At 44.8% G+C, this 144,179-nt stretch overlaps 5 protein-coding genes and 1 long non-coding RNA gene across 11 annotated transcripts in view; 1 reads left to right on the plus strand and 5 right to left on the minus strand.

Moving 5' to 3' along the window:
* Positions 1–39,421, minus strand: part of sdccag8 (SHH signaling and ciliogenesis regulator sdccag8) — a 49,848-nt gene extending 10,427 nt beyond the window's left edge. Inside the window, exons 1-16 of one of the 3 annotated variants that reach the window (XM_030379922.1) lie at positions 39,249–39,421; positions 38,761–38,937; positions 38,488–38,573; positions 38,199–38,312; positions 37,867–37,977; positions 37,576–37,671; positions 37,346–37,410; positions 36,565–36,759; positions 35,964–36,102; positions 35,449–35,601; positions 35,042–35,176; positions 34,255–34,371; positions 33,721–33,863; positions 15,466–15,593; positions 9,893–10,001; positions 5,647–5,778 (exon numbers count right to left, since the gene is read on the minus strand). In XM_030379922.1, coding sequence (XP_030235782.1) covers positions 5,647–5,778; positions 9,893–10,001; positions 15,466–15,593; positions 33,721–33,863; positions 34,255–34,371; positions 35,042–35,176; positions 35,449–35,601; positions 35,964–36,102; positions 36,565–36,759; positions 37,346–37,410; positions 37,576–37,671; positions 37,867–37,977; positions 38,199–38,312; positions 38,488–38,573; positions 38,761–38,937; positions 39,249–39,309 — 1,961 coding nt within the window. In that variant the 5' untranslated portion in view covers positions 39,310–39,421. Of the gene's footprint in view, positions 1–5,646; positions 5,779–9,892; positions 10,002–15,465; positions 15,594–33,720; positions 33,864–34,254; positions 34,372–35,041; positions 35,177–35,448; positions 35,602–35,963; positions 36,103–36,564; positions 36,760–37,345; positions 37,411–37,575; positions 37,672–37,866; positions 37,978–38,198; positions 38,313–38,487; positions 38,574–38,760; positions 38,938–39,125 lie in introns of all 3 variants that reach the window. The other 2 variants (XM_030379924.1, XM_030379923.1) reach the window with 2 other exon arrangements.
* A 4,280-nt stretch (positions 39,422–43,701) lies between these two features.
* tnfaip3 (tumor necrosis factor, alpha-induced protein 3) lies at positions 43,702–57,841 on the minus strand. Of its 2 annotated transcripts, XM_030378967.1 has the most exons (9): positions 57,542–57,841; positions 56,062–56,479; positions 51,082–51,272; positions 50,644–50,785; positions 50,114–50,284; positions 49,468–49,648; positions 47,410–48,413; positions 47,016–47,221; positions 43,702–46,889 (listed from the first exon to the last, which is right to left on the minus strand). In XM_030378967.1, exons 2-9 carry the CDS (start codon positions 56,366–56,368, stop codon positions 46,551–46,553), a joined length of 2,541 nt encoding a protein of 846 aa, XP_030234827.1. In that variant the 5' UTR covers positions 56,369–56,479; positions 57,542–57,841; the 3' UTR covers positions 43,702–46,550. The 2 variants fall into 2 exon arrangements, with proteins under 2 accessions (XP_030234827.1, XP_030234828.1); XM_030378968.1 differs by lacking the exon at positions 57,542–57,841 and having other exon boundaries at positions 56,055–56,189.
* LOC115559844 (uncharacterized) lies at positions 52,341–56,044 on the minus strand. The gene is made up of 2 exons (XR_003979633.1): positions 55,669–56,044; positions 52,341–55,457 (listed from the first exon to the last, which is right to left on the minus strand). It is a non-coding gene; the product is annotated as an uncharacterized LOC115559844 (long non-coding RNA).
* A 5,238-nt stretch (positions 57,842–63,079) lies between the features above and the next one.
* Positions 63,080–70,310, minus strand: perp (p53 apoptosis effector related to pmp22). Its single transcript, XM_030379209.1, has 3 exons — positions 69,826–70,310; positions 67,283–67,423; positions 63,080–64,687 (listed from the first exon to the last, which is right to left on the minus strand). Exons 1-3 carry the CDS (start codon positions 70,028–70,030, stop codon positions 64,473–64,475), a joined length of 561 nt encoding a protein of 186 aa, XP_030235069.1. The 5' UTR covers positions 70,031–70,310; the 3' UTR covers positions 63,080–64,472.
* Positions 70,311–78,702: 8,392 nt separating this feature from the next.
* LOC115560470 (protein FAM161A) lies at positions 78,703–97,915 on the minus strand. Of its 2 annotated transcripts, XM_030379908.1 has the most exons (5): positions 97,761–97,915; positions 81,136–81,256; positions 80,578–80,852; positions 80,112–80,303; positions 78,703–79,893 (listed from the first exon to the last, which is right to left on the minus strand). In XM_030379908.1, exons 2-5 carry the CDS (start codon positions 81,232–81,234, stop codon positions 78,996–78,998), a joined length of 1,464 nt encoding a protein of 487 aa, XP_030235768.1. In that variant the 5' UTR covers positions 81,235–81,256; positions 97,761–97,915; the 3' UTR covers positions 78,703–78,995. The 2 variants fall into 2 exon arrangements, with proteins under 2 accessions (XP_030235768.1, XP_030235765.1); XM_030379905.1 differs by lacking the exon at positions 97,761–97,915 and having other exon boundaries at positions 81,136–81,707.
* A 42,194-nt stretch (positions 97,916–140,109) lies between these two features.
* Positions 140,110–144,179, plus strand: part of b3gnt2b (UDP-GlcNAc:betaGal beta-1,3-N-acetylglucosaminyltransferase 2b) — a 26,036-nt gene continuing 21,966 nt past the window's right edge. For both annotated transcript variants that reach the window (XM_030378901.1, XM_030378899.1), the window contains exon 1: positions 140,110–140,420. The gene's annotated coding sequence lies outside the window, so the exon portion shown is untranslated. The remainder of the gene's footprint in view (positions 140,421–144,179) is intronic.

The raw sequence follows: 144,179 nt of genomic DNA on the forward strand, positions 1-144,179 counted from the left end.
TAAGATACATTAACAATACATTAACAATTCCTCATAGAAACACTCTCTCACAGACAAGTAACCCCAACACTCTGACATATACACATTCACACCACAACACTCTCCCACATCTACACACAGCACGCACACACACTCCCATGCACATACACACACACACACACTCCCATGCACATACAAACACACACCCGCGCGTGCGCCCTTCTGAATAAAGGCCCCTTTATCTCGTGCCAGGCCTCTGCCGACTTAATTTGCAAATGAAAAGTTTTTGAGAGAAGCATCTTCTCGCTTCTGGGGCAGCACACTGTGATCAGGGGTGGGGATAAGGTGTGTGTGTGTGTGTGTGTGCGTGTGCGTGTGCGTGTGTGTGTGTGTGGCAGGGGCCCAAATGAAGCAGCCCTCGCCCGGGGGGCCCACGGTCAGCCCTCGGCAGCAACAAGCCTGTTCCATCTTCCCTGGCCCGCCGCGACCATTTGTTCCATTAACCAATCTCCTGGAGCCTCTGGTGCACATACACACATACGCACACACACACAAATCACACACACACACACACACACCAACAACTGCTTGCATAGCGAGCTCCACACATGGCCCTCCGTTCTCTGCTCCGTCTCCTCCAGACGCACCATCTTTCTATGTGGGGGCCATATGGCGGCGCCAAGCCTGTGGATCTAACCACACATCTGCGTGTAGCGCTGCCTGCGCACTGAGCCCCCGCACACGCACGCACACACACAGACGCACACACACACATACACAAAATCTTTACCGGTTCTCCTTGCTCACAATCACACACACACACAGATATGCACACGCACACACACACACACAGACAGACATAAATATGTATATATATATATATATATATATATGTATATATTGGTTATCTTCTGCACTCGCACACGCAAACACCTAAATACACCCACACACACACAAAAACCCAGCTGACAAACACGCAGTCCTGTCACTTCGTATGGTTAAGTAAGACAGTGTTGGTGTGATGCTTCTCCCCCCCCCCCCCCCCCCCCCCCCAACAGCCCCGTTCATAGGAGCGCACATTTCTCTATGCATGTGTATGTTTGTGTGCGAGCAAGTATCTGTGTCTGTGTGTGTGTGTGTGTGTGTGTGTGTGTGTGTGTGTGTGTGTGTGTGTGTGTGTGTGTGTGTGTGTGTGTGTGTGTGTGTGTGTGTGTGTGTGTGTGTTTGTGACCTATGTGCATATATGCGTGGTGATAATTGCTACAGCAGCCTGTGAACAGCTGTGGGGTGAGAGGAGGTGGAGAGGCTCCGGAACAGAAGGTAGGAGAGGAAGATGAAGAAGGAGGAGAGGAGGAGGAGGAGGAGGAGAAGGAGGAGAAGGAGGAGACAACCACGCCGAGGAGAAGATGAGGTGAAGAGGAGGTGAAAGAACGAGGGAGGGGGGAGGAAAGGTAAAGAGATCATAGGTTGCGGGAGGAGAGAGAGAGAGAGAGAGAGAGAGAGAGAGAGAGAGAGAGAGAGAGAGAGAGAGAGAGAGAGAGAGAGAGAGAGAGAGTACCAACACACACACACAAGAATAGTTACCCTAATTCCTAGTTAACTCCCCCTGAAGTTTCATTCTAGAAAATACCACTCAAGTTTTTCATAATTTATTTATTTTTTTATATTGTTGATCATTCTTTTGCGAAATTACGCAAATATTTTACGATTGGAAAATGAAAATAGATACGCTCAAAGGTCAAGTTGCTTTGTTCATTTTACGGAGGGTGTGTGTGTGTGTCCGCTCGGTGTATGTGAGTGCGTGTGTGTCATGGCAGTGTATGTGTGTGCGTGTGTTTGTGTGGTTGATAAACATTTCAGTACTTTCAGGCTTTTGAAATACTTATTATTATTATTATTATAATACTTATAATACAGTATTATGTGTTCATGTATTCAACACTTTTAGTTAAAATTTTGTTTGTAAATGGGTGACATTTTACTCTAATTGTTTAATGCCAAATCTAGCATAAAAATCAAGTGATCATTTGATGAAGTTTTCTCACTTAAATAACAAAACATGTTACATATCTGATAATTGGCTTAATCGACTTTTATTTTTTAACATTTTTGATTATATTATTTATTTATTTTACTATTTACTATATGTCTATAAAGTTAAAAAAAATAACTAATCATCTGACCAGAGCATTGCCACCACACCACAAAAATTACATGTATGTTTGTTATTTAACTCAACCATTAATAAAAGGCTGACAAAATAACCATTTGTTTAAGTAACCTCAAGGAAATTATGTGCTTACATATTTGATTAATTTGTAAAATAAATAATACTTAATATTACTTAATAACGTTAAATATTATTTTCTAATTGTTTGGATCATCAACATGTAAAAATGACAATTCAACAGCTTTTGAAATAAGAATACGTAGATTGCAAAGATATGTAATGAAGTGTCAAATTATAGAAATATACTTCAAGGAATTTATGGAAGTATGGCAGCTATTAAAATGTTCTTTATTAAAAAAAAATATCAGCCAAAAAGTCTACGATTCATTTCATAATAAAGTTGAACGTTGTAAGGATTATTTAATAATTTACTTAATAATAATAATAATAATAATACCGTAATAATAATAATAGGCATATTAATCATGCATTCAATAAAAATTATCCTGAAAATCATAATACTTCTAATAATCATATATTTAGAACGAGTGTTAGCAGCATTCCTTTAGATGAAGCTGCTCTCTCTAAAGCAAACGACCGCAAACGAGAACCCAACACCATTATACACCGTTTAACAAGACGTCCTCACTTCTAAACCCTGCTCCCTCACACGCCTCCTCCTGTTAAACTACACTTCCACCACCAGTGTGTTGCGTGCTGAAAATAAAAGTATAGTAATTGCGCCGAAAGGGAGAAATAATGAAATAAGGCGTGCGTACGATCAGACCGCGGCGTGCTAAAAACCCCTGTGTATTTTGGCAGTCGGAGGAGCGTGTGTAAAAATAAATCAAGCTGATTTTCCAAATGTTTGGTGCGTGCCGCCCGGCGCTGCTTGTTCTTCGCAGCACAGATTGCAGGCTGAGGGATAAGCTGTGGGGAGGGGCGGGGCGCCGGGATCCAACCCCCCCGCGCCAGATTGTTAAAACGCACACCTTAACCCCCCCCCCACTCCCCGAGCAGAGCCTGATTCCAATGGGACCGGGGGACGGGGGGTCTCGTACCGTCGACATATGCATCCAACACACGCGGCTCCTAAGGAACCCGGGACGTATGTCCGGCGCATGAAACCCTACACCCCACATAGAGACGGAGCTGCCCAAAGACACAGGCCGGGCTTTAAGTGTGAAGGTGTGTGTGTATGTGTTTGTCTCTCTGTGTGTGTGTTGTGTGCCTGTGTTGTGTGTTGTATGTGTGTGTGTGTGTGTGTGTGTGTGTGTGTGTGTGTGTGTGTGTGTGTGTGTGTGTGTGTGTGTGTGTGTGTATCTGTGTCTTTGTGTGTGTGTCTCTGTCTGTGTGTTTATATGTGTGTGTGTGTGTGTTTATATGTGTGTGTGTGTGTGTGTGTGTGTGTGTGTGTGTGTGTGTGTGTGTGTGTGTGTGTGTGTGTGTGTGTGTGTGTGTGTGTGTGTGTGTGTGTGTGTGCCTGCCTATCTGTGTGTGTGTGTGTCAATCTGTGTGTGTGTGTGTGTGTGTGTGTGTGTGTGTGTGTGTGTGTGTGCCTATCTGTGTGTGTGTGTGTGTCTGTGTGTGTGTGTGTGTGTGTGTGTGGGTGGTTGTGTGTGTGTCTGTGTCTATGTGTGTCTGTTTGTGTGTGTCCCTCCCCTCCTCCAGTCCGGTAGAGCGGGACAGAGATGGAAGGTTGTCTCAACTTCACCGCGAGGTGAAATTAAGCCCTGCAGGTGCGGCTCAGGCCTTGTACTCAGGTCAACGTCTGCCGACCAAAACAAACCGTGATCCACTGCAAACCTTCACATGCTGCTTCTGCGTTTCCCACAACACCCGCCCTTCCCCTCCACCTCCTCATCCCGTGCTCGTGTGCGTCATTGTCTATCACGCCGTGGTCTACACAACCATACATTCAAACGCGAAGCCTGCCGTCGGTCACTGAAAGGAGAAAGTCAAAAGTAAAAGCAAGTGAAGTGTGAAGTGGCTCGTTAATAGCGCCCAGAGCCCTATATGTGGAGCTGAACCAGGGGGCGGTGTGCTCAACTATCTGGAGGACTCATCAAGCAACATAAATAAGTGTGGAAGTAGAGGAACTAAAAAACCCAATAAATGCCAAGAGTGATTATCGTGGTTCTACTGGGAGACGAGAGGAGTTAGGTGCCAACATCCCAGCCAATCCACGTTTGGCAGGCAGATCAGCGCTCTGTTAAACCTCCCGAGAACACGCCATGACAACCGTGACACACACATGCGGGCCGAGTCACACACACACATACACACACACACACACACACACACACACACACACAACCAACCAAACGGCCAAACATACATGTGCATGTGGGCGCGTACACCCATGCAGATACAGTACTAAACATCCCTGCATGTACACTAGTCACCGACTCCGGTGTTCTCGCTCCAACGTACACGTGTTGGCAGACGCGTTGGGCTCGCTGTTGACACGTTCACATGACTAATAGGGACGGCTGACCGGGAGACAGCTGTGACATCATCAACTTTTTTCAGTTGTTTAATTCTGTTTTTTTTTTCTTCTTGGCACGCAGCGTCCCTGGTGACAGGTTAACTGTGGTGGGTGGTGTTAGCCACGCAGCCAGGGGACCCAATGTGTGCGAGTGTGTGTGTGTGTGTGCGCGCGCGCGCGTGTGTGTTGTAAAATGAGGGGGTTTGTGAACATTGGGTAAGAATATGTACATTCCCTACAAACACACTCAGTAGGGCGCTGCCAAGCTGTATTCCAGAGACACACACAGACGCACAAACACACAATATAGTTGTAATTAACATAAAAGACAAATCCTTGATGGCTGGCTATAATCACCATTCTTAAACAATAGATCTCTGACAGTAATCTACTTCATTCTTTACACTATCATATTTTACATAACAGTTAAATAAATAATTTGTCTTAGCCTCTGGCTGAGAATCTCAATCGACATAAAGGATCTCACAGAAGACTTTCTTATAATGCCTGTGTGTGTGTTTGTGTGCGTAAATCTTTACACTGTGTACACCTCCATAGGCAGTCGCATGAATTTGTGTAGTCTGTATCTGTTTGTGTGTGTGTGTGTGTGTGTGTGTGTGTGTGTGTGTGTGTGTGTGTGTGTGTACGTTTGTGTTTGCTCGAGTGCGTTCGTTCAAATGTGTGTTTATCTTGTTCAGTATGTGTGTGTGTGTGTGTGTGTGTGTGCGTGTGATTGTGAGTGTTTGCTTTAGTGTGTGTGTGTGTGTGTGTGTGTGTGTGTGTGTGTGTGTGTGTGTGTGTGTGTGTGTGTGTGTTTGTGCAAATGTGCATGTTTATGCCAGCGTGCGTGCCACTGTGTGTGTGCGTAGGTTTGTGTATTCTAGCGTTCGTGTGTGTGTGTGCTAGAGTGCATTCGCCTGTATGCTAGCGCGTGTGCTAGCATGTGTGCATGTGTGCTAGCGTGCATACATGTGCATGTGTGTGTGTATGAGCGTGTGTGCGTGTGTACCTGTCCTTCATGCGCTGGTGCAGGCGGCCATGCTGGACACACTGGTCCTCCAGGTCGGAGCAGCGCGCCCTCAGCCTCTCCCCCGTCTCCTGGAGGTGCTGCCGCTCCAGAGACACCTGCTCAAGCTCCGCCCTACACACACACACACACACACAAACACCGACACACACACACACACACACACACACACACACACACACACACACACACACACACACACACACACACACACACACACAAGCACAAGCACACACAGGCGAACACACACACACAAACATACACAAGCAGAGACCCAAATTAGGATATTTTGATTCTGGAGTTTTGGATTGTTTGTTTAAATATTTTGGGAGTCAAGGATAACAGACTGCACAGCATGGCCGTATACTAGGGCTGGCTGATTCATCGAATTGATCGCGATTTCGATTTTAGCGTCAAACGATCACAAAACTAATATAATTAAGTCTTCTTTTTTATTTAATGTTTTATAGAAAGTGCACACAGAAACAGCTTGATACATATCTGTATTTTTCTCAGTTACAAAGTGTTTTTTTGGAGAGACATGCTGAATAAACACAACAAGTTTTCAAACTCCAAAATAATCGTTTGAATAATTGTGATTTCAATATAGACCAAAATAATCGTGATTATGATTTTTTCCTTAATCAAGAAGCCCTACTCATACTCAAATGAATAATGGCTTAACTTATGCCCTACTGCTCATTCAAAATAAACGAGATAACCCAGGAAAAACAACAACATTAAAGGGATACTTCACCAATAGAGAACTGGCGTTCTATCATTATAATATCGCGATTATAATACAAAGAAAAAGGTTTTTCTTCCCTCAGTCTAACCCAGTCTTCCGTGGGCCCAGCTGTCCTCCTTACATTTCTCCTGACCTGACGCAAATTACGCGTTTGACGTCATGTCAGTAGAAATTTGCTTGCCTGCTAGAAGGGCTGAGGACTACAAACCACTGGTTCGCAAAATTGTAAGTCCACCAATAAGGAATGAGGGGGGCGGGAGCTCGCGTACGAGATGTAAACACAATGTCTGCGTTTTTCTTCACCGCTTAGCAAGAGAACTAGACCGACACAAACCTCCAACCATGGCAGAAGGAAATTCGCAATGGGAAACAGCACAAATTTGCAATGGGAAACAACACCACACCATGGTAGAGAAGGAATTCGGGGAAGAAACCTTGGCTGTGACTCTCTGAAGTTAAGTTAAGTTATTGAACTGGACAAGGACAAGAGACGTCGGAGAACCTGACGCAGTCGTTTATTCATATCATCTCAAACGACTCCGTCGGTTTCTCCGACGTCTCTGGTTCATCCAAAGCAATCTGAAGTATACTGAACTGCGACATGGAGGAGAAAGGGATTGTTGCCCGCGATTGTGGACAGCGAATGTCTTCCGCCGGAGCCCTGGTGCCCGCGCCGAGGCACCACTGCTTCGGCAGCGGGCAGCGTCAAGGCAGCGGGCAGCGCCGAGGCGGCGGGCACCAGGGCTCTGGCGGGAGACAATCGCGGGCAACAATCCCTTTCTCCTCCATGTCGCGGTTCGCAGTTCCACATCAATCTGAAGTTGCAGTTCAATCTGGGCTTCAGAGAGTCTAAGCCAACGTTTCTTCACCCAATTCCTTCTCCACCATGGCCGAGAATCAATACACAGGTCTTATTTTGCAAATCCGCACCCGCCCGTACCCGCGTATTGCATACCGCACCCGACGAGACCCGCTATAAAATGATACCGACGCCCGACCCGCACCCGAAGGATATTACACACAATAGATGGAAGACCGGGGAAGTACACTATCTGGTGTTTGGCGTGGTGCTTTAGATTGCTGTGCAAAAAAAGCAAATCATCCACTGTGGACGGTTTTAGTTTACTCCTCTGCTCCTGAATAACATCACCGGCACCGGAGAAGTCTCGCTCGCAATCGCAAAACCCGCGACCGACCCGCGCTGTTCAGGCGTCCGACCAGACCAGCCCGTGTCCGACACAGTACCTACGTTATTTTTCCCCTGTTTCATCGAAATTGTGCAGTTTACCCGTCGGATACCTGAACCCTAGCAGGACTCTGGCCGAGATAACCCCCACTACGAGTCTTTACTCTCGGAAGTACCAGAGACGTCCGAGAACCCGACGCAGTCTTTAATTCATAATATCATCCGGAGGCGCACACAGCTCTTGGGCGTGATATTATATTTTGTGTTATATTATATAGATAGCTACATATTATGTTATTTAGATATAGAGCTCCGGGAGTCCGCAAACGGCAACAATCACTTCTCCTCCATGCTGCTGTTCACGCTGGACTGCAGGGAGTGAACACTGATTGGCCGTTATGTTATGTCCCTCAGGCAGTGAACGCTGATTGGCATTGTTGGAGTTGTTGTCTTCAATCCGCATGAGCCAAAAAGTCACTATCTGCCTTCTCTCGGTCAAGGAGGCAAAAAAAATGAATTGGAATTTATGTTACTATTCGACTAAATATGTGACCCACTTTATATACAGATTCGTGTCTCCACCGGTGAAGTATTCCTTTAACTTAGAAAATAAAGACAAGGACCATGGGAGCGAGGATGAAATAAAACGAAGGGAGGGAGGGAGCAAAGCAAATTTGGCTGTTCATTTTCTAAATCTTGCTCTTTTCTGCTCTCTTTGCATCTCTCAAGTCTTAACTCCATCAGCGTTAAGCCAAGTAAAATATGTGTGCCATCAATCAATGCAATGATTGGGTTAATCCCTGATGGTTGGACTGGGATTCACTCCCTGCTCATCAGCCTTCCTGTGGCTCGGGGCCTCCGCCTGCAGCAGCCTAGCTTGGCGGCCCCGGTCCAGCAGGGCTCTAGCTGCCTCAGACGGCCCCGAGCCCACAGGGCCCCCCACACCACAGCATTACGACATGGCACACACACACGGGTCCGGCCAGGGGAGGGGTGGCCAGTAAGTGAGTGAGGGTAAGTGAATGACAATTAGTGAAGTGAGTCAATGAAAGATTCAGTGAGTGAGTCTGTCAGTTAGGGAATGATGTGCGTGACTGAAGGATGAGGGAAGGAGTCAGTGAGTGAGTGAGTGAGTGAGTGAGTGAGTGAGTGAGTGAGTGAGTGAGTGAGTGAGTGAGTGAGTGAGTGAGTGAGTGAGTGAGTGAGTGAGTGAGTGAGTGAGTGAGTGAGTGAGAGAGAGAGAGAGAGAGAGAGAGAGAGAGAGAGTTATTGAGTGAAGGAGTGAGTGATCGATTGAGGAAAGGAGTTAGTCAGTGAATGAGTGAGTGAGGGAGTGAGTCAGTGAGTGAGTGAGTGAAGGAGTGAGTGTGCATGTGGTGTGTGTCCTGTGGCTGGTAAGGGCAGATTGGGGGCTGTCATGTGACTAATATGCAGCACAGTTCCAACAGCTGACAGGACACTGAGCAGAGGGACACACACACGTAAAAACACAAACACACACACACACACACATGGACAGAGGGCAGCCCAGATGGAGATGGGCACAGGCCTGCTGTGACTACTGTAGCATCAGGTTAACAAGAAAACAGGTCAGAGCAAAGAGAGGAGAATGTCCATCCTGGAGCTGGCGCGCACGCGCACGCTCTCTCTCTCTCTCTCTCTCTCTCTCTCTCTCTCTCTCTCTCTCTCTCTCTCTCTCTCTCTCTCTCTCTCTCTCTCTCTCTCTCTCTCTCTCTCTCTCTCTCTCTCTCTCTCTCTCTCTCTCTCTCTCTCTCTCTCTCTCTCTTTCAACCTACATACAGACTTTGTGAGTGTTTCAAAATCGCATGCACTTGCCCTAGAAAATAAAAGGGTTTCAACTATCCAGTCTCAACTACATCAAGGGTAGTTCAGTATCTAGGAATTCATTGTTATTCTATTTAAGAAGAGAAATGATGTGTGTTAGGATGTGTGTCTCTCTATATATGTTTCACTATACAAATGCTTCTTTCTGTTAACAATCCTGTATGCATTTAGTGAAAATATATATTTGAGTTAGTGGTGTCTCCAAAATATGAATAAGAGTCCAAATATTTGATGAAAATAAATAAAGATCATGTTTTTTAATCAGTTGGCTCTTCTGCGATTCAAAAACGTCTCAGAAAAAGACAAATACAATAATATTACTTTTATATATAATTATGTTAAGGAAAAAGTGAAAAATAATATCAATAACAGTAGTTTATATAAATATGAATGCATAGATATGAAGTGTCAAAGACATTGAGAGATGAAAAAACAGATGAAATCATTACCTGCTGTTTTGGCTCAGCTCTTCCAGCTTGGCTCCTAGCATGCAACACTCCTCCTTCAGCTTCCCAATCAGGGAGTTTTGCAAAGTAAGCAGACCATCCAGTTCCTCAACTGCAAGGGAAGATGGGATATCTACAAGTTAATCAGGACATCATCAGAAGTGGACAAGTGGACAAGGTCATCTCCTTTAGATCAGAGGTTTCGTTGTGGTGACACCTCATGTCTCTGTGGACGTGCATGACCTTCCAATCAAATATAATATTGATAAGCCTGTCAGCGAGCCATCCCTCCCCAAGCACGACCCTAATATCATCTCTAACTTGAAAAATGTCACATCAAAACATCACAGAAATGTATCATCTATCATTTTTAGATGAATGGAATTCATGGTTATTATATTACATTTGAAATCGTAAGAACAAAATGGCAGACCATGATTTGAATTTACTCCAGATGACTGAATCTGTTTGGTCACGATGAGATTCCTTCAAAAACACTTTCCCCTGGACTGCCAGTGTACCAAAAGCAAAGCCATTGTAATAAATGAAATGAAATCTCTCCAACTATAAAGATTTAGTTTTCGTTCTCTTTTGGCGATAAGCTGTAATTATTCCCAGTGCTCCAAAAGTGTCACCACCAACACACCCAGGTCGTAGCATTCATAATACAGCAAATACAATCACACACATTTATAGCAAACACATTTGCAGTACTCAAACACAAAGAACACAGTTTGTGTTCCCTCATTCAGAAATAGATAGTGACTTAACAGACACTTATTTACATGAAATCTTTGAGATTGCCACTTAAAGTTAATAAAGGTAATTTAACATTGGTATCCATTTATAAACAGTTGGTGTACTTAAGTATTTCCATCAAAAGGGATTTTTAACACATGTTCCCTTAACTTACATAAGTAGGACAACAATATGTTTAACAAACCTTTTCCCCAAATTTATGTGTTGAACTATAACATAGAGACCAGAATGAGTGAGAGAGAAAAAGGACGGGCAAAAAGAGAAGGGAAGAAGAGAAGGCACACACACACACAGAGAGAGAGAGAGAGAGAGAGAGAGAGAGAGAGAGAGAGAGAGAGAGAGAGAGAGAGAGAGAGAGAGAGAGAGAGAGAGAGAGAGAGAGAGAGAGAGAGAGAGAGAGAGAGAGAGAGAGAGAGAGAGAGAGAGAGAGAGAGAGAGAGAGAGAGCACAAGCTGCTGTTTGAAAGCCTTTCCTATTTTATTTGCCTCTACTTTTTTAGCTGCCACATCCTCACCCACAGGCAGGGGCCCTGCAGGGGCCACAGGGGGCCTTCTCTGAACAATCCAAAGCTGGACTTTCATCAGTGCTCTAAAACAGTCCAGTCTCCGCATTCCTCACTCTCCAACATATGTCTGTTCTTAAAAATATGGGGGGAAAACTACAATGGCGGTGGTTTGGATTGAGGGACTCCACCTGCGCCAACATGCTGTTACAATATAGTCAAATAACATGAAACTAAGTAGAAAAGGGCAGTAGAGTGGACCTCTATCCTCCTGTTTAGGTGCTGGTTTGCTATTCCTGACATGTGCTCATGCAGTACTGTAATAGAAGCAATTTAAACAACGACTTGTATGTTGGACTTTATCCAACATACATAATTTAACAACATGGTGCTTCAAACCAAATCATATCACAAACATGTCTTTCTCGAGGCTACTGACGTCATACGTTGTTACATTTCTCAGAGCAGCACTTATAGAGCTGTTTCTTTTCTGTGCTAATCCTGCACAGTACACTGGGAAAGAATTGGACACATCCCATTTTAACATCGAAAATGGCTGTATCTAAAAACACACACGCATTAACACACGCACAGACTGAAGTTTGGTCAGCGGTGGAAAAGTTACAGGCGGAATGCTAATTAGACGAGCCAGCTTTGAATGCGTCTGGCCGTGCGTAGGCCCACAGGAACCCTAGGACACAGAGAAGACGCTGAACTGGCACCACAAACAAACAGAACGAGGAGAGAGAGAGGGAGAGAGGGAGAGAGAGGGAGAGAGGGACAGGGTGAGAGAGAGAGAGAGAGAGAGAGAGAGAGAGAGAGAGAGAGAGAGAGAGAGAGAGAGAGAGAGAGACAGAGACAGAGAGAGACAGGCAGAGACAGAGAGAGAGAGAGAGACAGAGACAGAGACAGAGACAGAGACATAGACAGAGACAGAGAGAGAGAGAGAGAGAGATGGAGAGGGAGAGAGCAAGAGAAAGAGATAGAGAGCGAGAGAGACAGCGAGAAAGAGGATGAGAGAGGAAGCGAGATAGAGATGGAGAGAGGGAGGGAGAACGAGAGCGAGGAGGAGGAGGGAGAATAGCAACACATATCTGAAATCATCTACAGGCTGCTGCCCTGTCCACATTTACGCACACAAAACAAACAAACAAACAAACATAAAAAAAAAGATGGAAGGGAAATATAAAAGAATGTGAGGAAGCGGGGATCAGAGAGAGAGAGAGAGAGAGAGAGAGAGAGAGAGAGAGAGAGAGAGAGAGAGAGAGAGAGAGAGAGAGAGAGAGAGAGAGAGAGAGAGAGAGAGAGAGAGAGAGAGAGAGAGAGAGAAAGAGAGAGAGAGAGAGAGGGAGAGAGAGAGAGAGAGAGAGAGAGAGAGAGAGAGAGAGAGAGAGAGAGAGAGAGAGACGGACGGAAGGGTGGAGGAGTAGGGGACAGACAGACGACAGAGTATCACGCTGCATTTCGGAGAGCAAGAAAGCTAATTACCGAGTCGTCTGCCGAGGAGAGGCAGCGACGCAGGCTACTTAAAGGACGCCCCCCCCCCGCACCCACCTCACCCCTCTCTCTCTCTCCCCCCCCCCCCACCCCTCTGTGTCCTGCTGTGCTCTGATGTCAGCTCTCTTTAGACAACACGTGTGCCCGCGGTACACGCCAGAAAACAAACTCTTTGTTTATCCGCGCTGTTCCCCCTCTGCATCCATCACGCCGTCTATCCATCACACACACACACACACACACACACACTTGGCGTACACACACGCACACACAGGCGTACACACACACACAGGCGTAGAGACACACACACACGTACAAAGGCGTATATACACGCACGCACACACACACACACACACACACACACACACACACACACACACACACACACACACACACACACACACACACACACACACACACACACACACACACACACACACAGGCGTACGCACACACACACACACACACACACATACACTCCCACACAAACACACACAGGCGTACAGACACAGACGCATACACACAGATATGCACACACACAGGCAAACAAACAATCTTTGTTCAGCATACCAGCAGGCTGCCTAGTTGTGTGTGTGTGGGGGGGGGGCGGGGGGGGCTCAGGTAAATAAAAAGCGAGAGGATTGAGCGGTAGCACAGGGTGGGGAGGGGGGGAGGGAGGAGAGGAGCGCTATCCAGATGGTGCAACAGATGTGCAGGCAGCAGCAGCAGCAGTGTTAGCGGCGGCGGCGGCTGCGGCAGTGTTAGCGTTAGCGTTGGCTCACTGTGCGCGGGTAGACAGGGAGCTCGGATGCCTTTTCTCTTTCTCCTGCCTCCGCCGCCACCCTCTGCTCTTCCCTCAACCCAGGGTTCAGCACAGCGAGGCGGCTCGCAGCACAGAGGATGTTCAGGACTTCAGAGGGCGGGGGGGGGGGGGGCTTCTTTTTAGCATCTCCATCGTGGTGAAATATCATGTGATATGAGGAGTCTCAGTAAGAGCCTTTGAGCAAAACGATCGTATTGTTTCCAAAATCTGCAAGTTGACATCGAAGCCTGAGAGTCATGGAAGTCAAGTGTCCCTCGGTAATAGAAGCTTTCATCACCGGCGTCTCAAAGGGCTCCGCAGGCTCCGCCTTGAAATGGGATTTGAGAGGAACCTCCTCCAGATTAATGTCATTTTTCAAACCTGTTCCTCATTTCCACGGTCATATGATGGAAAGTTCTGAGTTTGTTCATTATGTTAACATCCAAAATCAAATAAACTAATTCCTCTACAGCAAATTATTTTGTAAGGCAACCACTTGCCCGTGCTGGCGGGCTTCACATCCCAACCAATGATATAATCACATGTTCCCACTCCTGTAAATACTAACGCACAGCTGGCTCAAGTGCTACGTCAATTCGGCACGATCCATACTAATTAGCTCAAATCACCTCCATTAGGGAGATCACCACAAAAAAAGGAGCACTGAAATGTGAAGGATTATTTTCCCTCTGTCTTGAAAGGGTCACAGTCATTTGCCTCATGCCTAGTAGAGTACATGGTACAGTAAATAGTACTGCCTCACAACACACAGCCCTTGTGAAAAATAATCAACTCTGTTGACACCTTGGACCATTGAGGTCATTTTTCCAAATCGTATAATGGGGAATCTAAATCCGTGACCACTGACATCAATGGTTTATTATTTTTCCAACCACACGCGTATGAAGCAGGTTAATGAGAAGTTTCAAATCAACCCCCTCATGACCCGAGAGGTTAGTTTTAAACCGTAATGCTGAGGGTGCTAGCGTAAGACGTTAGTGTTATGTTATGTTAGTGTAAGACGTTAGGGTTAGGTTATGCTAGTGTAAGACGTTAGTGTTATGTTATGCTAGTGTAAGACGTTAGGGTTAGGTTATGCTAGTGTAAGACGTTAGTGTTATGTTATGTTAGTTTAAGACGTTAGTGTTATGTTAGTGTAAGACGTTAGTGTTGTTATGTTAATGTAAGACGTTAGTGTTATGGTAGTGTAAGACGTTAGTGTTATGTTATGTTATTGTAAGACATTAGTGTTATGTTATGTTAGTGTAAGACGTTAGTGTTATGTTATGTGATTGTAAGACGTTAGTGTTATGTTATGTTAGTGTAAGACGTTAGTGTTATGTTATGTGAGTGTAAGACATTAGTGTTGTTATGTTAGTGTAAGACGTTAGTGTTATGTTAGGTTAGTGTAAGACGTTAGTGTTATGTTATGTGAGTGTAAGACGTTAGTGTTATGTTCGTGTAAGACGTTAGTGTTATGTGAGTGTAAGACATTAGTGTTATGTGAGTGTAAGACATTAGTGTTATGTGAGTGTAAGACGTTAGTGTTATGTTATGTGAGTGTAAGACGTTAGTGTTGTTATGTTAGTGTAAGACGTTAGTGTTATGTTATGTGAGTGTAAGACGTTAGTGTTATGTTATGTTAGTGTAAGACGTTAGTGTTATGTTATGTGAGTGTAAGACGTTAGTGTAATGTTATGTTAGTGTAAGACGTTAGTGTTATGTTATGTTAGTGTAAGACATTAGTGTTATGTTATGTTCGTGTAAGACGTTAGTGTTATGTTCGTGTAAGACGTTAGTGTTATGTGAGTGTAAGACATTAGTGTTATGTGAGTGTAAGACTTTAGTGTTATGTTATGTTAGTGTAAGACATTAGTGTTATGTTATGTTAGTGTAAGACATTAGTGTTATGTGAGTGTAAGACGTAAGTGTTATGTTATGTTAGGGTAAGACGTTAGTGTTATGTTATGTTATCATAAGTCAGTGTGAGGGCCCCGGGTGGGGGCCCCTACCCACCCTGGTGCTTGTGCTTCAGGTGCTGCTGCCCTGCCCGCTCCACCAGCTCACTCTCCCGCTGCTGGGCCGACGTGAGGGCGGAGTCCAGGTCCTCACCGTACGCATGCTCAGCGCTGTCCTTCTCCTGCCTGGAGGAGGGGGGGGGGGGGGGGGGGGTGAAGAGAGAGAGAGAGAGAGAGAGAGAGAGAGAGAGAGACCTTCAGCATGTGATTCCCCTGACAGAGAAGGTTTTCAGACAGGTTTTATTGCAGTTCATACCACAGCCTTGTTGAATAGGTATGGGACAATCAACTTGCTATTTCCATGACAACACAAAAACAATATGATCAAAGCGCCGCAGAGGAAAATTGTATTATGCCATACTATATGAGAGAGAGAGAGAGAGAGAGAGAGAGAGAGAGAGAGAGAGAGAGAGAGAGAGAGGGAATAATGGAATGACCGAGGCAGAGACACAGGAGGGGTGGAAGGGTAAAGGAGTCAGGCCCTGCTCAACGCCCAGACCCCTGAGTGATACTGCAGCTGTCCAGTACACACAGGGCACACACAAACACACCCACACGCACAAGCACACAGGGCAAACCCACACCCACACTCACACACAGGGCACACACAAACACACACACACACACACACAGGGCAAACCCACACCCACACACAAACACAAGCACACACACGCCATCACAAGCACACACACTCACACCCACACCAAAACACACATACACAGCAAAGCGGGGAACAGCCCATTACGGCACAGTAAACCCAATAGGCGATGTTTAATGGAGCGATTGCTTAGGATAAAGATGGGGATTGTCATGTGAACAGTGTGCCTCATGCTCCATTAAGGTCCATTACGCCCACAGGTAATCTTGTTGTCACGCAGTCCCCTAGGCCTCCGTCATCTTCTCACTCAACCTGCTCCTCTCCTCAATTGCGCTTTTTTAATGGAAATATTCAGTAGTTGGTGTCGTGTCGTGAACATAACACAAAGCCAATTCACTGAAAGGTGTCAGTAGCACACAGGTACGCGCCCTTTTCAACAGGCTAATTAACGCAAGACAGAGACATTGTTCAATCTCTGGGGGAGAACAAGAACAAACCCTTCTGTTGGCCACGCCTTCGTTGTTCTGTTCCTTTTCTTTTTTTACCTAGACGAGCGTCGTCAGCGCAATTGCGGAAACGGAAACCTACCCGACAACAACGGTGGCAGTGAACCACGGAAAGAGAAGAAGAAGAGGAGACAACAAACAACAAACAGAACTCTTCCTGGAGTCCAAAGGCGCTAATGAAGAGAGAATTCACCAGTTTTAAGTGAAAACTTTTCTTCCCTGCAGAGCTTGGCCGGCATCTCTAAAGTGACCGCGTCTGTCCACTCCAGTTTGTGTGTGTCTGTGCGTGTGTGTGTGTGTGTGTGTGTGTGTGTGTGTGTGTGTGTGTGTGTGTGTGTGAGCATGTGTGTGTGTGCGCATGTGTGTGTTCTCCTGCTGTCCTGCTGTCTGGGGTGTGAAAGCGGGTGGCGGGTTTGCAGGGGACACCAGGAGTGTGTGTGTGTGTGTGTGTGTTTCCCTGTGTGTATCTGTGTGTGTGTGTGAGTGAACCCCCGCTGGGTTTGAACAGCAGTCGGAGCCACCAAAGCACACACCAGCGCCCAGCGGGAGATGGCGGGAAGGTGGCGCCAGCCATTTGGTCCTGCGAGAGGTTCCAGGGGGGCGCGTGTGTGTTAGTGTAGCGGGTGTGCGTGCCGGGGTATGCTAAGTTTGTGTGTACCGTGTGTGTTGAGAAGAAGAGGAGGAGGAGGAGGAGGAGGAGGTGGGGGGGGGGAACGAGGAGGGGGAGGGTGGAGGCGGGGTGGGGTGTTTACCCACCAATTAGCATTAGACAGCGAGCCAGAAAGTTCCAGCAGTGAGGAGAGAAGGGAGGAGGAAGAGGAGGAAGAGGAAGGATAAACTCTGAAGATTTCTGTTTTTCGAGAAAAAATATGGTCGACGAAATGGAACACGACATTTCAATTGTTTGTGTGTGTGTGTGCGTGCGTCTGTGTGTGCACCTGCATTCGTGCATGTGTGTGTCTGCATGGGCGTGTGCGTGCGTGTGTTTTGTATTCAAAAAGCTGTCTATGTTTTTCAGGAGTCAAAAAGAACAAACAGACCAAAAGCTGAACCACTTTTAAAGTGAAACTAAACACTTCATGTCGAAGTCCTCGGCCCAAGTTTGGGTATCGAACGGGGATCTCAGTTTGCGGTTTCTATATTTTAGATGGGAAAGGGCTCCGATACAGTCCAGGGCTGCAGCACACGCTGCGCCCCGACCGTGAATGTTTACTGGGCAGGAGAGCAACAGCAGACCCAGTCCGGAGGCTGAATGTGAGCGGACGTCTGGATGTGGACGATCCCCCCTAGACCGCGGCCTGCCTTCCAGCTAATTGGTAAATGTGCTCTGGGCGGATGCCTGTGGCAGCGCGGCGGGCTGGGGGCCGGGGGGGCTGGATGGATTGGATGTTGGGTCTGTTTGCATTCGCCTGGCCTGGCCGCGCCCCCGGGACAGCTTGGCAGGCCGCTGGCCGCCTTTAGCACGGGCCGCGGGCCGGAGGTGGGCTGCAGGATGGCTGTGGGGCCGCCGCCAGGTACGGGCAGAGGGGATGCTGGGTAAGTGGGCGGTGGCAAAAGGCAGCGGCTGGGCCCGGGGCCTGGCGTGCGGGGCGGGGTTGGGGCGGGGGGGGTCCGGCCGGCTCCGCCTGCCTAAGTGGGCACTATTCAAGCTGTTGCCCATTAGATGTGGGGTGCCAGGGCCCGACCGAGCGCAGCGTTTGCAGCACCCTGTGGTGCGGACGGGACGGCGCGCCAGGAAGCACCAAATGCCGCGTTTTTTGGTGTATGTTTGGGTGTGTGTGTGTGTGTGTGTGTGTGTGTGTGTGTGTGTGTGTGTGTGTGTGTGTGTGTGTGTGTGTGTGTGTGTGTGTGTGTGTGTGTGTGTGTTTCACAAATTGGAGTCAGACGGAGGACTTGGAGCCCCTCGGCCGCGGCAGACGCTGCCGACCGCTGCTCTGGTGACAGAAGAGAGGATTCACAGCCCACCGTCCCAACACACACACACACACACACACACACACACACACACAACACACGCCCTCCCAACAGACCAACACACACACACACAACCTACCAACAAACACACACGCCCTCCCAACAAACACACAACACACGCACAACCTCCCAACAAACCAACACAACACACGCCCTCCCAACAAACACACAACACACACACAACCTCCCAACCAACCAACACAACACACGCCTCCCAACAAACCACCCAAAGAAACGACACAACACACACAAGCAAGAAACTCCCAACAAACCACCACAACACACACACAACCATCAAAATAACCGACACAATGCACACACTGCACGCAAGAACCACCCAACAAACTAACACAAGAACCTCCAAACAAACCAAAACAACACACACAAGAACATCCCAACACACCAACACAACACACACAGCCTCCAAACGAACACACACAACACACAGACACACACAGACACACACACACACACACACACAATGGTGTGGTATACACAAATGCACACACTTTAGTTGTTTGTGCTAAATGTCTTGACAGGTAATGCAGTGTTCAATTGCTTGAAAAGTTTAAAACTAGCCTTTTCCAAACAAAACTGAAAAAAAAAAAGGAAATACATTAAAGCTAATAGAGAGACTAGGCTCAAATGAATGTATGTGTATCCAAAAGTAATGAGATACCTGACCTAACTTCACCATGTAAAGGAAGATGTCTTGGTTTAAAGCTTCAAGTTCAAAGTACAGGGGAATAGCAGTCTTTAAAGAGCTCCTAGCAGAGCAAGCGCCAAGCTGGCAGCAACACTAATAATCATTTATAAGAAGTTAGAGAGGGGGGGGACATATCTTGTATCTTGTATATGCGCTATACACAGCATAAATCATAAAATAAACAACCAATTGGGAATACATTTCACACAGATGAATGCATAAAAACATGGATAACCATTAGGACAGGCTTGAGGCATGATTCAATCTTTCATATTTATATCAGTTATTGTGTTTCAATGGATTCCATTTATATCTTTGATCAAATGAATGTATTGCAAAGTCAGGAGAGAGGAGTGTGTGGGTGTGTCAGAGCATGTGTCAGAGATTGAGAGACATGAAGAGAGAGACTGAGAGAAATCTATAGGAAGAGAGCAAAGGGCATTGTTTCAGCCATTCAGTTACTACCTAATATCATGGAACAAAATAAAATAATGATCTGATAAAATAATCAATTGAACTAAGTAACTTAAGTGGCAATTTTTGTCTGAATCTTCCTTTAATGCAAATAAACAGCATCGACTTCATAAATATAATCGAGACATTCCATCCCTGTGTTTTTGGTGTGGTTAATAAGGACCTTGCATGCCCCACGAGTCAAACACACACACACATCACACACACCTCCACTCCTTTTCCCCGACGGACGAACACCACACACCGCTCTCTCCGCTGATCCAGCCCGAGTGCTCTCCTCTCCGCTCCTATCAGTCTCTGGGCTGCCCAGCCCCTCCCTCCTTCACCCGTCTCTCTCCCTCCATCCCTCTCCCTCTCTCTCTCCACGCCTCCCTCCCACCTATTTCTCCTTTAACTAAACTGGCTGTGTGTCTCTCCATCTGCTGGATCTTCCTTCAGCGGCCCCGCACCTGTTCACACCTCCTCTCCTGTTGGCCACAGTCTCTCTCTCTCTCTCTCTCTCTCTCTCTCTCTCTCTCTCTCTCTCTCTCTCTCTCTCTCTCTCTCTCTCTCTCTCTCTCTCTCTCTCTCTCTCTCTCTCTCTCTCTCTCTCTCTCTCTCTCTCTCTCTCTCTCTCTCTCTCTCTCTCTCTCTCTCTCTCTCTCTCTCTCTCTCTCTCTCTCTCTCTCTCTCTCTGCTGCCAGGCCCATTCCTGGCGCGGTTAGCCTCTCTGTCATTCAATCCATCTGTCCGCGAGTCAACTTTGTTTACAGCGGGTGGCCCGAGCCGGTTTCTCTTCCTCAAGAAGCGGTGTGCCTCCGCCGCCCCCCCCGCCCCCCCCCCCCCCCCCCCCCCCCCCCCCCCCCCCCCCCCCCCCCCCCCCGGCCCCCACCCCCGCATCCACATCCACCCCCACAATCTCCACCACCACCACCACCACAATCTCCACCAACACCCCATCTAGCATCATCAAGGTCAGCAGCGAACCACAAACCTGCCCCATAAAACAGTACACTGCAACTGTTCATATACAACCCCCGCCTCCCCTCGCAAAGCATTATATATATATACCCATATACGCACACACACACTCTCCCCCATAATGTGCATCGTTTGGATCACCACTCTCTTTTGTACACACACCAGATACTCATTAATGGTCCGCACGCACGCACACACACACACACACGCGAATGGAAGTACAGGGCCACAGAGACAGGCACCCAAATAGAGTTGTTCCTCCACAGAGCGGCCATGCCTCTCCCGAGCGCAGAACGGGTTCACTTCAGAGAGACGAGGTAATTAGCCATGGCGGCCTGGCCCTGCGCTTCATCCACCCGCTCTTAAAATACCCGGCTGAAATAATACGGGACAACTTTTAATTGGCACTGATGACGCCGATGCTTTTTAACACATGAGGAGCGGCCTGGCACCACAGACATCTGTGATTATTATTTTCTCTCTCCTCCATTTATATATTCTTTTAGAAATAAACACCGTGCGCATACGTACAATATGCTCCCATATCGCCATCCAACCAGAAGACAACCAAGCCGCCGCCGTGGCCCGTGTCAAATCGTCACGCGACGGAAATAGTGGCGGAGGGAACATATGTGGCGGGGCCACAGGTCGGTCCAACTCCAGCGCCGCCGCCTATTCAGGGCGCAAAACAGCCATCAAACTTTACTTTATAGAAACACATCGGGAATTATACTCCACAACTTGCACCGTGTTAAGACTTTGAGCGAGAGGATGAGCAAATTAAAGCTCCTAAACAGACAAACTCTTTCATTTAGTCCATCATCCATGTCATCCATGGCGAACAGTTATTACAGCTCAGAACAAAAAGGTGTGTGCAGGTACGAGTAAAACTGAAATAAAATTCAATGAAAGAAAAGAAAAACAACAACCAACAGAGACAAGGTCTATTATTTTTTGAAAATCAGAATGTTAGAAGCACAATTCAAAAAGGTTTAATGAGTAGATAAGCCGAAGAAGACGTAAGGGCAAGAGTGTCTGCTTCCCCTGCTCCCAGTCAAGACCCGCCTGTGTGGGAATCCACTTGACACCTTAGACACGCTGGAACACACTCCCCGATCCTAACCCGCAGGTCCACCGCCTCACAAACACACTTACACATGCTAATACATGCATGCACACACACACATCCTAATACATGCATGCACACACAAACAGACACACACTCCCATGCACACACACACACACTCATACGCCCTCGCAAACCTCACCTCACTTGCCTGCACATTGTGCGTACGCTGACAGTCACACATACACACACGCAAACACAAACAATCGCATGCATCTGCAAGCACGCAAACACAAACACAAACACACACACACCTCATTTCAAATCTTCTTCCCCATCGTCCTTCGAGGCTACGCCAACTTTGACAATTTGAGGACTGTCAAATTGCCAGGAAGTGTCGTTTATTATCGCGAAAAACGTACGTATAACAGGTATAACATGGAATAACAAGTATAACAGGTCATCAGGATGCAAGGCATCTGCCGAGTTACTTCCTGCGGTGAAATATAATGTACTATTCTGTCATGGCTGTACCCCCCACCCCCGCCTCCTCCCCCTCCTCCAGCCCCATCATAATGAACCCTCCTCCCCCTGCTCCCCCTCTCTGCGTGGGGGACGTCTGTGTGGTCCTGGGCAGGGGATCAGATGGACCTCTGAAGGGTGGGTGGGTGAGGATGGGAGGAGGCCATTGAGGTAGAAAACAAAGGGAGGCTCTTTAAAAGTCTTTTAAACTCAGCGTGGGGCCGTGGCGCAGACTGGCACTGCCCCATCACAACCCCCCCCCTCCCATCACATGCCACCCCCCCCTTCACACTGCAGCCATCCGTGCCTTTATCCCCCTCTCTCCCCCTTCCCCCCCGCCACCAAGACAACAAGGATGAAAACTGAAACTTAAACCCAAAGGACGTGTCCCCTCTTCCTCTGTAGCCCCTCGTGTGTATCCCCACACACAACCATGGGGCCCAAAACACTCAATGGACGCCCCTATTCTCTCCTCTACCGGTATGTTCTACATCAACCAGCTCAAACCATAACTATCATTTATCGGTTGGGTTATTTGATCGGAAACCAAAATATTCTAAATTTGGTCCAAATTCAAAACTTCGAATCAGTTTGTGTTCTTTACTCATTCATTCATTCATCCCTTCATTGCTCCTCAGGCGCCCTCGTACCGCAGCCCTGAACTCCATATTGTACCGCAGCCTCGCTCTCCATACTGCTGCCGATGTCAATCTGGCTCCATACTGCAATTCAACTCAATCTGTCCTAATGTGACACATTTTAACAAGCAGGGTCTATATTTATGTAGCGGAGGGAAAAGAGAATACTGTAGCTCTCCCTCTCCCTCTCTGCTGTCTACGTGATCGTGTCCTGATACCATCTGCTGAGGCCAGTGCTGCCCTGCTGCCCAGCGGGCACGGCCTGGCACTGCTGGGTCCGCCTGCAAAGGGCAACAGGGGGGGGGGGGGGGGGCAGGATGGAACGAGGGCAAAGAGAAAGGAAAAACGCACACAAGAAGAAAAAAAAACAAATCTGGATACAAGGGATTAACAGAGAGTGGGTATGGTAGGGGGATGAAAGCAAAGGGATGACAGAGGTAGGGGAGGAAGCAAGGGATGGGAGGAGGTGAAGGAACAGAGAGCGCTGGTGTCCTGATGGATATGAATGCTGTGCCTGCCTGCTGGGCTGTGGGCACAGCTTAGAACCACGGATGCTGCCACCTGCACAGCAGGGGCACGCAAAAGCACAGTTGTCCAGATGACACACCGGCACACACACACACACACACACACACACACACGCGCACAGAAACCACTCTCAGCATAAATATCCTTTCATTTGACAAAAGAGACACACCACAGCAGAGACGTCCACAAAAGTTGTGGCGCTGCATGTGTATGCACACCAAAGCATGAAAGAAAAACATCCTTACATTTGATCAACAGATGACCTCTTCAAAGAATAAAATAAAATAATGAATATAATGTAAAACTGCTGGCTCTAGGCTTTCAGATAAAAACTCTTCAGATAAATGCGTGGTGGGTATCAGAAGATTTGACACGGGACTTCAAATGTATTCAGATCCAAACGGTCTATCAAAGGGTCTTCTCAATAACAACAGAGTTTTCAAAGAGTGTGAGTTAGTCTGTGTGAAGTGAGGGCAGAGAACAGATACATGGATAGCTGAGACAGATAGATGGACAGACGGACGGATGCAACTTTGTGTTTTGCTGATCTCCAGTAGTAGTAGTCAGTGTGTGTGTGTGTGTGTGTGTGTGTGTGTGTGTGTGTGTGTGTGTGTGTGTGTGTGTGTGTGTGTGTGTGTGTGTGTGTGTGTGTGTGTGTGTGTGTGTGTGTGTGTGTGTGTGTGTAATGTAGGCCAGTATCCCAGGGCTGATTTGGCTGGGGTGAAAACAGTTGTAGCCGACAGATTTGCCTCCATCTAGCCTGAGGTATCTCAGTCAGCGATCTGTCTCTTCTATTCTCTATCCAGCACCGCAAGATGGATTATCAAGGCTGCATCAACTAAAATCAAGGAAAATAATGTAATACTTTAAGTTGACGGTGTTGGCCTGTATTTAACCTTTTAACGTTGTGAAATAGCCCAATTAGTACATCGAGGAATAATTGCCAAAATCTTTTAATTTGCTCAGACTCTAATATAATTAGGCAAATGATCGATGATGAATCATAAAAAGCTACAAAAAGCTCAGAGAACAACAATCTCATTGTAAGGGTATGGTGCAAATTTGTATACCTGATTACTTGCAAAGAAATAAAGAATTGAATGGAATAAGAAAATAAAGGATTGTGAATTATTTTAATCAAAAAATTATAGAAAACTGAAGCAGTGACTGACTGTACTACTATTTACTAGTACATACAGTCAACATATATAGTATATATGGTTTAAATAATGATATACTACGCTCAATTCTACCTCTACCATCAATAAATACACACTCTCTCATCTTGTACTGTATTCATTTAGAAACGGTTAACTGTTTTCAATTTATAGCTCCACAGTCATTTCAAAGAGGATGTTATGGTACAACTCCACAACAGTACAGAGTCAGTGGAATGTACGACATCAGGAAGGACCGGGACACAAGGAGAGCTGAACATCCTGGAGTAGAGACAGCAGCAGGAACATGTCTTCCTTCTCCGTGCAATACAGAGAGGTAGAAGAAAATGAGTGCAGAGAGAGATAGAGAGAGAGAGGGCAAGAGTTAGATAGAGAGAGAACGAGAGCAGTATTGGATAGATTGAGAGAAAGAGATATAGATGGAGAAGGCAAGAGCGAGATAGAGAGAAGGCAAAAGCAAGATAGTGAGTATGAGCACAATAAAGAGATAGTGAGAGTTAGAGATAGATAGATAGAGATGGAAATAGAGAGAGAGAGTGAGCGAGCAAGCGAGCGAGCGAGAGACAGAACTCCCGACAGCGAGAAGTGAAGAACACTGCAAGGTCTCATCACCAGGCCAACGGGCCCACCACTGTCAACATCATGACACTCCGTTGTGCCTTCACACACACACACACACACACACACATACGCGCACACACATGGCTGGCCGGCGGCCCTCCCAGCTGCCCTATCCGTAACTGTCTGATTAGTTGTGCTAAGCAGCCCCTCCCCTGCCAACCACAGTACCATCTGCTACCAAACAACATGGCTGCCTACCAGACACACACGTGCGCACTCGCGCACACACACACACACACACACACACACGTGCACGCACCACACGTGCCCTTCTACCTGGCGCTGTCCCGCTGCTGTTACATAAAGACACACACATCAAACTTCAGGGCACACGCGTAGCCCAGAGGCAGCAACACTTAACAGTGGCACAAAGGCGTGCGTGCGATTACAATCTAATGACAAACAGCCACAGCCGGGCACAATGTGATGCAGACACACACACACACATAATGAATGCACACAGTTGCAGATTGTGTGTGACGTTGTGTGTGTGTGTGTGTGTGTGTGTGTGTGTGTGTGTGTGTGTGTGTGTGTGTGTGTGTGTGTGTGTGTGTGTGTGTGTGTGTGTGTGTGTGTGTGTGTGTGTGTGCGTATTTGAGTGAGGTGACAGCAGTGTTGTGCCAAACCCAGGTAGATGCGCGCTTGTCTGTGTGTCTGTGTGTGTGTCAGCTGGCAGCACTCTGAAGTTCATTATGCCCCCCGCCCCACACACACACACACACACCCCACCTCCCCTGTGCTACCGCGGCCTGTGCGGCACCTCGGCCCTTTTATTCCGGGCCGTGATTGGACAAGGGCCTCCCGTCGAGTTGGTTTGCAGCAGTTTTGTCGCGCCCAGATTTCGCTCACCGCACAAAGCCAGCCTCTGGCGGGTCGCGGCATCTGCTACCTCCACTTCCTCATTTACACGTCTCCGCCCATGCCCACGCGCACACACACGCACGGGTAGACACACACACACACACACACACACACACTAACACACACATGAACTTAGTTCTCCGCCTTCCCAGATTCAAAGATGGCAAACTATCGCTGCGGAGAGGGGAGGCAGAGGCTTGACGTGTTTAATAGAGTAAATAGAGGAACTTGTGTGAGGAGTCACAGTGGTGCACCTGGAGTTTTGCAAGGACTCCTTGTTTTCTGTCTTTCTCTCATTGCTGTTGTGTCATCCCCACACATGAAGACTATTAGTGGTCATGTAGTGGAACAGAACATGTATCGTCTGAACGCAAAAGGATGATGATTTAAGACACTTCCGCACAATGGGGTGTGAGATGTGTGATTCAGTTGTGTTGGTCAGACAGCGATGTGGTGTTGCTTCATATGGTTGGTTTGAGGGCATTCATCAACACGGCATATCGTGTTGAATGACTGTTGATTGTTCGATCATATTCCAAAAGACCAAGACCATGGCGATGAACTTACATTCTCCCACATCATCCGTTCCTCATAGATATCCAAACAAAGTATCTACCCACAGCTGATTCCCACAGCGCTTAGCTTAGCACCCAAAAAACATTTAAAGGAAAACAAAAAACAAAGAAACAGAAACACCTAAAAGGAGGGAGGAGGGAGTCCAGGAGGGAGGGTGCAGACCTGCAAACACCTCAGAATAAAAAAGGTTACGTGTCAGGGGGGGGAGGGGAATCATCGGTAAAATACTGGAAAGGCAGCAAAACTGCATAAAAAAAATTAAAATCTTAAAAGGAAACTTTCCGGTTCTACGCGATTCACGTGAATGACCCAATTGACCAAGAAAACGGCGATTGACCAATTGACAAAGAAAACGGCGATTGACCAATTGACCAAGAAAACGGCGATTGTCGCCGAAAAGCGAAAAGTTTGCAGGTGTGAGGTGGGTTTAAAGGGATTTCTGAGTTAGGTTGGACTGGGTCCTGGCTTGGGGGAGGGGAGTGGTTAGACCGCTTCCGAGGTGGGGGGACCGGCTGCGCAGCAGGCACGGCCGCCCCAGGTCCGGTAAGAAGTCCTGGAGGTCTGGGGGAGGGAGGAGTCTGCACAGCACAGATCTGGGGAGGGTCTGATTCTAGAGGAGGTCAGAGTGGTTGGAAGGGGGCTGTTATTATCTAGGAGATGAGCAGCGTGTTGAAATGAATCCCGTCTATATCCCGTATATGGGTTTTGAGGACCGGGCAGATGTGGTCTCTCTGTAAGCAGGCAGGGAGCAGAGGTCTTGGGCTTATCGAAGGGTGGTGGGGGTTTTGTTAGTTGAACCCAACAGGATGCTGATGCAGTATTGTAGCCTGGATATAACCAATGTGTGGATGAGATTGTCGGTAGCAGAGAAGGACAGAGAGGGTCGGAGACCGGCTGTTTTGGAGGTGGAGGGTGGGAGTTTTAGTGATCCGGTTAACATTGAAGAAGAATGAGGGGAGGGGGGGGATCAAGGATGGGGGCTAGATTTCAGACCTGGGCAGAGGAGTTGACAGGGCAGCCCTCCAAGGGGTGGAAGAAGTCCTGCATTTCGGCCAACGAGAAGGATTTCTGATTTGTTGCATTGGAGTTGTGAAATGTTTCGTCATCCATATTTTGATATCTGTGAGGCGGGTAGCTAGGCCGAGTGTGTAGCAGCGGGGAAGGTTCTGGTTGAGAGGTATCAGCGGTGTCGATCATAACAGCAGTGGAACAGGAGGCCGGGGCGGCAGGAGTGATGACCGGAGGGGCAGCATGTATGAGGACAAGCAGCGAACCCTTGCCGTGCATGCCGTGTGTGACGGGATTTAGGGGGGGGCGGTTTGCATGCAGATGTTGACTGAAGTCTGTTATTTTCCGTTGAAGAGGTATGACGTGAACGAAGAGATGAGGTGAGGGGTGGTAGAGGGGTGCGGTGGATGAGAGTATAGCATATTTTTGGGGGGGGGGCAGAAGAGGCCAGTCGAAATGGAGGAGTTGAATGGATGATGGATGATGGGGGGGGGGTGGGGGGCAGGCAGGAGGGGGGGGGGGGGGCCTGAGGCCCAGGACGAGGACATGCTGCAGGTATAGCGGATAGGTTTCGATTTCTAAGTGGGTCGGGTGATGCCAGTCGGTGGTGTGTGTCCATATGATGACTAAAATAATGATCAACATAAAGTGATTTCCTTCGTTTATTCAAACAAGAATTAAGATGCAGCCTCATGAAGACGGTGGCTCGGTTGCTAACCTCAGATTACACATCCCTGCGTGGTCCAAAGCCCATCACACATGAACCCACACGCACACACACTGTCTGCCGTGCGAGGAATTTGTGAAGTTATGCTGGGCAGTTTTTCGCGGGGGGCTCGAGGGATCTCTGATCACGACAGAGGGAGAGAAAAAGGGGGATGAAGGGAGAAAGGAAGAGAGAGGGAGAAAAAAATAGACAGGAACAAACAAACAAAACAAATGTGGTAAAGCCCTCTGCTAGGCTGGGGCCCAGGACTGTGCACGGATGTGTGTGCGCAAATGTGTGTGTGTTTCTGTGAGTATGACTGTGTGTATGTGTCTATGTGTGCGCCTGTGTCTGTGTGCGCCTGAGTGTGTGTGTGTGTGTGTGTGTGTGTGTGTGTGTGTGCCTGTGTGTGTCTGCGCCTGTGTGTGTGTGTGTCTGTGTCTGTGAACAGAGTGCCGAGGATTAGGATGAATCCTGAGCTGTCCAACTCACAGCTGGCTGATGATCCTGTTGAACACCAGCCGCCATGGGAGCCCCAGGGCTCCTGCACGCACGTGTGTGTGTGTGTGTGTGTGTGTGTGTGTGTGTGTGTGTGTGTGTGTGTGTGTGTGTGTGTGTGTGTGTGTGTGTGTGTGTGTGTGTGTGTGTGTGTGTATACGATGCCTGATGCGTGTGTGTGGTTTCAACTCCCAATTCCAAAAATAAGTTAATATATCTATTATAGGATGCATGCGATGCATGTGTCTGAATACAGTTATTATATTATGATATAGGGAAGTTGTACAAAATCTGGTGTAACTTTGTGTGCTTCTGTTATCAGAAATCAAACCATGGTCACTGTTTAAAGGCCGATCTGATAATTGCAGTCCCCGAGAGAGAGAGAGAGAGAGAGAGAGAGAGAGAGAGAGAGAGAGAGAGAGAGAGAGAGAGAGAGAGAGAGAGAGAGAGAGAGAGAGAGAGAGAGAGAGAGAGAGAGAGAGAGAGAGAGAGAGAGAGAGAGAGAGAGAGAGAGAGAGAGAGAGAGAGAGAGAGAGAGAGAGAGAGAGAGAGAGAGAGAGAGAGAGAGAGAGAGACTGTGGCCAGGACTAAGGGAATCAAAGAGCTGCCTGAGAAAGCTTGTCCTACAACTGCCTCCCAGCTACATACACCAACACACGCACGCACACACAGATGCCACTGTAGATACAAAGATTGGTGCAGGGGATGAACAGCAGGAACAGAGAGGCATGCATCTCATTGAACTACATAACCCCAGAAGGTCCACAGATGGACACAGTGAGCGAGAGAGAGAACAAGGGAAACACAGAGAGACGGAGAGAGACAAACGAAAGATCAACATCCGGCTGCGTCCCGTGTGTCCTGATTCAGGTACATTTCAGAAAAGTGATGGATATTTTCATTGGGAATTTGAGCTCTGAACATGTTTTGTAGAAAATGAGGGCCTGAATTCAATACAATGTTAATGTATGTTGATAATACAAATGTCATCATTTCAGATGCTGCTACACCAACTGCGTGCACCCAAAGCAGTATCCCACCTTGTTGACATTATCATAAGACGCCGTCTGCGAGTGTGAGAGATGGCTGATACAGAGGCAGGTGTCATAAAGAACAGATATTCTCAGAGCATTCCACTCATTCAGCGCCAAACAGATCGCTATGGCTTTTCTAAGAGATTACACTCAAATTACAGCTCTTAATTCTTGCCTTCAGCGCTGGCTCTTCATTAAACCAATCAAGAGCCAGTAACCCCAATTGCAACAGGTTGAGCTACCTACCACTCCTGACTGAGGGGGGCGCCAGAGGACTCTCTCCAACATACCAAATGTACACCAGCTAGGCTAGAGGAGTCAACACACAGAACATAATGACCAGAGACCAGCTAGGCTATAGGAGCCCACACACAGACCGTACTGACCAGAGACCAGCTAGACTATAGGAGCCCACACAGACCGTACTGACCAGAGACCAGCTAGACTATAGGAGCCCACACACAGACCGTACTGACCAGAGACCAGCTAGACTATAGGAGCCCACACATAGACCGTACTGACCAGAGACCAGCTAGACTATAGGAGTCAACACACAGACCGTACTGACCAGAGACCAGCTAGACTATAGGAGTCAACACACAGACCGTACTGACCAGAGACACGCAAGACTAGAGGAGTCAACACACAGACCGTACTGACCAGAGATCAGCTAGACTAGAGGAGTCAACACACAGAACGTACTGACCAGAGACCAGCTAGACTATAGGAGCCCACACACACACCGTACTGACCAGAGACCAGCTAGACTATAGGAGCCCACACTCAGAACATACTGACCAGAGATCAGCTAGACTATAGGAGCCCACACACAGACCGTACTGACCAGAGACCAGCTAGACTAGAGGAGTCAACACACAGAACGTACTGACCAGAGACCAGCTAGACTATAGGAGCCTACACAGACCGTACTGACCAGAGATCAGCTAGACTAGAGGAGCCCACACACAGAACGTACTGATCAGAGGCCAGAGACCAGCAAGACTAGAGGAGACTACAATTCTAAATAAATTAGAGCATATTAATACCTTACTGTGCCATTTAAAATGAAGACTTTGTAAGGGCAGCTTGTAATAAGGATTTGGTTCAACTCAACCTAAAATAACTTTCAATTTAAATAATTTTCGAATCATTTGGATCCTGATAATGAGCTCATAAATCGATCAAAACTTACAGAAATAGAAGTACACCTTCTTCCATTTTAAACATCTAGTCCACAAAAAAAACGAATAATGATGCAAATGATAATAGGGACTTATTAGTAGGTAGAATAAAGTGCGGTTTTGTGTGGATGGAGGGGTAGTTGAACCCTATTGATGGGGCTTTCGGGATTTGGGGTGTATTTACCGTTCACCATTTAGTTGTACGTATCCAACATTTCAAGTCAACACATTTTGTGTAAGTATAATGAAACTACGTACGTTTTAAGGCAAATGCAGCTCATACAAATAACAAACCAATTGATTTAATATTGCATGAATTTTGCGGCCCTGACTATGTGACACATAAGCAGCATCTTACGTATATTAACACTGCCACATTAACACGGCCAGGGGTATAGACTTAAAGGCAGAAACCAACGAGCCAGACACAATGCGAAGTAGACAGGCCAATCGGATTGTAGTGTGTATGTGGGTGCAAGTTTGCATAGTTTATCACTGTATTTGATGCTGGCTTACCCACACTGGTTCTATTTACATTTCCCAAAAGTTACTCTGTCGCCAAGTGCTGCCTTCCCATCCAGTCACTTCAGCAGCAGGTCAATGGTAGCGTACGGAGGATATGTGACGAAAGGTGATTCTTCTGTGCTTCTTTATTGCGTTTTAAACTTGTAGAATCAGAAAATATCGATTTTATTCTGTGATGTTTGAATTTTGTTTCTCAAAATTGAAACCAGCATTTCCAGCTGTTTGACTCAGCTGGAGATGCTGACCATATTAACTCAGAATAGAGATATATCTATGTGTAGCCATTGAAAGCTCTGCTGTTCAGTGGTAATGGACCAAATTGAATTTGATTGCCTGTACGCTAAGCCAAGTCGACAGCTGTCAAACATCGATGAACATGAAGGCAGATTATACTATGAACTCTCTGATCAAACACACACACACACACAAATGCACACACCCACACCCCCACACACACACACACACACACACACACACACACAAACTCCTTCATAGTGGAAAAAATGGTTTACATCACTACAACAGGTCAAAGTCATCATGTTGGCTCATCAATAAGCATGTCACTCCACAGCTGGTTTGAGCACACACACACACACACACACACACACACACACACACACACACACACACACACACACACACACACACACACACACACACACACACACACACACACACACACACACACACACACACACTCCGCCTCACAGTGCACGCGGCAGTGCGCCATGCCACCGATGTGTTATAGCTGGCCGGCTGACAGACAAACGCACTTAAACACAGATCAGAGCCGGGAGCACCAGTGGACACACACACACACACACACACACACACACACACACAAAAACACAAAGTGTGCACAACACACGCACACATCCGGGCAGACACCACCGCACACTTCTCTCCCGCCGCCTCGGGCACGGCGGGGCTCCACCACCACATCTGTGCCCATCTCAGACACCTCGGCAGAGGGCTGCGGGGGTGAGAGAGGGCCCTGGGCGTCTGGCAGGGGCCGCGCCGCCCCGGCACTGGCAGCCAGCGAGGGAACATCAGCCAGCGGAGGGAGGGAGGGAGGGAGGGAGGGAGGGAGGGAGGGGCGGGTGGGAAGAAAGATGGGAGGAATAAAAGAGGAGGGGGGGGGGGGGGAGGGGGGGGAGAGAGCAGCCAGAGAGGAATAAAGGACAGTTGACAAAACGGGCATAAGAGGAAAGAGGCCTGAGAGAACAAAGATGGGCAGAGGTCAATGGAGAGGACCAGAGAGCCATGGATGACAGACTGCAGGTTAGCGTGAGCGGGTGAATCAGAAGACAGAGGGAGAGCGAGGGATGAGTGGAAGGAGGAGAGAGGCCGGTAGTTCCCGCGGCGACGGCGGGTACAGGGCACAGGCAGGTGGCCTCCAGGCCAGGCTGTCCAGCGAACGCCGGCCTGCACCGTCACAGTGTGTGTGTTCGGCAAAGTGTGTGAGTGTGTGTGTGTGTGTGTGTGTGTGATTTGGTGTGCTCTCGCCAAGGACAGAAGATGGAAACCTGCCGCCATTTTGGCTCTGCTGGAGCTGTTGCTGGACTGGGTACTGTCCTGATGGTACACAGAGCACGGCGCATTTGTGTGTGTGTGTGTGTGTGTGTGTGTGTGTGTGTGTGTGTGTGTGTGTGTGTGTGTGTGTGTGTGTGTGTGTGTGTGTGTGTGTGTGTGTGTGTGTGTGTGTGTGTGTGTGTGTGTGTGTGTGTGTTCTGAATATGTCTGTTTGTGTGTGTTCTGAATAATGTCGTGCCGTGGCTAACAGGATTAGAGGTGACCTGGTGAGGTCCAGTCGGTACCACGACCATGGCCCAACAGCGTTTGTTAGTGCGAGTGTGCACGTGTGTGGCTATTATAATAGGATTAGCCATTACCTGGAGCGGTACAGTTGGTATGCTGGTCTGAACTGGGCTGGAATGGGCTATGCTGGGGGTGGACAGAGGGGAAACGTGTGTGTGTGTGTGTGTGTGTGTGTGTGTGTGTGTGTGTGTGTGTGTGTGTGTGTGTGTGTGTGTGTGTGTGTGTGTGTGTGTGTGTGTGTGTGTGGTGGCACGTATAATAGGATTAGGTACTACCTGGTGAGGTGCAGTTGGCGCTGGGCATTTGCCAGCTGTTCTGCCAGGCTCAAGGCTTCGGTCTGCCATTGGCTCCCATCCTTTTGGACCGCCTCCAAGCGATGTTGACAGCCAACCAGCACAGAGCTCAGCTTCTCCACTTCCTGTCCCACAGAGAGAGAGCAGGGGGGGGGAGGCGAGGTGAGAAAGCCTTACACAACAAGGCCCCGTATGCCCTTTTAAACAAACACACACCCTAAAACGGCTTCAGCCACTAAAACCATGACCAGGTCACTGGAAATTAATGTAAATCGATCCCACAGCAACGTAGATGACATAACATATCCATTCAGCAGTGCCTTTACTTTCATTATTTGTTCATAAGCTGCATGTTATACACAATACTTTAGCAAATTAAAACTTTAGGTTCAAACACTCAAGTGGTTAAATCCCAAAAAAATATTTTATAATAAATAACGCATCCGCCTCTCAAGTTCTGATTGTCCGAAGTAGAAATGTCGAGAGTTTTGACACTGCCAGACATCGCTGAGCCACCTGCGAGGAGCGCTCCGTCTGTCTGGACGTCTTGGTGGCCAGCTCTCTCAGCTCGCTCTCCGTCTCCTTTCTCTTCATCACGGCCTGGCTCAGCTGGTACCGCAGGTCCACACACATCTGAGAGGGAGTCATAGGGGCCTGGTTTATATGGACCCATTCAGACACTGACCAATGTGTACTTCACAACATAACAGGTTGGTTGTGAAAGGGCTGCCAGATCTTTAGAGGAGAACAAGCAATGTCAGCTATCAAGAAAAGCTGCACATGGTTGATGCTTTAATTCAGATTATCTCCTTAGTTATTAAACCTGGAAAACAATCCTTAAAAAACAAATAATTGAATGATTAAAAAGTATAATTTATGTTCATAATGTTGAAACACCAATATAAGCCTATCACTGGTTATTTTGATCGACTCTAAAAGTAGAAAATCGGACTTGAATTTAGGCAGGCTTTTGATGCCACCTAGTGGTGAACACAATGAGCAGTGGTACGATCCTGATCTTGTCCTTGAATCGAAGATTTTACCTTTTTCCCTACAATATTAGTCTACAATGAAAGGAAATTGTTATTATTTTTCTAAATGATTAATTGAGGAAGCCGCACATGAAGACACATTAAAGCATATCATCTTACAAAACCTAAATAAAACACTGTGATCGCTACCTTAACTCAGTGAAGTATGTAGAATTATACAATTCTACATACGTATTCACATTATTGAATTTCTATTCAAACCAAACATAATTTAATATTGTAATTTCTTCTTTCAAAAAACCATTGAGTACCGTGGTGCTCTCTTGTTCCTGATTTGTCAGTTTTCGGAGGGTGTCTTCAAGCTGATTGGTCAGTGAAGTTCTCTCTCTGTTTGCTCGATCAAGTTGTCCCTCCAGTTCAGCTACTTGCTGGGAAAGATTTGACACCTGACACACACGCAAACACACAGACACACGCACACACACACAGACACATACACACACACACCTCATGACTCACTCCCTCAATTAACAAACAACCTCACTCAAACAAACACAGGTCTGCCAACACACCTGTTTTTAAGGATTACTCGACTATTACTGCCGATGACATCATCCAGGACTCATCAAAGCCAAACAAAACTGGCAATGGGTGTTTCTGCGGTATCGGCCTGAGTAATGTGCCCACTCGTTACGAAGGAGGAGGAGGTGGAGCTTACCGTTTGCCCCAGCTCCTCCCTCTCCCTGCGGGCTTCTCCGCGGGCCTCCTCCCTGGCCTCCGCCAGCCTCTCCTGCAGGCCCTGCGCCTCCCTCTCCAGCCGCTCCCTCTGCCGACCAAGCTCCCTGGACAGCTGCTCACACTGCAGCTCCACCTGCACGCACACACACACACGCACACACACACACACACACACACACACACACACACACACACACACACACACACACACACATCAGAGATCACTAGGTGGCAGCATATGACCTCAGTTCTCATTAGGTTTGATGTTTGTGTTCAGGCTACCGGAGGACCTGGGGACACATGTGTATAGAAAGATATGAGGACAAGGACCTTTTAGTGACTGTGAAACATTATTTTCTGCGTGTGTGTGTGTGTGTGTGTGTGTGTGTGTGTGTGTGTGTGTGTGTGTGTGTGTGTGTGTGTGTGTGTGTGTGTGTGTGTGTGTGTGTGTGTGTGTGTGTGTGTGTGTGTGTGTGTGTGTGTATGGGCCCTTACCTGGGCCTTATGCAGGTTGGCCTCCTCTGCCACCTCCACGGCCTGTTTGACCTGCAGACAGGCGGACCACTCCCTCTGCTGGGCCTCTTCCTGACTGGCCCGCACGGCCCGCAGCGCCACCAGCACCTCGTCACGCTCCCTTAAGACACACACTCAGAATCAGGTTGTGTTTTTAACCAGGCGGACTGGGAACAATGCATTGTGTTCCATATATTACTCCTCTAAATGTGTAACTCCTGCCTTTGGTTAAGTGTTTTACCATGTAACGTTCTACATGGCACTCACTAAAGCCCTCACAAAAGAGGGCTAACCACATTACTTTTTAAGCATTATGGATCAAATTCAAACAAATTAATAATAATTCAAATCAAATCAATAAAAAAGGTTTGTGCTAATGATGGCCTACAGACTCACTTTTCCGTTATTACTCATGAATATAGCATATGAAACGTCTTAATAAAGAATTTGATAAAACTGAAGATACGAAAATGCAACGCAAACGCTGACGTTGGCAATAGTGTGCGTTTCAAACTATCCACGTTTAAATATGCGATCACATTGCATGCGTGTGTGTGTAGGGGCGGGTTCCCCTCTGACTGACTTGGTGAGCCTTTCGATGGCCTGCACGTGCACGTTGGTGTGGGTCTCCGCCATGACGGCCTCGTGTTGGGCACACTTGAGACACAGGCCCCCGACGCGAGGGGCCCCGGCGCTCAGCTTGGCGGCCTGTGCCTCCCGCTGTCGAAGGCGGCTGGTCGCCTCCTCACACCCCCTCTGACACCCCACCAGCTCTCTCCTAGGCCCCCCGGGAACAAGAGGGACAGGATGAGAGGAGAAATGAGGTAACAGTGGGAGACGGACTGATGGTGGATTTACTTTATTGACTTCCCTTATTCCTACATGGATTAATAAAGTGCATACTTGATTTAATGTGATTACGACGTTTCGCAGATTCTTTTATCCAAAGCGGCGTACAGTGCATTCAGAGAGGGGTCAGTTAGCAGCGGGTAAGGGTTAGGATGCCTACAGATAGACTGATGGCACCAAGTTTGACGCTAAATGACTCTTTTTGATTGTATCACCAAGTCTGAGTGGGCAGGCATGACATTCCAACTATGAATAATAATGGCAGTTAAATGGAGGCTCAAAATACTCCCACTGTACCAAGCATGTGTTCAATTACTGATGATTGCCTTAATATTTTATATGCTAATGTACATGATTAATATGTTTAGATACAAATACATTACCAGCTATACACAAGGTTTTTCTCAAGGAGTATCTTGAATAAGATAACGTTTAATCAAATGCATGATGCAATGCACAAAGCGACCCTACTTTGGGGCTAGTGAAATGTAGCTTTGGGGCAATGATTTACTGACCTTAGAGAGGTGACCTGATCCTCCAATGTTTCAGTCTGGGCCTGGTGCAGTGCCTTCAGCTGCTCCTAAACCATCAGTATGTAACAAACACACAGACACACGCACACACGCACTCACGCACATACACACACATTTACTCTGAGACATTGAAACCTACTATGGTTTGTGAAGACCTGGGTACTGATAGGAGTTTCGAGATGACTAACAGAGGAATCTTTATGTCACCTCACCAGTTCCTTCTTCCATGTTTGGTCATCAATTCCCTGAGACGACCTGTTGCCTGGGGTTGATCCTGTATGACCTCTGATCCCTGGAGATTCATTGCACTGAAAAACAAGGAAGCAATCAAAGCAGGGTGATGATGCTGTCACTAAAGATGCATAAATGTTCATTATTCGGTATATCACTCCATCATGATAATCACTGGAAGACCAGAGGCACCACCGGCGCTGTCAGTTTTCAGCCTCTCAACACTCTCAAACACACACACACACACACACACACACACACACACACAGTACCTTTGACTCTAGCACTGTCTTGTCCATCAGTGTTTTATTCAGGCTGGATTGCAGCTTCTCATTCTCCACCACAACCACCCGCACCCTCTGCTTAACCCCCTGGACCTCCTCCTGAACACACACACACACACACACACACACACACACACACACACACACACACACACACACACACACACACACACACACACACACACACACACACACACACACACACACACAAATTAGATCCCCAGGCCACCAAGGAACAGGGTGCATCACTGAGTACCGACCATTGACACACACATAAAGACAAACCTTCCTGATCAATACATACAGTTCCCAAAACCCACCTTGCAGAATTTGACCTCGGCCTCCAGATGCTGGATGTACTCTGATTGGTTGTAAATGATTGGGACTAAATCCTGAATGGCAGTCATTCCTGAGCCACCCTCCCCCTGTGGGAGCTGTCGTCAGGACACATATGGAGGACACAAAACAAGCTGATATACAGGTGGTAGACATGGGGAGAATGGGGACTTATGGGAAATCATATTTGACAAAGACCTTTGAGGAAAGCATGTCTTTGAGTAGAGGCAGGAAGATGCTTTACTTTAAGCTGGGTATGGGAACGATTGTTACCTTGGAGGGAGAGTATCTCTGTGATGTAGAAAGAGGAGGAGATGTTTCCTTTTGCTGCTTCATTAGGAAGGTCCTCAACTGGTTGACTAGGGGACACACAACCACACACACAAAATTCCTATTTTGAACCAATACACCAAAAAGTGTGTCAATGGGTGAACTATTAGTACTAGAAAATTATGTGCCGTGATATACCCAGTACATCTTGGCAGTGATTGTACCACGATCAGCTCATGGATGGATGAAAGGCTATAACCAGAAGTCACCATTCACCTGCTTCGCTCTGGGATCTTTTGCTCCACGAAGCATCCTCCTTTCCCCCCGATGCACTGCGGGGTCCACTGCTTGACCCTGCGGTGCTTGCATCCACCACTTCCGATTCCTCCTCCTCCCCGTGCTTTTGCTGCGACAGAGTACTGCTCAACTGCTGGATACTGCGATTAGCCCGTTCTGAAAAAACACCAAGAAATCATTATCATGCATGTTGAGGGCATCTGTTTTCGTATTCACATGCTCTGATGCATCGGCCAGCAGATCAGAAAGCCAACAACAGGTGGTTTGAGTTACTGGATTTATGGCGGAAAGCGCTTTGTGGCTTCGTTCCCATGCATTTTTTTTCTTTTTCCAGACATTGTCACCTGGTATGGGGTTCCGTTAAATGATCAGTTATTGCAATGAGAAGATATGAGAATAGATATGAACAGTGCGATATGAGCTTTATCCCCAGACGTTGTTCCTGAATTTAGTTGGCTACATTGTACCTCTAAGCTTTTTCTGGTAATCGGAAAGCTCGTCTTCCTCATCAGAACCCAATGGTTTCATTGTTTGATTTAACAGATATGCAATATAAAGTCAACGGTGTCGTTTCCATCAACAACTTTTGAAGAGCCAATATTGTCAACGGTTCAAGGATAATATCCTCGATTCTTAAACATTGTTGGCGGAAGGCGGTGCTTGCCATCGCTGGAGGACTTGTCTTATAACTGCACCGAACTGCCGAGCCGAAACTTGTAGAAAGACCAAGCGCTCCTCTGAGTCACCATCTTTACTTCCGTAAACACAAGGCTGCTCAGCGAACACTGGAATTGTAGTTCTTTGTATTCGCCTTGTAGTTCTATGTTTAAAAGAGCTGCGTTTCTTCTGCCACAGTGTGGTCAATATTGTTTACAGCATGCATCCAGCTTGTTAATAGCATTTTAAATTAATCATACACATTTCATTAAGGTGTATGTCTCATGATATAGGCTTATAAAACATAATAATAATACACACACACCCCACTGTGTGTGTGTGTGTGTGTGTCTGTGTGTGTGTGTGTGTGTGTGTGTGTGTGTGTGTGTGTGTGTGTGTGTGTGTGTGTGTGTGTGTGTGTGTGTGTGTGTGTGTGTGTGTGTGTGCGTGCGTGCGTGCGTGCGTGTGTGTACTGATAAATAAGTTGTTTGAATGTGTGAAGTATGTAGCAACAAATGATTAGAGTGACATTATGAGATTCTGCATGTGAGCATACTGGAAGCATGCGTGCAATTGCGCTGTGTGTGTGGGGGGGGTGGGGGCGTATGGAGGTAGATTTGTGTCTTTATTATGCAATCAAAAATAATAGGTTTGAGAGCAAAACTTTTCACACTGCAATCAAAAAATAGGTTTGAGAGCAAAACTTTCCACACTGCAATCAAAAAATTGATTTGAGAGCAAAACTATCGACACTGCAATCAAAAAATGTTTTATTGCAAGATAAATTAATGTGATAAAAAAAATTTGAATGGGAATCCAAAAGTTTGTTTGCAAACCCAAAAGTTTTGTTTGCGAATCCAAAAGTTTTGTTTGCGAATCAAAAAGCTTTGCTTGCGAATCCTAAAGTTTTGCTTGCGAATCCAAAAGCTTTGCTTGCTGTTGAGCTGAATCTGGGGGGGCGGGACCTACGCCGAAAGATGCAAGACACGTCTCTATTGGCCAGTCTCGATCGGAGTGACAGCTTGGCAACATCCACAGTTAGTAACGAGAGAGGGAGTTCTATTTCATGTAGGCTACGCCGTCTAGGCTTCGCCTTATGAGCTTGTCCCGTGCGCGCGCTTGCGCGCCCTGAATATCCCGTAGGCCTCCCTGTCAGGCGTCAAGGAGACCATGGCAGAGGAGAGCAGGGCGATGTTGTTGACCGCCGCCGCGGATTGAGAGGCACAAACGAACACCCTGTCCGTCAGGCCAACAATCTGCTTCTGGAGGCGGTCGGGAGGCAGCGGCTTTTCGGATGTTGCCAAGCTGTCACTCCGATCGAGACTGGCCAATAGAGACGTGTCTTACATCTTTCGGTGTAGGTCCCGCCCACGAGATTCAGCTCAACAGCAAGCAAAGCTTTTGGATTCGCAAGCTAAACTTTAGGATTCGCAAACAACGCTTTTTGATTCGCAAACAAAACTTTTGGATTCGCAAACAAAACTTTTGGATTTGCAAACAAAACTTTTGGGTTTGCGAACAAAACTTTTGGATTCCCATTAATATTTTTTTTATCACATTAATTTATCTTGCAATAAAACATTTTTTGATTGCAGTGTCGATAGTTTTGCTCTCAAATCTATTTTTTGATTGCAGTGTGGAAAGTTTTGCTCTCAAACCTATTATTTTTGATTGCATAATAAAGACCAGAGCTGCAAACTCCTCAGAGGAAAAAAGGTGACAGTGTCACGGGGGGATTTTTTTTTTATTGCAATATACAAATGACACTACTCTAAGCGTGACTTAACAAAACTCTTTATCAAAAATCAATGTCAAAACATCCTTAAGGCTTATAAAAAATATTTTATTTACAACTGTCACCATTTTTTTTTTGTCTCTTATTATTGGAGAGACAAAAAATAATTATTATTCTGTGAAGTTGATGAATTGTCACTTTTAGGTTTTCTACCCAGTTACCAAAAAAATAAACATTTGGAATAGTATGCGCTGTGGCAAGCACATGGTTTGCATGTGTTACTTCGAAGGCAAAAAAAATCTAAAATACAAGAAAACACAAAAACCTACATTCAACCAGTGGGGTATGGCCCCTGACGAGTGACTGTTATAGGCAAAGGCACATCTCAGTAAACAATGATTTGGCTTTTTTTGTGCAAAATCGTAGAGCAGGGACAAGTCCCATTGTGTCAGAATGGGACTTGAGTGCTGTTCTTTAAATTACCTAGTGATCATTTGACAGGGTGGACAGGGTGGACAGGGTTTATTTGTATTTAGACGGTCCCCTGTCATAATCACAATTCTCTACAATTTGCCTACAGCATCAACAAATTGCACAATCTTGTTTTTTTCCAAAGCTGCCAGTTTTTTTATTGTCGTGCACCACTGACACCATCGTGGTTAGGGCCATGCTAACTAAGCTGCACTCACATGAGAGCTTTTGCAGTTTTGCAACATCTTAGTTGAACATGTAAATGTATTCTATGCAGAAGATACCAAATCAACTGTCATATTTCTGTCTATTGAATTCACATCTTTTTAGTGTGCTTTGTTTTTATAAAAATAATTACAGACAAGTATATAACGTATACATAACATAGATGTTTTTTTCTCATGCATATTTTTTATCTAAAATAGTTTAATTCACAATCTGAAATAAATTAGCTCGTAGTTTAAAGACATATATATATAGCCAATGCTGATCGATATCCTACATGATGCTAATAAAAAATGCTGGCCATTCCAGACCTCTCTCTTTGCGTAGGCCTACAATAATATCAGCTTCGCCGTTCCTAAAATATTTCCCACCCACAACACCAAGCTAGCCGAGGTACTGCTGCGTTTGCGGCGGTAACTTTATCTGATTGGCCGAAAACGTTTTCTGTCAAGGCAGGGCTCTAAATCAACTGCTTACAGCAAAATAAAGGCAAGAGTCTTGAGAAAGGGGCAGGCAAGGTGGACATGTAGGACCAGGCTAAAGCAATACTGGTGTTGAAGGGGTAATTCATAAATGGTTCCAGTTTGGAAGGATAACGCCTTGAGATGAATCATTATGTTTCTGAGGGGGCCAAGGAAATTATGAAACATTTATTGAGTCATACATTTGAACATTGTGTCCTCTTGATTCGGTTTCGTTCTGACATGTGTAGAGTGAATAAAAAACAGATATTAATCTATCTGAAAATGGAATGGTTACACCTCTTAACTCGTTACTTTTGACTACTGTATGTAGGCCACACACAAACTGATAGCACTTTATTCTGACACACATCAGACTAGGCTTGATTTCTAAAATAACCAGCACTTTGATTGTACCTTTATGGTGCTGGCCCTGCTATAAGTTATGCTTGCTGAAATAAAAAATTCCCATTAAGACCAGATAACAATGCCTCCTTATACCAGATTCGTAATATAATCACATGGTAATGCCCCCCCCCTCCCCTCCCCTGTGACCTAAAAGGGAGTATTTGAAGGCTGGGGTATTTCCAGGAAACCACTGAATAACCTATCAATGTGACTGTGGTTTAAGCTGCAGCCTGTGCACCCACACACACCTCTGCCTTTACTATACATAACGGTCTGAAGCCCCATCTCTCTCCGAACTCCCCCTCCCACCGCATCATCCAACACTTCCTCGCTCCAATCTGTTTGTGTGTGTGTGTGTGTGCATGTTCGTGAGAGCCTGAGTGAGTTTGACTCCATGCACTAGGCATAATGTGGTCTTTTTTTTAACCGAGTGCACATGATTGCACACCTCCGTTTAGGAAGCATCAAAAAACAGAGATGCATCTCATATTTTATTGATAATTTGGTTACAAATAATTTATATTGACATATATTAGACCCTTATGACCCAAAATGGAGGGGCAAATTAACTAAGACACCTCAACATTCACACTGAGCGTTTGTTATGTTATCTGAACTACTTGCACACAGATGCAAGCTTTGTGCTTTGTACACTAAGGATGTATTCCCTTGCAGTGGCCGGTTGTAGATTTGCACTGGGCTGGTAGTTGGCAACACTACTTATTAGAGTAAAGATGTTATTGGAGTGCAATGATAGAATCTCCCCAGAGACATTATCACCCCGTCTTATCCTAGCTCTCGCTGCTCTGACTCCCAGTTTAGAAATGCCTGTTGTACAAACACACTTCATCACAAACACACACACACACACACACAAACACACACACACACACGCACACACACGCACACACACGCACACACAAGCACACACACGCACACAAAGAACCACACTGGACCAACATCAGATTTCTTATTAAAAATAATTCATTTCAGGACAACATATAAATAATTATTGAATCACACAATACAGATAATATCTTGATATGAATAAATACTTAACAAATTAAAGAAGGCTTTTTCATACAATACCCTATTGTCAAAAGGTCACAGAGTAATGTTTGCATGTTTTAGTCACACCTTCGGCTCGTACGAGGACATGCATTCCCCGGGCCTGGAATGTCCCCCGGCGGGACGGAGCTCCGACCAATAATCTCACGGCAGCCTCATCGTGTGCTACCCTGTCACCCATCCCCGAGTCCCGCCCGAGCCCGGCCCCGTGCACGCCTCTCCCGTCAGCGCGTCTCATTGATTTAAGGTCCGTCTAGAGGTGATTAAAGCGCACATCTAAGTTTAGGCTTGACAAGTGCTTGGTGCGGGGTGGGGGCAGCTCTACATACAGGTGTTACAAGAAGGCAGGTCGAGGCCCTGTGTTTTCTATACATTCCTAACCATAGCCATAGATGGACATCTGCCGTCCAGCGGCTCTCAAAAGGGGACGAGGCCAATTGAGAGAGAAACACGTGAAGGTGGTTGTTTTCTAGTTGTTTTCCATTTGAAGAATTGGGAGTTTATTTTTGATTCAAGTATTAATCACTAAAAGAGATGACTAAGTAGTGATGATAGAAAAGTGAACCCCTGATCTCTACTCCAACCAGCTCTAGACAGCTAGATATCGATCTATGGCATATTAGAAGGGATCCAAGCTGGTCGTGTTGTTAAGGAGGTAACGACGACTGTTTGTTGAATAGTATATGTTGGCACATGTATTATTTGGCGAAAATAAAAACAAAATATATATTCAAATATATTAAATCTGAAGAAAAACTAAAAGAAACCAAAACAGGAATGTTTGATTTGCGCATCTGGGCCGCGTGTGTGCGTGTGTTGGCATGAGTCTTGACACGAGGCATCAGTTGGGGAGGTCTCACTCTGGGGCGGACCCCCAGATCCCTACTCACAACAAGGTGCCCTGATCCACAATCACCCATAGTGTAGAAAAAATTCTCATGAACTATTTAAAGGCAAAGCTGATCGAGAATCAGCCCCGGTGCCGGGACTATAGGCCGCTGAAGCTCTCAAACACATTCAGATCCACTGGTTGGCCAGTGCAGGCAATTGGGATTTCTGTCTGAACATTTGCAAAATGTGATCTCCTTGGCACATATGGAGAGCGTTGTAGCAGAAGGAAGGGTGTGATCCTACACCGGTCTGTCTGCCTTCACATCGCCTCAGGCTTGGGTGGGAGACTTTTGCAATCTTACAGAAACATGTGCGAATGTATGCATGTGTGCATGTCAGTGTGAGTGTTGATGCTTGAGTGCGTTTAAGGGATGTCCGTGTCTAATGGGGCAGGAGCTACACGATTTTGCATGTATGTCGTTATGTCTCCCATGTCCGTCTGTCTGTATGTGTTTGTGTAACGTATATGATGTACGTTACACAAGTGCGGCGTCATCAAACATAATAACAACTACCAAGGCAACATATGTTATACTGAGAGTGGGAGGAAAAAAAAGGAAGAGAAAGAAGGAAGGAAGAGGAGGGGAAGAGGAATAGAAAGTGTGACACTTTAATCCTATGTTCTATTGTGAACTGCGATGGCGTCCTTTCTGCCGAGGCGGGCTTCTATAAAGACGCACTTGTTTCTGTACATGTAGCACCAGAAGCTAGGTTGGGTTTGCTCTGTCCATCTTGCATTGTTCTGAGTCAAAGGGTTATCTCTCAGCGACCTTATCGTTACCGTGAGTGACATCAGCTCTGTTTGGGGGATCCTTGATCTTCACTCACACAACCAAACGAGTGAAATGGCTTATTAATTGTGACCCTTTAAAGGATTAACAGGCCCACATTGCAGTGACAAAAGTAGTAAAAAGAATCTCTACTGAATTACCAAAGCCAAAGTCTGATTTAAATGCAGATGACTCATGACACTGTGATCCATTAAAAAATAATATTTGGGCCTAACTTACTTTGAGCTGTGACACTATGAAATCAAATGGGTGTAAGTAAGGACGAGTGACTCATCCTCGCCACCAACCCGTTACACACAACCCACTCGTAGGTCTGACGCAGCTTGCTTTAAAACGTGTTGGATTTGAGTTTGCACTCTTTGGCTTAATTCATAGTAGCTTTTTTTCTTCTTTAAACTGCAATCCTTATACCTTTTCTACCCAGGCCAGAGTTGTCGCATTTCTGGTTGCAGCAGAACAATTGCGAGAAAGACAGGACAGCAACCAAGGGCACCGGTAAAACGACTGACGGACGGACAGAAAGAAAGAAAGAAAGAGGGTCAAGATCCTTGGCTATGGTATAGAAAGCAGTGTCAGGTGCTTTTTTGTAATGTCAACATACAATCATTTTCGTCCGGCACGATTGACTGTGTACAATCTAAATACATATTGTACACATGAGTTGAGCCAGTTATTCCCAACATGGAGCCGAACCTCTCCACATTGATCTGCACGCGCCGGTCAGTCTTCATAATTGCACAAAGAGGTATTCTGGAGGCCATGTCTACTGCGCACGTACGGACGCACACTCACGCACACACGCACACACTCACACACACACATACACACACTCCCCCCACTGAGCACACACTCACTCCACATTCTACATGAAGGGGTTGATTTCAGGCCATTAGGTTACTAGTTAGCGACTAGCTAGTTAGTTAGTATCAGAGGTGCATTGACTGGCATGTGTTGTCCTACCCGGGGCCATCGCGGGCCCCCCGGGGTCTATTGGCGGGGGCGTTGGCTGTCGGGTTGCTGCGTGAGCGCTGTGATGCGCCCCCTAACCACATCGACGCAAGGTCAGCGCCGGTAGACCTGTTTGAAGTGGTCGCACTCGTTGCAGAAGCCCTGTTTCTCTGCGTTAGCGTAGTGGTCGCAGCCCTGTGTCCGGCACCGCTGCTTGGACTTCTCCTTGGGCGCCTGCGCCCGCCGCCCCCCCTCCCTGCCCTGGCCTCGAGTGTGGCACTCCGGGCACAAGTCCGTGCAGCCCGGGGACTCGTTGCTGCAGCCGCTCCGCCTGCACTGCGTCCCGGCGTGCGTCTGTGTTTGGGTTTGAGTCTGTGTCTGGGTCTGGGTCTGGGACTGGGTCTGGGACTGCTGGGACTGCTGGGAGGATCTGGGCTTGGGCGCTCGCTCTCGCTGTTAAAAAGAAGGGGAGCGGAGAGAGAGACACATCGTTACAGGCTGCCCGAGGACTGGCTGCTCTGGGTGTGACCCCCATGGGCGGTCGGACACCAGCGATGGAGACGGCAGAGCGAGACCCACCGTGACGGGGGGCGGGGAGTGCGACGTGCGGTTGGCCGCCTGGTTGAGCCGCGTGCTCTGCTCCTTGACGTAGCACTTATTGCAGTATCCCTCCAGCATGGCCTTGCCCACCGCGCCGCAGCACGCGCCCAGGCAGCGCGAGGCGTTCTGGAAGGCCGCCTCGGAGCCGTGCCGGTTCTGCGCCGGGGCCACCGAAGGGGTCATGTCTGGAAGAACAGGAGGGAAAAGACAAACGGTAACTCAAATCGTCCAATTTTTTTCTCCCTACAGAGCATACTGAAGTTTGCTGAATAACTACATCAAAAGACAAAAACTGTTGTATATGCACATTGCACACATGAACCACACAGAGCTACAAAACCAATCAGGCACGTGGTGCATCTGCAGGACTTACGGTGGTTGGTCTGATAGTCTACATAGCAGATAGTACAGAATCCCAACTTCTCCGGGGTCCCAAAGAACGGGCAGCCGTGTCTCTTGCAGGACCGCGCCAGCGGAGTCTGCCAGGCCGACGTGGGGCCGGGGGTCAGCATGAGGCACGGCGCCCGCTCAGGCTCTCGGGTCTGGCTCCAGGCCGCCGCCACCGCCGCCGCCGCCGCCACCGACGACGAGGAGGCCTCGGTGGTCCGCGGGTCGCTGAGCTGGCCCGGCTCCCCCCTCTCCGGCGCCTGCTGCCTCTGCATGCAGGGCGGACACAGGCCGTTGAATGTCCTTAAGGCCTCCTGCCGGCACATGCCGCAGCGCTCCGTCTCCGCCTCCCGTCCCGGCCACTGGCCCGGGGGCGGAGGCGGCCCCATGGTGGCGCCCCCCCCTGGGGCGGCGGGCCCCCCGGGGGCCTGCCTGGCATTGAAGCAGCGCTCGCAGAGGCCGTCGTGCTCCACGCTCAGGGTGAAGAGGCAGCCGGGGGTCTTGCACTTCATGGCGTGCGTCTCGCTGTAGAGGCTGAGGCTTGGGGCGGTGGGCGGCGCCGAGCGCGGGCTGGTCACCGCCGGCCCCCTCCCGGCGGCGGAGGACGACGACGGCGGGCTGCCGCCGCGGGCGCCCCGGCAGCTCACCACGTCCGCCATGCCCGAGACCCCCAGCACGGCCACGGCCGTCTGCATGCCCCCTTTGACCTGCAGCACCCCGCCCTCGGTCCGGGGGTCCGCGCCCTGCCTCTTCTCGAAGCACTCGTGGCAGTGGGGCTGCGTGTCCACCGAGACGTAGAAGGTGCAGCGCGGCGTGGCGCAGCGGATCTCGATGAGCGACAGCTGGGACACGGAGAACGGCGGCGGGCGCTGGGGCTGCGCGGCCCAGGCCTGCTCCTTGTCCTCCTGCCAGCGCTGGTACTCGTGGTTTACCAGCTGCAGGTAGTCCTCCATCAGGTTCATGTCCTCCGGCAGGTTGCCCTCGTCCAGCCTGGAGCCGCACATACACACACAGGGGTCACTTATATAGCACACCTAGGTCACTCCTATATCATTTATATAGCACACCTAGGTCACTCATATATCATTTATATAGCACACCTAGGTCACTAATATATCATTAATATAGCACACCTAGGTCACTCATATATCATTTATATAGCACACCTAGATCACTAATACATCACTTATATAGCACACCTAGGTCACTCCTATATCATGTATATAGCACAACTAGGTCACTCATATATCACTTATATAGCACACCTAGGTCACTAATATATCATTAATATAGCACACCTAGGTCACTAATACATCACTTATATAGCACACCTAGGTCACTAATATATCATTAATATAGCACACCTAGGTCACTAATATATCATTAATATAGCACATCTAGTTCACTAATACATCACATATATAGCAAACCTAGGTCACTAATATATCATTAATATAGCACACCTAGGTCACTAATATATCATTAATATAGCACACCTAGGTCACTAATATATCATTAATATAGCAAACCTAGGTCACTAATATATCATTAATATAGCACACCTAGATCACTAATACATCATTAATATAGCACACCTAGGTCACTAATACATCACTTATATAGCACACCTAGGTCACTAATATATCATTAATATAGCACACCTAGGTCACTAATATATCATTAATATAGCACACCTAGGTCACTAATATATCATTAATATAGCAAACCTAGGTCACTAATATATCATTAATATAGCACACCTAGATCACTAATACATCATTAATATAGCACACCTAGGTCACTAATATATAATAATAATAATAATAAATTTAATTTAGAGGCGCCTTTCAAGACACCCAAGGTCACCTAAATATCACCACAATATCACTTATATAGCACACCTAGGTCACTAATACATCACACATAGGTCACATATATCACTTATTTCACTAATATATCACTTATTTCACTTATATATCCCACGTATGTAGCTCATATATCCCATGTATATTAAACTGTTGCATATTGACAGGTGGTGTTTTACCGTGCAGCGTTGATGATGCGCGTTGCATCGTTGCCCAGGCCGATGACGGGGATCTCGATGAGCATCAGGTAGTCCTTCAGCAGCCGCTCCTTCTGCTGCTGGTCCTTCTCCATCAGGAAGTGGACCTTCAGCTCCTCGAAGCCCACCCGCCCCGGGTTGATCAGGGGAACCGCTCGAATCTCTGGGTAGAACATTTACAACAAAGGTTATTCCCGTGCTTGAACACAGTGAACACTGTGCGACTGACTCTGAGCCTCATCGTGTCCAATGTTCTCAGATAGTTACTCAAACGATCACACTTGATCTTCAGTATATTATATGGATCCCTTCTTAGACAGGGTCCAGGTTTAAGCCACAACCAGCCATCCATCCACTGCTGCGAAGCCGTTCTCCAGAATCCCTAATAGTTCTCTAACCAGGTGCGTCATGTCCTTTAGATTAACATGCATGCTGTCTCCCCCTACATACAATCATTTACATTATCGACAATCCCATTATTGACCGTTACGTTCATCCCTGCTTCAAAACCAGCTCATTAGTTTGCAGATAATAACTGTGCCCCTTTATAGAACGGACTCAACGGGCTGGGAGTTATGTTCTGTTTGCAGCACTGCTAGAGGGCCGTTGCCTGGCGAACCCCACGTACCTGGCCCGCTGTCTTTGATGGTGATGAGGGGTGCAAAGTGCTGCGAGTCATAGCCGAGGACGATGGGGTACTTGTAGCAGTCTGTGGGCTGCCATTGAAGTGGAAGGTAGACTCCGCCCACGTTGAGTGGAGAGAAGGAAGAGCCTGACTTCATGCTCCTCAGTACCTGGTCTGTTCACAGAGCAGTGAATTAAAATGGGAGCCAGCCCCACCAGTCTCTTTACAGGTGTGATGTAAGCGCATTGATCTGTTTCTTTATGTCAATAGGAGAGAATATTTTCGCTGAAGTTCTTTATAATGTTAATTATTATCAGTAACTATAACTGTTTTTTATCAGTAACTATAATAGTGAGGATCCAAAGAGGAGGTCAACAAATATTAATTCCATTTCAGGTGGGTCATTTGATACAATAATTAAGCGAACAAGTGGAGATAAATGGAGGATACCGCCATTGCCGTCCTTTATACCATTATCTGTAAGACTACAACAGTGGTAGTCCAGCAATGCAGACATTTATTTTCTGGTGTACCTGCGATGACGATGATGGGCCTGCGGAGGATGTTGCAGAGGATGAAGATGTGGATGTCTTCAAGGGAATCAAACTGGAGGCCGTTGCTACTGGAGACTGGGGACGCCATATTCACTATTTTCTCCCACTCCTCCTCCCAGTTCTAGGAAATGGTCCAGGAATACATAAAGAGAGAGAAACACAAATACAAACACATACAGTTAGAATACATTATACTTTACAAGGTTTTATTTTGTCAATACACATCATTTGATGTGTATTGTGATATACCAATAAATGAATGATATACCAATAAATACAAAGTATACGCACAATCCACCTCTAGAGGCAAAAGTAAGTATCTAAGTAGCTAATTCTTAATAAAAACCTAAAAGGTCTTGCTGCTCTCTACTGTTGGGAGAATCCCCAGTTCCCTGCGAGGCTTCCTCCCTTGCGTACCGTGGTGGTGTAGCGCAGGCCGGTCTGCGTGAACTCCTGGGAGTGCAGCAGCTCTGCCTGGAAGCGGGCCCTGAAGCTGCCCGTGTCCGTGTCCTTCAGGACCCCGTGGAGGGCCTTCCTCAGCACCAGGTCTGTGTCCTGGACCCCCAGCATGTACTGAGACGCAGCGTGGAGGAGGCAGTTCCCGTCCCCTGAAACACACACGCCATGGGAAAAGACCATTTGTCATACCACAGTTGGGAGGCCGTTTGATTCGCACTATTGGCGTGCGAGGGAGCCAAAGGCGTTATTTCTTTCATGGATCAAGACCGTAACAAACAGGAGGTGCAGAACAACCCTGTGAACGGCGTGCGCGTCTTCTACACCAAAAAGCACGCACACACACACACACACAATGGGTGCGTGCACACTTGAGAGGAACAAAAGCATGGGGATTTCCAGGCCATTCGGCGGGATTGTCAGGTAAACTATCTGGTGTCTGCGATCCTCCCATCTGGGGCCCACACAGCCACGACACACGCACACACCGTGTGGTTAGACGGCTCGCTACTTCCCCTTAACCCTACCTAGAATACATCTGTCAGGAGGACATTCAATGCTTCTCCATTTTGTGAACAAACAAAGAATAATTAACTAATACCAAGTTATTAGTTACGTTTTTTTCACTTTATGATAGTGAGTGAGGGTATCGGATGTTTTGTAACATGATGAATTAAAGGGAGATAAGCAAGTACCTATTAGATCACTTACAAAATCCGGGGATTTTATTAATAATTTTATTGCGGTCCGGGGTTGTTATCACTGTCAAACAGAACCGAATAAATAAGTATGTGTTTGTTGATCTGAAATACCCCGCTGCTGCAAAGCACACACAGGAATTTCCCGGCTCAAGTACTGCCTGTGTGTGTGTGTGTGTGTGTGTGTGTGTGTGTGTGTGTGTGTGTGTGTGTGTGTGTGTGTGTGTGTGTGTGTGTGTGGGTGTGGGTGTGGGTGTGTGTGTGTGTGTGTGTGCCTCCTCTGCGATCCCAAGTTAGGACTCATCCACGCCACTCAACTGGCCCGGACTTTCCCCAGGGGCGGAGTTTGGGCCAGGCGGAATGTGGTGTATTTTGCGTGCGAACCGGATTGGAACAGTTAATTAATGACTTCTGACTTCTTTCTTGCGTAACATGCATTTTCACAAGCAGATAAATCAAGTTCTCTATTACTTAGCAACCATCCACACAAGTGAAAATGAAAACACAAACACACAAACACCATAGTGTGCACCGGTCCTTCATTATTGCAGCTTGAGTTGCTTCCAGTTTTCATTCTGCTGGTGCTCTTATATGATTAATAGAAATGCAACACTTCACATCGTATTAAACAGTACATTTTAGCATTTTAGCAGGAAAAAACATTAATTGAAACTATAAACAAATTAAGAATATGTCCAACAGAAACTTTTCCTTTTGACTTTCAGCTAAGTGACAACTTAAACATAGGCTTAAGAGTTCCATCCATGGAACTGTTTTTGGAGGGTATGGTTACGAAACATCTGTTTATACGTCAATATCTACATCTCGTATGCAGGTTTATCGTATAATCCGGACCATGAAATAACTACATGAATAATAAATTGACAAATAAAATATAAATATTCTTAAAACGTTGAAAATCTATGGTTTACGTTGTTCAGACCAAACCCTCCATGCTTCCTGAAAAGTCATCTCAGAGTTATCGTCTAGGCAAGAATTGCCGCCCTCGGCCAAGCGGTCTCAATATACATATAGGCTTCAACAATGGAGGCTTGGGTCATCTACAGCAGGAGTTATATCGGTATGCAATAGAATGGATCCCCATTGTATCCGAGCGCTTTCCAACAGGAACTGTGTCACATGTCTTAAGAACACCCGACCCTTTGTCTGTGGAGGGGGTCTCCGAGTCTAAAAACAACACTCCAACACTAAGCCAGAGAAAGATTCCTCTGGCTCTAGGAGGTGGTACCTCTCTGTCGTTGTCACATATGCTGACTGCAGTGTTGATTGTGTTTCATAACTTTTGAATGTCTTTCTCAAGACTTTGAGAATGTTGAAATTGCAGGTTGCTTCTCATGCACAGTGTTACCCAACACAAACAAAATCAACATAAGGGAGGGCTTAACCTGGAAAAGCTTCAAATGCTTATTTCAGTCCTTATGGGGATCCAGCATAGGCGTACGTGTGCGTGCGTGATTAAGTGTTGTCTATGCTTTTAGTCTAACATCAGTCTGTTTGAGATAATACACAGTTCCAACTAGCAGTCATGACAGACATGATGCACTGCCTGGGAAATACCCGCAGTGGAACACTTAGGTCTGTTGATCGTTCACACACTGCAAGCAAAAGTGGCCCAAAGATATCATATGTGACTCATTTACGATTGTTTTATAACATTGTGAACAGCAGAAATCCCATGGAATCTCATCTTTTCAATTCTGATTACAAATGTGGTCCTAAATGTTTTGCAGTGTGACCTCGGAATTCATGCTACTTTTACGTCACTCTAGAATCTCGATATAAGTCACAATTCTGGGCGGCAGGGACACACTCTGTGAATGAGCTCTAGTCCTGCTGTGCAATTTCATCCTAACTTTTCCTCTCATACTATGGAAGTTGTGTGTCTGCGATAAAGTTTTGGTTATATAACTTTATTCCAAAATGTAACTTTTTTACGTTTTGGAAGCTCTGCCGGAGCAGAGTGGGACTTGGCCGAAGAGTGGATCGGAAAGCGACTGACGTTCACGCAGAAATCGTAGTCGTTTTTCTTTTTGCCTAACTACAAAAGCATTGTTTTTCAATGTAACCGCTTTAGAAGTGAAAAGGAAAATTGTATAAATTGTTAAAAGTGTAACTGCAGCGTTACCAGTAAACAAACTAATAGATTCTCACAGAGATCTGTGTGAGAATGTCGACACTGTCACAACACCACTACATCACCACTACATCAACTTTCAAACAAAACCATTAATTGTGACCTCAGTGGCCTCCATGTTTACTTCCGTGCGGATCGGTTCGGACATCGTGAAATAATATTGATAATATTGGCTACATTTAAAATTAAGAAATCACACAGCCCAACCAAAACATTTGATCTGAGTAATAAATCCTGAGACTCTCAGTGTGGTCTGAGACTCGATTGGTGGACTGTGTGTGTGTATGTGTATGTGTGTGTGTGTGTGTGTGTGTGTGTGTGTGTGTGTGTGTGTGTGTGTGTGTGTGTGTGTGTGTGTGTGTGTGTGTGTGTGTGTGTGTGTGTGTGTGTGTGTGTGTGTGTGTGTGTGCATGTGTCATCTGTCCTCTGTTCAAAGTCATGACTGGGTCCTTTCAGACTTTAAGACACTCGTACTTTAAACCCTGTCGCATATTTACGTCGGGAATGGCGCTTGCAGTACATCTAGGAGTTAGTTATCATACAGAGGTCTGATATGTGTGTGTGCGTGTGCTTGTGCTTTGTGCTTCTTAATAACTTCAGAATTCCCCTTCACATAATGTTTTACAATCAAAACAGAATCCCCCAGCATACCCCTGAATTGTTCCAGGGTACTAACAATTTATAACAAAGTGGTCATTGAACTGGAGATCACCTAAAGCATTTTCCTATGGATGAATGCAAAACTAAATTCCAATATTTATATATGGAGCAATACAAAAACGTAAAAGGATATTGTACCCTGATATAGACCTTGTAGGCTAATGACTATAGAGTATACATCAAATACCTATAACAGCTTAAACTCCATTAATTTATTTAACTAAATTATATGATAAAAAAAAAAAAAAATTCATTCAGCAAAAAAGAGGGTAAGCATTAAGCTGTTGAATCGTCTCCATCGCTATCCTATTGAAATACGTGTCAGAGGCAACCTTGAAATGCGTGTCAGAGGCATCATTAAAAAACATAATCATCTAGATATCATAAAAAAACACTTTCTATACCTCAGGGAATCTGAAATAATACTAGTTCCAAGCAGTTTAAGCTAGATCAGCAGTGGCCATGTAAGCTATACAACTGAATGAACTATTTAAAGATATACGAGACAGACCAAAAGATCGGATGTGACGATTTCCACCAACCAGCACTTCCGGTAAAAAACAACAAACAACTCCTATTCCCGACCCTCGCGCCGTCTGCGCAGACATATGACACATCTGTGGAAACTCACAGGGAAACACAATGAGGTAATGAAGGCAGTGAATGAACCCCGTGGAAAAGGCCTACAAACATCTGTAGTAAGTGACAAGTAAACAAGAGAGCCACACCACCACGGAGGATGACGAGCACAGAGTTTCCCAGGGTTGAGCTCTGATCGGAAGTCCACAGACCCGAAGTGCTGTTGATCGTCAAAGCATAGTCACCTCAGAAAAAAAGATGACCGAAAATGAGAATTTAGCAACCGGGCCTGCCCGGCATCAGGGTTACGACATTAATAGTTGAATGAACGTTAGCGGTCTTCTGACATTTAAAGTAACGCGGGTGTTGAGTCATAGCTTCTAAACTCTGTTCCCGACATTGCACAGAAAGCGTTCTCAAAATGAAAACCTAAAACGATATAGAAAATAAACTTACTACAGACAGATGTGTCTTCCACTCATAACCTCAGGGGTTGTTCCCTTAGCCATGAATAAAACAATATTTTTTGGGTGAAGGAGTTCAACTCTGCGCTTAAACAAGTGGAGGAGAATTGACCTGGAAATCAAAGTGACACACGGCCCAACAGATGGTGAGACTTACAGTAAAGTACATCCACCTTTATCTAATGTGAGGGATGGATATCAGTCCACATAACAGGCTTAAAAAGGACATTGCATCTGAGAACATTTCTGAAACAAACCGTTTGTGTTTTCATGATCTGCTTTGCACCAGCATAAGTGATGTTTTGGAAAGACCTGGCAGCAGGTTAAGTCAAGGATTGTAGGATCTCTACACAAACAGAACTGCCTAATGTCACAAACCTCTTACCGTTGGTCCGGAGGGGCACCATCTTCTTCACCTCCCGGCACCAGTTGAGCTTCTTCTCCTGCTCCAGGGACACCTGCATGGCCCGGTCCAGGATGGCGGCCTGCACAACCTCGCGGAAGGCCTGTGGGAAGTGGTTCATGGCGATCATCTCCAGCGTGTAGCGGTGCATGCCTCGCAGGTGGTGCATGAGACCCCCGCTGGCACCGGGCTTCACCACATCGTTGGGGACACGCTGGCGGATCTTTACCGCCTTCAGCAGGTTGGACACGAAGAGGAACTTTGGGAGGAAGTTCTGGCCTTGCGACATGGCGAGCAAGCGGAGGAGAGGACGGGAGGAGCGTAAGTAGAACGGGAACGGGAGTTGGGAATGGGAGTTGGGAACACCAGAGACCGCCAACCTATAGACAATGTCGGGAACCTGAACGAGGAGGGGATGGAGTAAGGACTGTGTAATAAACAACTGATGACAACATATTAGTATTATTATTAATGTATATTGAGTCAATATAACTTGAATCCTTATTCCAGTTGTTTTGCTTTCTTTGCATTGATATCCATTGTGGTTTATTTTTACTGTCATATTTACTTTATGCAAATAAATCCATTCCACACTGATGTGTTAAGCTAAAGTTAAGGACTTTATTACAATCCTGACTTAAACTTCAGAAGTCAGGCCACGGCAGCAATAAAATAACATCTTTAAAGCACCTCACCACACCTCACTTACTACGCCTCACTCACTACACCTCACTTAAATTGCAGGCCAAACATCATCACCATGTGTGAATTCAAGAGTAGAGTCAACGTCCATATACGAAAAAGTAAGTACAGTAGGAAACCATGACTGTCTTACTTAAAGAACACCATATCCACTTAACATCAGCCTACAGTTAGAGACAACAGGCAGACGTAGTAGTCAGCCTTTGATGGTCTGTGCCTTGCAGCTTTCCAGTGAGCAGCAGGTGCAAAGGGATCTAACTGGCCCCAGGAATGTGTGTCAGTCACCACATTACAGACAGCAACAATCTGCTATTTCTGCTTTGACCCCCTGGGCGAAGACAGACAAAGTGTCAGGAAGGTGAACGCTGCGGTGTAGCCCGAGCTCCACAGAAACACAATAAACAGGAGACTTTGCTGACGTTGGAGGGCTTACGTAATTCCTATGACAACTACCTTCCAGACACCGTAGCGTTTAAAGGTCTCCTCCGCCTCGGACACGGACCCAGTGTGAAAGCGCCCAGGAGACATTCATTCTGTTTGAACGTTCTGGCTGACGTCTTTGTAAACAATGGCTGTCAAAGAAAGCAGCCACTGTCGTGAGCCACAAGCTCCAGCTTTCCCACCATGTACCCATATTCACACTGTACGACCGTTCACTAGGAAAGGCCTAAAAACCCGAGCATCCCAGCGAGTCTGACATTCGTGCTAAACACGCCAGCCCCTAAAGAGCAGTTGGAGATGGACAGGGACGGGGTCTTACCTGGGAACCGTGTCCGGGTAATAACAAAGCCTTCCTGGACGCTCAGGCTACCGGTCCTTCTTCAGCCACTTCACTCAGCCCCACCGCAGCGGTCCTTCCTCGGCGCCATTCAACCGTCTCTTCTTCTTCCCCTCACTATCCACCTCGTCTGGTGCCTTTGCAGTCCGCTGAGTCTGTCAAGAATAATTCATGGGCGTCCGTTTAACTCGTCAAATGTTACAAAAAAGCCCGGTACAGGGAAGGGGATTTCCACAGAGGGACTTTCCACCCACCCATTTCCCTCTGTTAGTAATACAACCTGGGCGGCAGTAAAGCTCCCCGCCACTAGGGGGGTCTCGTGTGTCGGATTCTGAGCAGCACCTCCTAGTAGTCTAGACCAGGGGTTCCCAACCTTTTTTGTTCCAAGGACCGCCATATTCATCAAAATATTTTGGAGGACTGGTAGTCAGTTTTAATGCCTGCATTTTAAGATTCATAATTCTAAACAAAGGATGTGGCTATTTTTCAAGATCGTTTATTTGTCATATTCACAACAATTAAAGCAACAGCAATGAAATGTTTGAGTCTCAGGCTCCCTTCAACAATGCAATAATATAAAAAAAATACAATTCATAAGAGAAACACAAGGAAAGTCACCTGTGACCTAAATAAACACAAAAGTAGTACAAACACAAAAGAAGGTATTATTATTATATACTCTTTTTTTTTTGGAGGAGTGTCACTGGGATCTACAGACAGTGTGCCTCATGTTTGATCTACGTTAAAAGTATATGAATAAATCAAATCAACTGGGAGGGAAATAAGCGCTGGGCGTCAGAGTTGGGCATTGCCCATTGACAGGGCGAATTGAGACGATGACCAGCAATTGGAAAGCTAAACTATTCATGGTCTCAGGTGGGTTGTAGATTGGTGGCTTTATCATCTTAAATCAGTTTACTCTGTTTTCTCTCAGTCTGGATTAGTCAGACACCCAGAATCAACAGATGTGGCTGCAGGGGTTTACCTAATATGTTAAAGAGTGTTATAAAAATAATGCATAAGAGTGTTAGGCAAAACATCATTTATGAAACCCCAATTCCCTAGAAATTAGTATTCTGGATGGATAGACCACATAAACATTTCTATGTGTCTATTTGACACGTGTCAATTTGACACTTTCAATATTTGTTCATATCATACATTCATTCATGCTGTGGTTGAGAGCCTATTAAAAGACTATAGGGCATATATTCTGACTACTGGATATTATATCGACACATTCAAAAACAGCAAATGAGTGGATGGAAGTTCAGTTAAGAAGGGTTATTGTATTTATCTGAAGATTCCTAATATTTGTGGTTAGGGTTATAGGCATGCACTTTAAATTATAACATATATGAAAAGCAAGCAAATGTGTTGCCATCCGAGGCGTGTGGAATTTTGTCCTTTTAGATTGGAACTTGAGGAAGTTCGAAATTAGCAAAGAGTGGAATCATCAACTTTGTAAAGATAATTTTTAACATTGTGACTACACACTGGAAATTTAGTTGAGGCCCTATTAATCATCATATTCCAGTAGGCCTATTAACTTACGTAATTGGTTTTTAATCCTGTTTGCCCCGCCACACTTGTAAAGATGCTAGGAGAGGAAGTTAGCTATTTACTTTATATTTTATGATTTCTGTTATCTATGGAATTCAATTCTCAGGCACCAAGGTTTTTATAGATTTAAATTGAACAGTTGATAGCCATATTGGTAATATTTCTTTTTTTTTTCTAGAGCGAGATTAATAAAGGGCAAAAAGTATTGGGGTTCAAATCGAATTAAAGAGTAATATCAAATCCATTAGAGTAAAGTTACACATGAACTAGCACAGCTAAACAATTGGAAGATAGATTCCCTACCCACCCAACATACTTGGAATATGTATGAAATAATTAGACTTATACGAAAACGAAACACATTTCCTCTGTCTTATTGTTGTATTTTACATACATTAGCAAAGTAGCTGTATACACTATTTACGTTTTAATCTAACCAAACTATACATGTGGGCCTACCCCCACCTCTCTTTCCAACCGCAGCCCAACATACACTAATTTGACCCCAAACTTACAACAGGGTCAAAATGTCTGTTCTGCTGTCATAGCATATGGACAGTCCCTGCGGACCGCTGGAGGGTCAAACCCTCAACATTGAAAGAAATTGTGTTTGATAAATCAGTTCAATGTATCAGAGGCCAGCACTTCTTTCCAAGAATGAGGAATAGGGGTGAGGTGTCAGAAGAGAGGGGAGTAGCACGCAGGGAGCATATCTACATTATTCTGTGAATTAATGCAATTCATTTTATTCTTAGCCTATGTTGCCATGACTAATTTTACAGCAGTAAACATTCTTCTTGAACAGAGTGGAAACCACAAGGGAGGCAGAAACAAAGTCCATACTACAATCATTAAGCAGAACAAGAGTCAACAATGCTAGTGCCTCAATAGATATCAATTCTTACACACACTCTAGCCAACCTGCAGTCAGAGGTGTTGTAAAGGGTTGGCAGTTGAAAACGGTGCAGGGGCCCCTGAGAGGGCCCTAGACATAGCCCTGGAATTTAAATCATGTTATCAGTACGCCATCAAATAAGGCTATTTTTCCTAATGATTTTAAGTTAAACACAGTGAAAATGATTCGATCTGCTGTGATCAAAAGAGAACATTTTCTGTATCCCTACCATTCTCCCAAATGTCAAATTTTGTCAATTTGTGTAATGCAGTTCACTCATACTGTGGTGTTGCCAGATTGGTTGGGAAATCTGGCCCAATCTGGCAACATTGCTCATAGGAACCCAACGTCTACCAGGAAATGCATCTATATCAAGCCCTGACAACGTCCTTTTCAAAAGGTGCGTGAGCTGGGCGGCAGTCCAGCAGCTCCGGCGGGGGGAGCTTGGCGGCAGTCCGGCAGCTCAGCTCCCGGAGTGCAATCCCTTTCTCCTCGATGTAGCGGTTCCATATGGACTTCAGAGAGTCAAGGCCAAAGTTTCTTTCACCCAATTCTTCTCAACCATGGCCGAGATAACCCCCTAACCGAGTCTTTACTTGTTGTGGAAGTACCAGAGACGTCAAACCCAGTCTTTATGATTCATAATATTATCCGAGGCCACATAGCTTTTTGCCGATAATTCACTCTGACAGCTCATTGGTCAATGGGCAGCAACTCATTTACATTAAAGCTACAGAGACCAGAAACAGTTCATTCTGAATGGACTGAAACAGAGGGGAATAGCAGTAGGCGAGATTTCGTTTTCCTAAAAGCTATTTCCAGCAAACAGCCTCAGAAACATGTTTTCTGGAACTCATATACTATTTTTACTAGTTGGGAAAACAGATAATATGTCGCCTTTAAGCACATTTTGGCTATGCCCGTTAATTTGTCAATAACAATATATAAAGTGTTAATTCGTTGTACAATGTATTTGACCCTTCTCAAGCCTGACTGGTTGTTACAATATGCAAATCCCCTAATATAATAACATTTATCATATTTGGCCAACATTTGGTTCAATCATAAATGAAAGTGTGGAAGTTTGTAACTTTGAATGGAACTTTCAGCCTGGACCTTATTCTTCTGATCGTTAGGGATCCGTCACCAGAGGATTAAGGATTAAGGATTAAGAACGTGTTGCTTTACCTTTCGCTCACGGTCTGTTTGGTACGGTGCCCGGCAAGTATCTCTGCTGAAAAGGTCATCCCCTTCAAGAGGAATTACTGTGACATGGCCCCAAAGGAGCGCATTGCAGCTTTTATTGTTGCTGATCACGGCCGCAGGGTCAATGCTCAATATTTCGGTTGTTTAATATTTTCGAAGTTTAAGGTTGAAACATCCTTAACTTTCCTTTATTCGGGTTCAGTTTCTCCAAAGATGAGGTCATACACAATAGAATAATTGTTGGGAGGATTTGGAGTTATGTGTTGTGTTTAATTGCATTCTTTGTGCAACATGCTGTCAATAGGCTACTTCATAATATTCGATTTGTGCTAATCCAGCAGAACGATTACCTGCTTTTGCATGACCCCTGGTGGAAGTCAGCTAGAGCCACACATTTACATTACATTATTATTAGCCTGTGAGAACAAACACACGCATTACCATGCTTGTCAGCCAGGGGGTGGCATAATCTGAAATCGTTTTCAGATTATAACAAAGGCATGAATTTAATCACTGCACATATAAACATAAACAGTATGTTAATGTTAGTATAAGTTTTCCTTAGGAATCTTTTAATTTATGTTAACCCTACCACTAAGATATTTGTTCACAGACATTTATTGCGTGTGCAACTTCAAGGAGTATTTTGTTCTTTGTGGCAAGTGGTTGATGAATACATATTTTTGCATTTCCCAAATAATGTCAGATACTCAAAATTAGCTATAATAAGGATCTCTCTCTCTCTCTCTCTCTCTCTCTCTCTCTCTCTCTCTCTCTCTCTCTCTCTCTCTCTCTCTCTCTCTCTCTCTCTCTCTCTCTCTCTCTCTCTCTCTCTCTCTCTCTCTACATATAAATATATTTTATAACTTTTTTGTGGCCGCGCTCACTTCATCTCCTATTCATGAAACAAAGCCAGCATAATAGATATTCTACCTCCTTCTCTATTGGTCTTTCATTTTCCGTACTGTACAACCCCGCCGCTTCCCCCCTCCTGAATTTGCCTGCTACGTTTCACCCTGGGGTCATTGCTCTCTCTCCCTCTCTACCGCTCCCTCCCTTTATAACCGCTCCCTCTCCTCGTCATTGGCTCCTGGAAGCTGAAACTGGAGCTGTCAGGGCTTGCTGAAGTGGAGCTGTTCTCAAGGCCTCACCCTGGGCGTGGTTTGTAAGGGCGTGTGATTCATAAATAAACAGGATTCAGCCTGTTTTGCAATGTAGTGCATGGGTGTGTGTGTGTGTGTGTGTGTGTGTGTGTGTGTGTGTGTGTGTGTGTGTGTGTGTGTGTGTGTGTGTGTGTGTGTGCGTGCGTGCGTGCGTGCGTGCGTGCGTGCGTGCGTGCGTGTAAAAGAGAGAGTGAGAGAGAATGTGTCACATTTACAACCATCCTCGGGTAAACTCAAGATTACACATTCCAAGCCCAGAACTTATCAGCAGTTATACAGCCATTGGATGTTATGGGTCAGAGTGAGGCTCTGCTAAATTAATGCGATTTCCTGGCTTTCACTCTTTTTGGCACCTCGATTTGCATTATCAAATATCAACTAACTCAATTGTAATGCTTTCCTTAGGAATATTGTGGTGACCTCACTTCACACCGACTCATCGCGGTAGTGTAATGAGTGAGAACAGCTTGGCTAAGCAAGCCCTGACAGATCCAGGTTCAGTTTCTTGGAACACATGATGAAGAGGGACTGGTAAAGGGAGGGAGTGGTAGAGCAGTTTCGTCATTCATGGAGATCTTGCTTGTTTCTTTGTGTTATTTTGTCCTCTCACATCTGTCCTGGCAAGAGTTGGATGTGTAAAAACTAAAAAATGTAATTATATTTTTCATATTGTTTATGTTTGATGATAAATAAATTTTTAAATGCAACTTTTATTGGATAAAACACACAACTCCAAAATAAACAATTGAAACTACCGCAGAAAAAAAAGCTTGGTCTCGATTAGAATAATGTGAATAATAGAATAATAGTGTTACCTATACATCACATCCATAATTGTACAAATAACATTTAAACCTTTTACCTTTAAATTTTGAATGAATGCATTTTATTTTATTCTTAGCCAATGTTGCCATGACTCATTTTACAGCAGTAAGAAACATATGAATCTAAAATCCACCACTGAGCTTGCATCAGTTTTCTTTTGTAAATAAAATAATAAAAACAAGCTTGAATTTTGACATCCAGTTTTGACTGAACAACCGTTACAGTAAGAGACTTTGTTGGATCAGGAATTCCACAAGACACATAAAAAAATGAAAACAGTAAGGCGTCGATATGAGAGATCCTCAGATCTTACAGCTATGTGTTAGCATCTTAAATTACAGAAGGTATTTGAAAGCTAGAGTGTTATTAAGACCCCTGGACGGTCCACATCATACTCCTATGTTAGGGACGACACCACATGCAATGTGCTGACCAGTGGTCTTGAAACAACCAATGAATCAAGAACGTCATGAAAACGAAATTCTTTATCCTCAAGATCACAAAAGCCATCTATTGTGTGCCTCTACATGTCTACCCATGTCATACAAAAACAATTCAAACACAGCAAAGGTCAACACTCAATAGGAAGCAGGTAATGGATGGAAACACATCAATAGTTGAAAATATCTGCTGTGACAGTACATCATTACTATGATTGCTATAGTTACAAAATTCCCCTTATATATCTGGATTTTTTCTGACTTGTTCCCTTATTTACACCCTATGAGATGTATACACGATGCAAAATGCATTTTAGTACATTTAAGGAATTGACAAAGTTCCCATTTATATCGATCATCACGCAGTTTGACAAGTTTGATAATGGACAGTTTGCTTCTGTTTCTGACAAATTCATTTAAGAAACATAGATCATCTTAAAGCTATACTTTACAAAATGACATCCTTTGTTTTTTAAGTACACTTTGGTGATGTTGCATTGAGAGTTAAAATAAAAGAGATAGTTAAAAAACATAAATCTATACCAAATGCATTCCAATTCTGAAATCCGATTAGGTCGTGTTTTCGGTGTTAGCACAAAAAAAGACGAAAAAAAAAAGCAATACTGTATATCAAGCCTCAAACTTAAAAGCCTCAGCACGTGTGCATGGCCAGGTTATTATCTAACAGAGCTTCAGGACATTTGTTAAAACATAACTAAAGCAGGGGAAGGGAATGCTCAGTGGCCAGCATAGCATAGCATCGTTCATGCTCAGCATGGTGGGAAAGCTCAACCGATGTATGAGTGTAACTTTTAAGTCTTTTAGGCAGAGGAAGAGTAGATGTATTTGGTCTTAGCCAGGCCTGTCAGCTCGTCCTCGTAGCGGGGCAGGCAGCAGAAGAGGATCCCACAGCCGATGGTGAGGATAGTGGCCCCCCAGCCGAAGCCGTATGCCCAGGTGTAGGAGTAGTGGCCCTCGAAGATCTGCTCATTGAACTTCACTGGATAGATGATGAGCGCGATGATTTGAAGGACAACTAGATGGGAAGAGAGAAGGGAACCATGAGGCATTGATAACAGGGAAGGAGAGAGAGTGAGAGCGAGAGTGAGAGAGAGCGCTCACACCGTGTTATCAAAACTCAAGGTTGACCACCCTAGGTTGAACTGATCCAGATTCAAGCTACTAAAGGGAGGGCATACGGCTAGAATAACCCTATTACTCCACCCTACTTGCGCGGAATAACCCCAGCGTACAAACTAGTCCAGCTGGATAGCATAACTTTCACGTAATCAGTTACAGGTGTCTGACTGAGTCAGGACGGTTGGAGGCCATAAAAGCACTACTCTGCTTTTATTCTATTGCAGTAGTTGTGCCTTTTTCTGTGTTTCTGGGGATCTTCTGTAATAAAAGAGATTTATCTTGAATCACACTAAACAACAAGACGTTAGCACGTTGCAGGCCTTATCCAAGGGAAGGGAGTATATAACAATGTGCCGCATGTTTCCCTTACTGTGAAGGGCATGTTGCATTTCAACAGAAGGGAGTTACTTATTGCGTGCGACCGTGAAAGCAACATCAACATTTGAAGATCTGCACTGTCTGATCGAGTCAGGCCAGGACAAAAAGCACGCCCTGCCAGTCCTTGAGTGAATCTTATGTATGGCTGATTTGTGACGCTGAACTTCAATGAGACTGGTGGTGACTCATCATTTTAAACACTAATTGTCTGTGCGTCTGCTCCAAGCCCAGGGTGGGGCAGGACGTCTTTGTTGTGTACGTCAGCCCCGGCAAATATTTATGTGACATGTTTGATCTTGGAAAGATCTATGCTATTCGGTTGATTTCCAAAAAAAAACATATCCAACTGATTGATTGATATGAGCTAAAGAAAGTGGCTGAGTGATCCTCATAAAAAAAGTAGGGTTACAATTTTACAGTTACTGTAAGAGAAAAAAATATTTTTGTTTCATGAATGATTATAATCATCAGTTTTTTAAGTATGTATGGTCAAAACACTGATCAAGCAGCTGTTCTGTCGGTAAAACATGAGATAATTGTAGTGATAAAAAGGAAGATAGTTGCGCCTGTGAGAATTACTAATAACAACAATGCCAAGACTAACACCTAACTTTATGTGTCTGCATGCAAGTGTGTGTTACCAAGTGTGTGTCTTTCTGCATGCAAGGGTGTGGGAAAAAGTGTGTGTGTGTGTGTGTGTGTGTGTGTGTGTGTGTGTGTGTGTGTGTGTGTGTGTGTGTGTGTGTGTGTGTGTGTGTGTGTGTGTGTGTGTGTGTGTGTGTGTGTGTGTGTGTGTGTGTGTTTTGCAGGCTTTGTTCTGTAATCTTAAACTTGAACTAGATGAGTCAACAGACAAGTGGACTATGAACATTTGTTCTGAGTTTGTCGGTTCCTATAAATACCATACTTCCCAGTCTTCCCTCCCAATTCCTGTCCCTCTTCATGAGAATTTCTTCATAAATGTAGTGATGCGAGCGTTTCCTCTCACTCTGTGTCTCACTCTGTGTGTCACCGTTATTTGTGGATAAACTTGGTGAACTCTTTCCTCCCACTCTTGGAATACTAAACCAGGGCCATGTCTCTCCACAGTGTGGGAATCAGACAACCGCTGTCACAAACTGTCACAAGTTTCCAAGAGCTATCATTTTAGTCACAAATAATTATTGAATTGTTGTTATTGTTTACATGCTATTGCTAAGTTGTGATATATTCTGTGGTTTCAATGTTTTGTAGTTTGTGTGGGTGTGTGTGTGGGTCCATGTGCGTGTATTTGGGTGTCCATATTAGATATTTGCCCTAGGGCTGGGCAATATAAAGACATTTATTGTCTGCAGAATTATGGAAATTCTACACGGTATGGTTACCTTTCAGAATATGCTGATCCTAATTCATTTATACTAACAAAGTGGGTATGAAGATAAGCTTTTCAAGATACGATCATATTGAGTTATTGCCCAGCCCTAGAGCACACATGTGTGTGCATGTATGTGCATGCATGTCTTTGCGTATTCCCCTGTGGACAAAGTCTCTTTTCCTGGCGGCAAGGCGCTTGCACAGCGCTGATCAGCACTGGGCTGTGAGAGCTTGTGGGAAAGAGAGCCTGCCGCGTCTCAGTGCTTGGTTTACTGTTTCTATAACAACTAGCCGGGAAAGCTCCATGGATCCTAGCTTAATATCGTAGCGCTAACTTATTTTTATCCATCAATGATTGATAAGCAGCGAATCCACACATGCATTACAGTTTGGATTTGTGAAAGTAACTAACTGTAGAGTATATATGTAACCAACTCATTTAAGACGGTAGAAATAATCTCATTGGGTGAGAAACAAAAAGGCAAAACATGAAAGAGCAGCATAATGACAGTAGCACTTTTCTGAAAACATTTTCAACCTCAAAGGCCAACGGTGGCCCCACACAAGAAGGGAAGCGCTCTGAAAAGGACCCTTGGTGGACTAGGTTTTTTGTTTAGGATGCCAATTGTGATGTAATTTCCGTCGGGGTGTGTGTGTGTGTGTGTGTGTGTGTGTGTGTGTGTGTGTGTGTGTGTGTGTGTGTGTGTGTGTGTGTGTGTGTGTGTGTGTGTGTGTGTGTGTGTGTGTGTGTGTGTCTTACCGACTATGAAGAGAAGCACTCCTACTAAAGGCAGAAGGGTGATGTTCAGGGAGCAGCAGAGAGCCACACAGGAGACGATGAAGGCGATGATGAGGATGAGGAGTCCAATGATCATCAGAGCAGCCACAGCCTGGGCCCAAGCTGAACACGCACACAATAATTCATACTCATACACATACAATGTTCAATAAACAGGACACAATTATACAGACACACAGAAGGCAAATATTCTGGAGAAGAATGTCATAGTTTTTATTATTTAAAGGTTCCTCCCCCCGCTTAACAATGTCACTGAACATTCCAGAGGTTTATATAATTTGGGAAAAATACAAAGAGAGAAAGGCAGATGGTCGTGGCAAAATATCCCTTGTACCCTCTCTCTCTCTCTCTCTCTCTCGTAAGTCAAGCAGGGGCTGTCTTTTTCAATAAATGTAGAGATATTTAACATTTTCATATTTTTATGCCTTTAAATGTGAATTTGAATCTAGAGCCTCAGCCACTGAATTGAATGTGTGCCTAACTGTTCTGACAGCTACTAAATCATCTCTTACGAAACAGCTCTTTCCAGTCATGAATGTGGTTGTTTGTGTTTTAGTTGTTATGGGTGACAGGTGTTTTGGGTGTGGGAGTGGAACATGACCGGGAACCAATCATGCACAGGCAATCGCATCAAACTTGCTCAACCGGATTTTTCTATTTTCTTTCCGCCTTTCTTTCTTACTTTCTAATAACTGTGCAGCAATCTTTAAACGATTTTTGAGTCCCTTGAACATATATGTAAAGTGGCAAATAACTGTTTTAAACTATAATCTACTGAATATGAAAGTTAATTAAAATATTTGGGCATATTATAGAAAATGTATATGGAACTGTCATTGGCATATTGTTTATAAAAGTCTAATTGCATCCACTCTGTTTAAGAATATATGATGAATAAACATTTTGTGTACAGAAATACTGCAGAGTTTGTGCGTGTTCTTCGATTGTATATGAATTGTGAGCAAGCTCACTTTGTAATTGCCCTTTGTGTCTGGTTGTCTGTATTCTTGCTTAAATCTCATGTAAAACTGGTTAATAACAGACATGGGTATTCAAAGTGAAGGGTTCGGGCGGGATTGAGCGAGGGATCAATGACACCATAACTGCAGAGAAAGAGAGGCGGAGAGCGAGTTTGTTTTTAAACAACCATACACACATACCAGCAACAAGACACACAATATGAGAAGATATTAACATTCATAAGGTATAGGGAGTTTACAGTCAAATATTAGTAGGACATTTGCTTTTGTATCCATTTCAGATAGCCTACATTGATCCGAGTTCTGTGAAACACGCCATAGATCTGGAACCAAGACTGAGAGCATATGCTAGTTTTTTCTGTTTTTCAAACAACCTAAATAGTGCAGGGCACTATTGTCATGAACCAAACTACTCATACGTAATTCCATTATTAAAAAAAATATGCTTTTCTCATCGATCTTGGATCCCAGAATACAAGCGTAACCTTGGTATGAGATTATACATTGAAAACAAACAAAAAATTGGTTGGTAAAAATATGGTTGGTAAAAATGTTTTTCATTGTCTTCATGAAAGAAATAGGGTAAAAACCGCAAACCAGCCTTGGGGTTTGTTTTGGGTTCCGAATCATTCATAAGCCTTCCAAAAACGACACATGTCCTCATAAAATGATATGAAACGTTGTTGTTGTTCTTTGTTAGAAGGTCCTTTTGTTCATTTATAATTCTTCCCTGGTGAAAATATTTCAAAGAGACAAAATGCTATACCCATGTCATATGTTGCATTCATATGTAAAAATGTCATCATAACATTTATAACACACAAACTTTCTTGCTCGTGTGCGTGCGTGCGTGCGTGCGGCTAACAGCACGACCTCCAGCCAAGAGAGACCCTCACTCACAATTGGCCTATAAATAGAGCTGCAATTGTTAACATGTCATCCTCAAAGCCAGCCATCTTGAACTAAAGTCCTAGGCTTAGACCTTGCTCCTTTTCATAACGTAGGTAGTTACAACCCACACTGGTCCCTAGCCGCCTCAGTGGTCTGGCAGGGTTGGGGTTTGTCTCACCAGCCAAACATCTCATCCCTGGTTTCCCATACAATATTTTTGGGTGACAGTTGCAATCAATGTTGAACTGAGAGATTCGATCCACTATTGTTTTCCCAAGTACAGAAATCATGCGAGGACACACATGATGTATTATCCTGAGAACCTGTCCGGGTTTGTTGGAGAATACTTCATGAAGGTTAGTTTAGTTTGTATCCAATCCTCGGTAGGGGAACACGGCCTTCCTCATCAACGCCAATCCACCTATTTATGTCTAATTCATGTAACGCACAACATTTTACAGACACCGGATTGGCTATTAGGTTTCGCGCCGTTACCAATCTTCGTATTAAATACAGTTTGCTATTCTTTACACCTCTGTCTTCGAGCGAACTGCGCAGCCGCAGTGCGTCGTGCTGTGCTGTCTTGGTGACATGGCGATATCACAACACACAACACACATTTAGTATACTTACAGTTCGTCATAAGTGATTTGCATTCCCACTGATCGTTCCTGCCACGGCACTGCTCCCACATGTTGGCGTAGTGAGACTTGGCGTCCTCGTCCTCGACCCATCCCGAAGTAGCCGCGATGGCGATAATGTCGAAAATAATGGCGAAGAGCAGGAGCAGGGGCAGGATCCACCTGCATCGGGGGTACGCGATTCCACAGCGAAACATGACCGACAAACTGTTGTGGAAAAATCGAGAGAACAACCCGAGTGTTTACAGAGCTCCGCTTTTTTACCCAACAATGTAGCGTCTCTCTGTGTGTACAATAGTCCCGTTTCACCAAGCAGATATAGGAATACGTGCCCCACCCGAGTGTGCAATTCGTCCGAGTGAAAACTAAACCTGTTCGGGGACCTGTTGGGTTGGGCTCGTCTGTCGGGCGGGTTGCGCTGACCTACAGCCGAAGGGCTCGAGTCAGAAGCCCAACCCATTGACAGTTTCAAATTTCACTGCAGGCCTTGCTACAAACTTCGGATGTCATGGCATCAAAAATGTTTTTTGTTTTATTTGTTCAATGCCTTGATAGATTAGTTGATATCTTGTGAAAGTATGTAAGTTATTTAGCAACAAGTTGGTCGAGTGAAATGAGAGTGGATGTGTGTTTAGGTTTCCGAGGAGACATAGCCTATTCAGGAAGTCCTAGGTATAGTCAAGGATAAAGCGGAGGGCCAGAGAATAAAGTTGGATTGCTAATTGGTAAAATGGCAAATTTTAAGATGATAAATCACACACTCAAAAGGATAATATTCAGCTTCAAGTGTGTGTCAGTGTCTGTGTGTTTGTGTCTTTGTCCCTACGTGTGTGAGCAGAACAACGAGTGTTGTCGGAGGACGTGTCGAGTGCTCCCTCTTGTGGTGCTGATGTATTAAATGAATGCCACAAAAGGCCTGAAATATTATGATGCTTGAAAATGACGTAGTCATATTAAACAGAAACAACAGAAAATATTTGATTTTCCTTTTTTCACCATTTTGTGCTGTCGCATGATGTGTCTCAGGGCTCTCAAGTCTCACGCATTCGGCGTGAAACACACGCAATTAAACCCATGCACACGCGCACACGCCACACTTCGTATTTCTCACGCAGAGAAATTACCAGGATAGCGCCCATCCAACTTGCGCCGCTATTTAACAGTGGAACAGGTATAGGAATCAAATGGGTTCCCCGTACGTAGGGTGACCAGACGTCCTCTTTTGACCAGGCATGCCCTTAGTGAAACAATTTCAAAATCGTCCGGGATTTTATTAAAGCCTCATACATGTTCACATTGAATTTGCGTTGCGTTCCTCTGGGTCGATCACAAACTAGTTCGGCTACGCCAGAGCCATAGAGAGTGATAAAAATAGATTGACCGATTACTTATTTAACAGAAGGAAATTAAAGTTTCCATGAGCAGCAAACAATAGGGAAATAACACAAGATAAGTAGGCCTAAGTCATAGGCAAAATAGTACAGATGCATGTACTGTCAACACAAATGCATATGTTGACATGATATATTATTATCTTTATTGACAGACTTGAGGTACAAATATAACATACAGACAAACATAAAATAAATTACACATAGCACACATGTGTGCTCAATGTATATCAATATACAACCATAACGAAGAGATAAGGCATTAAGCTTATTACCATTTTCAGTTTTGGGCCACAACACTTTCTAAGTGACAGCGTCAAGTACTTTAAACCCATGCATTTCAATATGATCTATAAATATGCAGACCTAGATTCTCTTTGGTTGATTACACTGGTTGACTAACCCTACATATTATGTTCAGCCACCTTTCACAGCCGGGAATGGAGAGTGTAGACCACTGCAGGAGATCCAAGCCGCTGGTGACCCAAGGTCAATGAAAGGAACAGTCCAGGTTCAGCAGAGGTTCACACCACAGAGGTACCCAATGCTATGTCTCTGGCCAAGATGGGTCATGTGCCCACATGCCAATAGGGGCCCGCAGAAACATTCCTGGCGGCCCGCAATGACATACAGATGACATACAAATTGATTTTAATATATATATTTTTTTATTATTATATCAATATTAATTTAAACAAAAATAAATGAATATAAAGAGAGTCGACTCTCTAGCTTTCAATTAAATCCTGTTACATTTGTTAGTTTTAATCCGACTGTACATTACTTTGAAAGGATGAACCTCAGTTTCATGATTTAGACCTCGCTTGACCTCACTCCCAGAGGTCCACGGTGCAATGTTTTTTTTCACCACTGGGATGCTGACGGCGTTTCCCGCCAATTTATTTTTCCTTTGGTGGCCCTCAGTCAAATTTTGGGTTGCTAAATTGGCCCTCAGCTGTCAAAACTTTGAGAACCCCTGCTCTAGAGGAAACCGGGGATAGTCTAGTGCGGCGAGAGGGACCACTTTAGAGGAGGGACTCTCGAGGGACAGGGAGTGAGCGGATCACTCAGAATGCCCCAAAAATGCACCAACTGTGGAGAGAAGCAGAAATGTCTGAATTTTCAACAATGCCCAGCGTAAAACAGGCATGTGTTTTTGCAGGAAATGTCAGGTTCATCATTGCCCAGAACACATAGGACACTGTTAACCATCCACGCAGAGTGATGCAAAAACATCACAAACTCATTCATGCAACTCGACAACTGACAAAACAAGAAACATAGTGACAAAGGGATCTTCTACGGGGACAAATTTAGTTGGAAAGGAATGTCTCATTAAGAAATTTCAGGAACTCTGGGACATAAGCAAACAGGTTTCTGCTATTGATAAAGGTATGGAAAGCAGCCAACTTACCTGACATCAGACTGAGAGACATTGCAGAGATGGTAGATCCAAGTCTGCCCTTGTCAGTTACCTCTTTGCAGGGACGTCCCTAGGAATTCTGGGCCCCCTGACAGAATTCAGTTATGGAGCCCCCCCCCCCCCCCCCCCATATATATATATTTTCAAAAACAAATACAATTATATATAGCCTACATTTTTATGTATTCATTCACATTTTATAATCATTAAATATTGGATTGGACTGGGTCAAAATTGGGTAGTCATTATCATCAGAAGAAAATGAACAACTGTATAACAACATGATAAACCTACTTATATATTTAAATAATAAACCTATAGTTAGTTAGTATTTAGTTACAAATTTACCTGGGTTGTAGTTACTATAGACAGAAATAAGCTAATAGAATGTGACAGTGCTGCTTCTACTTAGACTGTCCTCCTTCTCCCCTTTTTCTATTTCAACCTCACTGGTTTCTTCTGTGGGATCATCATGGCTTGAAGAGGGCCCTGACTCTAAAATACATCATATAATTCAGAATATGTCTCATAATTATGTGAACATATTAAAGGGGACTTATTATACCACCAGGTGTGAGTGTGATTAGCCTTACAAGCCGTTTCGAAAATCTGCCTAATATGACATCACTAGTGGGTGTGTCCACCTAGATCTGTGCTGGATAGATCTATCTACCAGCCTACCCAGTGGACTGAAGTAAACATTGCTCATCTATCCAGCACAGATCTAGGTGGACACAACCACTAGTGATGTCATATTAGGCAGATTTTCGAAACGGCTTGTAAGGCTAATCACACTCACACCTGGTGGTATAATAAGTCCCCTTTAAACGAACTGCTCTAGCTGAGCCTTCTCTCGGAGGGACGCTAAAGTGTGTTGCATAGCGACCGTCGTGCATTTTGAAGGCAGCCAGGAGGGACTACTTTTTTTAATTCTTTAATAAAACAGCTACTTTGACTTTCTTTTTTTTCTTTTTTTTATGTATTGTGTCTATGACTTTCGTTTTGCCATAATAGTAACCGTTGTATAAAAGCAATAGATCACTTCAGTCAGTGGTATGTGCTCATTATACCACTGTTAAGGGGCGTTGTCTATGGATCCAGTTCCCTGCCATAATTCAAACCTGAAAAAGAAAGTTTCAAAGGCTTGTAAGTCTGGGTTTGAAAACTCAATCCCTTGTAAAAAAAGGTTTTGCAACACTGAAAAAAGAGATTATAACATGAAAAAAATTCAAACAACAATTCAAACATCTGTAAACATGATTTTGTGTTCTATTTTATCTTCTTCATCATTTTCACCAACACATTTTCAAAGTTCAAACAATATCACCATGGTATGGTAGTTGACAGGTTGGGGCGGAGGCGGGCGATGTTTCGGAGGTGGAAAAAGGCAGTTTTGGTAATATGGTTAACATATTTGAGTATGAACACCTGTTTGCAGAATCCCATTTACAAGGTTTCAAAACCGGGAAACAATGAAATACACTGTTAGAACAGTGCCAGATTTGAAACTCTGCAAATGCGATGGTGATATTGTTTGAACTTTGAAAACATGTTTGTGAAAAAAAATACTTTGAAAATGTGTTGGTGAAAATGATGAAGAAGATAAAATAGAACACAAAATCATGTTTACAGTTGTTTGAATTTTTTTCAGGTTATAATGTCTTTTTTCAGTGTTGCAAAACCGTTTTTACAAGGTGTTGAGTTTTCAAACCCAGACTTACAAGCCTTTGAAACTTTTTTTTTCAGGTTTGAATTATGGCAGGAAACTGGCTCCATAGACAACGCCCCTTAACAGTGGTATAATGAGCACATACCACAGCCTGTCGTGATCTATTGCTTAATTATACAACGGGGGACCTAAATCCAGCGATCTGATTGGTTCCCAACTGTTGTATAATGAGCGTATACATACCTGCTATGACGCCCGATAATTTTGTGAAAGTTTGCATATCACTCCGCGCCTGGAAGTAGAAAGTTACAAAGTAAAACATATGTTGGATGATGGAGAGGGTGTAAATGTTGTTACTCCGGGAGTGAGCAAGGCGATGGAGAGACTAACGAAAGCTTAGGCACACGGCGAGTGAACTGCTCCATAGGATAAATTGCCGGCGAACCGCTCTATCGGAGCCTTCTCTCGGAGGAATGCTAAAGTGTGTTGCATAGCGACCGTCGATGCATAGCGGCAGCCAGGAGGGACTACTTTTTTGTATTCTTTAATAAAACGGCTATTTTGACTTTCTTGGTTTCTTTTTAAATGTAGTGTGTCTATGACTTTCGTTTCGCCATAATAGTAACCGTTGTATAAAAGCAATAGATCACTTCAGTCAGTGGCATGTGCTCATTATACCACGGTGAAGGGGGTCGCCGGCCCTCCGCTGCGCGTCGGGGCCGGACAACGCCCCTTAACAGTGGTATAATGAGCACATACCACAGCCTGGCGTGATCTATTGCTTAATTATACCATGGTCTGAGTAAATACTTGATTCTGATTGGCTGGAGGGTGTAGGTTAAAAAGTGCTGATTTACCCCAAGGAAAGACGTTGACCCTATGAAGACGCTATGCAGTATGCACGCCCGTATGCATGCATACGGGAGATATTAAGGCCCCGTCCACACGAAGCCGATTTCATGGCGAAACCGCAAAGGTCTTGTACGGTTTGGCCTTCCGTCCACACAAAGCCGGTGAATCCGCTGACCGAAACCGTATACTTCTGAAACCACCCTCGGAGGTGGTTTCAAATCTACCCGGTTTTGTTTTGGATTTGTGTGGACGCCTGAAACCGACTGAAACCGTAAACCATGACGTAATCGCCCCACCCCTCGACCCTCTAGCCAATGACTGTTAAGCCCGCGGAGTCACAGAACTCACAACAAAAAGCTGATGGCGGACTACAGGCTTGTAATCGTTCTGCAGCAGATCATGTCCCTTGTCGGGTTGCTAAGCCATTATTTATTGAGACTGTTGACTGACTGTTTGCTTGTGTTGTTAGTGGTTCGGGGGGCAGCCTTTATGCGCATGCTCGCCTCTTCTTATTTAATCTTCTTCTGGATTTCTGTAGCAGAAGCAGCGCCCCTTATGGTCCTGGCATGTGTACTACAGCATTTCTACAGATCTACCCGGTTTCGCTTGACTCCGTCTTTACGGAGATACTCCGAAACCGGATAGATCGAAACCGGAACGGTTTCGGCTTCGTGTGGACGGGGCCTAAATAGTCCGCTCGACTTGTAAAAATAATGTAGGCTTTTTGTAGATAGGTAGGCTATTGGATATCATGTGAATGGTAATGCAAACGATCTTTTCAGTTTTATCATCAAGTGCAGGCTGTAATTATTTTAGCTACAGTAGCGGTAGCTGCTAGGCTAGGATTTTTATCAGGTTGTTGGGAAAGTGTAGAGGAAGGCATATACCTTTCTTGGTATAAAACTGGGTGACGAACTGTCGACCGCTTTGAGCTCTTTCCGCTCTCTCTTTCCTCTCTTTCCTCCCCTGACAACCTGACTTCTTAATTTCACCGACCAGGATACACACAAACTGACTTTAGACTGCTCTGCACTTGCTTCACGACGATCTGCCTGGCTGCTACTTTGCTCTGCAGTAGCGTAAGACTTGGGCTGTACCAAATAATGACAAATGAGAGGGGTGATAATAGGGTGAAGACTTTCTAATGATTTTTGTAAAAATGGAGAAACAAACCACAACAAAACAAGGAAACAAACCACCTTAATTTGATGATTAAATCCGAAAAATCTATTTTTTTTTTTTTGCATATACTTTTAATAATACCACCAGTGTCCTCTTGGGCGCCCCCGTCAGTGCTGCGCCCCTGGAATCATCCTAATTTACCCCCCCCTAAGGACGTCCCTGCCTCTGTGTATCCATTTAGTGCAGCTAAGGAAGCACAGTCAACTGTAGACATTCAGGTCCAGCACAGCAAAGACCATCATTCATTGCTCAGGGCCGTAAAGAGAAATCCAAGTCATCCTACGCTTCAACTGTTGTTTGGTTCAGAAAGAACTGTGGCTCTTTATGTTAGTGCACAGACTATAGGGAGCTGAACCGCAAGACTCACGCTGACAGGTAGCCAGTCCAGGATATCATGGATGGCCTTGGAGGAAAGACCATTCTTCATTGTTAGACCAGGGAAAGGCCTATCATTGGGGATGTATGGCAGAAGAGGGCAAGCACCTAACATCTTTTGTGACACTTTGGGGCCTGTATGAAGAGGCAAGGAGCATATTCCGATTGATGAATGCTTCAGCAGCCCTTCAATGCTGCATGGAGGATTATTAAGAGGGCCTCTGAGATAAGATATGATTCCCATACCTAGATTTTACCCTTGTATTAAGGACAAAAAAATAAAACAGTTTGCTGAGACAGATTATGGCACTGTTGAGCTACTCTCGCCAATATATAAAATACTTATCTCGCATTGCCAGCCCTCTTAATGAAATAACCAAGGGACCTGCCAGAGAGGAAAGCTCACTACCCAAGGGAGGGAAGTGGCATAAAGAAGGAGATGTGAAAGTGGTGCCATGTCACGCTAGCCTGGCACCGACCACCTACCTACTTCCGCTCAATTTTCATTTCACTTCAGTACTAGGTCTGGGTCTGCTTAATATGAATGCGTTCCATGGAAACCAGACCGACCAAACGCTATGCGATTGGTTATGGCAGATCCAGAGTGGCACTGGGCAGATCCAATCATTTTAAAACTTCTACAGACACCCGCCTCCAAGTGAGTGAACGTTTGTCAAGTGAGCAGTTCCAGACCTTCTGTACAAATTAAATGAAGTACGATGGTCTGGTAGGACCAGGCTAATGTCACGCACCAATTGAATCAAAATTGGAAAAAACACTGTTGTGCAACTGGTTCAACCACCTATCCTGGCGTTCCCAGATTTTTTCAAACCATTTGTACCTCATACAGATGCATCCAATATGGGGCTTGGAGCAGTGCTGTGTCAGAAACAAGGACTTTGTTACAAAGGGTTTTTCTGTGTATTTAATAAAATTGTGGTTATTATTGTGGCTTTTACAAAATAGTTTTGCCATACTTAATATATTCTCATGTGTTGAAATGTACATGATAAATAATATCCTTCATGGTTCGTGGATGGTCTAACCATTTATGGATGCACTCTATGACGGTTTTGAGGTAATAGAAATTTCTGTTTTTTGTCTACCCTTTAAATCACAGAAGTCCCAATGGCTCCTGACTGTTTATCCCCAAGGGGCGCAAAACCCCCGAGGCCCCTAAGGGATGGCCCGGTCCTCAATCTGGCCCTGAAGGGAAAGGCCTGTCATAGGCCTTAATGCAAGCATCCATCCATCCTGTTGGCCTGCAATAGCCTATATTAGTTACCATTTGGGAACAAAAGGCCACATAATCAGTTCAAGATCAGGTTCAATGATCAGGTTACCAGCAACCTACCTTTTTTTTTAAATAATATATAATGATGAATTAACTTGAAAACTGAAAAAGTATATAACAGGGTTATAATATAACAGAGAAAAATAAAAGAAATCTAATGATATAAAAAAAAGATTGAATTCTGTGCTAATCCAGTTATATGCATCTCAAAAAGTAATTTTGAGGCATTTAGGTGAATAAGGCTGGAAAGTAATATGTGAATGTAAGAATTTAAGACAGTTGAGAAGCCTGAGAGGTCTGAAAAGTCTTAAGGGCACTTGCAAAGTTTGTAAGGTTGATCGGTTCCATACTCAGTCTCCTCAAGAAGAAGAGACGTTTCCAAGGGGTATTGACCCCACCCCCCCTGCCCATCCCCCCGCATTTCAACACAATTAATTTATATAAGCCTTAGATATATTGTGATCAAATGGGCTAGGGTTATTATGGGGGGGGGGGATGTTTGAATTTGTTTTAAAGTATGGCTACAGTTTAGTAAAGACTTTAGCAAGGACTTTTCGTAATAATCCATAGATTCTAAGGATTATTCAATTATATTGACAATTGTAGCCTACAAGTAGAGGCCTCACTAATGAGCTAAATCTCACTGAAACTAGCTCATAAATCTGACCTAAAGCACAATTAAGCCTTGTCCACCATGATGATTTTATTAACAAACAATTCAAGTTGGGAAATTATACAAAATAATCAAATAAAGATTGTATTTACAACTCAATTTATATATTCAATATCATTAAATACAATATTGTGATTTGGGAAAAAGATTTTTTAGTCGTGCATCCACTGAGATCTATTAATAACTGAGATGTATTAATGAAAGTCTTAAACTAGGCATCGATAATGGCTCAAAATAGTACAATTCTTTCATAGCCCTATAAATCACTTTGGCTTATGTCTGTTAAATTAATGCATGTAAACGTTAGTAAACACTCTTGTCAGCCAATATGTGCATCTCTTCATCGGGCCCCAGTGTGGTATGGACATCACAACTGGCACAGAGGCGTGGATGGACGTGGGACCATTCTCTCTCCTTGACCATCTCTATGGACACCTCCATGTGCTTCTTCACAGACTTGTTTACTGAACATCTCCCAGATATCCAGGACCTCTCTGGCAGTCGCCCACGCTCAGCCTCATGCTGGATTTCATCTAAACTCCCCTTGTCTGCCTGGGATTTGCTAGTGGCAAAGGGCGACTTGGATGGACTCTTAGTCTTGGCCTCTGGACTGTGCACCCCTCGTTGTCTGGAGCTGCCATACACGGAGCAGGGCAGGGGCCTAGCCTTGAAGGTGCATGACACCTCCTTGGGGCACAGGTTCCCCAGCTCTGCCACAATCCTGGCCTCCTTTTTCCTCCTCTCTCTCTCGAGGAAGCTGAAAGGCTGCATCAGACCAGTGGTGGGATTGGCCCGGTCGCAGCTGGTTTCCGTGCGGCTCCGCTGAGTGGCTCCCCGGCCGATGACCTCGTAGAGGGACAGGTGGGTGTGAGCGGGAGCGGGCGACGCCCGGAACTTCTTCCGGCACTCCCTGAGCTCCTCCAGCTCCCGTCGCAACAGGGTGTTCTCCAACTCCACCTCCGACCGTGTTCGCACCTGGCGACGTTTCCTCTCCTCCTCTCTCAGCATCATCCGGAAGGGCTTGGGCACGGTGGGCTTAGAGGTGGGCTTGGCCCAGGCCACCATCCCTGACCGGGACATCCCTGACCGGGACATCGCTGACTGGGACAATGCTGGCTTGGGTTTTAGACGGTCCGCATTATTGCGGTTGGCCTGAAGGAAGAATTGTAAGCGACCAGCTTCTGGATTCACCAGTCTGTCTCTGAAGGAAAAATAGAGTGTGATTGAATTAAATATATTCTATTAAATACTTTAAAGTCCAAGTTTGTTAATAGTCAAGGCCACGATTCATGATCTTGTCAATACTGGATGTGTGAATCCTGTATGTTACATAATTTGTTTGAATAATTTTCTCTTTTGTGAGCATTTTAGTTATTCAAATAGTTAAACTCAAACTCATAGCTATTAATTGATCGATACCTGCCAAAGGTTGTATCCTGGCTAGGAATCCCAGCCAAACAGTCCATGAACATTTCAAGTTCCCCCACACTATCTTGCACATTGGAGAGTTCTGATTGGTCTGAGCCACTGGAGGTGTCATGGAAGTCCAACTCCTCCTGAGAGTTAATTCGTTGAAGCCTTCTGGTTGGAGCGGCATGTTCTTCTGCCAGGCTGCAGATAGGTTAGGTCAAAGATAGGTTAGATGAAGGATAGACATTGAGGAGAACATGAGATTAGGACAGATCAATGCAGTAAACAAGGGAAGAACTATTTCATTCGTCATGATGAATGCCACAGATACAGCGGATGAGTGTGGTAGTATATTAATTATGTAAATTAATTATGTAATTAACGAAAAAAATATTTCAAATGTCCCAATATTATCGGAGCATTGACCTGAATAATGTACCAGCCTTTCAGCAGAAGGGAAGTAGGATTACTCCACCTGTTTCCTCCACCTCCAAGGCCCAGGCCATGCTGGTAGTGCTGCTGTCCCCCCTCGCTCCGCCCTATGTACATTTTCTCCATTTCAGCCATGTTTCTCAGGTGGGTTTTCTTCAGCTCTTCCAACCTCCAGTAGTATTCCTGGTTGGAGAAGTAGACTTGGCCCTCCTCCTCCTTTTCCTCCTCCTCCTCTTCCTCCACCTGGTATACACAGTTGTCCATGGACAGGGAGTTCCTCATCTCCCCTTTGTAGAACTCAGAGTCCGATTCCTCATCCTGAGTCAAGGAATAGCCACTTACTTTAGTTTAATGGCAGCAATAAGCTTCTACGACAATACAGTTAGAAATAGAATAACAATACACATAATTAGGCTACTTAAAGGCTTGTCAATTGTTTTATTTTCTACTTTTCTACTAAACTGCTATTTACTTGTTTGCCTTTAAGATGCTACTGTTTCACCTCAGTTACCAAGGTAATAAGGTAGCAGGTTCATTAACACATTTCTTATCCTCTTAACAATGATAGAGTTCAACATTGGTTTACTACATGGAGCCTTACCTCACTGTTGCAGTCCATGTCTTGGACATCATAGAGATATCGTCCCCTGCTACACAACGCCATCAATTCCTTATTTTCCAATGATTTGGACCTGTACATCACTGCCCCCCTTACCCCAGTTCTGCTCAACACAGATACGAGAGAGGGAGAGAAGGAGAGCAAGAGAATAAACAAGGGATAGTGTGGTGAAGCAGTGTCCACCGCCTCCAGCCCAACCCAGGTCCTGTGAGAAAACCGTAGAGCGGCAGGATGCAGGACAAGCAAAAGCTTAGGGAAACGTGCAGAGAAAGTCCTAATCGTCTTAATGCCAACAGGAGTCCCGTTGGTTGTGTGAGGCTCATGACCAGATGGCCCATATGCTTTGTTTCCACCACCAAGGGAAGCAGCTGAAGATGTTAAAGCACCTAAATCAGATTTAGAGATTAAACTATGCGATGTGCCAAGTCTAACGGAATCGTGGCCTACACACCTGCCTTTCCGTCATTACAGAAGCATAAGACCACTTGTAACCTTGTGATTTTTTTCATAATCCCGACAAACATTATATTTTCTATGCTATTATGATCCTAATCATCCATTATGATCTCTCTCTCTCTCTCTCTCTCTCTCTCTCTCTCTCTCTCTCTCTCTCTCTCTCTCTCTCTCTCTCTCTCTCTCTCTCTCTCTCTCTCTCTCTCTCTCTCTCTCTCTCTCTCTCTCTCTCTGCACACACACAAAACACTCTCACCCAATTTCATCGAATTCTAAAGAAATGCATCTCATTATTAATAAATTACTACTCACAAACATTTTCCTAAATGCAGATATACAGTATTTTTCTTTCTAAAAACGATTACCCGAATATATATTCGCATTACAGCTACAATGAGGGCTTGACAAAACGTAAGGAGATTCCGTATGGCAGCAGCAGACACAGACTGAAGCCAAGACTATCAAATTGGCTTACTTGGCCTAAGTTTCTGAAGTTAGTTTGAGGGAGGGAATGGTGTTAATCCCTTTAGTCAGGTGGGCCTGGCCCATCTGCAGCCTGTCTCGGTGCCGGCGTGTATCAGATAGCGGGCGGGGAATAAACAACAGACCCCTGTAGACAGTTTTTCCACCAAATCATTATGAATTAATGTAAAATAGTTTTGGAAATATCCAAAGTATACAGATTATACTGGGTGTTATGTTGCTATTATAGAAATGTATTTATATGTTGTACTTTCCTTTGCAGGCTATTAAAAAACATAAAAGGTTTTGATTGTGCCTCATAAGCTCTATACACAAATACGCAAGTCAATCGACTTGCAATATTAATGTTTACCAATAGGTGGAGGCATTGATTTCAAATGGTTTGTGATTTTCAAGGTTGTGATCTTTATACGTTGAAAGGAGGTTCTTGACATCGTGCCTTTTCCTTTCACAACACATGCCTTAGGCTATATGTGTTGACTTCAGGGTCAACAGTCCTTGCCACATCTTACTCATTTCCACCTCCACCCCAGCCATGTGTGTGTTCTCAGACCCATATACAATTATTAATTGTACAAATGACTAGCTGTCTGTGTGTTTGTGGCTATTTTTCTTTATGCTTTATATTAAAAAAGTGATATTTGTATATATTTTCCATTGGGTGTTGTGACATGACAACAGTTGGGCCATTGGTCAGATTGTAATGATTGACAGCTCCCAATGTTCCAGTGTATAGCGATAATGAAAGTATTCATCTTTCACGAATGAATACATTTAGAAGTAGTTGTACTTAAATGAACAATTATTATTTATGCAATAATAATAATATATACATCAATATATATTATTTATTCTATGTATATATATATATATATATATATATATATATATATATATATATATATATATATATATATATATATATACATATTGGTGTGTATATTATATTGGGTGGGTGTGTGTACTGTTTTCCACACGCCTCTCAATATGCTGAATGTGATGACTTCCATGCCACTCCATGCCTTTAGCCACACGGAGCACTGTTACTTGGTTACCAGGACAATATGTTGCCCTATAGGGGGATCAGGGCCCCGTTTCCCGATATCGATGGATCTTCGCTCGTAAGATGGTTCGAAAGATGGATCTTTCGAAAGATGGATCTTTCGAACCATCGATAATTTCTTTGGAGCGTTTCCCGAAACTCCTCTTAACGTGAACGCGCATTCGCTGCACTTACGACGATCGTAGGATTGTACCTGTCCACTGACATGGTGCTGAAACGGGCTATGACGCAGGGGGAGACGCAGGAATGTCGGAGGAAAATGGGGTTAAAAAGGGTTAAAATATCTCCCCATCAAGGCCAACCGCAGAGTAGCCTACGAAAAGAATAGATTGCAATAATATGAATGCTAAAGATATTAAAACACAATTGATTAAGCCTAGGCCGACATATATATCAGTCCTAATCCTGAGCGCACGATCGGGAGGTGGAAGTTGCGCTTTAGATGCCTTCACAAGTCCAGCGGAGGGCTCTAGTTTTCGCCGGCCAAGTCATGCGCTGTGATATGTGTGACAGCTATGTTGCACAAAATTGCAGCTAAGGCTGGGGTAGCTTTGGTTGAACCGGAGGACATTGAGGACGATGACGACGAGGAAGATCGGTGTGAGGACGGCCTCCCTCAAACTACGCGGCTGGTTTTCATGCAAGTCGAATAGTGATTGAGACTTTTTTAAACCCCCTCCACCCTCCCACATGTCACTAAACATTCCCGTCAACGTGGCCAATCCCCACCATATCCCAGCCTTTTGACTGCTCCTTTGCATTTTTTTTTATATTTTTATAATTAATATTTTTATAATTTTTTTTTTTTACATTATTTTATGCTACGTTTTATGAGTAGCCTATGTCAGTCTGCACAAATCCCCCCACTTTCTCTCACACATTTTAAGTGCCCTGCCTGCTCAAACATTTCCGGACTGTCTCTCTAAGAACATAATGGCCCACATTAGGCTCAGACGCACGTGATATACCATTACCAATGTGTTATAATAAAACGCATCCAATACTAGGAATGTCCGCTGGTTACGCCACTGAGGCTATAGTAGGCTAACGAGGCTCTTAGCGTCCTACGAGTACCCTGGAGCACTCGTTAGCTACTCGTGACTCGTGAGCGTTTTCAAGACGTTCGTTACCATAGATGCTTTCGGGAAACGGTGTGAAAACTGTACGATGCTCGTACGACCCACTCTGCGATCCACTTAGGCTAAAGATGCTTTCGGGAAACGGGGCCCAGAGGAGAGTTAAATCTATCACTCTGAGGGGGATTATTTGTTTATCAACCCGGCGAATGCGCGCGCAGAATGATGCAAAAAGAAAATTGCCATGGTTATCTCTGTGTGGTTAATTTGCAGTTGCGGTGTTAATTAGTGATTTTGTCAGCTTAATGTTCAATTAGGCCGTGTTCAGATCTAGCGTTTTTTTAAATATATAAAATGTACTATAATAACATAACTAATAATAATAATAATAATATAACTGTAATCAGAAAATGCAGTTATATGCTATAGACCCTATAGTATCTGTGGTATAAAGGCTGGGATGAATTTCAAATTATAAATATGTACATTTTATGTTGAAAGAATAGACCGTCGCGATTCCCATTGAAACGAATGGCGTATTCTTCAAAACGAGAGTTGGTAAATCGTGAAAAACGAATTAACCTGTAATCAGACAACGCGGTTATATGCTATAGACCCTAGAGCAGGCCTAATCAACTAGAGGCCCATGGGCCAAATGCGGCCCCTCTTAATTTTTTTCTGGCCCGCAAGAGGTTGCATGCAAAAAATAAATAAAATAAAGGAGAAACATAGTTACATGCAAATCAGGTTTCTGTGTGTAGCCGGTGATACTAGCCAATATCAGTACCCCACAATCAGGAACTGGCATCACTTATTCTGACAATGTTTGGCTCAACCGATACATGTGAGTCTAGCTTTTCTCATATGAATGCCATCAGAACAAGGGCACGTTGCTGCATGACCTATGAGAAGCTGCATGAGTGTCTCAGCGTGAGCCAAACTAGGCAAACAAGGCAATGCAATCTTTCTCACTGACTCACTGGCTCAAAATGTCTCATATGTACAGTAGTTCTGTTTTGTGATGATTCAAACAAACAACATTGTTGAATTCTAAATACGTGTCCAAAATAGTGAGAACAAAATCTTTTATAATGATACGATCAAAAGTGAAGAAGGAAGGAATGCGTCTGACAAGTTAATTCCATGTAGTAGTATTATATATATTAAGTTAACACTACTTTAAGTACGATTTATTTGTACTGATTCATTCATGTAGTTTTACTCTGTGTGGCCCATGAACCCCCAGTGGTTTTCCTTTTCGGTCCACTTGTTAAGGAGGTTGAATAGCCCTGCCCTAGAGTATCTGTGGTATAAAGGCTGGAACGAATTTCGAATTATAAATATGTACAGTCCATAACGTTAGCTCTCTGGCTCATAGCTCGGACTAGAATACCTCCCTAGTCGTAGCTACGGTCCGTTCTATTTATGTGAAAAACTTTATATTTGGATTGTAAAACGCATGCAAATATAAATGAATGATCTTAATTTCTTTTCTTTGGCAAGTGACCATGGTGTAAGCGGGATAATGCCCTTTGAGGTGTCAAAAACATGTTTGATCGATCGTAATTAAAGGGGACTACTTTTTGAGGGAGATGAACTCAAACCGAATACATTTAATAAATAAGCATGCAATACGAATAAGAAAAAGCATGATTATTAAAGTATTTGAATTGTTTTATTATGTTGGCAAGCAAGAAGTAGAATAAATAGGAAATCAAAAGAGGTTAAAAAAAAAGGGTTTGTGCAACCAACCGCACAACAAGACATGATTGCGCTCTCGTCTCTTCCTGCAAACGACATCCGCGTAGAGCGGGGATAGACTAGAGCAGTCATACTCAAGTAGCGGCCCGCGGGCCTTTTGTGGCCCGCGGGGTGTCTATTAATGGCCCTCGAGCTGTTTTGAAAAGTTTTTTTAATTATAAAAAAAATTATTTTGAAACCGCGCGCCGCGATCTCAATACGAGGCTGGGGGTTGCAACGATAAACAGATAGCACTCCAGCCCACAGACCGCTCCAGCCCTCCCAAACTCGAGGCAGACAGTCCATCTCAGCAGCAGTCAAGGCCGATTTAGGGTCGTTTTAGACGCAGAGACGTAAGCACGTAATTTACACAAGGGACTTGTTTTAGACAAGTTTTGATTTACGGTTCCTTTAAGGTTCCTTAAGGATTGCGCGTGTTGCAGGGGGATTCTCCGCCAGAACAGTAGGGGGAGCAACGAACGAATCTGTGGGCGTGGAAGAGGAAATCGCTGGCTTGTTTATATTTATAATTATCATAATTCGTTCTTGTTTTCTTCTTCTCCTTCTTCAAAATTCTTCATTTGCTTCTGTCACGGCCTTTTAAAAATGGCGCTATTATGCTGTAAAACCGGAAATGTGAGACTCCTGGAAGGATGTGGTTAGCTGGCCAATCACAGTCTTTGCGAGCTGCGTAGGGCCGTAGTGTTTTAGTCGCATAGTCAGGAATTTTGGCCGACGCACTTAAGCACGTAAGGGGGGATATTTTTACCGCGCAAGGGGGGGTTATGTATCTTACGTGCTTACGCGTTACGTCTAAAATAGAGCATATATCGGCCTCAGTCACACGTATACCGACCGGCCCCTTGAGTCACTGAAAAAAAAATTTGTGGCCCCTCATCATTTCTACTTGAGTACCCCTGGACTAGAGTGAAGTAGAGTGATAATCCCTCTATACAGCTTTCGTTTTGGCCAAAGAGATAGGTTTCCATTTATTGTTAATGGATGCATTTATTGTGTATGTCTTTCTCTTAATGGCTGCAAGCCTTAAGCCGTGTTATTTAGGGTAGCCTACATTTTGGTTTCTGTCTTATGATTTGTATAGCCTAGCGCAACGCAATATTATACAATATTATGGTAATATGATGACTAATTTATATTTTAATAACTCTAAACAGCAAGTCACTACAACGTGTGAACGTAATTATTTTAATGATAAGCAGTTAAACATTTCCTGTCAATATGTGTGAAAGTGGGTCAGTGAGCCGTTTCTCAGAAGGGAACTCCCCGGATAACCCCACATTCATCACTCAAGCGGTGTACTGTGCGTGCGAATGTACATGCGGGAGGATGCAACGACAGCACTGCAACTCGCCTGCTGCACTTCAGCAGCGGGGGGCACTTTGTCATTTTCGCTTAAGCCAAGACAGACCAAAGGTTTACCTTGGTAAATTAGAACATGTAGGCGTGGCTTATTTACCATTCCGCCCACTCCCAATATAACTGTTTGTTTACCTGTGTTCAAGCGATGCTTCATGAACCACCTCCAGAACGCACACTTGTTTACCTTGAGTCTCTGTTAGAATAAACCTAGTGCTGAAAATGTACCACTCTCCGAGTCATAGTCAACCCGACAGGGCCATACCCCAAAGGATCTAAATAGTTTTCATCACCAATTGACATAGTCAGCATGTTCACTATGCATGTTGGAGGAAATCTCAGAGGTAATGTTACGTTTCTCAACACACACTCTTCCCTCACTGCATTCCTAGTCGGAAACCACATTCATATAGGCCTACCTTAAATTCTGTTAAATGTATTGATGCTATCAATCAGCCTGATAGCAGTTGGCGCTTAAAGCTAATGTTAACTTGCTCTTCGGTTTCATTTTGGCAATCCAACTTTTTACTAATTTCTCCAAATCATGGAAGTGCACGTCCACTAACAGTGGTGTAAGCTACTGGCCATCTGGCATGCCGCTAGACGACCGCATCCGAGGGAGCCAGTGTAGGCTACGCCCTAGGCGCCTTTTGGGCTTCTCCCATGCACGCACACGCACGCACTGAAAATGTCAACAATGTACCAATATACCATGTGCGCCGCCCCTGTTCCCCATGGCACCGTGTGTGTAATGATATGTATGTTCTCATTGTTCTGTACATATGTTATATGTTATTACCACTAGGTGGCAGTGTTGATTACTAGATAAGATGGAGCTAGACTTGAGAACGACAGAACAAGTGTAAAGGGAGAACCATGAAGGCTGTTCAAATAATGACACCTACTTAGAAATATCCAAAGTTGTTTATTTATAATTACGTAACTTTACATGGTACCAGGAATGGATTCTATAAAGCCACCGGAAACCTCGACGCCAACTGGAAGACTTTTAAACAGCAGTTTGAGCTGTACCTCGCAGCTATCGGTGTGTCGGAGACGCCTAACGCCGGGATTCCACCGCACGTGTTAAGGTACGGCCACACCAACCGCGTTAGGGGCGTCCAAACTCGGCATTTTTGCATAGGGTCGGGAACCATTGGTATAGGCGCGTAGACGCGTTACATGCGTTGAAGCGTCGCGTTACGCCCCGTGCCCACTACCTCCGTCCGTTGCGTGATCCCCATTGACTTTAATGGGGACGGACGCGCAATGCATTGTGGATCCGTCCGTTCCGTTGGAGCCTTCGGCTCAGTCAAGAAGTTGAAAAATGCCTGGGAGGTGGGAAGGCGTTGCTGACCGATGGGGGAGTAGTCTTTGCAGAGGCATCCGTCAGCCAATCAAATCGCTTCGCCGGGTTCTTCCCGCTACTTCCTGCTTGTTGCGATGCAAGATGACCCGCTTTCCCGCTTTCCAGTATCGTCAGAGCCCGAGTCGCGTCACAGTGCTTAAATTTGCAGACGCGATCTGATTGGATGATGGATCCGTCGCTGCCGAAAAAGTTGAACATTTTTCAACTTCTTGACTGAGCCGAAGGCTCCAACGGAACGGACGGATCCACAATGCATTGCGCGTCCGTCCCCATTAAAGTCAATGGGGATCACGCAACGGACGGAGGTAGTGGGCACGGGGCGTAAGGCCGATCCATACCTCCGGATCCGGACGAAATTCGTCCGTCGCCCCAAACGTTGCCCCCGGAGCTACCCTTCATACCTCCGTCTGGTTTCAGCGTTGTTATGGATGTTGCGCAATAAATCCTCTAGAGGGCCCTGTCCAGTCAATAAATACCGGCATCGACAATCTCAAAATCTATCAGTCTCAAACATGCCATCTGTACAGGAGTTGTTGTTACTTTGTCTCATCAGAAATCGCAGACAAAGGCGCAAAAAGTGTAAGCGGCGGTGGCGTGTGAGACCGCTCAATGAGAACCGTCACATTAACGGCGAGTTTGTTTCTTTAGTTTTGCCGATGAGAGAGCTAGACGACGAAAGGCACTAGGAAATCCTTTAGGATGTCTGCCGTTACTTTTGATAGATTGCTCGGCCTGGTAGCCCCAAGGATACACCATGCTGCGTCCCACAGAGCGCCCGTCAGCGATGCTGAGCGTCTGGCGGACACACTCCGTTTTCTGGCAGCAGGGATCAGCCAGCAAGCCCTGGCAGCCAGCTACAAATTGGGCAATGCAACGGTCAGCAATATCATTAAGGAGGTATGTCAGGCTCTGTGGGCTGGGCTGAAGGACGAGGTTCAGTTTCCGCAAGTCGCGCAATGGGGGGCTATCAGCGATGACTTCTGGACGAAGTGGGATTACCCCAATTGTATTGGAGCAATTGATGGCAAGCACGTCCGCGTCAAAGCGCCAGACAACAGTGGCAGTACCTTTTTCAACTATAAAGGTTATTTTAGCTTTATTTTGATGGCTGTCTGTGATGCCAATTACCGCTTCACCTTCATCGACATCGGAGCCTTCGGCAGGGAAAGTGATGCTGGGGTCTTTGTTCGGACAGAGTTTGGAGCGCAGCTCATTCAGGGACAACTCCCTCTGCCGCCACACGCGCCTCTGCCTGGGACAGATGTGCTGACACCGCCTGTTTTTGTTGCGGATGAGGCCTTCCCCCAGAAGGTCAACATCATGCGCCCATACCCAGGTAAGTGAATGGAATAGCCTATCAAATGAAATATATCAATTTATATAGACCACTACAACAATAAACTGTGTTTCCATGCTAACTAGTGTAATGTATATTACCCAAACTGCCACACACATTAAAACGAATGAATCAATTATTTTATTAAACTACAGCCTCAGGGCTCTCACAGCAATACCTTCTGTCCATTGTTGCAACATCTCTTCTGATTATAAGAACCACAACTTCAGCCCACCTAGACTATTTAATTTCACAGAACTCCTTGAACTTGCAAGCATACATTTATTGCCTGACTTAATATGGCTCTATAGCATGCTCTTTAGCTCTTGCTGCATTTGTATTATTGGTTCAAGAAGGACCAAGGTTTTCTAATAAGAATGTTCTGTTAATAGGATCTCAACAACTGTCTCAGGACCAGAAGGTGTACAATTACCGGCACTCAAGGGCAAGGCGGGTCATTGAAAATGCCTTTGGCATCCTTGCTGCCAGGTGGCGAATACTGGGAAGGGCTATGGAGTGTTCCATTGACACAGCTGAGGATGTCACGAAGGCTTGTGTGGCTCTCCACAACTTTTTATCAAAAGGAGACCAATCCCTGCCTGAACAAAACCGCTACATACCCCCAGCATGAAGATGTTTGATTTAATGTATATGTTACTGTCAGGGACAGTCTGTTTTTTGTTTGAATAACATTTGTTCTTTAAACCATACATGGTATATACAATTTTTGGTTAGTAGTGCGTTTCGTTGAGCGACCGTACCCCACACGGTCGCTCAACGAAATTAACCCCCTTACCAAAGGGTCGAGAAAAGGTCTAGTGCGTTTATGGAAACATTTTTAGCGAGAAATGTGCATTTTACTTTCATAATGTTCGCTCGGTGAATGTGAAGGATGTTTGGTTTGATAGTTATGACGAAGAGGGAACGCTCCGTTCACTTGCATGGACAGAGTCTCTGGATGCTAAGCAACCTCAATGTCTTGGCGGACTATTTCTCTGCTGATCAACACTACGAATGCTGGAAACACACCAGACACACCATGTGAAGTTATTTAACCCGATTATTGTTATTTATATCCGAGATTATTTAATCTAACCCGATCTAAACTCTATCACCCAAACACGGCGGCGTTTGGGTTTCCTACCTCGGACTCCAGCACAGCCACGGCCGACAACTATCTTTATTCTGGGTGGAAATAGTAACATAGTTACGCCATTAAATGCGTTTATGGAAACATTTTTAGCGAGAAATGTGCATTTTACTTTCATAATGTTCGCTCGGTGAATGTGAATGATGTTTGGTTTGATAGTTATGACGAAGAGGGAACGCTCCGTTCACTTGCATGGACAGAGTGTCTGGATGCTAAGCAACCTCAATGTTTTGGCGGACTATTTCTCTGCTGATCAACACTACGAATGCTGGAAACACACCAGACACACCATGTGAAGTTATTTAACCCGATTATTGTTATTTATATCAGAGATTATTTAATCTAACCCGATCTAAACTCTATCACCCAAACACGGCGGCGTTTGGGTTTCCTACCTTGGACTCCAGAGCAGCCACGGCCGACAACTATCTTTATTCTGGGTGGAAATAGTAACATAGTTACGCTATTAAATGCGTTTAAGGAAACATTTTTAGCGAGAAATGTGCATTTTACTTTCATAATGTTCGCTCGGTGAATGTGAAGGATGTTTGGTTTGATAGTTATGACGAAGAGGGTATGCTCCGTTCACTTGCATGGACAGAGTCTCTGGATGCTAAGCAACCTCAATGTCTTGGCGGACTATTTCTCTGCTGATCAACACTACGAATGCTGGAAACACACCAGACACACCATGTGAAGTTATTTAACCCGATTATTGTTATTTATATCAGAGATTATTTAATCTAACCCGATCTAAGCTCTATCACCCAAACACGGCGGCGTTTGGGTTTCCTACCTCGGACTCCAGCGCAGCCACGGCCGACAACTATATTTATTCTGGGTGGAAATAGTAACATAGTTACGCCATTAAATGCGTTTATGGAAACATTTTTTGCGAGAAATGTGCATTTTACTTTCATAATGTTCGCTCAGTGAATGTGAAGGATGTTTAGTTTGATAGTTATGACGAAGAGGGAACGCTCTGTTCACTTGCATGGACATGGACTCATCTAGCTGCGTTGGCGCGTTGGAAGCGTTGAACTACCACACAATGATCAAGCGTCAGGTTAGGCGCGTTACTCGCGTTATCCAACGCGAGTAACGCGGTTGGTGTGGCCGTACCTTTACGGCTGCGGCACGGAACGGCTGCGACTTTGCCCTGCTTGCATTTCCACCGGGCGCGTTACGGCAGCGCAGCGCTGCCTTGCGAGCCAGCCGTATTCACGCGAGATCACGAGATCACACGATAATCACACTAAACCTAATGTACTTATGCTGCTATCCATTTGGATTTACGAACTAAAGTCACAAATCTCCCAGCTTTCTTGCGGCATTTCACTGAGGCACGCCCCCTTTTGGTCGTAGTATCTCGTCGCTTTCAAAGTAGAGCGAGCATGGCTGTACAACTCGCAAAGAAGATGGCTGCGCCCATAGTTAATGGGGGATGAGATGTATTTTCTTTGTATTTGTACCACGTTGGTGGTTTTAATGTCGTTTTTAAAACCTCTTACACACTTGATTTCATTACTGCTTTAATCCGGTCACCAATATATGCATTGCACGGTCTTGCTTTGCGTGCAATTCAATGTGAAGTTTTGTTTTCAAGCTGGTTTGCTAAAGAGGCTATGTTGCTAATGATGACTAGCCTGCTACTACTCGCCCTCGTGGCTCGACAGAAACACAAATGGCAAACTGGAAGGCTGGAGCAAGGGAAATGCGTCACGTTCTCGCTGAAGCTGGTCGTGAGCGTACCATCCAAATGGATAGCAGCATCACCTTCCACTCCCAAAACTACTGCAATTAAATGCCACGCTTTGTCCTTCCGGCCATTGTCATTATAAAAAAGGATGATTTGGTACATAAATTAATTCATGTTGCTGAACTTCGACAATGAGTCTCTCATCGTCCATGTTGCCGACCCTCTGAGACCCCTTGATTGATTGACTGCTGACCTGGTGCCACCGGTCATGACGTAATACTGTTGATGTGAATTTGTGATAGGCTACATGAGCTGAGTATTGTGTTTTATTTTGAAAATTGACCGGATGCTCTGGCTTTTACTTTTTCACTTCCTGCCCTGCTCGATATGCTCTGTTGAAATTGACGCGGTTCAGCAACGGCTTGCGGCAAAAATAGAAATGCTACGGAATGATAGCGCTGCGGCACGGCGAGCCGCTCATGGGAAGTTGCTGAGACGTTCCGCAGCCGCGCCCGGTGGAAATGGTCTCATTGATTAGAGTGGAACCTATCTGCTGCGGTGACGGCGGCCAAGACGTGCCGCAGCCGTAACGTTGCCGTAACGCGTCCGGTGGAATCAGGCCTTTAACAAGAGAAAAATAGCACTGTTGCTAACTGTTGCAGGAACCGAAGCAATAGAGGTGTATAACACGTTCACTTTTGACCCTGAAGAAGACAAGAACAAGCTGGATGCAGTACTCAAGCAGTTTGATGAACATTGTCTTGCTAAAAAGAATGAGACCTACGAAAGGTACGTTATCACGACTGCAACGTGAATGAGAGGCGTTCGACAGCTTCCTCACGGACCTGAAACTAAAAGCTAGCACCTGTAATTTCAATGTATTGAAGGACTCATTGATTCGTGATCAAATTGTGTTCGGGGTCTGTGACAGGAAAGTCAGGGAAAAGCTGTTGGGTGAGGCTGACCTGAACCTAGACAAGGCAGTGAAAATATGCCATCCGAGGGCGGTAGTTAGGCAGCATGCCGAAACGGTTGATGTTGCTGACAAAGGACTAGCTCAGCAGCCCGCTCAAATGCATGGTGAGGTAGACGCAATTTCTTTCAAAGGAAAGTGGCGCGGGAAGGACCGAGATAGAGACACTAGGCGCAAAGAAGGAACAGAGAGGAGCAGTGACAAAGAATTCAGAGACAAGGAATTTACCTGCAAACGATGTGGAGGCCAGCACAAGGCCAGACAGTGCCCAGCATTCGGAAAAACCTGCTCCAGGTGTCATGGACAAAATCACTATGCTAGAATGTGTCCTTCAAGGGAGACAGAACAAAAAGTCCATGTCGTGAATGAAACAGATGACAGTGATTCGCAGAGTGATCCAGAGTTTGTGTACATGGTTACTGAGGGGGGCAGTGAAATAGAAGAGACTGGACAGCCAGTCAATGCAGATGAGACTGTGCAGCCAGTCAATGCAGTGCAAACAGATAAATGGGTGGCACCTCTGTTAGTTAATGGGACAGTGGTGTTGTTCAGACTAGACACAGGGGAAAAAGCCAACCTGATCAGTTTAAAGGACATTAAAGCACTTAAAGAGAAGCCAAAAATACAGTAACGCCCTGTCCCACTGAAAACATGTAATGGACAGCCAATTGAAACCAAGGGGGTGTGCCGGCTTGAAATGCGTGTGAAAGGCAAGACACAAAACCTCATGTTTGTAGTGGTTCCTGATGACCACGAATCGTTGCTCGGAGACAGAGCATGTGATGACCTGGAGCTGGTCAAGATGGTCTACCAGCTCAACAGTGAAAAGGTGTCTGACACCGACACAGGAAAGGAATCCGTAAATGATTCCTTTCCAGAACTGTTCAAGGGCCATGGAACGCTGCTTTTCAAAGATAAGATCCAACTTAAAAGTGATGCCACGCCAGTCATACATGTGCCGCGGAGAGTACCAGCACCGCTCAGAGACAGTCTGAAAAAGGAGCTGGACAGAATGATGGATCTGGGAGTAATTCGGCTCATCGAGGAGCCCACAGACTGGGTGAACTCCATCACACGTGTGAAAAAACCCAATGGTGAGTTAATAGTGTGCCTAGACCCCAAAGATCTCAATGAGAACATTAAAAGAGAGCATTACCAGATACCAAAAAGGGAAGAGATCACAAGTGAAATGGCAGGGGCGAGATATTTTAGCAAACTAGATGCATCTCATGGCTTCTGGCAACTGAAACTGGGCTCTGAGAGTAGAAAGTATTGCACATTCAACACACCTTTTGGCAGATACAGTTTTCTGCGATTGCCATTTGGAATAAAATCGGCCCCCGAGATTTTTCATAGGGCGATGGAATCGATCATAGAGGGGCTAGAGGGCACCCGTGTGTACATCGATGATTTAATAGTATGGGGCTCAACATTAGCACAACATAATGAAAGGCTGCTGAATCTCCTGAAAAGGATTCAGTTGAGCGGTCTGAAACTGAAGGAAAGCAAATATCAGTTCGGGGTCATAGAGATCACTTTCTGAGGTGACAAGCTGTCTGGAGAGGGTGTAGAGCCAGACCACTCCAAAGTACAGGCTATTCTTGACATGCCTGCCCCTATGGACAAAAAAAAGGGGGTACTGCGAGCTATAGGAATGGTGAACTTTTTAGGGAAGTTTATTCCAAATCTATCCGCAAAAACAGTGACAATCAGAGGTCTGCTGCAAAAAGACAGAGGATTTGAGTGGACTGACAGACACAACAAAGAATGGGAGAAGCTCAAAGAGACACTTATCAGAGAACCAGTGCTTACCTTCTTTGATCCCTCTCGAAAAACAAAAGTCTCCACAGATGCATCCAAAGACGGATTGGGCGCAGTGCTGCTCCAAGCTGACAACGATGGCCACTGGCGTATGCATCAAGATCAATGACGGAGACGGAAACGAGGTATGCCCAAATTGAAAAAGAGACTCTAGGGTTAGTGTTTGGATGCGAGAAGTTTCATGGATACATATATGGGCTGCCTACTTTCACATCAGAAACAGATCACCAACCACTCATCTCTATCTACAAAAATAACCTGAATGACATGTCTCCCAGGATTCAACGTATGATGATGAGGTTACAAGGATATGATATGGATCTAATCTACACGCCAGGGAAATACATAGTCCTGGCTGATGCACTGTCTCGAGCACCCGCGCCGCCCCAAGCAGCTGTGCAATCAAGAGAGGCACAAACAAAATCGTCAAAAGAGCTTGAAAGGCATGTAAACTTAATTGTCTCTTCTCTCCCAGTGTTAGACATGGTGCTGAAGAAGATTGCACAGGAAACAGAACAAGATGAGACACTGCAGGCAGTGGCAGCGAAACTCCAAAAAGGGTGGACAAAAGGCACACTCCCACAATACTATTCCATCAGGGCAGAACTGAGTGTGGCAAACGGCCTACTGCTGAGACAAAAAAGGATCATCATCCCAGCATCTATGCGGAAAGATATGCTCAGCAGAATCCACGAGGGACACCTTGGTATAGAAAAATGCAGAGCAAGAGCACGGGAAGCGGTCTACTGGCCAGGTATAAACAGAGACATTGAGACACTGATTAGTAAGTGTGATACATGCCAAAGACACAGATACAAGCAAGCCAAAGAGCCAATGTTGATCCCAGAAATGCCGACTGAGCCATGGCAAAAAGTTGGAACAGATCTCTTTCATGTAAATGGAAAGGACTTTCTCTTAGTGATGGATTATCACTCAAACTATCCTGAGGTAGCACAACTGAACAGCACATCTGCCAGTGCTGTTATAACTCGCATGAAAAGCATCTTTGGCAGACATGGCATTCCCCAGATAGTCCAAAGTGACAATGGTCCGCAGTACAGCAGCCAAGAGTTTCACATGTTTGCAGAGGAGTATGGGTTCCAACACACTACATCGAGCCCTCTCTATCCAAAGGCGAATGGTAAGGCAGAGAAAGGAGTGGAAATCATTAAAAGACTTCTAAAAAAGGCTGCAGAGACAAAATCAGAGACAAAATCTTACCTTGCACTGTTGACCTATCGGTCTTCTCCTCTGGGATGTGGAGCATCACCCTCAGAGCTCCTCATGAACCGAAAACAGCGCAACACATTACCAAACATGCCAAGAAAGAAGAAAAACAGTGCTCACACAAAAGCACATGCAGCTGAAGTGGGCAAAGAAGAAGCATCATGACAAGACGGCCAGGAGTGTCACACCTCTCTCAGAACACGACGTGGTCAGAATCAAAGAGCCCCACACATGGAACAGCAAAGCAGTGGTGCTCAAAGAGGTCGGTCCGAGGTCGTACACAGTCAGAACGGAGGATGGACATGTATACCGGAGGAACCGCAGATGCCTTCTCAGGACTCAAGAGACATTTAGAAAGCAGTCACACGCAGAAGTGACAAACCCTCCTGACGCATACCAGGATGTGCAGCCCACAGAGCATCAGACACCAACATCAGAGACAGGGGCACCTGTCTCTGATGTTGGTGTCGCCGTAAGTCTAGCAGAGCTAGAAGATCAAAAGTGATAATGGACTTGTGAGAGTATTTGTGGTTTACATATGCGAGTGTTGCTTAACCTGAGAATAGTCTTAAAGTAAAGGTTATGGGAACATTGAAAAAAAAAGAAAAAAAAGAATACTTGGTTTCCTGAAATAAGAGGATATCCTGTTTGTTGCTACTGTTACATATCTGTTACTTACTTTATTACCTACCGTTACTTACTGGTGTTACCTGAAAGAAGAGGTTTTACCGTTCATTACCACTGTTAACTGAAAGAGAAATAGTAGTTAATTTACACAGTACAGTCAATTAAGGTTACTTTCTAAAACCTGTTATCTGAAAGAAGGGATTAATTGTTTACCTTGTTTAGCTTTAGGTGTGGTAGCCTTTACTGTGTTTAATGGGTTTTGGTGTAGCTTCCAGGTCTAGTCTTGATATAGCCTTGGGCCTACTATTATTTGACTTTTAACCTCAAAGAAAGGAGGATGTAATGATATGTATTGTAGCGACCAGTGTTCCCGGGTTCATTCACTTCCGGGTTCGTGCCGGGGATTCTGGGGGATTCCCGGCGCGCATGTTGTTGTGTTATTGTTGCTGTTATTGTTGTTGTTCTGGGTCCGTTACTAGTTGTTGGGGTTATTAATGATCAGTGGGGTTAATGGGTTGGGATTGTTAATGGGTTGGGATTGTTCATTGTTGTGTGTTGTTCTGTTGTTGTTGTTGTTGTTGCCACCGCCACCGAGAATGACTTGTGTGTTAGTTAGGTGTGCTGTTCTATGTACGTGTGAATGAGTCAATAAAAGAGGGTGTTCTGTAGTCGAGCGGTGTATGAGGCACAGACCCTTAGTTGACAAAAGCCTGTCTCCCTGTTCTTCCAGAGCCCTGTTTCAGGTAGCTGGTTTTGAGGCAACCCCGAGTTTGTTCGCTCTGAGTAAGTGGAAACTCTGGGTTTTCCGTTTCAGGTAGCAGGTTCAGCGCAACCGAGAGTTAGTTGCTGCGGCAACATACGCCGTGGGTCTAACCTGCTCGGGAGGTGGTTAGACCTACTCTGAGTTTGTTGTCTAGGCTGAGGGCAGCTCTCCGACAGAAGGAAGTGTTAGAAATGGCATGTCCTTTTCTACGAGAGCCTGTGGACGTAGAGGCTGCGATCCTCAGAAGGAATCTCCGTGAGGAACGATTATTAAGACCCCGGCTGGATATACTTTATTTTCCTGATAATTTTCTTCACGAGCGCTATCGTTTTTCAGCGCAATCTATCATTTATTTAGACCACCTTCTCAGCCCCCATGTTAACGCACCGGGGGCATGCTTTAAGTTTTTTTTTTTTTTTTTTTATCGCAATTAACGCATGTGCAGAATGATCCGCCCCGTGCATCCCACCCGCTCTGTAGTACAGTCACTAAAACGTTGTGGCTTTCCCATGATCAGAGTAGCTGACTAACCACGGACCTATAACTACTGCAAGTCAAGAAACTCATTTTAAGAATGCAAGGCAGAAAAGACCCTGGTACTGCTTTTAACCAGATGCTGTTCTTCTGCACATGCTCAGCATAATCGTCTGCATTGTTCACTGAGGTTTGAGTAAACTGTTCAACAAAATAACTTGTCCCACCACAGCCCGTGTTCTAATAAAGAAAATCTACTTATTATGAGGATTATTTTATTTCCTGAAAGCACAAAAAAAAACAACACCTTTAACTTATGTTCCAAAATATGGATCTCCAAAGCATCCTTTTGCATCTTTTGAATTGTTACAATTGTATGGAGGTTGGTGAGGGCATCTGGTTCAAGTAGGGCGATGACGCCATCAGTAACTGGAAGAAGATGATTAGACAGTGCAATTATTACTTGAGCCAGAATATTGCCCCATCTAATTTGCAACGCGCTGGGTTGCGTGTAGGCCTACATATTTAATTATTTTGAATAACCAACCTCTTATACTGTAAAGGCACTTCTATCCTGGGGGGTGGGGGGGATCAGAGGAGCTCCCCCCAGGGATGCCCTCAGCCACAGGACGCATAGCCTGCTCTGTTGGCTGAGGGCCATCTCCTCAGCCTCTGTGAGGGCTGCAGGTGGTGGACCCCCTCCAGTCTGCCGGGCCTCTGCATTTTTTCGATTTGCTAACATGGAGGAAAATGTTACCCTAATATTCAGTAAGCGCTATTTTGAAGACATATATATATATATATATATATATATATATATATATATATATATATATAATGCATTTTGCCTAGGTGTAGCCTTCTAATATATCTAAATCCTATTAAATATTGGCAGTGTTGGGGTGGCTGGGAAATGTACTACTTACATTTACTGCTTAAATATAGTATACAAATATATAATACATGTTGAACATAGCTGTTAAATTAGGTAGAGCAGGCAAAACAGCACAATTGATTTGAGTTCAATTAAACATTAGTTTACCTGTTTAAACTATATTTTTGTACTTCATTTGCTGCCAAGTCCTCGTGGGGCAACTCGGGGTTGCGTAAATTGACACACACACACACACACACACACACACACACACACACACACACACACACACACACACAATTTACATATTGAATAAGTGGAAGATATTAAACTTTCCTCTTATTTTATTTTACTCTCTCTCGCGCTCTCGCTGCCGCGGCAGTATTGCTTTTTTTTGTTAAAATGGGTAACTGCTCGGCATACACGTTCATTAGAATTTCCAATTCCGTGGGGGAAAAGTAAGTGGATCTACACTTTTGGTCCATGTTTGATCATGTTATCAGAGATCCATTGATGATGGCTCTTCATAGTCAACAGGCACGCCCCCAACCCAGAGTGAACATACTCAGAGTTGATTAACCCAACGCTGATCACCTGTTCTGAAACCGAAAACCCAGAGTTGCTTTTCAACCCCGAACTCTGAGTCAACCAACTCAGAGCGCAGGATTAAACTCGGAGTATGTTAAACCAGCTACCTGAAACAGGCCTCTGGTCGGCGCTACAGTATGTTCTGTATATGTGTTATATGTTATGACCACTAGGTAGCAGTGTTGATTACTAGATCAGATGGAGCTAGACTTGAGAACGACAGAACAAGTGTAACGGGAGAACCATGAAGGCTGGTAAAATAAAGACACCTACTTAGAAAAATCCAAAGTTGTTTATTTATAATAACATAAATATACAGTGTGTAAGGCATTGCACCGCACAGCAACACCCATCCTCCAGTTTCTTTCAGCAATCGTCATTAGAAGAACAACTCATGGATTCATAGAAGCAGGGTGTGAACTACGGGGGCCAGGGGGGTCTCAGCCCCCCTTAATGAGACATGAGCCCCCCTGAAAACATGATTTGTGAAATTTTGGGGGGGTCTCTAAAATATTGGCAAAATGCTGTTTTTTCCCATGCATTTCCTTTTTGTTTTTGTATTGCATAATCATGGATCACGTGTAAAATGTGGCTATTTTTAATGTATGATTTGCGCATGAGGGTGATACATCTTCTTCATAATGATACCGGCGTGCATGCGTAACCCATATGGAATATAGGTCTACTAAACCCATGATTATTTAAAGATGCAATTGCATGAGTTCTCCAGTAGGTCGCGCTCAACATGATTCCAGTAACAGGAAATTGCACGTGAGCACCCCGTTTCGAGGGGGTCACCTTGAACCGTAACACTGAAAAGACGTTAGAGAGGTATTAAGCACAACAGAGAATCTCCCGGATCTGATCATTGAAAATACAGGAAACTACCGTGAATTATATTGTTCACTTGAATCTCCGGTTGGTTTTTTTAGTTTGATCGAAGGAAGATTGCATCTACGATGGCGAGCTTTGCCCAATAGAACTGTGGATGGTGTGGATACAGCGTGGCCAGCCGTGAACACCACCATAGAAGACCCTTGTGAAGATCCATTCATAACAGATAAGACATAGAAATAGATACACACTAACCTACCCGGGTAGTAGTAAGAGAAACACACATATCCGGATATCCCCCCCCTTGAACTCGACATTCCTCGACCGAACAACTACTTTTCCAAGGAGTACTGTAGCTGGGGAATCCAGCTACCAAGGACTTATTCTTTTGATTTTCTTTGTTTGTTTGTTATTTTCACAAGCTTTATTTTGTACCAAATGTGAATGTTTTATGATGAAAGGCATTAAAATAGCTCATCTATTCAACCAACACCAACTCCCTTCGTGAGTCATCAGTGTTTAACTTCTTTAAGGACCTAGAGTGATGCTAGCATCCTATCTGCCCCTTCCGGCTAAGACCACGGGTGCTACACAAAACTTGGCGAGCTAGCCAGGAGAGGTTTAAAAGTTGAATAGATTGACATTTTTATTGCATTTATCACTGTCGTAATTTACCTCAAACAATTCTGTAGTCATAAGGTAAAAGGAAAAATGGATGCCATTCAGACTAAAAACGTTAAAGTACCCAACTCTCTTTTAGTGGGAGGTTTAATTGATGATGAGGTTGACAATGAGGTTTTTGATTACCTAGCACAGTTTAGTGCCATTGAAAGGATAATTAAGATTGTTAGTTCCGAACCTCAATTGAAAGACTCGGCTATTGTCGAGTTTAAGTCAGGTGAGAACATCCAGTTCTTACAGGACACTTTACCTGACAAAAGACCCAGCAGTAATCCAAATGTTAGTCATCATATTCAGCTTCTGTCTGATGTCTATTCAGCTGATAGAGGCTCAAGCTTGACTCGCAATTAATTAGCTGAACTGAAGGGTGTCGCAAAGCTAAGCGGAGCTGATTTTGAAAAGGTTTTGCTGGATGAACTGGCAAGAATACAGGAGTCTACTAAAATTCCCCAGACAGCTGAACCTGATACATCAAAAGTAAGCATTAGCTATGCAGCCCCAGCTGAGCCAACGGCTAACCAAACGCAGACACCATTCAAAATAACTACTGATTTGACCAACTCCTATGAACATGACTCACTGTCACTCCCTGTAGGTGCAGAGGCATTACCTTACTCAAGAAACAAACCCTGTACTTACCCTCTGAACATCTTATCACTCCTGAAGTCCAAAAGGTTGTAGTGGAGCATGTCATAAAAAACAGAAATTCGACTTCCCATTATCATAGCAGCACCAAACTCAGGCCTTTCTCTGGGAAGCTCCCCTGTCCCAACTTTGAGTCTGACTATGACACATGGCGCAGCAATGTTGAGTTCCACCTTGCTGACAACGGGATGTCTGACATGCTCACTGTCAGGAAGATGGTGGAAAGTCTTCTCCCACCTGCTTCCAACATTATCAAACATCTTGGGCCTAACTCAACCCCGAAGGACTATCTCAGCCTGCTCGACTCAGCATATGACATTGTTGATGATGGAGATGAGCTTTTTGCAAAGTTATTAAGCACAAACCAGAACTCTGGCGAAAAGCCTTCTAGCTACCTTCAAAGGTTGCAGGCAGACCTGAGTAAAGTCATTACACGAGGCGGTATCAGTGCAAACGACTCAGAGCGCCAGCTGCTCAGAGGTTGCTGGAACAACAGTCTAATCACAACCCTCCAGCTTGAGCAGAAGAAAGACAATCCACTTTCATTCACAGAGCTACTCCTTCTGTTATGCACAGAGGAGGATCGCCAGGCTGCTAAGTCCAGCCGGATGAAACAGCACTTTGGGTTCTCAAAGACCAAAGTCCAGTCAAATTCCCTTTCAGTTGAGGATTATTCTCCTGATGAGACTGACATGGAAGCTACTGCAGCTGTAGCCCCTCCCATCCACACAAACAAGTTGGAAAAACAACTTGCAAAGTTGCAAGCCCAAATGGCTTCTTTGAAAGCATCCTTGAGTAATGGCTCTGGCCAGTCTTCTGATAAGTCAAACAAGAAATCTAAATCTTTCACAAAGACCCCCACTGAGCAAAAATCTCCGAACCCAGCCGAGTTACATTTCACAAAGAAGCCCAGGCCGGGCTATTGCTTTAAGTGTGGAGAGGACGGCCATATTGCGCCTTCCTGCAGTAATGAGCCAAACCCTGAACAAGTTGACATGAAAAGAAAAGAGTTCAAACGAAAACAACAAGTCTGGGAAGAACAAAACAGACATAATTTAAACTAACCTCAGTTCCTGTCAAGGGACTGCCAGGAACTGAACTCAAGCATCAATGTCCTAAAACCAAATCGAAAACCCAAGCATCCATTCGCACCCACAAGGTAGAAAATCAAATTAGGTTACCAAAAGGGCTTGTAGGAGAGAAATGTACAGCTAATGTCACAGTGTCAGGAGTTAACTGTAATTGTCTCCTCGACACTGGGTCTCAAGTGACCACTGTTTCTGCTTCTTTCTACAACAGACATCTTTCAGAGCATCCCATTCAACCAATTAATGGCCTGGATGTTGAGGGCGCTAGTGGTGAAAACGTTCCTTATTTGGGTTATGTGCCCCTCATTCTTAAGTTTGCCCAAAACTTTGTTGAAACAGAGCCTGAGGTCTCTAGCTTGGCGTTGGTTGTTCCCGACATACGTTCCAACTGTGACCTACCTGTACTGATCGGGACCAACGCACTTGATGTCTTGTATGATGAACACTGTCATGGAAAAAACACTCATGACTTGTCCCCTGTCTATGGCTATAGGCAGATCCTTCGCACCTTAAAGCTCCGGAAGGAAGTGAACTCCACAGGAAGAATTGGCTTGATAACTCTGAAAAACGAAGAGCAGAGAGTTATACCTGCACAAGGGAAAGTGCTTCTTGAAGGCTACGTAAAGGCCAAAACAACCAACCAATGTGCCATTGTCGAACAGCCCAGCACATCCACCTTACCTGGTGGGATCTTTGTAGAGTGTTGTCTTGTCACTTTGCCCAAGAAGAGTCTTCACAAACTACCTGTGTGGGTAAAAAATGAAAATGAGCATGATGTAACACTCCCATCCAGTTGTGTCATTGCCGAGCTCCATGCTCCTGAACAAATCTATGACAACTTACCTAATTCTGACAAGAAAACTGACGATGTGAAATGTTGTGCAGTCGCTTCTCAGCCAACAGTTGATCCAACCAAGTCAGGTCTCACATTTGACTTCAGTGATTCCCCTCTCTCAAAAGAGTGGAAAGAAAAGATAACAGTCTAAAAGCTTATGGTGATGTTTTTGCCCAAAATGATCTTGATTTCGGGCAAGCATCAAAAGTAAAACATCACATAAACTTGAAAGACGAAACACCTTTCAAGCAGAAGTCCCGACCGATCCATCCCAATGACTATGAAGCTGTAAGGAAACATCTGCAAACACTCCTTGATGCAGTAGTGATTCGTGAATCGGAGACACCTTACTCTTCACCAATCGTTGTAGTACGGAAGAAGAGTGGAGATGTACGTCTTTGCATTGACAATCGTAAGCTTAACACTCTGACAATACGAGATGCCTACGCACTTCCCAATCTTGAAGAAGCTTTCTCGGCTCTTGCCGGCTCCAAATGGTTCTCGGTAATGGATTTGAAATCTGGTTATTACCAGATAGAGATGGAAGAACGTGACAAAGCTAGACCGCCTTTGTGTGTCCTCTGGGGTTTTACGAGTTTAACCGCATGCCCCAGGGCATTACCAACGCCCCCAGTACTTTCCAACAATTAATGGAGCGGTGCATGGGCAGTCTCAATCTGGTGGAAGTGCTGGTGTTTTTAGACGACATCATTGTGTTCTCAAGCACATTGGAGGAGCATGAAGCCCGGCTTTTGCATGTCCTCCAGCAGCTTAGAGAAAATGGCTTGAAACTCTCACCAACTAAGTGTCGCTTTTTTCAGAACTCTGTGCGCTATTTAGGGCACATTGTTTCCAACAATGGAGTTGAAACTGATCCTGAGAAGGTCAGTGCCCTCCATACCTGGCCAAGACCCCAGAATCTCAGTGAACTCAAATCGTTTCTTGGTTTCGCAGGATACTATCGTCGGTTCGTAAAAGACTATTCCAAGATAGTCAAACCTCTAAACGATCTTACAGGAGGCTATCCACCGTACAGAAAGCGCAGAAAAGTTACATCTTGCTCTGGGGGGTACTTCAACCCCAAAGAACCCTTTGCCGACCGGTGGACACCTGCTTGCAAAGCAGCATTTGAAGCGATTGTAACCAAACTCACTTCCTCTCCCATACTTGGCCTTGCCAATCCAAAAATCCCTTACATCCTCCATACAGACGCAAGCACTTCTGGTTTAGGTGCCGCCCAGTGAAAAGCGGTATCCAGCTCACAAGCTGGAATTCCTAGCTCTGAAGTGGTCGGTTGTGGAGAAATTTCATGACTATCTTTACGGCAACACGTTCACGGTTGTAACGGACAACAACCCGTTGACGTATGCTCTGAAATCTGCAAAACTTGACGCAACCAGTTACCGCTGGCTTGCTGCTCTTTCAACGTTCAACTTTAACATAAAGTATTATGCTGGAAAGAGCAACCAAGACGCAGACGGTCTTTCCAGGCGGCCTCATGACACTCTGCCTGAAGACCCTGCTTCTCTTGAGGAGAGAGAGAGAATCCAACAGTTTGCTTCTCATCATCTATCTTCCTTTCCAAACCAAAAGGATATACCAGCTGATGCAGTCACTGTCTTGTGCAACCGCCATCTCTTGAGTCAGGCTGACGACGACCTACCATCTATCACCTTGGTAGAGTCCCTTGCACTTACTGCGGATGCAGTGCCAGACGTCTACGGAGAAGCGGAAATGCTAGGTTGTTCCACCATACCTACATACAGTGAAGAAGAACTCCAACAACATCGGAGGTCTGATCCAATCATTGAGCAAGTTGTCAACATGTTGGAATCTGGAAATAAAGCGAGTCCAAGCCTCCTTCCTGACTCACTCGAGCTCAAGCTGATGCTCAAAGAATGGAAGCGGTTGGAGTTGAAAAATGGTCTCCTCTACAGAACTCGTCTTTCAGAAGGGGACACCACTTACCAATTTGTGGTTCCCAAGTCTCTGAAGTCTACCATTCTCACGTGTCTCCACGATGATATGGGCCACATGGGTTTGGACAGAACCATCGACTTAGTCCGTTCAAGGTTCTATTGGCCGAAGATGGCTATGGATGTAGAGAACAAGATCAAATCATGTGGACGTTGTGTTAGGAGGAAAACGCCACCCGAAAAGTCAGCACCTCTTGTATATATCCAAACATCTCGTCCCATGGAACTTGTATGCATGGATTATCTGTCTTTGGAGCCCGACAGTAGCAACACCAAAGACATCTTGGTCATAACTGATCATTAAACCAAGTATGCTGTAGCCATTCCAACAAAAGATCAGAAGGCTACAACAGTGGCCAAGAGTCTTTGGGAACAGTTTTTGGTGCACTATGGGTTTCCAGAACATCTACTGAGTGATCAGGGCAGGGACTTCGAGTCTCAACTCATCCGAGAGCTCTGCACCCTTGCTGGAATCACTAAAGTACGCACAAGTCCTTACCACCCAAGAGGAAACCCAGTTGAGAGGTTCAACCGAACTCTCCTGGGCATGTTGGGAACCTTAAAAGAAAGGGAGAAAAGCCACTGGCGTGACCATGTAAAACCACTAACTCATGCCTATAACTGCACCAAGAACGATGTCACCGGGTTCACCCCGTATGAGTTGATGTTTGGGCGCCAGCCTAGGCTACCAGTGGACATTGCATTCTGTTTGCCAGTAAAAGACGGTGCTCCAAAATCTCACTCTCAGTATGTCAGAAAGCTGAAAGCCCGTCTTCAAGAGAGCTATCAGATTGCAACCAAAAACTCCCAAAAGGTTGCTGAACGGAACAAACGCCGATTCGACAGAGCAGTAAGAGAATCAACACTAGAAGAAGTTGACCAAGTGTTAGTAAGGAACCTGCGCTTGAGGAACAAACACAAACTTGCGGATAAGTGGGAGTCCACTGTGTACAAAGTTCTCAAAAGGATGGGAGATCTACCTGTTTACACAGTACAGCCAATAAATGGAGATGGCCCCGTCCGAACCCTACATAGGGATCACCTACTCGCTTGTGGGAACCTGACTGAAGAGGAAATTGAGCCGGCCAAACCAAAGGTCCACCGGCCAATAACTAGGCGCAGCCAACCTCTGCTCCCTGTGGAGAATTCAGACTCTGAGGACGAATCTTACTTCTGTCCTACCCAGTTGCCTGTCATCCCTGCAGAAACAGTAGTTGAGGTCTATGAAATCCCAAGGAGACCGCAACCAATTGTAACCCCAACAGAAGAGGCTAACGGCTCACCAGTGCACAATGCCTCCTTTACCCCCCAGCCCCAGGGTGAACCCTGTGCAGGCAGTTTCCCAGCATTGCCGGCAGAAGCTGTTGAAACAGTCCCTGAGTTGGTTCAAGGGGGTGAGCAACTCTGCTGAAGAGAATGTAACTTTACCGGACATGACAAATGGAAATCCAGCCATGGCTGAGGATGATGGAAATGGAGAAACTGCTGAAGAAACCCAGCAGCTGAACAACAAACCAACCGGTGATACCGATGACAAAAACAAAGAAAGTGGAAATATCACAGATGGAGAGACAGATGATCAAAACATCACTACACGAACATCTGGAAGGTCGCGCCAACCACCTGAGCGCTTCCACTATATCCAGATGGGGAAACCCTTAATCTCCTTTGCACAGAGTCTCTTAGAGAGCTTTAATAAAGTCATTGATGCCATTGGTGACTACGACATCTCCCCTGTAGTCTACCGATTAGAGCATGAAGGGACTCATGCAGAGTCAAGGGGGGAGGGTGTAACCCATATGGAATATAGGTCTACTCAACCCATGATTATTTAAAGATGCAATTGCATGAGTTCTCCAGTAGGGCGCGCTCAACATGATTCCAGTAACAGGAAATTGCACGTGAGCACCCCGTTTCGAGGAGGTCACCTTGAACCATAACACTGAAAAGACGCTAGAGAGGTATTAAGCACAACAGAGAATCTCCCGGATCTGATCATTGAAAATACAGGAAACTACCGTGAATTATATTGTTCACTTGAATCTCCGGTTGGTTTTTTTTGTTTGATCGAAGGAAGATTGCATCTACGATGGCGAGCTTTGCCCAATAGAACTGTGGATGGTGTGGATACGGCGTGGCCAGCCGTGAACACTACCATAGAAGACCCTTGTGAAGATCCATTCATAACAGATAAGACATAGAAATAGATACACACTAACCTACCCGGGTAGTAGTAAGAGAAACACACATATCCGGATATCCCCCCCCCTTGAACTCGACATTCCTCGACCGAACAACTTATTGGTGACTTATTCTTTTGATTTTGTTTGTTTGTTTGTTATTTTCACAAGCTTTATTTTGTACCAAATGTGAATGTTTTATGATGAAAGGCATTAAAATAGCTCATCTATTCAACCAACACCAACTCCCTTCGTGAGTCATCAGTGTTTAACTTCTTTAAGGACCTAGAGTGATGCTAGCATCCTATCTGCCCCTTCCGGCTAAGACCACGGGTGCTACGCATGCAATTATTGTCCTCACCATTGAAGCGTGGGGGCGCTATGTCTTAAATGTCACTTAAAATCAGACATCGGAGAGTCGCTGGACCCGCGCAATTTCGTTTACATGTTTTGCAGTCATGTCTAAAAGAAAACAGGGAAACCTACTCGCAAATTTCGGATTTACAAAGAAATCGAAGACGAATGAATCTGAGGAGCAGTAAGAGGCGAGTTCTTCGGCAGATGCTAGCTTGGGGACAACCGACACCACCACCGCTGCACTTGCGGGGACTGCTGCCGGTGAAAGCCCGCGAACAGCCGACAGCTCGGAGGCCGCTGATGACGGTAATGACACTGACAGCAAGACCCGCAATAGACTGGGTGAAAACAGCCTCTCCTCGCTCTTTTTTGTGGATCTTAATGGACCCCTTTGGAGAGATTCGACACAGCACCCTTCATCACATCCTGGATTAATTCAGGTCATCGCCTGTCCACATCACGGGCTTCTGGACCAACAGCAAAGGAAGCTGATCCCAGGCCTGTTTGGTCGCTTCTGTTTGAAGGTAAAAGCTAATCTGTATAAATGAATGCTAATTTGAGAGCTACAGAGCTAAAATGCTGTATTATTCTGTGTTGTCATGTGAATATTTCTCATAATTTATATTAATATTTCTATGAAAAATACAGCATTTTTTCTCAATAACGCCCAGGTCATGTGACCTTATGACTTCAAATCAGTGGTGGATCACATGACTAAACAAGCTGATTAAGACACACCTCTTTCTATTAGCTTTGAATGGTCCTCCCATAACAATAAATAAGTCAATATAAATAACGCAACCAGTCAGAATTGCCTTTTAATACTCATTTTAATTTGAAAACCGGAAGCTGGTCTTCTCTGTGCAGTTACCGTAAAGGTCGCAATATGGGCGTACGGAAAATGTAGCGGCTGGCTCGACCGTGGTCAGATTTGATGCGTGTGTGGAGGGTTGGAATTGATATGTGCTTATATGTGCTGACATAAGGCAAGTAGGCATACAGGATTGTAATAATGGATGTAAGTGAACCCCCCCGAAAGCCGCTGTATAGTTCGCACAATGCATAGAAGTATGAAGTTATCCAGCATCTGTTAGCCAGCTATCCAGGTGGTGTAGCGGCGGCCTCAGAGAAACACTCCTCTTCAGGGCCGTTTCCACCAAGTGACGAGCACTCGTTCTTTTGTTGCCTCTGTTGCCGTGACCTCCTCACGGCGCCTGCCTCTCACTGCCTGGAGAGTTGCTCCGTTTTAGGCAGCTCTTTTTCACCCCCTCGGTTTGGTTAGGTGACGCCGTCGATGTCTTTGACGTCGATGCGCCTCCGGCGGAGGGCGCCCTCTCTCCGAGCGATGTGCGTGTTTGCGAGAGCGATGTGTTTTAACAACTTTATTGAACAACACGCTGAGGTGGGGACATTCCATTCTGTTCCAGCCACATCCCCTACCCTTTATTGGGGTGGTGGAGACAAGGTCGCACCCGGTTGCAAGCACAGCTCTAGCAGCGGAGGTGGCCCGTCTCTTGGAGAAGGGGGCCCTCACTGATCATCCCTACCCCACTCTCCCCCCTAGAGTTACGCCTAAGGTTTTACCTCCACTGCTTCCTGGTTCACATGAAGTCAGGGAGATGAGATCTAATCTGGCTCATCACGTTTTCCATGATTCAGTTGCTGTAAGGTAATTCAGGTTGCTCCGGTTTGTGTGAGAGAGGGTGACTGGTTCATATATCTCTATCTCAAGGATGTTTCCACGTCCCTATTCTCAAGGCTTACAGGAAATTTCGCAACTTCTCGGGTGGTGGACTGCGAATACCAGTACCTGGTTTGGGTACTCCCTGGCCCAGCACACATTCTCAAAGTCTGCAGAGGCAGCACTGTTACGCCTGATTTCCACGGGGGACGTACGCGCCAGGAACGGCTGCGAACTCTGCCCTGCGTCAATTTCCACCGGGCGCATAATGGCAGCGTAGCGCTGCCTTGCGAGCCGGCCGTATTCACGTGAGATCACGCGATAATCCTAAACCTAATGTACTCACCTTCCACTCCCAAAACTACTGCAATTGAATGCCAGGCTTTGTCCTTATAAAAAGGATGATTTATTTCATAAATTATTTGATGTTGCTCCACTTCGACATCAGTCTCTCGTCGTCCATGTTGCCGACCCTCTGAGTAGGGCTTCACGATTATTGCCAAAATGATTATCACGATTATTTTGATCAATATTGATATCACGATTATTTACCACGATTATTCATTGAAAAAAAATCTTTCGAATTTCTACCACCCCCTAGTGGTAGGAGCCACACACTGCTCAGCAGCCCCCCCCGCTGTGTGCAGGATGGACTCACGCAGTCGCAGACAGGTGTACAGAGGTAGAGCGTATACTGCATGGGCGGGGCTCGTTTCTTTTTTGGTTTTCTTTTTTTTGAGGATGCATTATTTAAAAAAAATATGGCGGAAATATCGCGAGAACACTACGTATCATCGTGGGACGCCAATATCGTCATTGCGACAAAAATTCAATATATTGTGCAGCCCTACCTCTGAGACCCTTTGATTGATTAACTGCTGACCTGGTTCCACCGGTAAGGTTGATGTGAAGTTGTGATAGGCTGAGTATTGTGTTTTATTTTGAAAATTGACGGATGCTCTATGGCTTTTACTTTTTCACTTCCTACCCGGCTCGAGCTGCTCTGTTGAAATTGACGCAACGGTTCAGCAACGGCTTGCGTCAAAAATAGAATTGCTACGGAATGATAGCGCTGCGGCACGACGTGCCGCTCCTGGGACAATGCTGAGATGTTCCGCAGCGCGCCCGGTGGAAATGGTTTCATTGATTAGAGTGGCACCGATCAGCAGCGGTGACCGCGGCGCTTACGTCCCCAGTGGAAATCAGGCTTTAGGCTACTTGGGGCTTTGCCAGGACTTGACCAGGATGACAATGACGATGATGAGGAGGCTCTCCCCTTCTCGGCGAGATACCGTCCTGTTGGCGCTCACCTGCTTTCACGCTGGTAGAAGTGTGACCACACTGTCGATCATGCACCTGTTGGGACTGATGGCGGCTTCCCACCTAGTGGTACCCCTTGGTCTGGTCTTGATACGCAGAATTCAGCGGGGGTTTGCTCCCCAAAGGTTGGATCCCAGGCGATACAAACTCAGGGTGCTCTCTGTACTCCGCTCGATGTCACCAGAACTGGAATACTGGAGAAGCCCCCCTGCACTTCTCAAGGGGTTTCCCATCGGTAGATTAACATCTTACTTGGTGGTCTTCATGGACGCCACGTTGCCGGGTTGCGGGGGGAACGTGCCTCTCCGACTTGGTCGGAGGTGAGGAGTCAACGTCCTCCAATGCGCACATAAATGTGTTGGAGTAGGGTTGGGAAATCGTCTACAAGCTTTCATCGTCCGATAGCGCCCCCTAGCGATCGCCGATAGTCGATACTATCGGGGGGGGCAACTTTCTAATAATTTTATAATAATTATTTATAATTTATCACTTCGAAAAAATCGCGGTTTTATTTTTCAATTTTTTTCTTAAAACGATAACGATGGTCCAGCGTGAGCCTTGGCTGATTTAAGTTTTGATACGTCGGTGCCGGCGGCGCTGTCATGATGAAACACGCTGATGACACACAGCTCATAGCTGTGTTCGAAATCGTTCCCTATCGCGGATATAGTGCACTATATATGGTGCTCGCCATTTTGTGGTGTTCGAATTCTTACTGGTTAATTTCATGCACTATATAGTGCACTCAAAATACCCCAAATTTGAGTGTACATATGATGTTCCCTACGTGTTACTCCCGTATACCACAAAGCAATGCGGTCGTATTTTTCTGGAGGAGAAGAAGCTGAATAACCACGAAAACGAATACATTTAATGATGGAGTCTCCTAACCGTTTTTTTTAGCTAAAAAAAATTAAATGAAAATAGCTCCCACAGCGCTGTTTTTCAAAAAAAAAAAAAAAAAGATTTAAAAAAAATTAGCGCAGTTTTATCGGCAACTTCAGACGATCGACGATGGAATCCATCTATCGTCGATAGTCGATAGAATCGACTATCGGCCCATCCCTATGTTGGAGCTCTAAATGCTGATTAAAGGGCTTTAATCACCAGCTCTGGCTTTGGGCTCATCTGAACCGGCTCAGCCCGATTCCACCGGACGCGTTACGGCTGCGTTACGGCTGCGGCACGTCTTGGCTGCGGTCACTGCAGCAGATAGCTTCCACTCTAATCAATGAGACCATTTCCAGCGGGCGCGGCTGCGGACGTCTCAGCAGCGTCCCAGGAGGGGCTCTATCATTCCGTAGCATTTCTATTTTTGCCGCAAGCCGTTGCTGAACCGCGTCAATTTCAACAGAGCAGATCGAGCAGGGCAGGAAGTTAAAAAGTAAAACCCATAGAGCATCCTGTCAATTTTCAAAATAAAACACAATACTCAGCTCATGATATCACAACTTCACATCAACATTATTACGTCATGACCGGTGGCACCAGGTCAGCAGTCAATCAATCAAAGGGTCTCAGAGGGTCGGCAACATGGACGACGAGAGACTCATTGTCGAAGTTCCGCAACGTGAAGTCATTTATGTACCAAATCATCCCCAATCAAGGACAATGGCCGCAAGGACAAAGCGTGGCATTTAATTGCTGTATTTTTGGGAGTGGAAGGGGAGTACATTAGGTTTAGGATTATCGTGTGATCTAGTGATCTCGCGTGAATACGGCTGCCGCTGCGCTGCCGTAACGCGCCCGGTGGAAATCCACGCAGGGCAGAAGTCGCAGCCGTTCCGTCGTACGAGCCCTGCATATCGCAGGCGACCAGAACTTCAGGACCGCATGTCTCATGGTATTTCAGTCACCCACTGGTCAAGAGATTCTTGTTAGGGGCTAGATGTGTAAGCCTGTTTCCCCTGTTCTTACACCACGCTAGGATCTTGCCACTGTGTTGCTTGGATTATCCAGGGACCCTTTTCAGCCTCAAACTCCTTTGGATGGTCTATCTTTTAAGGCAGTGCTTTTATTGGCTTCGGTTTCTGTAAAAATCGCAGAGTTTGGCCGCTGTGTCTGTCAGCACTAGTAGTTTGTTACTTAACAACCCGGTCTCACGAAAAGTCGTGACACTGTCACGTTATTTAATCTATTGAAACGTGATCAGGATCACGTATTTTCAAAATGTTCGTGTTTTAAAGCACAAATTTCCGGCCGTGGTGCAAACAATATTATTCAAGAGTTATAATCAAGCCCAACACATCAATATTAGTGACAACCCATTAAATACGATATGATTTCTAGATGTAATGGCAACGTCCGCTCGCGACACTGGACTTGCGAGGCGTCGACGCGGACTTCTTCACATAACCAAAAACAAGACAGTAGATGGCTAGATAAAATAAACATCAAGACATACAGCGCACCTGCATTTAATATATCCATGAATTGTCACAATTTCTCAGAATCAAAGGTGAAAGTAGAAACGGGTGGCCTAAAGCTGTCATATTGTTCACAGACAAGTTTAAGTAGAAATGGGTGTCCAAAAGCTGTCATATTGTTAGTTATCATTGACTTGAAATACATGGGTTTGAAATTTGTGCTGTAAAACACGAAAATTTTGAAAATACGTGATCCTGATCACGTTTCAATAGATTAAATAACGTGACAGTGTCACGACTTTTCGTGAGACCGGGTTGTACTTAACGAGGACAGCTCCTTCGCAATGCTTAGACCTTATTCTGCCTCCCTCCCTGATAACATTAATTGTCATTTGTGGTTTGAGATATCGGGCCCAAGGCTTTCCAACCCCTGCCTCATTGTAGTGAGGCAGAGGCAGAGTTGCATCTTTTGTGCCCGGTGCGGGCACTGGCAATGTATGTGCAACACTTGGCGACGTTGCATATATGCACGTACACAACACAGCATGTTGTTTGTTATAGTGACGCTGCCAAGGGCCGTGCTCTCTCTAAGCAGTGTCTGTCTTGCTGGTTATGTGAAACTGATGGAGCTCGATGTTCCGACGTATTGCAATCCCCCACTCGTCCTCCACCCACTTTACCCCGGCTCTCTAAAAGTGGCCTCTGTATGGCATATGCTGTTACGTAATAACCAGAGCTGAGGGCACGCCCGGAGCCAGCTATGAGGTCACCAAAGTCCGCTCCCTAGTCATTTCTTTAGAGCTGAAAATTAAATTGGGAACAAATTACAACTATATAAAAATCAGCTGTCGAGAACTTCTCCGAGATGAGTCTATGCTTAATTTGCACTCATCTTTATCTTTCCAACCCTGGCCAAAGCCCTGGCTGAGTTTTACGCAGCCGCTGTCTGCGGGCAGAGGGACCCCACACTAGTTGATCTTCAAGGCCTGGACAGTGAAAGGGATGAGTCAGTCCACCTTAATAAGAACACTGGGTTTTTTGGACAGCCCTAAGGAACATTTGGACATTTATAGTTTGCAGTGTTAAGGATACGTCGTGATTGTTCAACATTTACCTATTTTACCTATGCAGATCCTTCTGGGAATCTGGACCATTTGACCATCCGTTTTGAAATTGGACCACTATGGAGTGAGAATGTGAGAAAACAGTCTGCAATGTAATCATTTTGGGCACCTATATATTAACGTCCTCTGAAAGTGTTCGTTTTCTGAAACTGACTGGCTCAGATTATATTCTATACTGATGGAAAGGATCCTTTCCGTCAGTATTAAATATAATGATGGAAAGGTAATGAAATCAAACTGATACCTTTGAAGTCGTGCGAGAATTGAGTTGCTTCAGGAAGAGAACAGTGGATACTAGAGTGCGAGCTGGAGAGAGCAACTTGTGTTGTGTTGGGCTTTCTGGTAGATTAGTGTTATCCAAAAGATTTGAAGAGAGTTGTGATTTGAATGATAATTGGGAAATATCTTGCAACCACAAGATTTCAGGGCGTGATTTACCTCTTTAGTTTAGTTTAGTTTAGTTTATTCATGCTAAAGTGCCGGACAATACAAGAGCACAAATATAATACATACATCCAACACGCATTAACAACAACAAAGATGGCAGCATGAAAAGGCGATCCCTAAGAAGCAAGAAATGCTTGTAGCGGGGACCCGTGACCCCCCCCCCCACACACACACACGCACACGCACACGCACACACTCACATCCATCGTCTCATCCCAGGCACACACTTCCACAGAGAACACGACACATACATCTCGCAGACACACTGACAACACTAGGTTGTAACAATACATTCCACCACCATCATATGTAGGTGGATAACAGCTTCTGTTTTAGATTTTTTTTGAAAGCCAAGAAGGACTGGGACATTTTTATGAAGCCGTCAAGCTTATTCCATATCTGTGGTCCCCTGGAAACAATACTCAGGCTAGTGCTCTTCAGTTTTCTTACTTTGCCAGTTATCAAATGTTTTTTCCTGGTATAGTGTGGGGACGTCACGGGGGGATCCCGAGGCGTTCCCAGGCCAGTGTTGAGATATCTCTCCACCTAGTCCTGGGTCTTCCCCGAGGTCTCCTCCCGACTGGACGTGCCTGAAACACCTCCCAAGCGAGGCGCCCAGTGGGCATCCTTACCAGATGCCCGAACCATCTCAGCTGACTGTAAAGTAAAAGGAGCAGCGGCTCTAATCCGAGTTCCTCACGGATGGCTGAGCTTCTCACCCTATCCCTAAGGGAGACGCCAGCCACCCTTCTGCCGCTTGTACCCCCAATCTCGTCCTTTCGGTCATCACCCAACCCTCATGACCATAGGCGAGGATAGGAACGAAGATCGACCGCTAGATCGAGAGCTTTGCCTTGCGGCTCAGCTCTCTTTTCGTAACAACGGTGCGGTAAAGCGAACGCAATACCGCCCCCGCTGCTCCGATTCTCCGGCCAATCTCACGCTCCATCGTACCCTCACTCGCGAACAAGACCCAGAGGTACTTGAACTCCTTCACTTGGGCTAAGGACTCATTTCCTACCCGGAGTAAGCAATCCACCGGTGGCCTCAGATTTAGCGGTGCTGATCCTCATCCCAGCCGCTTCACACTCGGCCGCCAGCCGATCCAGTGAGTGCTGAAGGTCACAGGCCGATGATTCAATGAGGACCACATCATCTGCAAAAAGCAGTGACGAGATCCTCAGACCACCGAACTGCAACCCCTCCCCACCGCGACTACGCCTCGATATCCTGTCCATGTATATCACAAACAAGATTGGTGACAAGGCGCAGCCCTGGCGGAGACCAACACCCACTGAGAACGAAACTGACTGGCTGCCGAGGACGCGAACACAGCTCTCGCTTTGGGAGTACAGAGATTGGATGGCCCTGAGGAGAGACCCCCTTACCCCATACTCCCGCAGCACCTCCCACAGTTTCTCCCGGGGGACCCGGTCATACGCCATCTCCAGATCCACAAAACACATGTAGACCGGATGGGCATACTCCCAGGTCCCCTCCAGGATCCTTGCGAGAGTGAAGAGCTGGTCCGTAGTTCCACGTCCGGGGCGAAAACCGCATTGTTACTCTTCAATCTGAGGTTCGACGATCGGCCGAAGCCTCCTTTCCAGCACCTCGGAGTAGACTTTACCAGGGAGGCTGAGAAGCGTGATACCCCGGTAATTGGCACACACTCTCTGGGGCCTGAAAAAAAAAAAGTTTGGTTCCTGTTGGTTGTCAGTTGAGGTCATGGGTAGGTAGGGAATTTATTTTATTTTTTTATTTTATTTTTTCCAGTGGCAGCGAATGATAGGTAGGTTGTTTTCTTTTAAAAAAGAGAAAATTCGCTCATCCTTGTATAGAATGAAGAGGTGCTGTACCAAAACGTAATTATAGTTTGCATCAAAAAAAATAATAATTTTTAAAGCTCAGAAAATAATTTGGGTCGCACATAAATTGACAGGGTATTAAAATATCAACTCGTCCGATTCAAATGCGCTCATGGCTCTTAAAGGGGATGGGAGCTGGCACTCTCATTGGTTTGTTGCACGTTACGCCCAAACCACACCTACGGGTAATTAGGCTGCTTCAGACCAACCCTTTTGACGCTTGCGCCACGGCGCAAGCGTCATTTATCTGCCTGTAAAATAGCGATAGCGCCGTAGAACCGCCCACAAAGCTACTTGCGCTTTGCGCTTTCCCACTTGCGTTTCAGACCGTTAAAATAGGGCCCTATGTTTTTGAAGACTCATGCTAACAGCCTTATACCTCTTCTCCACCACTTAATTAACCTTTGTATTAGGCTGTCCATTTTCCCCTCCAGCTGGAAAACAGCCCAAATCTCACCAATTTTCAAAGCTGACAACCCTTGTCTGGTTTCTAACTATAGACCTATAGCCATACTCCCAACATTATCTAAGCTGCTTGAAAAAACCATACACAATCAATTAAGCTTCTATCTTGAAAGCAACAACAGGCTAAGTGACTGCCAACATGGTTTCCGTGCAAAGCGGTCCACTACGTCAGCTCTACTACTCTTCACTGAGGAAATTCAAAACTGTTTAAATAGAAGACACACCACTGGAGCAATTTTTATTGATTTTCGTAAAGCGTTTGACACAGTAGACCACCTGATTTTATTATCCAAACTTCACTCTTTTAACCTATCACCCTCTGTTCTAGATATGATTTCCTCTTATTTAACAGACGGATCACAAGTTGTCAAAATTGACCATGCAACATCTCAGCCCTTGTGACATGGGTGTTCCACAAGGAAGTATCCTTGGGCCTTTGCTTTTTCTTTTATACATTAACGATCTCCCACAAGTGTGTATCTACTCTAAATGCCTAATGTATGCTGATGACACTGTGCTCTTTCTGTCCGACTCTAACCCTGATACCATAAACTCCAAACTGTCATCTGATCTTCAATCTTTGCATAAATGGTTAAATAATCACTTCACCATTAATGTTACAAAAACTAAATGCATGTATTTCCACTCATCCAGAAAGCATCTGTCCTTTACCAGTCCCATCATCTTCTCAAATCAAAATCTTGTCATCACCAATACATATAAGTATCTGGGTGTGTTACTTGACTCACACCTCACTTACCGCGAACACACCTCCAAGTTAACTAAAAAGTTAAATCAGAAACTATATGTATGTAACAAGATTAGACCATACCTATCCTCAACTGTCTGCAAAACCTACCTGCATGCGATTGTATTCTCAACCATCTCCTACTGTATACCAATATGCAGAGATGGGGGGACTCGAGTCAAAGACTTGACTCGAGTCCAACTCGAGTCGCCAGTTTTGCGACTTGTGACTTGCTTGACCAACACTAACGAAAGACTTGACTTGACTTTGACTTGCCCCTTCCTGACTTGTGACTTGCCTTGACTTGAGTCATGTGACTTGCCAAGTCATTGCAGTCTTGTTAAATATTTTAAATAATAATAATAAAAAAAATATTAGATGAACATTGTTTTATTGTGCGCGAGTGCTCCTGACCTGCAACCTGGCAACCCGCCCTCTTCCACGCAACGTGACATTCCTGCATGAGTCTAGTGAGTGATCATCAGCAGAGATGGAAGGCGCTCCGACCAACATCCCGAAAATAATCAATTTTGGCTATAAAGATTACGCAACAACACAAAATAAAAGAGGAGCGACATGCAAAATCTAAATTACGGATTTGCCAAGCACCACGTCGAATTTCATCCGACATTTCAGGACAGCACATAAAGAAAGGTGAGTAACATGTTGCAAACCTAGATGGATTAAAGTCCTTGATTGTCATTTTGCTACTTGGCTGCTGACATTACTGAGAGTACTAGTAGGCTAGTTGTTATTGATGATTTTACTTAAGCTAAAAAATATATATCTGAAATTGCAAATCTGGTGAAAAGTAGCTGCTATTCTCGAAGCGCTAGCTAGCTGTAATACCAGAACTGACTAGCTAGTTGCTAAATATCAATGCATGCACGCCAGAAATGAGGTTATACGGAATCAAAACTTTTTTTGCGTTTGCATCCCTGAGCTTGAACACTAAAACTGCATGCCTAGAATATAATGAGGCTATACGGAATAAAAACTTCATTTTCAAATGTTATGCCTACTTTGTAGGCAGTGATGGCAAGCTCCCACATCGTCCTCTGGTTTGCTCTCTTGCTTCGCTAAGCATGCATGCATAGATAGATACTTAGCAAGCGGTGTTCAAGCTTATGGATGCAGACACGTGTAGAGAGAAAGGCAGAGGACGAGGGAGCACATTTAAGGAGGCACTAAATCATGACTTCACATATCAGGGGTGCTGATTCATTACGTAACTTATCTTCTTACATTTAAAAAAAATGACTCTGAAAAACAGGTTTGATGAAATACAGACATTAGAAAAAAACGAATTTGATAATGACTTGACTTGACTTGACTTGATGATGAGACTTGACTTGACTTGCTTGACTAAAGCTGTGCTTGGACTTGACTTGCTTGATCCTCCTTACTGACGACTTGGACTTACTTGAGACTTGAGGGCTAAGACTTGCGACTGACTTGAGACTTGCATGTATGGGACTTACTCCCATCTCTGCCAATATGGTCTCTCACCACCAAGGAAGTTACTGAATCCATCGCACGACTATACAACCAAGCTTTAAAGATCCACAGCAATCTCCCAAAATGGACACACCACTGCACTGCACTCACTCAATCACACGCTCTGTCCTTTCAAAATTGTATTTACAGTCATGCTATCACATTTTATTTTCAACTCCAACACAGCACCTCACAAACACTCATCTCCCTCTTTCCAACGCATAACATGCCCCAAGTGCGAGTCACTAAATCTGTCTCCATGGCCCTCCACCCAGTGCCTGCTTTCAATAACGGCTATGGGCAGAGGTCCTTCATCCACACTTTCACCAAAGTCTGGAATGGCATTCCCCATCACATTAGAGCATTACAATCCATCACACAGTTCAAAAAAGCATATAAATTGTTACTCCACACATACACTTGCAAACACTGACTTATACGTGCTATGTCCCTGTTATGTGTTGTATGTAAATGTGACGTGCAATGTGCCTTGTCCCTGTATGTCATATGTGCTGCAGAACAGGAACCTGCTGGAAATCAGTTATTTTACTGAGACAGGCCCGTTTTATATTGTAACTTTGTTACTTCTAATACTTTCCTGTATAATAAATAAAAAGAAAAGAAAGAAGAACTAAAAATGACACAATTAATTTACACTCAATCATTTCACATTTGATTAGCAAGACAATTATTTATTTCCATTGCCAATAATACATGAACACATACTCATTACAAATGCTTTGGATGTCGAGGCAGTGGGGTCAGAGGACATCCCCCCTTCCACTCCTACCATCATCGGCCGACCTTCGTTATTGGTCGAGAGCCAGCTCCTACATTATTGAAATTATTCAAATGGCTGCTTACAACTTACCACATTGAATAATATTTTTATATTTATTTTTTACTTGGCCCCATGTTTGTAGGAGCGTGCTGGCACCACATCTATGGCATGATGATGCATGATATTTTTTAGACAATATGCAGAATCTTTTCACTTACGAATTAACACAGTCGGCTATTTTTTGCCAGCACGCCACCCTAGCCATATTATGGGCAACCGTGTTCCCCTTGGCTGTGATTTCGACTTTGAATTCCTCGTAGGAATTCATAATAATACACTGCTCGTCTTGGGAGAAATACACCAATCTCGCTCGATTCATTTTGCATAAGGGTGAGTGTCAAATGACGCGATAAACGCCCCTTTTATGTGAACGCGCATTGAACCTAAAGCGGAAAACCTGTTTTGACTAATTGATTCTAAGTTGAGCGTTGTGGTACCATTAACTCTGATTGCGAGTTGCGTCTCTGTTGAGCCAGATTTTCCCAAGAAAGCCTGGGTATGTTCAGCGAGGTTTGTGGTATATCCCCCTGTTCTGCTCTCGTTTCTACCGTGCCTCCAACCCCATCTCCGAAATCATCAATCGGGACAGCAGCAACAATTCTCCGGACAATGTTAGGTTGCACGCCAACGATGAAAGCAGAGTTACTGTGGTGTCTGAACACTGTGACAAGACACCAATCATACAAGTCAAATAAGGGAATTGGAGACTTATTCTGTGCGATGTTCCCAGACTCTGATATTGCCCACTCCTTTGCATGGGGTCCCGACAAATTTTAATGTTAATGCTTTCTTGCATTTACTCTCCTTATAGTGTTCAGACTATATAGGATATAGTGTTCAGATGATAGGTCTTACAGTTGAGTTTTATCGGTTTCATCCCTGTACTCTACTGCACAATGTGCGCAAGAGGTCATTTTTGTTTCTGTCCAAAAAGCCTACAGATAGTAGCCTGGCAAGCCAGACCCATATCGGAAAGATATTGGGTCTGGTCTCGTACGATGGCAGTTGGGCGGGATAAAGGGTTGTCTTTCAAGTTCCCTCTGCACGCAATAGGATAGCGCTACAACCAATCAGCGCAACGCAGAAGGTGACGTAGTCAGTGAGACGGAAATTTCCATGGGGAAGGGTTGGGAATGGTGGATTGAGAGAATGGAGACAAACGACGAAACTTTTACCGTATCCGGTCGGCAAAACTCTGAATACATCTTTCTTTTCCAGGAAAGACTTCAGTGCAGTTCTTTGTTCATTTCTCAAAGAAAATGATAAGTCTTGAAGAGTCGCGGCCAAAGCCGAGTCGAAAGACAGCTGTTCGCCAGCAGCAGCAGCCATTATTGTTTACCTTTAACACGGAACCGTCGCAGCTCTGTCGTCATTCGGCTCGATACCGCCCCTCACGATCTGATTGGCCTGTCCAATTTTCTGTTTCCAGCAGCGAAAAACGACGACAGAAGGCTAGACCTCCCTGGCTGCGAATTAAATTTGCTGCCGCTAAGGCGTCTAGATTTCTAGGCTATACTGATAGTGGAAATATGTTCAAATACATTTTTCCATTAGTGTTGATTGTGTCATTGGTCTAAAATTTCCCTTCGTGGCATTAAAAAGTCTTAAAAAGTCTTAAATTTAACTTTCATTATGCTGTAGGAAGCATGAGGTGAGAAGTGAGTTAGACTTATTGGTAATTAGTTGTTGCGTTCTGAAGGCCAGTGTTTCCAGGTGAAGGCCAGTGTTTCCACTGTGCTAAATGATGAGATTTGTGCTTAGAGTTTTGAAAAATGTGATTTTCAATTTCTATATGTGTGAAAACAGTGGAATTGTACTTAGATTTTAGCAGTCTGGAGTCTTGTAGTTGATACATGAGCTTAAAGTTTTTTCAATTTTTTGTGTGTATACAATTAAGAAAAACTGTAATACAAAATATCAGATTAAATAATAGCTTGGAGCATACCCCCCCCAAAGACAAACAGAGCCCTATATAAATCACCTGTCCGTTGAATGAGTGGCCTGTCACAGCTAATAGGGAATAGCAATTGGTCATCCTTGTTCATTCTGCAAATACACATAAGAAATAAAAAATAAAGATTTGTACCACTCTAGTGTTTATATTCTACTATCTTGCTCTCCCCCTTCCTCTCTTACGCCAACCTTCCTCAAATGATGTGCAGAGCAACCTGTTCACATATCTGAAGTCCAGCAGCCTAGAGCATTAAGGAGGCCTTTTATTATATGTTGTTAAGGCAAAGGTAAACAACAACAAAAATATTGCTGTGTTGAATCATCCCTTATCTTGGTCCCGGAATAAGAATGCGTAAGAATGTGAATCTCAGTGTAGTGCAACTGTGAAGAGTATTTGGTTTCAATGAGAAATGGTTTCAATAAGCATTACATTAGCCAGGTTCCATATATGTACAAAAATGCCTGTTCCATTGCTTAGGCAAACATTGGCGGATCATAAGTATAGCAAAGACCTCACATGTAGTGCATAATTAAGGATGCAAAGGACACCCAATACCCAAACTCTGTTTAAATTCATAATAATAATAATCATAATATTAAATGGGATTCTGGGACTCAAAGTCGTTATTATTATAATTGTCTGCATTCACTGTTGGTGATTAATGAATATGCTATAGTACAATTTGTAACTGTTAGTACAACAGAGTGTTGGTATCTAATTATAAACAGCACATATCAGTTATGAGACTGAAGGAAGCAGGAGCGATGGCCCATTAACTTTGGGTTTAATATCAAATTGATATGTGTGCGCATGGGTTTGTGTGTGTGTGTGTTTGCATGTGCGTGTGTGTGTGCGTGTGTTAGTGTGAGCTTGCAGTTTGTTTACCTCCTGGGCCTTCACTGGTGCAGTGCGTTGCTGTGCTCAACAAAGGGCCCTGAGGATTCCTCTTAGTCTGTTGCCACAGAGCCCTCTTTCCAAGCACATCGCTTCCTCTAATTTGTATTCCACAACCTCGGTGCCCTGCACTATTTCTGATTAGCCTGTCATACAGAGTACATAATTTCATTCTTGCAACCAAGCAATTTTGTTATTCTATGTACAGTATCAGTCATGTCGCCATGCTATCTTTATATGATATGATATTGTATGATATTATTATGGTATGATATGGTGATTAGGAGTAAGCTCAGCCCATACATGAAAGGTGCTAGACCAAGAGTCTCGCCCTCGTATCCAGTTTTATTAAAAATCCTGATGTTCAGTATGAGACACCCAAGAAAATACCTTATGTTTCTGTGTGACTGATTTTAAATACATATGGTTAACCTTTTATACTCAAAACCATAGGCAACTACAAAATAAAGAAGAAGCGAGAATGAGAGCCATCTTTGTTATCCAGCTTGATGCATTAGCCTCATGGGTAAGGTCATGTATCAAATGGTCATTTTATTACATTTGCAACGTAAAATAAGGTTTGAGTAAACCATTACTTGCATGTGTTGCTGGCGGTTATTTGGTTAGGGAGTAGATCTGTGGGCACTAACAATCTAAATTGGAAAGATGTTTTATGTATGTAAGATGTCAAAACCATTAGAGGGCCATATGTTAACCTAATTTACATTGAATGCAAAACATGCAAAACCAGTTTAGACTGTCAGAAGTCTTCAGATCCACACCTGACACAACATGCATTGGGGACAGCAACTTGTTCTACAACCGATCTGGGCTGAAGCCAAACTATTGGTTTACCATCCCAAATGTCCTTACATAAGAAACCTCCAAATAATATTGCACACACACAAACAAACACACAAGCTTCTTATAAAAAGTATACTTAACAAATGGAAAAACCTTTATTCATTGGCAGGCTATTTTAGGGCATTGAAACACAACACACTGCATGAAGGCATGTACGAACATATGCACAATTGTATGATTTTTGTTTGTGTGTGTGTGTGTGTGTGTGTGTGTGTGTGTGTGTGTGTCTGTGTCTGTGTCTGTGTCTGTGTCTGTACGTGTGTGTGTGTGTGTGTGTGGGTGTGTTTGCAAGTGTGTCTGTCTGTGTGTGCGTCTGTTTGTGCAGACGGATGTGGTTCAAATGTCCTATGTGGGTCAATGTTCTTCTTACTCTGTTAAAGTGTTATCATAGCATGCTTCCGACTGCATCCTTTGGTCTGTGTCTCATTTGCTAGAATGCCTCCTTTAACCGTTTTAGGATCACACAACATTGTTCTTGAAAGGATTTTAAAGGTTGAAAGCTTTTATTGGATGTTGTTGGTTCCCACAACAGCACTAATGCTGCAGTGAAAGCCCACTGATATACAGGTGCTGGTCAAATTATTAGAATGTCATGAAAAAGTTGATTTATTTCAGTAATTATATTCAGAACGTGAAACTTACATATTATATCAATTCATTACACACAGAGTGATATATTTGAAATGTTTATTTCTTTTAATTTGGATGATTAGTACTGACAATTACTGAAAATCCCAAATTCAGTATCTCAGAAAATTAGAATATTAGTTACGACTAGTACAAAAAATGATTTTTTAGAAATGTGGGCCAACTGAAAAGTATGAACATGGAAAGTTTCAGCATGTATGGCAATCAATACTTAGTTGCAGCTCCTTTTGCCTGAATTGCTGCAGCAATACGGCGTGGCATGGAGTCGACCAGTCTGTTGCACTCCTCAGGTGTTATGAGAGCCCAGGTTGCTTTAATAGTGGCCTTCAGCTCTTCAGCATTGTTGGGTCTGGCATCTCGCATCTTCCGCTTCACAATACCCCATAGGTTTTCTATGGGGTTAAGGTCAGGTGAGTTTGCAGGCCAATCAAGAAGAGGGATACCATGGTCCTTAAACCAGGTACTGGTAGATTTGGCACTGTGTGCAGGTGCCAAGTCATGTTGGAAAATGAAATCGTCACCTCCATAAAGTTGGTCCGCGGCAGGCAGCATAAAGTGTTCTAAAACTTCCTGGTAGACTGCTGCATTGACCCTGGACCTCAGGAAACACAGTGGACCAACAGCAGCAGATGACATGGCACCCCAGACCATTACTGACTGTGGAAATTTTACACTGGACTTCAGGCAACGTGGATTCTGTGCCTCTCCTGTCTTCCTCCAGACTCTGGGACCTTGATTTCCAAAGGAGATACAAAATTTACTTTCATCTGAAAACATAACTTTGGACCACTCAGCAGCAGTCCAGTCCTTTTTGTCTTGAGCCCAGGCGAGACGCTTTTGACGTTGTCTCTTATTCAAGAGTGGCTTTACACGAGGAATGCGACAGCTGAAGCCCATATCTTGCATACGTCGGTGTGTGGTGCTTCTTGAAGCACTGACTCCAGCTACAGTCCACTCTTTGTGGATCTCCCCCACATTTTTGAATCGGTTTTGTTTGACAATCCTCTCCAGGGCGCGTTTATCCCTCTTGCTTGTACACTCTTTTCTACCACATCTTTTTCTTCCCTTCGCCTCTCTATTAATGTGCTTGGACACAGAGCTCTGGGAACATCCAACCTCTTTGGCAATGACCTTTTGTGTCTTGCCCTCCTTCTTTAAAGTATCAATGGTCATCTTTTGGACAGTTGTCAAGTCAGCAGTCTTCCCCATGATTGTGTGTCATACAGAATCAAAACGAGAGACCATTTAAAGGCTTTTCCAGGTGTTTTGAGTTAGTTAGCTAATTAGAGTGTGGCACCAGGTGTCTTCAATATCTGACCTTTTCACCATATTCTAATTTTCTGAGATGTTGAATTTAGGGTTTTCATTGGTTGTCAGCTATAATCATCTTCTTTTTGGCAAAAAACACTTATAATGTATCAGTCTGTTTGGAATGAATGTATACATTCTACAGGTTTGACTTTCTAGATGGAATTAATGAAATAAATCAACTTTTTCATGATATTCTAATAATATGACCAGCACCTGTATGTCTTTTTCTCCGTCCGCAAGCAGATCTCCAACGCCACATGTGAATTTAGATTAATAAGGTTTGTTCTATCCCATCCGTTACTGTCTATTATCCTTTTTAATTAAACTTTATTTTTAACCAATATTATTTTATTATATAAAGATCTGGGAGAATGTATCTTAATTCCTCTTACTTTCCTTGAAATCAGAATCTTTCCAAGCAAGGCTTTCGATGAGACACAAGAGAATGTATCTTAATAGAGTGGTGAAGTCACGCCCCTTCCGGTAGAGCTCATGGGACCTATGAGATCGAAGAATATGAATGGGTGTCAATGGAGAGAAAATAATTATTTTAAATCCACAAACAACATATGTGTAATCCAGGGCATATAAAGACTGGGACCAGAAAATAATTATTTTCTCTCCATTGACACCCATTCATATTTTTCGATCTCATAGGTCCCATGAGCTCTACCGAAGGGGCGTGACTTCGCCACTCTATTCCTCTTACTTTCCTTGAAATCAGAGTCTTTCCTGTCACGGTCTGTCCGTCAGGCCCTTTCACCCTCGCAGCTGGGCTGCGTCAGGTGATTAGTGGAGCCTTTAAGTTGGCTGAACACTGTTCACCTGTTGCCAGATTGTCTTCGCTGTTAGGTTCATGCAAGTCTCTCCAGCAATTCGCCTGTCTCCTGTTCCCGGTTTCCCGATCCTGCCTGTTCCCGACTACGTTCCCCGCCTCGTCCTTCTGGATCCTCGTTCGCCTGTCTTCCGTCCCGGTTTCCCGATCCTGCCTGTCCTCGACTACGTTCCCCGCCTCGTCCTTCTGGATCCTCGTTCGCCTGTCTCCTGTCCCGGCTTCCCGACCCTGCCTGTCCCCGTCTACGTTCCCCGTCACGTCCCTCTGGATCCTCGTTCGCCTGTCTCCTGTCACGGTTTCCCGATCCTGCCTGTCCCCGACTACGTTCTCGGCCCCGTCCCCGTTGATTTGCCTGACGAAGTAAAGATCGGAATATCATTGTATTTGCTTGTCTCTGAGTCGTGCTTTTGGGTTCAAATCTGCCAGTCTCCTTAGTAGAGCGTGACAGGACAATCTGGCCACAACATGAACCCAGCCGACTCAGAGTCTTTCCAGAACGAACTACAGGCACAAGGCAGAGTCATGCAACGCCATGACCAACAACTTACCACCATGGCGGAGGGTCGCTCGCCACGAGAGCAGCATGGAATCGGTCCGGGATCACTTGCGGAGGTTACCCGTCGCCGCTCCTCATCCCGGTTCCTCTTCGACGTCTGAGGCTCGTGTGCCCCCTCCGGAACGCTGCTCCGGGGCTCCTGGTTCTTGCCGCCACTTCCTGGTGCAGTGCTCCCCCTCCTTCGAACTCCAACCCTCAGCCTTTCCCACTGAGCGGTCCCGGGTGGTTTACATTATCTCTCTGCTCACCGGAAGAGCCAGGGACTGGGGAACCGCCGAATGGGAGAGGGACTCGCCGGTCTGCGCTTCGGTTAGTGCTTTCTCTACGGAGCTCCGTAAAGTTTTTGATCATTAGACTCCGGGTAGGGAGGCAGCTCGGGGGTTGCTGAATCTAACCCAAGGTGGGAGAACCGTCGCCGGCTACGCTATTGAGTTCCGCACTATCGCGGCGGATAGTAGCTGGAACGCCCCCTCCCTCCTAGACGCTTTCTACCATGGGCTCTCCGGCCGCATCAAGGATGAGCTGGCAGCCCGGGATCTCCCTACTGACCTGGACCACCTGGTAGCCCTTGCCGTTCGCATCGACGGACGTCTCAGGGAACGGTGGAGGGAGAGAGCCCAGTCTAACCCCTAGTGGCTCACCTGAGCCTATGCCACACATTCAGTGTCCTCATTGACTCCGGTGCCGACGCCAATCTCATGGACATGTCGCTGGCCACCCAACTGGAGATCGGTCGCGAGCTCCTGGAGAAACCCATCCACGCCACGGCCCTCGACGGCCGTCTTCTTTGCCGGGTTACCACTCGATCAGTTCCCCTCCTAATGAGCATGTCAGGTAATCACACCGAGACACTTGCCTTTCACCTCATTCACTCTCCACAATAGCCAGTCATTCTGGGGTATCCTTGGTTAAGAAGACACAATCCACACATAGACTGGTCTACAGGAATCATCCTTCAGTCATGCTGTCTGTCTTAAAGCTGCATTTTCGTCTGCTCCTAGTCCGCCTGCCCTTTCTGACTTCCCAGACCTGTCTAGCGTTCCTGGGGAATACCTGGATCTAAAAGAGGTCTTCAATAAGACCCGGGCCACCTCCTTGCCACCTCATCGACCGTACGACTATGCCATTGACTTGCTTCCCGGCATGGCGCCCCCTAAAGGGGGGCTCTACTCCTTGTCTGCTCCGGAAAGCAGAGCCATGGAGCAGTACATCCAGGGGTCACTGGCAGCAGGGATCATCCAGCCTTCCTCGTCTCCTGCTGGAGCGGGGTTTTTCTTTGTTGCGAAAAGGCCTCAGGGACAAGTCCCTGAGGCCGTGTATCGACTACAGGGCGCTCAACAACATAACCGTCAAGAACAGGTACCCCCTTCCACTCATCTCATCAGCCTTTGACCTTTTGCAAGGGGCCACCATCTTCTCTTAGCTCGATCTCCGAAACGCCTACCACCTCGTACGCATCAGAGAGGGGGACGAGTGGAAGACGGCTTTTAATACACCTAGTGGGCACTGTGAACACTTGGTCATGCGGTTTGGACTCACCAATGCTCCCGCGGTGTTTCAAGATCTGGTAAACGATGTGCTTCGGGATATGCTCAACATCTGTGTGTTCGTTTATCTGGATGATATTCTAATTTCTTCTAAGACCAAACAGGGTCATGTGCAGCACGTGCGTCGGGTGCTGCAGAGACTCCTGGAGAACCAGCTATTCGTCAAGGCCGAGAAGTGAGAGTTCCATGTCTCAGAGGTGTCGTTCCTGGGGTTCATCGTCGGTACAGGGAATGTTCAGATTGATCCGGCCAAGACGAGGGCCGTAACAGGTTGGTCCACTCCCTCAAACCGCAAGGAACTTCAGCGGTTCCTTGGGTTCGCTAATTTCTACCGGTGATTTATCAGGAACTACAGCTCGGTGGCAGCTCCCCTCACGGCTCTCACCTCCCTAAGCGTCCCCTTCCGGTGGTCATCGGTGGCCGAGAGGGCGTTCGGTGAGTTATGGGAACGCTTCACTTCTGCTCCCATTCTCGTCTTCCCAGACCCAGGCCGTCAATTAATCGTGGAGGTGGATGCCTCTGACACGGGGGTGGGAGCTGTCTTCTCGCAACGTTCGGTCAAGGACCCGCAAACTGTCTCCGGCGGAGAGAAATTATGACATTGGGAATTGGGAATTACTGGCGGTGAAACTGGCCCTTGAGGAGTGGAGACACAGGTTGGAAGGGGCAGAGCTACCGTTTGTGGTCTGGACAGATCACAAGAACCTGGAATACATCCGTTCAGCCAAGCGTCTGAGTTCCAGGCAAGCCAGGTGGGCTCTTTTCTTTAACCGAATCGACTTTTCTCTTTCATACTGCCCAGGTTCCAAGAATGCTAAGCCAGATGCCCTTTCCCGGCAGTACCAACCCGACGCGTTGTCCTCCCAGCCGGAGAATATTCTTCCTTCCACCTGTGTCATCGGGACAGTCACCTGGGAGGTGGAGGAAAAGGTCAAGCGCTCCCTGTCGGAGCATCCTGCTCCAAGCTCTTGTCCCAGTGGTCGTTTGTTTGTCTCTGCTAGTCTCCGCTCACAGGTTCTTCAGTTGGATCATTCCTCCCGCCTTGCTTGTCATCCTGGGGTGAGGCGCACCCTGGCTCTGCTGCGTCAGCGGTTTTGGTGGCCGTCTATGCAAGGGGATACCCAGGAGTTCGTCGCTGCCTGCCCAACGTGTTCCCAGTGCAAAGGCTCACATCAAGCCCCGCCCGGTCTCCTCCAACCCCTGCCGATTCCGCATCGCCCCTGGTCTCATATCTCTTTGGACTTTGTCACTGGACTGCCTGCCTCTCATGGTAACACTGTCATCCTCACTGTTGTGGACCGATTTTCTAAGACGGCGCATTTAATCCCTTTACCCAAATTACCCACCACCAGAGACACTGCAGAAATTATGTTAAAACATGTTTTCCGCCTGCATGGACTACCTTGTGACGTGGTCTCAGACCGAGGGCCACAATTTACCTCTCGTTTTTTGGTCTGAGTTTTGTACCCTCCTAGGAGCCAAGGTCAGTCTGTCATCTGGATTCCACCCACAAACCAATGGTCAAGCTGAACGCATGAACCAGGAGATGGAGACTGCTCTGCGCTGTCTCGCCTCCCGCAACCCATCCTCCTGGTCCAAACATCTCCTGTGGGTGTATGCCCACAACACCCTTCCCAGTTCGGCCACTGGCCTCTCTCCCTTCCAGTGCTCCCAGGGGTTCCAACCACCCTCTTTCCCGAGCAAGAACGTGAGGCCAGGGTTCCCTCAGTCCAGGCGTTTATTCTGAGATGCCGACACACCTGGAGGCAGGCTCGCTCGGTTCTTCTCCGCACCTCCGACCGCTACCGGCAGTCCGCCAACCGACGTCGCACTCCGGCCCCCTGTCATACCCCAGGACAACGTGTCTGGCTGTCCACTCGTGATCTCCCGCTCCGTGTGGAGTCCAGGAAGTTGGCACCAAGGTTTGTGGGTCAGTTTCCCGTCTCCAGAATAATCAATCCTGTGGCCGTCCGTCTACGCCTACCACGATCCATGAAGATTCACCCCACATTTCATGTCTCCAAGCTGAAGCCTGTTTGTGGAAGCCCGCTTCAGCCCTCCTCCAGACCCCCGCGTGACACTTTCCAAGAAAGGCTTCGATGAGACGCAAGCTTCAACAATGCCAAGATTGGCTGGAAGAGGTGACCATAAGCATTGCAAAATGGAAAAAGAGGTTCAGCAATTGGATGCTCTTGTCTTACGAATGTCCTCAATATGTAGCAAAAGGAGGCCAAATACATACAGGCTAATGTAATATCCACTCTAGCTGTTTTGTAGATCCACTGGTTTTATGGGTCATATCTCCTTCAGCAAAAGGCTGTTGACTTATCACCATCGCTCCTCATTCATTTGTTGCTACATTGGTTGATGGAGACAGACATATTTCAGTATAACGTGCATGATTTATTAATAAGATAGATAGAGGCCAAAAGCGATGGTGTAGGGAGCAACCAAAAACAGAATGCAATACTTGCTTCCTTTGGCGTGACTGGTAGAAAGGATCACAGCAGGATTGATCATTGAATTGATCGGTCGTTTGCAATAACAGATAACCAACTGTGACTTTAAGTTAAGATGTTACTTTGTTTATTAAGAAATTCAGGAAGTAGTGGTAGACTGTCTGCGTGAAATGGATGACTCATTCACAAAGTTTAACCCCTAAGCTCGTTTTTGTTAGTTGTTGAAAGTAAAGAGGAACTAATTGGGTCACTTTAGTGAGTCACAACGCGGGAGGTTGAGGGGCGTTGTAAGAGAGAACAACTCTTGAATGCCCTCTGACCTCATCATCTCACAATAGCCTTAGTTAGCCTCACTTAGCCCTTAAAAAAGCTGTTTCTGACACTGAAAGTAGCAGTCGTAAAATGCTATTTTATCTAACATTTGAATGATGACATGACATAAGTTTAACTATGACCTCCTAACTGTCAAACAATGATATAGTGATGACTCATGATTCCATACATTTCTCATCAAGAAAATATCGATAACCTAAGACAATCTCAACACAATAGAACAGCAGTAGTATAGTGCACAGATAATTCCCAATATGCAATATATGCATCACCTTTTGACTTCTAATGCACAAGATTGGAATCATCCAATTTGTTGAATATTTTGTGTGATTCATTAAATATGATTTTCTTATAATATTGTCGTATTGTTTCATGTTATATTCTGTTAAAAACATGCAGCCCTCATATGCTCATAAGCAAAGAGTACTTATTCCTTCCAAAAGACAGTGTTCTAGAAATGTCAGAGAGATGGCTTGAGAGACACACACACACACACACACACACACACACACACACACACACACACACACACACACACTTATTTTCCTGTAAAAGTCATTACAGGTGGTCTTAATCTATCCGGGTATGTTTTAGAAAAGTAGTAAACCAAGAATAATTGCTCCTACCTCAAAATACTTACTCCTCTGCAAACAAGCATGAACAGTTTTTTATGAAATTATTTTTTATGAAACACCCTCGCTAAAGCTCTCTGAAATACTCTTTAAATTGATTCAGAAGATTGCTAACATACATGTTGAAGCTTATGTATATCTATAATCATTATAGTCCTTTATAGTTTATTTTCAAAAGTTCAGGTTAAATGTGCTATGCTAGTTTCAAACTGTATTTGAAAGCTTTGCATACAATTGAAATTGGTCAAATAAGTTAAAATGGTTATGTGTTTGCATTATTCTAATTAGTATGTCCTGAGATGCACTAGAATGGGGTACAGTTTAATTTAGGAAGGGATAGGAGACCTCAGAAAATAGATTGCTTTAAAGGCCCACTATGCAGGATCGGCCATTTCTTCGCTGTTTTCTTGGTTTGCGCACGCACTTTTCTCTACACAGCGCCCCCTACAGCTTCGTAGTAGATATTTTACAACACTGTCGTAACAACTCGTTGACGACCCTTCCCCATGCACTTCTACGCTAGCCATGTGCATTTGTTTTCAAAGAAGCCGGCGAATGCGTGGAGCTATGTCCGAAGTAGATGTTAATAAAGTGTGGACAAGGTTATACATTTTTTAAATGTTGTATTTGTATTGCAATAAGCATAAATCCATCCTTTTTTATAGTTGAAGGGGAGAATTCATATCCTAGATTATAATTGTTTTATCTTTGGTTGAACAGAACAATCAGTGTAAGAGTGTTGGCCAACATAATACATAACGATAGCACCGACAGTCGCCTCTTGGGTCCCATATCAGTCGATTGATCCATGATGAATGCAACAATTGCCTCGCAACTGGCTGTTTATATCTAGCCGGTGCCGTGTTTGGGTGTGTGTCTGTGCCGTAAAGCATTTTCGAAACTACAATCCGACTACATTTTCGAGGCGTGATTGGATACTTCCGCTGTGTCACATACGGATTGTGTCGGTCCGAACAGAGCAAGTTGCATATTCCCTTTTTCCTTGGAGAATTTACAAGGGGCAATGAAACACCCACAAAACGACCCAGAAATGGTTGTAGAACCATCAGAATAACTCAACCTGCATAATTAACGTAATTTTGGCTAAAAATGTTGCATAGTGGGCCTTTAACTTCAGCCTTGTCAAAATCTGTAAAAAAAAAAAAGTAATTGCTATAGGCTAATAGAGAGTAAATGCTGAAGACACAAACTAAGCAAATCTACAACAGCTACACCAGACAATATTTTGGCGGAAACCAAACCTTCACGTAGTGTGGCTTCCTACCCACATCCTCAATCTTGTGACACGTCAGATCTTACTTCTTGTTTTCACTTCCACTGGCTTAAAACCAAATCAAGTGGAAACATTGTTGCTCATGCCTAAGGATGGTCCTGTAACGTAATTGTGTCCCTCGAGTCGCATCACGGCATTTAAATGAAATCGATCCAATCACTGCAGCATGTCTTGTCCACCAATGTTTTTGAATGTAATTGTAAGCAAGCAGGTATTACAAGTAAAACAAGTGAAGTCTGGCAGGTAACTTTGCTCGCGAGGATGGCTGAACGGGCGAAAAGGGCGAAAATCATTTATTGTAAAGGGGGGAACACAACCTCAATGGCCAAGCACAAAAGCATTGTGCATCAAATAAAGACCAAATGCAGTACCTTCGACTGTCTCCGAGTTGAAAAGACTGTCTTCTCCTTCTCCTGTCGCACCAGACAGGCCCGTCTTAATCGTCCACTCAAACTATGAGCGGTAATCGCACACACAGACATTGTTGCTAGTCCCGTCAGTTAAAAATAGTAGGCCTAATCCAATTGTGAAATCGGTGTTGTAATCAGCAGCATACAAGCTAGTTATCTTAAAAAGTAATTAAAGTTTCAGATGTGTTTCGTGATGATGTGTTGAGGTTGGCTCAGAAAAATGACTAATAACTAATAACTGTACGTCCACACCAGGAGCGACCAAAGCGTCGCTCACAAAGTTTCGCTGCGAATTTTTCTGTTCGCTTTGGTCGCTCAAGTCGCTCATGACGTACAATTCAATTATGCAGACGCATTTAAAGGAGCCGTATGCGTTTAGTAGGCCCTACATACAGCCATATCAAATAGTGAACTCTCCCATACACCTTGGCCATATTGCCGAGACGGTTTTGCTTGTTCGATAAAGTGCTTCGACAACAAGTAGGACAGTGATTCCCCCCAATATAAAAAAAATCCTAAAATGTAGGCTAATTACAACCGAGAACAAAAAACCCTGCGTGCTGTAGTAGTTGAAATATGTTTCACTGATCTGGATCTGCAAATCATGATCTGCACTCATTCGTCGCATTCAAAACAAATAGACATTGGCGCACATGGCTAATTTGCCTACATGCACAGGACTGGTTGGCTCCGCAAGGCAAATAATGGAACATATCTATCTATCTAGGCCTTTCTGTCTATCTATCTATCAACGCGTGTCTAGTTTTAATGTGATGTTTTGTGTGTATGTCCAGTCAGACTTGTTCTGTGTGGTCTTGTAGGCTACTGTCCTGTGTGGGAACCACCTAAATGGATTCCCGACGATTTGTGTCGTTTGGTATTAATAAAGACTTGACTAGGCTATCTATCTATCTAGACTATTTAATTAAAAATTATTCACCTCAGGCTCCGTGAATAGTGGGGAATAGAGGGATAAAAGACAAGAGATATATCCCTTGTCATTTATCCCTCGTCTTGTCGATTAGTTTGTTTATGTGACGATTTCAAAAACTTTTTTGGTTTTGTTTAAAGCATGCTACACGCGATTGGTTGGTTAGAGTGGTGGCATGTAGAGCAAATTATAATGATTCCCGCTTATATACGAACGTTCTAGATGTAGCCTATAAATACTCTCGCTTATCATCACTTGATATCCAAACCACTATGGCGTTTCGATCTCTGAACTGAAAAAAGGTGGGTTCATACAACACCGGGTGCCCAGTTACAGCCGCGATTAATACTTCAGCCGACATTTTGTTCAGTGAGTGAATAAAGGTAGGAACCAAAGTGCCTGCCGATGTTCCCTGGGATCCACGCAAGCGAAGAGCGTTTACATTCCGATTGGCTGTCAGTGTTTGGTCGCTGAAGCGAATAATAGTCATTTGCATAAAGTTAAAAAGTTTTCAACTTCTTTTTGACGCTCTGGTCGCTCAACTTTGGCCGCTGGTAGCGTTGGTCGCTTTGGTCGCTTTGATCGCTCTTGCCCATAGAAAGTGAATGACTTTCGGCGATTTGGTCGCTCAATTCGCTTCTGGTGTGGACGGACAGGTTATCATGATGCGTTGAAATGTACATAAAGAAACTGCAAATTTAGTTTTTGGTGAGAAACATGAGTAATACTGTATTACTCATGTTTCTGTATTACTAATACAGTTGTATAGTACTCTAATCATTTTAGTTTATATAGCTAAAACTACTGATATATTATACAATATTTATTCATAATTCCATATTTAATTTAAAATGCAATTAGCCTACTTATTTCCTAAATATTTTCCTTATCACTAAAAACGCTTCGTATTTCCACCAATTAATAGAAAAGTATCGATAGTGGCATTGATAAAGACTCGGATCGTCAAAGAGTACCGAAAATGGTATCGATATCAATAAATATTAATGATCCCCATCCCTATGCATGCCACAATTTTCATGATATGTAACCTTGATAAAGATCTGCATGACATTTCACCCATTGTCTCGTTTTGTGGCATGGAATCGACAACTCCATGAAAGTACATCATCTCCCTTACGGTTTCTCACAACCTGGTGTCTTCAAATTTTTCATCATCACCAAGATATAGTGATCCTTTTTTCGTGGGTGGCACATGATCAACTATTCTATGCGAAGGCTTTGTGAGATAGCCTCATACATACAAGCATCAGATGCTCTTCCACTTTGAGTGGATCATTGCTAGCAAAAAAGTGGGGGTCATTGGTGATGGGCCTTTCATTGAAGATTCTGATTCCACACAATGAACAGAACGCTTCAGACACCCTCTCTTTCTCATTTAATTTCCATTTCGCTTATTTCCAGGACACATGAATGGTGAAGAGGTCATTGGGTACGATCATTTCAGAAATATTGGAACCCACCCAAAATGACCAACGTGGAGATATATATTGGCTTTGGATCAAAAGTGTGTTGACATAATGCAGTGTGCGATGCTGTTGATGCTGTGATAGCACATGGAGAAATCCACATGGAGGATGTCACAGTGCATGGAATTTTTTTAAGGAAATTTTATGGAGGGGGCATCAATTCCCACTAGTACAACACTTCAGACCACTGAAATTAAATGAAATGAATTGAAAATGATTTTTATTGGGGGGACAACTTGATGTTTTTCAGAAGTTGGAGGAGACGAGTCTCCTTGAACTTCTCCAACCTCCCCGTCCTCCACGGGATCTGACCCCATGGACTTAATCACCCACATCGGTTTGGTTGTTATTGTATGCTATATTCATCTGTCTTAAAATACAGAAATGACATGGTTAATTGAATATCTCACTATATTAAATTAATCTTGTGATCTAAATGTGTTGCTATAAGGAGGGTTCAGCAGCACATAGTGTACTGTACAGTATACAGATGGAAGTACAGACCACATGATCTGATGACACAGACGCCAACATTGGCTCAAGGAGCAACAAAGCCAGCATTGTTATCCGAGAGGAAACCAAAATAAACCTACTAAGTTAAGGATAATAATAGGATGACTGTGAACTTTTTGAGTGTCATCTCATTAGAAGTCCAACACAGAGGAAACGACGACACGAGAATAAAAATAACAATATTTATACTTAATGTACAGCATATGCTCAAAGTTTAAATTGTGTTTATGCATGTGGCGCTCATGCGTGTGCATACAGAATTACAAAGAACTTTGCAGTTTGTGGTTTAGCTGCAAACCATGCCCTTGGTTTTTCTCTTAATTCTTGTTTCACAGAAAGTCTTGTAATGTTTTTGAGGAAGGCAGAGAACAGCTTCTATTTATGTTTGGATGTAAGGGTTTTCGGTTTTGCTGAACAGAAACACAGATATGTCTTTAAGTATGTTTACCTTCAGTACCAGCAAAAGGAAACAGTAAGGGGAAGACATGGACCAGTAAGATTCCAGAGGGGTGGATACCTCACTGATCACACCCCTAAATGTCTGCAAGTGTGGCCGTGGGTTCTTCACATTTTCCTTGACGAACCACATGGTAGGAATTTAGCAGGTCTACTCTGTCATCGTAGCGGTGGAAATAATCTCGGTGAGCATGTTCAGTGCAAAACAGGTTTTAACATTTTCCTTTGTTAGCACATGTTTACTCAACAACAGGTTTGTTTTGTACACAAACAGTTCTGCAAACACAACCATAGAATAGGCAACATGCACACACAAGGCTGTAAATGGACATACAACAAGACAGGGGTCCAAAACATCTTGACTAACAGTTCTCTCTCTCTCTCTCTCTCTCTCTCTCTCTCTCTCTCTCTCTCTCTCTCTCTCTCTCTCTCTCTCTCTCTCTCTCTCTCTCTCTCTCTCTCTCTCTCTCTCTCTCTCTCTCTCTCTCTCTCAAGGATGCATTACAACCAGATAATGTGTGTGTGTGTGTATTGGTATGAACATCTTGACAGTAATACAATCTTTGGGTGGCCACAGCCTCCTTGGTTCTACGCACCAGCCCTGTTTAATAAAGGATTTATATGGTTCCAGTTCTTCTAAAAATGCAGTCCCAAGATAAATGATTTCTCTACATTGTTGATCTGAAATGCTTCAGTCGCAAGGTTTGACCTCCAAAGACTTGGGTCATTAGCAAAGCGTGACAAGGCCAGGGCCGTAAGAGATTCATGTTATCTGCCATGTCATAACTTTAGTCCTGCACTTTGCACTGGTCTGGTCAACTTCCAGTTGGCAAACGTTTTGTATGAACAAAACCCCTCAAAGAGCTTCAAAGGTTCAAATTAAATGGGATGATATTAAGCCCTCAATCATACCTAGAAACCCTACACACTCCTGCTTTGCAGACCCATAGTAGATTGAATTCCATTACTCATTTTAAATGCCAGGCCTATCAGGTGATATTATGTGTGGATCTTTTCGGTGCATACCAGATACTTTTCGTATGTTTGCGCAGCAGTTCCCAGTATTATTTTCCAAACCAGCCTTTTTTGACCCATAAGTCACGTGATGTGAATGAACCTGACACCCCGACCCGATCAGAGAGGTGGCATAGCAGGCGGTTTCTGAGCCAAGTTGTGTGTTCTACATTTTGTCACACGCACACAGCCTGACGAAGCCTGGTGGCGCTAGCGAGGCCCCAACAGGCGGAACAGCAGAGACACATGCAAACCGATCCTCCTCGGCCCTCTGTTCATGCCTGGAGTACTGCTGTCTCCAGGCATGAACAGAGCGCGAGCGCTCATCCGCTACACTGATTCTGATCTCAGCGTTCAGGGCCAGCTGTATCGGATGCATGTCAAGCCATTAATTGCTCATATAGGTGTGAGCTGCGTGTTCCCATCACATGAATCTTGGATTGCGTTCCAGATTGTGTTCTGGCAAGAAGAGACGATCTATCTGAAAAATAATACATTTGTCGTTACTTTATTTAGCAGTGAAACCTCTCTAAATTGGGTGGCACTTTCTTTGCATGAAAAAGGGTGTGTGTGTGTGTGTGTGTGTGTGTGTGTGTGTGTGTGTGTGTGTGTGTGTGTGTGTGTGTGTGTGTGTGTGTGTGTGTGTGGGAAGGGTTCGCAGTCTCAGTTAGGTTTCGAGGTACGAACAGGCTCCCACCTGTTCGCTTTGGAGAGAGAGAGAGCAGTGTAAAGACGGAGCGCCAGTGCCCCGCCCTGTTTTCTGTCTCTGAATAACAAAGCTGCGTCACCGTTCAGGAGGAGCAACTGTTCAATCATAGCCAGGCTCACACACGAGAATCATGGCTGGGCAACATAATGAACATTACATTTACCTCGCCAGTTTCACATTTTGTATGATGTCTTAATTCACCAGGTCGAGACCGAAAGGCTTTCCTCTGCGCTCCTTACAAGACTAAAAGAAAACTAAGTGTGGCGATCGAGTCCGAGTCCTACGTCGATTTCGGGGTTTTCTTGAGACGCATGAGATCCAGGAATATATCTGCTTGTTGCATCCAGGCTACCTGCTCACAAAAGACACAAAAGGTATGTTCTTCATGACTAAACCGTATGTATTGCTGGCAACATCGAAGTACGCTAGATTTTTCTTCAAGTAGTAAAATCACTTTTATGAAGTTTCACATTTGTGCGTAGACATTCAATGGTTAATTTTTGTAAATTATTATTAGAATGAGCTGAGACACACACGAAAAAGTAAACCATTAAGTTCTTACTAGGAAACCGACCCTGTGTCCACCGAGATATAACATGAAGTTATGGCCTGCGTTCACCGAGGTATAAATTAAGTTATGGCCTGTGTTCACCGTGATATAAATGAAGTTATGGTCTGTGTTCACCGAGATATAACATGAAGTTATGGTCTGTGTTCACCGCCTGGCTCCATGAAGTTATGGTCTGTGTTCACCGAGATGTATCATGAAGTCATGGTCTGTATTCAACGAGATATAACAAAGTTATTGTCTGTGTTCAACGAGATATAACATAAAGTTATGGTTACCATAACTTCATGTTATATCTTGGTGAGCACGTACGATAATGGTCTGTGTTCTCCGACACAGACCTATAACATTAAGTTATGGTCGGTGTTACTGAAGTTATGGACTGAACGATACAGCGATGCTGCGTTCAAGAACACTCGGAACTCGGAATAAACTTTTTAAAAATGAATTGACATTTAATTGAATGAATGCAATTAGATCTATAGTGTTATAGAATATTTCGCGGTCACTGCCTGGTTCTCATAGCCTGGTTCTAATAGCCTGGTTTCTCAAAACCTGGTTCTCAAAGCCATCCACTGAGTAGGGCGGTTGTGGCTGTAGTCAGTGGGTGGAAGTAAGACGTCGGAGCAGACTATTTTGATAAGGCCTTTTGGTGATAAGACCAAACTTTCTCCAGTGAGTACAACGCGGGCAGAGCCGGAGTTTAAACCGGTAACCGCAGGTGTGGAGAATGTGGAAAATAACATATTAGGCCTATTTAGGACATCTTCGAAATTATTTTTCTTTTTATAGTGGTACAAAAGAAATGAGGCTGTGTTGCCCATCATCATGCTGTTAATACAACCTCCTGTGATGTCCACTTGAAATTATGAAACGAACAGAAGTGGGAAGTTCATGGGAAGACCTTGAATCCAAACGACCGCAGTGTTGGTTTGACATTATTGGCAGATTGTATCCTTTTGTATTGCAACTTTAATGTCAAGTTCTGCAGTTGCAAAAGTGTGTGTAAGTATCTGTGTAGGAATTGATGCATACTAGTGTAAGTTCGATGAATTGAGTTTCTCCTGGAGATATTTTCATTGCTGTTTAGTCTGTTTGTATGTGAATTTACAACAACGGTCAGTTTGTATGTGAAGCTCTGATATTGGCCAGGTTGTACGTGGAGAAACAACAATAGCACAAAACTGGAAAAGATAAAACGTTCTCCTATATTTAGAATCAGGACTGTGTGTCAGTGCCGGAAACATTAGTAGTCTGTCGTATACAAAAATGGATTCAACTCCAAGAACCCATGTGGATTGGATTTGTATAAATAGGCCTATAGCAAAACGAAAAAAAAAAATAATAATAATAATAATAATGGTTTGTATCACAGTTTAGGGTTAGGGTCAGTAAATTGTATTCACTGTTTGTTGTTACGTAGCCTCAGGATTCATTTAACTACCTAAAGCCAGCTAAGCTATTGCAAAGAAAAGAAAAGAAAAACTCAAGAAATTACACACAAATAGATCGATGATATGATATAGATCGATTTTTTTTTCTTTTTTCTTTTTTTACGTGTCTTCTATATTTTTTTTTGCATAAAATGGCCTCATGACATATGATGTAACAGCTGATATATATAATATCTGATAATGTACCGATTTACTTTTATTGTTTTGGTATGGGGGAAAAAAATCAGCACACGTCAGAAGTCTAATGGAGACAGACTGAATTGATGTTCACTTGTATATCCTGTTGTTCCATTTATCACATAAAGTTTCCAGTCAGATCAATACAGCTGATTGTAGAGTAACATGCAGTGGTTTGTATTATTACTACACATTAGCTAATAAGGGTGATGAGGCTAACTGGTGGCTTTAATAATGAATGATGATGAACACAGTATTTAGGCTAATTTACCGCTCACCCTGCAGTTATGCTTAGAGCCACAAAAACATCACATGTGCGCCAATGGAACCAATTAGCTGTATGGGGAGGAGCTACTAACTTTCACACAGATCATGATGTAAATCTGTTGGTGTTTATGTGGATGTGCTTCGATAAATCATTTAGAGGTTCAACCACCAAAGGAGGATTTATAAAGTGGTTATTAAGTCAATCCCTCCGGCTAACGCAATCTTACACATTTGCAACTTTAACAACACCAGGAAAAGCAAATCCATATTTTTGCAGGACCCTCTACCTGACAAAGCACAACTCTTTAAAGCATCTTGGAGGTGTGTTCAAACTTATTGCAAGGGCATAATATATGCTTAGCTGCATAGTTACATCTAATTACAAAATTACATTATTGTCATAAAATGTATCTAGCTGTAATACTTGGATCAAAGTAACCTGTAACCAGTATAAAAAAAACATTTGGAAGAGTTTGTACTTATCCTTATAAGTGCAAAAAATGAGACAAAATTCATAGTGTTAAGAAAGGGACATCGTTCACAAGGAGAACATGCAGCCAAACGTCTCCCCCTTGCCAAGACTTGGAGCCATGGTTCCTATTGTTTAGCTTACCCTAACAACTTGTCACTTGCCATTCTTCACTACCATGACAGAACTGCATATGTTTGGCTGTATCAACGATTTAATTGGTTTAGCATTGCACATTTTGTCACTGTTTTGATTGGCTTTCCCCGAATATATTATAACAACTAACCCTTGCTTACTTGTTTCATTTTAATCTTGTTAAAGCAGAATTGTTAACCACGAGGGATACAATGATTAATGATAAGGTCCCATCATGGTATGGGGCTGGAAGTCTACCTCGGCGTTAAAAGCAAAAGTGTACTTGCACTGCAGGATGGTTGCGTTTTACAACAGGAAGGTGTGCAGTTGTTTCGCCAAAGTTTTGTTTTAGCTACCAACTTCCTATAAAAGAGTGATTAACGTCCCCCCCTAATCCCCCTCAGCCGTGAACAACAATTCGCTATTCTATTTTACACTATGATTAAAAAGTATAACTCCAGTATAATTAAATACTCTAAATGGGATATTTTGGTGAAAGGATGTTGTACAATCGGTTTGGTAACAATCGGTTACCAAACCGTGATGGTTAAGTAGTGCAGTTAATAGTGAATCAAGGTAATTGCTGCTTTCGTAGTTGCTACAAGCATGTGTACATGTCTGCATTTTGCAAACACATGACATGACCCAAGTGAAAGTGTGTGTGTGTGTGTGTGTGTGTGTGTGTGTGTGTGTGTGTGTGTGTGTGTGTGTGTGTGTGTGTGTGTGTGTGTGTGTGTGTGTGTGTGTGTGTGTGTGTGTGTGTGTGTGTGTGTGTGTGAGATTCATTTTGAGTCTTGCATGCGGGTCTGTGAATCTGCTGCCTAGTGCCTAAACAGTGAACACACATTATGCCTGTGTCTCCTTACTCTATTACTATACTGCAGTAACATCCTGTTTCCGTCCCTTCATCTTGTAGACTAAAGTCTGACTGCGGTTGACCCCTGTTTTCGAGCAGATGTCTCTTGTGTTTTGTCATGCCATGGAGGCCCTGTGTTCTCCATCAAAACGGTTGGCTAATTCCACCCTCACAATAACCTGAGCTGCCATGTCAAGCCTGCCATAA

Source organism: Gadus morhua, chromosome 15 (genome assembly GCF_902167405.1).
Source record: "Gadus morhua chromosome 15, gadMor3.0, whole genome shotgun sequence".
NCBI classification, from domain to species: Eukaryota; Metazoa; Chordata; class Actinopteri; order Gadiformes; family Gadidae; genus Gadus; species Gadus morhua.

Bases quoted from the DNA above. Each gene is read 5' to 3' on its own strand.
- tnfaip3 (XM_030378967.1), bottom strand. From the start codon at position 56,368: ATGTCGCAAGGCCAGAACTTCCTCCCAAAGTTCCTCTTCGTGTCCAAC. The intron at 51,273-56,061 runs GTAAGAGGTTTG...TGTGTGTTTCAG, and splicing joins GGTGCCCCTCCGGACCAACG to GGGACGGGAACTGCCTCCTC. The intron at 46,890-47,015 runs GTGGGTCTCGCT...TCTTTTTAACAG, and splicing joins ACTCCCCGCCCCCCGTCACG to CGAGAGCGAGCGCCCAAGCC.
- perp (XM_030379209.1), bottom strand. From the start codon at position 70,030: ATGTTTCGCTGTGGAATCGCGTACCCCCGATGCAGGTGGATCCTGCCC. The intron at 67,424-69,825 runs GTAAGTATACTA...GTGCGTGTTCAG, and splicing joins CAAATCACTTATGACGAACT to CTTGGGCCCAGGCTGTGGCT. The intron at 64,688-67,282 runs GTAAGACACACA...CTTCCCATCTAG, and splicing joins AGTGCTTCTCTTCATAGTCG to TTGTCCTTCAAATCATCGCG.
- LOC115560470 (XM_030379908.1), bottom strand. From the start codon at position 81,234: ATGTACAGGTCCAAATCATTGGAAAATAAGGAATTGATGGCGTTGTGT. The intron at 80,853-81,135 runs GTAAGGCTCCAT...TCCTTGACTCAG, and splicing joins ACATGGACTGCAACAGTGAG to GATGAGGAATCGGACTCTGA. The intron at 80,304-80,577 runs GTGGAGTAATCC...ACCTATCTGCAG, and splicing joins CTTGGAGGTGGAGGAAACAG to CCTGGCAGAAGAACATGCCG.